Source organism: Spermophilus citellus, assembly GCF_964194105.1.
Source record: "Spermophilus citellus genome assembly, chromosome: 12".
Taxonomy (NCBI): domain Eukaryota; kingdom Metazoa; phylum Chordata; class Mammalia; order Rodentia; family Sciuridae; genus Spermophilus; species Spermophilus citellus.
The window spans coordinates 227,009-361,214 of NC_138198.1; the positions used below are offsets into that span (position 1 = coordinate 227,009).

General features: G+C 43.3%; 2 protein-coding genes across 2 annotated transcripts; one reads left to right on the plus strand and one right to left on the minus strand.

Moving 5' to 3' along the window:
• Positions 1–10,051: 10,051 nt before the first annotated feature.
• On the minus strand, positions 10,052–69,708 carry LOC308631766 (large ribosomal subunit protein uL18-like; the record flags this gene model as incomplete). Its single annotated transcript, XM_081263232.1, has 4 exons — positions 10,052–10,616; positions 68,602–68,662; positions 68,855–68,857; positions 69,678–69,708. 4 exons carry the CDS (start codon positions 69,706–69,708, stop codon positions 10,052–10,054), a joined length of 660 nt encoding a protein of 219 aa, XP_081119358.1.
• A 22,517-nt stretch (positions 69,709–92,225) lies between these two features.
• On the plus strand, positions 92,226–93,889 carry LOC308632014 (spermatogenesis-associated protein 31E1-like; the record flags this gene model as incomplete). The annotated part of the gene is made up of 2 exons (XM_081263675.1): positions 92,226–93,647; positions 93,781–93,889. The coding sequence occupies exons 1-2, from the start codon at positions 92,572–92,574 to the stop codon at positions 93,887–93,889; spliced, it is 1,185 nt and encodes a 394-aa protein (XP_081119801.1). The 5' UTR covers positions 92,226–92,571.
• Positions 93,890–134,206: the final 40,317 nt, after the last annotated feature.

A 134,206-nucleotide genomic window follows, 5' to 3' on the forward strand; every position in this document is an offset into this window, starting at 1 on the left:
TTACATATAAATGAACAGTTTTGTGTTTATATTGGAGTTTATAATTTCAGTTATAAATTAAGAATTAATGAATGCTGGGTTTCTGTTCGCAACTAAAATGCTCAGGGGTTACTCCAGGGGAACTGGGCTAACTGGGCTACTCGAGAGACAGAAATACACAAGAGACAGAAATACCTTTTTCTTTGAGGTGGCTGTGACGGCTCCTCTGACCTTAAGGGTCTGCAGAAAGAGAGACAGACAAGAGAGAGAGCACCAGGCCCCCCGAGCTGACCTCTTTTATTGAGGAGAAGCTATTCAAATGAGGCAAGGGGTCAGGTTTCAGGGGGCTGCGTCTAGCTTCATGATGTCTGCTGTCAGCAGGTTGACTGACATTAAGTAGGCCATACCCAAGGGCACAGTAAGATAAGGGGACACACAAAAGGTGTTTCCATGGAACATTCTATCCCAAACAGGGCAAGGGGTGATATTACAAAGGGACAGGCAGCATAGCTCCACCCCTGGGGCTACAGCAAGACACACCCATGCAGGACACCGTCCTTTGAACCCAAGAAGGGTGGGGCATCTAGGGATATCTGCTGCCTGAAGCCTCCATCACCCAGCTGGGGAGTGACTCGGTCACATGCAAGGTTGGTCTCCCACAAATGGATATTTTTAAAGGTACACAATACTTTTGGCTCCATTCAAGATTTATTTCACCAACAGGATTTGTATAGGGATGATTTAAAAAGACATCAAAAGGAATCAGAGGCTGAAATGAAGAGGAATAGGAAAGGTATCAATGAACAAGGAATACTGCTCTACTTCCTCAAGTATGTTGGCCCTGGGTAGATTCTCTTCAGCCACAGGTACAGTCCTCAGTAACCCTAGCATTCACAATGCTGTGACTAAATACTTCTCCACTGTGTCAACATTGTCACACTTCCTCCTCAGCCACCCATAGTTGTGTCCCTGAAACTCTAATACAGAGACCTGGAAGACTCTGGAAGACAGAAACTGTCTTTATAACACTGACATTTCCTATTGTGTGTTAAAGATTGCTTAGAGATCCGTGCTTATTCTTTTTCCTCTAGGGCGTGGCTTGGCTCTTTATTTGGTACTATAAAGATTCACCTTCTTGGTGCCCAACCTTTTCTCCCCAGGACATCTGCAAAACCAAAAAAAAAAAAAAAAAAAAAAAAAAAGAAAAAAAAGAAAAAATTGCTAACCTATGGCTCTGGTCTTGCTGCTCCTGAGTCTCCTCTGGTAATTTTTCAAGGTATTGGTTTTCCTGTACTTCCTGAGAATTTGTTTTCATAAAAATTCCTGTAAATAAAATGGAACTGTATCTTGAATGTCATCTGCCCATCTACCCTGATGCTATTTGCTCCCTGTATCACAGTCATCCTGAGGTGCTCTCTCTGCAGCATCCTCAGGAAGGCTCCAGTTGAAGGCTTTGGTTGGCATTACTCCTTCTGCACAAGGGTAGCATCCACGCTCTGCACACCTATTTGCATCTATTGATGATAAAAAGCCAATTAGTGCAAGGATTTTAAGGAATTTTAGGCTACACTTGCTGCCTCTCTTATCTCCAGTTTAGAGCTTCTGGAGATACATGGGCCTGCAACCGAATTTGTTTGAATTAAGTGTCTACTAAAAATTCTCCAGAGGTCGCATGTAAGAAATTCATATATTTTGAGTATGTATGATGTACTTCCTTTATTTTCTTTAAAAAGTGTTTAACAAATTTAAAATTCTGTTTTTCTCCTAAGCTCAACAACATACTTGATTGTGTCGCTCTTGTTGTTTTAAATATTTATATAGAAAGAGTGACAATCTGTTAAACAAACACTTGCAAATCACTAGGAACACAATGACCCTTCGTGCAAGAATCCTTTACCGATCTGGGCAATGTTTCGCTTCTGGAATAGACTACATGTTGGGGGATACAGAAGTTTGACTCCCTGAGTCACTGGGTGATTTTTTTTTTTCTTTCTGACTGTTATTGGTTAAATAATAGTCAGAAGAAAAAAAAAAAACTACTCAATTTGCCTCATTTTCTCTGGTTAAATGACCTAACTTTGTGCTATAGCACTGATTTACTCTCCAGGAGCCAACTTTCTCATTGTTCTGGGAAAATACAATCTTAAGTCAGTGATCTATGTGGTAGAAATTGCCTAACAATAAGTACTAAGTTTCCCAGCACTAATTATAATTTCAATACACTGCAGAGCTATGAATAAGGCGCATTTACTTCACATGCTTTACAGATGCTGCATTAATAAATCTTAGAGAGATGGGTGTCTTACCTCTGAAGATTCAGAAAGATCCTAGGATACCCCAGCTGCTGAGTGACAGACTTGACATATGACCTCCGAGAACTCAGATCAGCCTCCAGAAAACCAAAGAGGTTCATCAAGGCAGCAGCGTTGGACATAGTCACAAATCTAATGGCTTCAAAGGAAGAAAATACAAAACTCATAACAGAATTGTACAGGGTAGACTAAAAATAAATAAATAGCCATCCACAGAATTACCTGGAGTCCTGAAAGAACTGTACGACACCAACTCTGTTCTCTAATTAGCGATTATCCAAGGCACTAATTGTACTCAGTCTGAAAGAGAATCTCATGGAATAAGCACCTTCAAAAAACTAAGCCATGCTGTTAGCAATCTTTTCTGAGATAAAACACGAGTCAGGCAACACTGCCCCTCATAGTGTATGGACACTACATTCCAAGAGCCTCATCAGGAGGTCTTTATTGCTCAGTTGCCCAAATGAGGCTGGGAAGAGACTTCAGACCCTTCACAGCTTTCAGCAAAGAGAAGCAACAATTGCCCTGGCTCTTTGTCCCCAGGGAAAAGCATTTCTGTACTTTCCAGGCTGTGACCTTGGTGCTGAGGGTACAGGAGTCTCATGAATATGCAGCTGCTTGGTGCAAGCTCCTGGGAACTAAAGTCTGCAATGGCTGATGACTTACCAAGGTGAGCTGAAGGCCTTGACTTCCTGCGGTGGAAAGCCAGCTCCTGTTGGCAGTGGTCCCTCTAGTCAATTAGTGCCTGGAGTTGGTCCATGCTGACCATGTACTTGAAAATCACAGGCTGGGGGTTTTCTCCATGAGAGCTTTTGATTCTGGCCAGGTGGCAGCCATTGTGCTGCACTAAGTACATGCGTGTTCTTATGGGCAGAAAGGGCCTGGAAGGGAGGAAACAGAACATGACTAGGCTGAAATGAGTCTGAACATCAGAGGCATCTCTTATCTGAATTAAGGTTTTCAATCATCAGATATCTTTGAGATTAAGATCAACATATCTAGAATTCTTAAGATATCAATATTAAAATTTGAAATTTATTGAAATTTACATTACCATATTTTTGCAGTAATTATCTTTGGTGAAATCTGTTTGACAATTTAGTCAACATTGCCAAAGGGTCCATTTCTGAATTTTTGTGATATAATACCACAAGTTACGAATATTTATCTTTTTGATAAGCATAGTCCTTTCTAAATTGAATATCTTTTTCCTGAGATAATCAAATGTATGTATAACAGACACATTTGAGAAACAAAAAGCCTATATGATCATGAAACATAATATAAAATAATTCTTTTCAGGTCCTGAATTAAACTCAGGGTCTTGTGCATACTAGGAAAGTGTTCCACCACTGAGCTACAGCCCCAGCCCTAAAATAAATATTTTTTTTTTTTTAAAGAGAGAGTGATAGAGGGAGAGAGAGAGAGAGAGAGAGAGAGAGAGAGAGAGAGAGAGAGAGAGAGAATTTTTAATATTTATTTTTTAGTTCTCGGCGGACACAACATCTTTGTTGGTATGTGGTGCTGAGGATCGAACCCGGGCCGCACGCATGCCAGGCGAGCGTGCTACCGCTTGAGCCACATCCCCAGCCCCTAAAATAAATATTTTTGACTAAAACTGACCCATAAGCTATCAGCAACTCATTCAGTGGTCAACACTAAAACACATGAGACGTTTGACATCTAATATATCTATTCTGGGTAATAACCATGGGGACACAAATGTCGGCTGACAAATTCTGACAGATTTCTGTTATAATACCTGTTTTTTAATGAAGGAAACTAGAAAAATTTAAAATGCATTCCAAAATGTTTACAGAAGAAAAAACTTATGATTTCTCTCACTTTCCCCCCAATTCATCTTACATCATAAAAGTAAAAATGTTTACATGATGTAAAGGGCCTACATTTCAGTGGTATAAAGGAGACCTGAAGTTGCCTTAACTCTTGTCTAGAACATCAAGTCATATGACCACCCCTCTATGTGAACTTGGTAAAATGATGAGTTTCTCTCTATATAGAAACATTCCAAATTACTGAAGACACAAAATAGCTGTGTAGAATTTGTGCTGCTAAATGAACAAATGCAATGGTATGGCTTCTCCATGAACAAAATTAAAATATCAAAACAATATTGCCAGAAATCCCCTAAGAAGTCCCCACAGAACTCTGACCCTGCTGAGGGGACCTAATGGCTGGCTCATCTTCCATACCATGTAGCAAGGGACAAATCTGACAGCCACATGGCTGTTTTGTGTACACAGGCCTGAAATGCAGCAGATACAACCAGAAATCAAGAACTCCAAGGGCCAGGGAAAAGAACTCTGGCTCAAAGACTGTGAAGAGCAAGGTTATAAAATATCTCAAAACTAGCAATAATCAGAACAAACTGAACTAGCAGAACTAATGTCCATTTTATATTCAATGGCATTAGGAAAAAAAAGACTTAAAGAGGTCATCTCAATCTCTCTGTTGGCTAAAGGAGGCTATGAGCATTCCTACAACCCCCTTGAAATCCATAGTTTGTTTTTTTCCTCTTTTAATCACATTTTCACTGGGCAATTTGTATTTCAACATTTTCATGAAAAATTACATAAGCGAGCTTGGCATTTATTTTCTGTGATTACCTACTCCACCCACAGAAGGATTTACCAGTGTAAAAGAAAATAGGTAGAAGACTGTGAGACTTAGGAACTCATAGATTATGATGCCATACTCTCATTTATTTTCATGGTTTTTGACATAAAGAAAAATGATGTGCATGAACAGATCATGTAGGCTAGTGATCAGTGTGATAGATTCGGGGTCTTGCATGGTTAAAATATAAGAAAAGAAATCTCTTCCTTCAATTACAGAAAAGGAGAAGATTGAAAATAATCTCTCAAACTATTATTCTGAAAAAAAATCACAATTTAAATGATTGCCCTTTATAGTGAGATTATTTAAAAGATCCCAAGTAAGACACACCATTTCCACAACACATTACTTTCACAAATTTCAAAAAAAATACTACCTATAAGAGAATTTTGAGATCACATAATTTGTCCTTAGCTTTCAAGGATGAACAAACAGATCAAAGAATTTAAGAGACTACCACCTTGGAACAACAAATAGCTGCTCTGTAGTTTGAACGGCAAATTAAAACTGAGGAAATTAATTTTAACTGTGGACAAATTTTTAAAGAATTTTTGAACTATCCTTAAATCCGACTACCTGAAAACATGCTCCTCCAACTTGCTGGAGCCCCTTTCATCTATCTGCACTCACGCACAGTGACCACGGGCAGCTCCTAATCCACCCTCTAAAGTTCAGGCAAATGAACTTGCAGTAATTCAACTTGATGGTTTGGTTTGATTAAGCCACATACAAACAACAACACTGACCTTGTATCATATAATGTCCATTGGTTTCTATTTATTTTGCTAAATTATGTCTGCTTTCCAATTTTTGAAAATTTCCACACCAAGTAATACACCTTTGAGCTATGTAAGGAATGTTTACAGGAAAACAAGTGGCTTGATGACAAAGAAACATGTTTATTTTACGAATTCAGATAAACATATATCCAAAGCACACCTGCTATGCCCATGTCCACCTCCCCCCCCCCAAAAAAAAGAAAGATTTCATTAAAAAATAATATGATGCCTTTACAATTGATGGATCTGTCAATCATGGAAATTTATTCTGTCACTTTGGAAATTGATTCAAGAAAAGGTGCATAAAAAAGAAGTCCAATACATTTCTACACAGTACAGTACCTCTCTAGAGATGAAACCACCTGCCTACGTTTCCTCTGATGGGGAAGGTGGGTACAAGTTCAGAGAACACTAGGAGAGCAATGTGTCCAGATGATGTAAATTGTCATATTCTATCTTCAGATGAAGAACTGGTCAAGAAACCTATGCTCAGTATCATGAATAGGGACTCACTGACAAAAATCACTAGCAGCCGTCCTGCATCTACAAGGAAAAGTTGGTCACTGTATTGTGCCTCTGAGAAGTACAGCCCCATGAGAGCTTTCTCCGAAGTTCTTCCACCATGTTCCTATTCAGAGAGAAACACAGGTAAGAGTTGGGTGATATCCTTTATTCAGCCCAACTCTCTTACAGATGAGGCAATGGAGGCCTAGAAAAATGTACTTGCCCAACTTAACAAAATAATTCAACTCCACCACACATTTCTGGGTAACCTAGTGCTAGTCACTGAGCTTTCTGAATTGGTTAAGTTGTTCAAAGATGGCAGAGGTCTTGGGTACCTTCTGCAACTAAGCCCTAACCTATATTTCATATGACAAAACTCCAGGAGGAATAGAACTAGATCATGGTCATTCAAGGGCACATAAAGACATTGGTCAATCCACTACTGTCTCTATCCTAAATCTCAGAGTTACTGGGACCTACCGTGTTGTCCATTTGTCTGTTGTCATCAATAGCTCTCTTCTGCAAGGTCAATTTAAAGAATGATTTGGTATCTGTGCCTTACTGAGGTGAAGGTGTGTCAGCTCTAAGTGACAGCTTTCAGGTTCTAAATGGCCGCCTTCAGATCTCAGCTCTGACCCCAGATCCATGGGAAAGCCCAGCAGTGGCACCCATCATGACCCCACAAGTACGGGTCCTTCTAAATCAGTATTTACATTAGGACCCTTCAAGGACTCTCCTTCTTGCAATAGTTCTAGGATCTTGGGATTTTCCATGATTTACCTCAATATTTTCAGCACAGGAAGATGCTATGAGATGCATCTAGATATCCCTATCACTCATCAGCATCAACAGCTCTCTTCTGCAAGGCCAATATAAAAGCTTTCTGTTCTGCACAGGCTCATTCCCATGGACATTCACAGGGTGGTCATTTCACTTAGTAAATCACATTGAACAAAATTATGGGGGTCTGCTCATTCATACATGAGGGCTTCTACTATCTCACCTGGAAGGACTTCTGCTCTCTTAAGGCAATCTCATATGTGCTTGATCTCTTTCCAGGCCTGACATAACCCAAATGCTCAGTTCACATAAGATGTTATTATTATTAGTGTCTACCTTTGAATTTCAACCTACCACATGCCATTACAGCAAAATCATTTGTTGATGGAGAACACTATGCATACACTTATAAAATGAGATATGAACAGAACACCATGTCATTTTCAATAGAAAGTATGGCATATAATCTATAATCTTGAAAAAGTGAAAAAATGAATTTCTCTGGGCCCCAATTTCTATGTTTAGTAAATGAAGAGACTGGGTCAAGAAGCATCTAAAGACCCAAAGTTATCACTCTAGACATGCGAGACAATTAAGGCAACTGTCAGGCAGGCTGCAGACCTAGCCAGGTTCTGAGTATTTGTATTTTTATTGTTCACCAAGTCTCATTTCATGGTAAGGATGTGGAATTTTGTTTGTTGGAAAAAAGAACAGCAAAATAAACTTCTCTGCAGCATCTGCATTTCCCCCTCTGGCACAGTGTAAGGCACATGCTGTTGCATTTCCCATTGGCAGCGGCCTGTTTAGGAACTACTGTTAGAAGCCACAAAAAGCCAGCCAGAGTAAGCTGCCCCAAGTGGGAGAAGGAAGGCTCTTTCCAGGCAAATGCCAGTATAAAAAAGATGTGGGGTCATGATAGGACAATCATCAAAGAATAGCTACTCTTTCTTTACTTCTTTTTTTTTTAATTCCTCACTAAGCCTGCTGTGTTAGTCATCTTTCCGTCACCACAGTAAAACACTGAAGATAATTAACATATAAAGAGAAAAGATCCACTTGAGCTCACAGTTTAGGGGTTTCCAACTTAACAAACAGGAGAACCTCACGCTTTGGGTCCTAGTGGGTGTGCCAGATGGCAATGCTGGGGAATGCCTGGCAGAGCAAGCTGCTGTAATCAAGCCAAGAATCAAAAGAGGAAGAAGAAGAGACCAGGGTCCTGCAATCTTCCAAGAGTATGTCTGCAGTGACAAGAAGGTCTTCACTAGGGACCACTTTCATAATGTTCTTTTGGCTCCTGACACTGCCAGCCTGGGGACCAAGCCTTTCATATATGGGCCTTTGGGAGGACATTCACGACCCAAACCATAGCACCTGCTAACAATGCATTACATTACTGATCATGGAATGTGTTCTTGGGATCTTCTCTACTTTTCTACGGATCTTGGGATTTTTCAGTGGACATGGGCTCTGCTCACAGGGTTAACACAAGACAAAATAATGAAAATCTTTTTTTTTTTTTAAAGAGAGAGTGAGAGAGGAGGGAGAGAGAGAGAGAGAGAGAGAGAGAGAGAGAGAGAGAGAGAGAATTTTAAATATTTATTTTCTAGTTCTCGGCGGACACAACATCTTTGTTGGTATGTGGTGCTGAGGATCGAACCCGGGCCGCACGCATGCCAGGCGAGCGCGCTACCCCTTGAGCCACATCCCCAGCCCCCTAATGAAAATCTTTAGCATGCCCTAGACTTCAGTGATAGTTAAGCACCTAACTAATAAAAGAGAAATGTATAATTGGGATTCCACTATCTTTTTAAAGTTTTACTTGTTCCCACCTGATCTTCAATAATGAAGGCAAAACAAAGAAGACACTGAGTAACTTGGAAGCCTGGTATCACCACTGACATTGACAACATCTAGGAAGATCTCCTTGTTTGTTCCCCACATATTTTATTGATCACTCATCTTTTGGTAAAATTAAGCCAGTGCATTTCTCTCTGCAATCACACTGCAATGTTTCAGTCAGTATTGATAATAAAATGCTTGCCCCAAATCCTAAAACAGCTGAACCCACATCTACAGCAATACCCCAAGAGCTCTCACATTTTGCTAGTACATTCTCAAACAGGAAGATGTATCTAATCTAATGCTGATCACATCACACTATTAACCACTGCCAAAATGCTCAGACTTTGTTTTACCTATGAAGAGGTAGTAGGTATATAAATTATATCAGGCTTTTTTTAAAGCTTCTTGCAAACCCTCATAAGTTAACCCATGCATAATTCCCTCCTTATAGAAACTGCAACACTATCAGGGCAGTATATAGCAGTAATAATAGGGATACCAAATTATAGCTAACTCATAATTACCTTAGTATCATCTACAGTTGATATTTTTCTTAACATTATCTCAGAATGTGCAGGTTCAAATTCTGCAGAGGTTAAAGTACCTGTTTCTATACCACCAAGGTAATACAGAAACAGTTTCCCAAAGGAGGGACATTCCTTTTTGGTTGGTGAAACAATGTTGAGGAGGAGAGGTACACACAGACACAGTTACAGAGAAATGGATAGGAGCTGTATATTCAAAGAGGCTGTGGTTCACACCAATTAAGTTAGGGTAATTGTCATTCACTAGACTTGATAATTTAGTCCTTCTGAGAAGCAGACATCAAATAGGAAGAGTCAAGGATTTGTGTACAACATGTATTATTGCTATCTACCACACAATTATTTTCTAGGTAATACATTGTTGCACATAAATATATGCTTACATACAGTATGTATGATTTAGGAACATTTATTATCTTCCAGAAAAATTCAAGTGCTTATATAGATGTAAACAAGACACCCTTAGAAGTACAGAGTAGAATGGCTGTGTCTGGGCTTGGGCAAGGAAGAAATGGAGAGATGTTGGTCAAAGGGTACAAAGTTTCAAATATGGAGAATTAAAAAGCTCCTATAATGTAATATATGGTGACTATAACAACAACACTGTAGTGTTTACCTACTATTTACTAGGAGAGTAGATCTCAACTGTCTCATCAAAGAAAGAATCAAAGAATTATAAATGGCATAAGGTGATGGCTATGCTAATTAGCTTCTGATGTACTTCTGCATTGAACTGCTTGCTTTCAGAATCATAATCAGGGAATCGTTTGGTACTATGGGGGACAGACAAGCCTCCATCCACAGCTCCCTTCAGGGCCCCAAAAATTTTATTTCCAGTTGTAGTTCTATCAAGGCCTGCATCCAAATAGCAGGTGAAGGCACCAGGTTGACTATCAATACTTTCCACACTGTATTCATCTCCAGTCACTTCCACTTGGCCTTCATAAATCTTGTCCATACCAAATCTATTGAGAAGCCTATAGGCCAGCAGCAGGCCAGTACAATATGCTGCAGCATAATTTGTTAGGCCAACTTTCACACCATAGTTTGGTGGTTCATGTGCATATGCTGCGCAGACTATCATATCCCCTTCTATACGGGCATAAGCAATCTGGCAAATGATATCTCTGTTAGTTACACAAACTATCATCCTGTATTTGGGTGTGTTGTACTTATTTTTGTCCTGGATCACTATGCATTTCCGTGCATAGTAATCAGTTGTGCCCTCTTCTTGACAACTTTAAGAAACCCCATCCTGGGGCTGGGGATGTGGCTCAAGCGGTAGCACGCTCGCCTGGCATGCGTGCGGCCCAGGTTCGATCCTCAGCACCACATACAAACAAAGATGTTGTGTCCGCCGAAAACTAAAAAATAAATATTAAAATTCTCTCTCTCTCTAAAAAAAAAAAAAGAAAGAAAGAAAGAAAAGAAACCCCATCCTGCGGAACAGAGCCCGGGTCCGTGGATCCACACAGACCTGCAGGCCCAACAGCACTACAGGGGAGAAAAGCTCTTCATGCCATTTTTAAGTTCATTTTTAAAAGACACTTTCTTAAATGCTTTGCAAGTGATTATCAAAAAATTAAACAAAAATATTTTATGTCTCTTTAATTTTAATTTATCCTAATTCACAATTTTTAAATTTGTACAACAAATGCTTTTCTATATAAAAGACAAGTGATTAAAATCTCCACATGTTGAACCTAATTGATATTTAGCATAATTTTAAATGAATAGTCAACATCTCCTGTCATAGCTACCAGAAAAGAAATGCAAAAGCATCAGATGTGGTGTCCATACAGACAGACTTGGGCAGTGGTTATGCAAGTGACACCAAGACAAGAAATCCTAGTAGAACTGAGGATACAAACTTAGGCCATTCCACAGTGACTGCTCTCCCTCTCTCTATGTATATGTGAGTGTGTATATATACACATACACACACACACACACATACATAGTATGCACTGTGTATTTACATATGTGTTTCTATATGTATGGGTGTATATTATATATGTGTGTGTATTCCCCTCATTTCAAATAGTTGAGAATGACCCAGGGATGTGCATAAAAATTATTTTTCTCTCATCTCACAGAAAAAAAGGACTCAAAAATGTCTGTTTAGTTCAAGGATATTACAAAAGAAACATTTTTTGTTAAATATGATCAAGGGTCCAGTGTGTAAAATCAGAGGCCTCCAAATCAACAGTCTAACTAGTACCATCTCCAACTGATAAAAGTACAGACAACATGGATTGTTTTCCCATCATGCTTGGATTTTGGCCACTTACATTCACATTTCTATAAACAAACATGCTAATAAGCACTTAGGAAAATAGCCCAGAGTGACGCATACACACATTTGGGTTGGGGCTCAAATTGCCTATAAGAACAAAGGAAGAGGAAGAATGATTAGGAAAAATTTAATCTAAATGGGAATGTATATATGCATTAATTTTATACTTGGAACTTCAATCCCTGTTGTGTACCTCACCAAAAAATAATGGCCCCATGATCACTTGGTTTTGATTTGGCAATATTCAACTTTCCTTTGATATACCCATAGAAGAATCACAATAAAATAAAATCAGTTAATAAAACAAATCATGGGCCACAAGGGGAAAACACTTTATATTTCAAGTTTTTCTTCTCAGGGTTACTTGGATTTATGTTTAGATAACAGCTACTGATACCAAACACATTTAGTGGGTATCTGCTTTGTCTAAGAAACTTTTCTAGTGTGATGGGAGAGGCTGTAAGTAAAAGAAACCATCTCAGTCCTAACTCTGCTCCTGTGGCCACATCCTTAACCTAAGGTTTCCGAGATCAGATGTCCAGCTCCTTTTAAATGAGAAGTTCCTTAGCAAATTCTTACCTAGCAGAGTAAAAATAAATGAACATACAAATGGAACTGATCACTGGATATGCAGGGGGGGGAGTCACCTTCTTTTGCTTCTCTGTGGAACTCCAACATCTAGAAACCCAGGGGTCTCATTCCAAACTGACACACTACCTCCCTGGGATTCAGTTCCTACAAAGTTAGATTTGTGACAATCCATTCTCTACATTATGTCTCACCATTTATGTGGGAATAAAATTAATTCACATGGAATAGTTGTTTTTTTTTCCCCCAGTCCTGGGTGTTAAAACCAGGGCCTTGCACATGCTAAGAAAGTATTCCACCACTAAGCTATATCCCCAGTCCTTTATAATTTTTATTTTGAGACAGGGTCTCACTAAATCACTCAGGGTCTTGTTGAGTTGCCAAGGCTAGCCTTGAACTTGCAGTCCTCTTGTCTCATTCTCCCACAGGTATGCCTAATGTGCCAGGCTCATAAAAGGGTTTTTAATGGTACAATGGTGGTACTGCCCCAGCAGGAAGGGACTGAAGGAGGCAGTTGTGAAATGTCATGCTCCTCCTCTAAAAACCAAGGGAGAGGGGAAGTGCTGTGGAGATGGGACTCCAAACATCAGGAGTGACATATGAATTAAAACAAATAAAAAGTCCTAAATGAATAGAAACAAAAGTCAATAATCAGAAAACCATGAGAATGTCAGGGGCTCAATCATATGCTTCTAAAAGCTAATAATTAGTAGTCAGTAAAGTTTGGTTAGCTTGAAATCTGACAGAGTCTAATTCTTGAGAAAGAAGATAGGTGATGGTTGACAGCCCTGGCTCCAGGCTCAGAGCTGTGAGTCAATGTCAATTTCCTCAGCCTCCTTCCTCCCTCAAGTGCAAATGTAGGTAATAATAACTCTTACCTCCTATGCTTGTTTTGAGGATTCAAGGAGTTAAAACATGCAGAGAATGATGCATTCCACTGTCATGTATTTTAAAAATAAAAGCAATTAAAAAAAAAACAGTTGCAAGAACAGTAAAAAAAATGCAGAGGACTAAAATTGGGCAGGCATATGGTAAATCTGCAGATGTGTTAATTCTTTCCATCTCCTTCACCGTCAAACAAGAGCAAGACTGGCCAGGACCTGAAAGTTACCTGTTTTCTCATTATCTAGAAGTACAGCCACATTTGCACCTCATCTCGTACTTCTGAGGCATTCCTCATTCGATTATATGTTGACATTCTGGCCACACATTATCTTTGGAAGACAAGAACTGAGAACTATGTGGGTACTCAGATTGAGGAAGAGAACAAGATATCACGTTGTGTGTTCTGGATGCAGTTTATTTAGTTTTAACTTCCTGCTATATTTTATTTTACTACACTTATTTTACCTTTGCTGGTTATTTTCTTTTGCCTTCTTTTTCTCTCTATGCTGTTGTATTTGATGTTATGAATTTTTAAAGTTACTTTAACATCATTGGGAAATAAAATTGATCAAAAATAAAACAGCCGAAAATGAGTCTGTAAAACGACTATTGCTTCTTGTCTTCTGGTACAGGGGTTCACAGACACAAACACATATGTACAAAATAATGAACAGGAAATCAGAACAGAAAGGAGAGGCAGTGGGTTGTGTAACTTACAGGAATGGCAGGTGGCTCCTGCGTAGCCCATGTGAATGCAGTCAAAGGAGAAGGTGTCCCAGGACTGGGAACATTCACCCCATGTTCACAATAGCTGGACAAACACCTAAAGAAGGACAGACACATTGCTGTTTCTACATTCAGTCATAATAAAATGTGCATCTCACACTAGTATGGTATAGGAGAAGAAGGAGGACAACAATCAACAGAAACATTTCAACAGGACCAAAGACTGTGGAGTCTGTTCTCACCATTTATGTGGGAATAAGATCAATTCACATCAAATAGTTGTTTTTTCCCTTGAGTTATCTCAACTAACCTTCAACTAACCTTCAACCACAAGTTGAGTTGTCTCAACTAACCTTCAACCACAAGTCAGTAAATGTAGTACATGCTACTGATTCTCATTATTTTTGTGACAGGTAAATTTTCTATTTATCAGAAAAATGATTTTCTTCTCACGAAAACATAATATTGATTTCATACCTGACCAGGATATCAACTGCTTGCAATGACCATAGGCAGATACACATTTCCCCCTCCATCCTTCCACACCCTTGTGATGTGACACTGCAGATCTTTCCATACATAGGCACAGCCTGCATTTCCACCTTGAATCTGAGTTGGGCATGTGACCAACTTTGACCAAAGGACATTTTAACAACAACACAGTATTTAGTAATCAGGCACAAAAAGGACAGTTCTCTTTTGTAAACCTCAAATATGTTTCTTGTATGTATGAAGAATGAAGTGGGGTTTTTTGCCTAAAAGCACAACAATATAAATCAAGAATCAATAAATGGTATGGAGTCAAACTAATAAGCTTCTTCTTGGCAAAGTAAACAATTATGTGAAGAAAGAGCCTACAGAGTGGGAGAAAATCTTTACATATACATCAGAGCACTAATCTCCAGGATATATAAAGAACTCAAAAACCTTAACACCAAAAAAATACATAACCCAATCAATAATGGGATAAGGAACTGAACAGACACTTTTCAGAAGATAAAGACAGTTGATCAACAAATATATGAAAAAAATGTTCAATACCTCAGTTACTAGAGAAATGCAAATCAAAACTACTCTAAGATTTCATCTCACTCCAGTCAGAATGGCAGTTGTCAAGAGTACAAGCAACAATAAGTGTTGGTGAGGATGTGGGGAAAAGGCACACTCATACATTGCTGGTGAGACTGCAAATGGGTGCAACCGCTCTGGAGAGCAGTATAAAGATTCCTTGGAAAATCTGGAATGAAACCACTGTTTAACCCAGCTATCCCACTCCTCGATTACAGCTTTGTAAGGATAGAAACAGATGTCATTTATCTTTTATTTTTTATTTTCGGGTGGGAGGGCTGGAGATTGAACTCAGGGGTACTCAACCACTGAGTCACATCCCAGCCCTATTTTGTATTATTTTTAGTTAAACACATGGTCTCACCGAGTTGCTTAGCACCTCGCTTTTGCTGAGGCTGGCTTTGAACTCACATTCTCCTGCCTCAAACTCCTAAATTGCTAGGATTATAGGCAAGCACCACCATGCCCAGCCAGAAGTCATTTTATAGCCCAGTGGAGATGTAATCTCCAAATTAAATGTGGTCTTACTTCCTGTTGAAGTTCAGTTTACATCTAATTAAGTATCATATTTTAGTATTTCTTATGCAAATGAGCACATAAATCCAAGTCCTGCAAATGATCTTCAAACCGGCTTTCTCCTTTCTGCTTTATCTCTCACTAGTGACGTGGTTTTGGGGACTCATAAGTGTCTTATGTGGGTCACGTTTCTAAGGTGACCCAAAAAGTCATAGATCCTGTTCTACAGAGTAAAAACAGCTGAAAACAAAAACAAGAGGATTTAGGTCAGATGCTTAAAACATATTTGATGAAGTTAACTCTGAAATAGAATTCAGGAAGAAATTCTGTGATCTTAGAGCCAGAACAACGTGAAATGAAAAGAAAAAAATATCTCTTGTAGTCTTTCCATGTAACCCTTCTAACTTAAACATTGTGACAAAAAATTTGTAATCTATATTATTTTTCATCTATTTAAAATTTAAGCATCAAATACCAGGAGAAATTTACCTTTACTTTGTTTTCAAGGGGAAAATGGTACATATTTCACTTTAAAAGTTTAAAAAGCCATTCAACCTGGATGGAAGTATAGCTCAGTACAGAGCACTTGCTTGGCATAGGCAAGGTCCTAGGTTCCTAGTCTCTAGCACCACCACCTCCTCCCCCCAAAAAAAGAAATTAAAACAGTGTTCTATAATAGGGTTGACTAACAAAAAAATCAATAAGGATATATACATATATATGTATATACATATATATTCACATGTATAAGTGTGTATGTTTATATACATATGTGTGTGTATATATACACACATATATACATGTGTATATATATACGTGTGTGTGTGTGTGTGTGTGTATATATAGTAACCTTTATCCACATGAAAACAACTGTAAACACTTCTAGCTACAATTGCATATAGATTGTAATGCTAAACAAACCAAAATTCAGGCAAAACACTGGCCAAATCAGTGCCCACAGTTCAGCTCACAAGGAAACTCAGCATGCTGGTGGTCAAAAATTTTTGGTTTATAAAAGAAAGAAAAACTTTCACTCCCAGCTTTTCAACCAATAAGCAGTAAAGGAAGGTATTAGGAAAGTGTGGTGGTGAAAAACGTTTTGGCTAAGAAATTCCACTCCTGTAAATTATCATCAAAATAAAAGCCTCAATATCTGAAACCACATGTGCCAATGCCAATGTTTGTAGTGGGGAAAAAACTAGAGATAGGATACCCACCTTCAGTAGGAAAAAGAAGAAAATACTGGTGCACTTTCATAATGAAATGTTAATAGCCATTAAAGTAGAACTGTACCTGGTTAAAAAAAGAATCCCACAATGTGTCACTGAGTCAGAAAAGCATATTTGTAAAAACTGCCAAATTCAGATAGGTGAGTATTTATAAAATGTACATGAATATGAGCCAGTGACAGATCTAAGTGAGATTTGATTACAATAAGGTAGGCAAACTAGTCCAGGGACATGACAGTGTTGGGAGGAAATGCAGTTCTGCAGGGAAAAAGCAGAAGGAAAGCAAAGAAAGCCAAGCAGAAAGAAAAACTGGGAGGAGACCTCAGAGAAATTCTATGGCAAGTTCTGGCCTTTCCTTCCCTCAGGGACACACAGATTCAAAGAAACACAGATCAAGTCTTTTTATGAAAAATGAAGACCCTATTTCATAAGACGCACGAAACTAGCCACATTGAAGCTGGTAGCAAAACCCATGAAACCCTCACCCCTTTCCCAGCACAGTGTCAGAGAACTATGAAACTGCAGTACCAGCTTCTTCCCGGGGAGGGAAGGAAAGGTCTGAAATGTACATCCAAGTCCAACGTTCTGAGGGCTGCCCAACGGTCTGGTCTGATTTACTTCTTACCTGAATCTGAGTCTTAACAGGAAGGGACCCTGTGTGGGACAACAAAAAGAGCAGTGTGGAGGATATCTATCAAGCAAGTACGCCCTGTAGCCCCTCCCCAAGGCTCAACACAGAGTTCACTGCTGAAACCCCCAAATCCCAGGTTCCTCATGGGGAGGGGAAGAGATGGACTGTGTATCCAACATTCCAAATTTTCCAGTGACTGGCTTCTACCCACAGGACTGGTTCCTTCTCTCCTATCTTGAAGCAATTAAGAAGCTGGCATGCTGTGGACATCTAGGAGATATGAGAACAAAGATGGCCGTTTAGACTAGGAAGCAAGCACCTGCTCAGCCCCTCAAACTAGAGCAGAAAAGCAAGAAGGTGGAAATCACCAAATTTCAGTTCCTGAGGAAGAAAAGGATTGGACTATATGTATAAGTTTCCAACTTTTTCAGGGGCTGCCAGAGAGACTGGCTTCTGTCACGTTTGTCTTGGTGCACTGATGGGACCTGGAACATTTTAGATACCTGTGAGCCTTTGGGGAAAAGGGTGGCAGTTTGAACTATCATGTCATTACTTATATAGCCTATCTTTGTGGTTCAATAAAGTGAATAAAGTAATCACCAAATCTCCACTTTTCTCTGGAAGAGGAGAGCTGGATCAAGTGTGCAGTGTTCCAACATTTTCAGAGGCTGTCTGAGGGACTGGCTTTTATCTCACCTCTCTTAGAGCATATTCTAGATGCATGAGGGCCACTGAGAGTATTGCCAAAGGTTAGACTATTTTGTAGTCATCTGCCAGAGCCCCTCTCCTGGTCAGCACAAATTAATCAATGAGAATCCCAGAACCTGGCTCATCTCTGTGATGAAGAAAGAAGAAAGAAACATAAGCCAAACAGTCATAACTGGCTTCAATCTCCATTTTCAGAGCATGAATGAGACCTGGTATAATCTAGATGTCTGTGTGCCTCTGAGATCTCAAAGGAATCCTGGTGTGCTGCCACATCAAAAACCCTGTGGTATCACAGACAGAAACTAAAAGCAGCAGAAGTCTGTGAATTCATGAAAGAAAGAAAAAAGGAAAAAAGAAGGAAGGAAGGAAGGAGGGAAGGAAGAAAGGAAGGAGAGAGAGAGAGAGAGAGAGACAGAGAGAAAGCAAAGATAAAAAGAAACAGGCAAATCCCCTAACTGGGAATTTACACAACTAAATCCAGCCAAGACACATACAAAGAGAGTTTGAAAGGTACGTGGCAGCGCTTCCCATATAGAATTGAAAAATTCCCATAGAATTTTTATTCTATACAAATCCTGTTCATAAAGACTGGAAAAGGTGGTTGTTTTTTTTTTTTTTTTTTTTTTCCTAATGTGCAGGTACAAATACTAAGAGACAAGGAAAATGAACAAATAGAAAAACATGCCTCTCCAAAAGGAATAAGATGAGACTTTTAGACCCCAATTTTACTAACATGTAATATATGAATTACCTGGCAAAGTACTCAAAATAAACTTGGGAGAAAAAAGCATGAACAAAATGAAAAATTTAGCAGATACATAAAAAGAGCCAAAAGAAGTCTTGACCATAAAGAAAAAAGTAACTAAAATGAAAAATTCAGTAGAGAAATCAGTCTATATCAAAATATCATACTAGAAGAGCAGAAGAATCACTGAATTTAAAGATACATCATTTGAAATTAGCCACTCAATGGCATAAAAAGAAAACAAAAAGTGAAAAAAATGAAGAAACTTGGTAACTTATAGGACACTATTGAGTAGACCAGTATAAATAATTATGAATGTCCAAGAAAGAAAAGACAGAGCCAAAAGCTTACTCAAAGAAATAATGGGGAGAAACTACTGAAATTTGAAAAAAAAGGAAGAAATATCTATATTCAGGCAATCCAAAAAAGAAGAACCCAAAGAATTCCACAGTGAGAGACACTATAATTAAATTGTGAAATATCAGACATAAAGAGAACTGTGAGAGCAGCCAGGGAAAAGTGACAGATCACATTACAGGGGGACTTCCCTGAGACAGTCGATGAATTTTTCAGCAGAAACTTTGCAGACAAAAAGGCAGTGGAATATTTTCCAAATGCAGAAAGGTAAAACTGCCAACCAAGAATATAATACCTGACAAAATTGTCCTTTAAAATTGAAGAGGACATAAAGAGACCAGTCTTACAAGAAACATTAAAGAGAATTCTTCAAGTTGAAATAAACCAAAGCTAACTAACACTATCTATGCATACATAAGTATAAAACTTGCTGTTAGAGGTAAGTGTATAGAAAAATACAGAATAATGTAACACTGTGACAGTACTGTGGAAATTGCTTTTCAATGCTAGTATAAAAGTTAAAGACAAAATTTTTAAAACAATTATATAAAATATGTGTATGGTTACCCAATACAAAATGATGTAAATTGTAATGTTAATAATATAAAGTTCCATGGAGAGGGTTAATAATGCAGTTTTTTTGTTTTGTTTGTTTTGGGGGGGGATTGAACCCAGGGGCACTCAACCACTGAGCCACATCTCCAGCCCTTTTCTGTATATTATTTAGAGAGAAGGTCTCACTGAGTTGCTTAGCACCTTGCTTTTTGCTGAAGTTGGCTCTGAACTCATGATCCTCCTGCCTCAGCCTCCCGAGTTGCTACAATTACAGGCATGCGCCACCGTGCCCAGCAATAATGTAGTTTTTATATGCAATTGAGGTTATTATTATCTTGAATCAGACTGTAATAACTATACAATGTTTTAGGTAAGTTTGATTGTAATCACAACGAAGATATGTAAAATAAAGAAATAAATCAAAGCATATCACTATAAAAATCAACAAAATATAAAAGAAAACAGTATAAAAAACAGGAACAAAAGATTTATAAGATTGGCAGCAAACCTTTAACAAAATGCTAGTAATGTATTTCTGTGGTACAATAAAAAATAAACATTTGGTATTTGTACCTGATTCCTGACACATAGCTCCCATAACTCTAAATCTCCAGAGGTCTAAGTGCCTTCTGTATGCTCAAGAGAAGACTGATGACTGAATGCTACCTCTATGTACTTTTTAAATGGGAGCTGTTGCCAGAAAGACCAAAGAATCATTAGAGACATGGAAATTTCCACTGCATTACAAGTCCCAGAAGGCAAGAAAGGATGAAGATTGAACTTAATCACCAAGGGCTAATGGCTTACTCTATCTACCTGTGTCACAAAATATTCATAAAAATCACTAAACAAAAGGGTTTGGAGAACATGCAAGCATCCATGTGATAGGAGTGTGGTATCTCCCAAACCATGATGTTTAGGACTCTTCCCTAATTTGTCCTATGTACCTCATTTGGCTACTTATTAGTAGCTTTTAAAATAAGCTGGTTATAGCAAGTAAAGGGTTTTCAAGAGTTCTGTAAGCTATTGTAGCAAATTAGTGAACCTGACCTGGGAGTATTGTGATAACTCTGTAGGCAACTCTTGACAAAAGTGTGGGTAACCCAGAGACCTGATACTTGCAAATGTCATCTTAAGAGTGTGGAGTATGACACTAATTCAGGGTACTGAGTACCAGAATTGCTCTGAATTGTAGGACACACAACTGGTGTCCAAGCATTGGAGAAATGGTGTTAGAAAAGGCAACATAAATTTGGCATCAGAAGGAAAAATACCACACATTTGGAGTCAGAAATGTTGTAGCAAAAATATTCACCTTCCTCATTAATGATTACTTTACTATGAATAAATTAAATTCCTCAACCAAAAGACACAGGAGTGGTTGAACAGATGAAAAATCATCCACCTATGTGTTGTCTACAAGAGATTCAGGTTTACATATAAGGACAAATACAGACTGAGTTAAGTAATTCAACAAAATAGTCCATGCAAATTATAACCAAAATACAGCAAGGATGGCTAAACATGTCAGAAAAAAATTAATTTTGAGTCAGAAACTATTACAAGAGACAAAATGTTAATAACATCAAAGGATAATAAAAGGATCAATTCACCAGAAAAATACTATACTTATAAAACAAATGTACTAACATCAGAGAACCTAAATATAGAAAGCAAACATTGCAGAATACTTCAATGCCCAACTTCCAATAAAGAATAGAACATCCACATAGAAAATCAACAAAGAGACATCAGTTGAACAACAAGGTAGACCAAATAGATATAAACAGAACATTCTACTCAAGAGCAGAAGAAAACATTCTTCTCAAGCACACATGAAACTTTCTCCAAGGTAGATCACATGCCAGGTCACAAAACAAGTCATAACCAATTTAAGACGACTGAACTCACAAAAGTTCTTTTCTGATCACCACGGAACCTGGAATTCAATAGGTGAAGGAAGACTGAAAAATTCACAAATATGTAAAAATTAAACAATATGCTTTTTTTCCTATTTGTTTGTTTGTTTATTTATGTATTTATTTTGGTGCTATTGTTAGAATTCAAGGCACCATCTATGTAAGGCAAACACTTCACTACCAAGCTACATCTCCAGAACTTTTTTTTTTAATTTTAATTTTGAGACAGGGCCTTGCTAAGTTTCCCAAGCTGGCCTTGATCTTCTGATCCTCCTGCCTCAGCCTCCGAGGAACTAGAATTAAAAGACATGCTGCCATTCCTGGCTGTAAACAACACTCTCTGGAACAATCTGGTGCTGGTGCGTCAAAGAAGACATTTAGGGGAATTAGAAAATATCCTGGGACAAATGAAAATGAGAACACTCTGTGCCAAAACTTATGGAATAGAGCATAACAATATGTGCCCACTCTGAAGATAAAGGAAGATCTGAAACAAAAACCTAACTTTATACCTCAAAGATCTAGACAAAGGAACAAAGCCCACCCACCTCGTCAAAGAAAGAAAATCATAAGATTAGAAGAGAATTTAATGAAATAGAGAAGAAAAAAATTAATAAAATTGAGTTGGATTTTTGGAAAAATTGAGGAAATTCACAAAGTTTTAGCCACACACGAGCAAAAGGAGATTGAAATAAATAAAATCAGATATGAAAGAAAAGATATTACAACTGATGACCCACAAATAAAAAGGATCCTAAGAGACTGATAAGACCAACTGAATGCCAACCAATTGGAGAGCATAGAAGAAATGTATAAATTCTCACAAATTAATTAAATTAATTAAATTCTCACCTATTAATATCAAGTGATGAAGAAAAAGACACTCTTAATAGACTTGTAACTAGAATAGTAAAAATGCTGAATTGGTGACCAAAAATCTCCTACTAAAGAATATTTAAAGAATTTGGGGCTGGGATTGTGGCTCAGCAGTAGAGCGCTCTCCTAGCATGTGCAAGGACTTGGGTTCAATCCTCAGCCCCACATAAAAATAAATAAATAAAATAAAGCTATTGTGTCCATGTACAACTAAAAAATGAATATTAAAACAAGAATATTTAAAGAATTTAAAAATATTTAAAGAATTGAAGCCAATGCTTCTCAAACTCTTCTAAAAAATAGAAGAGAACATTTCCAAACTCATTCTGAGACTATCAAAATTAAAGAAGATTTAAAAAGCAAAACCATAAAACAATATTTGTGATGAACATAGAAGCAAAAATCAATATCAAAATACCAGAGAACTGAATTCAACAACACAAATAAAGGGATAATACATCATGACTAAGTGGGATTTATTCTTGGGATACAGGAGTGGGTCAATATATGAAAATCAATTAATGTGATTAACTAAATAAACAGAACAAAGGACTAAAAATCACTTGATTATCCTAATAGATGCAGAGAAGGAATCTGAGAAAATTCAGCACCATTTCATGATAAAAACTCCAACAACTAAGAATAAAAGGATATTACCTCCACATTATAAAAGCCATCTATGGAAAGCTAATATGTTCAACGGTGAAAAAATAAAAAGTTTTTCCTTGAAGATCAAGAACAAATAAAGGGAGTTTTCCCCAGCCCCTAGGGGGCAGTGCTGCAGATACCAGTCCTGGTCTGTTGGCAGCAACACCAGGTTACTATGGGTTTCTTGCACTTCTGCTTCCCAACCCCCAGGAGGGTGCAGGCATCTGGGGAGATATGGCTAGCTCCTGTTGTGAGGAAGGCACAGGCGAGGAGGAGAGGGTTTTTGTACTTCGCCTATGGCAGCAACTTAATGATGGAGATGAGCTACCTCTAAAACTCCTTGGCCACGTTCTTGGCTTGCCTGCAGGATTTTAAGGTTGACTTTGGCAATTTCCAAGGCAAAACCAGTCAGAGGTGGCATGGAGGCAAGGAGGTGTTTTAATAGAAGTGAAAGTTTCAACTCAAGAAAGGAAAGAACCTATCAAAACTATCTGATGACAAATTATGACCACACTTCCCCATCCCAACTATATAAAAAGGTTATTTGCATGGGTCCAAAAGAAAACAGTTTGAAATTGAGAAGATGGTGGCGATGGGAGTGCATCACCCCAGTACACCGCGTCACTGTGCGGGAGAAAGACGAGGTGAAACGGCTGAAGGCTACCTTGTTGGGAATTTCCAGTGAAATCGAGGTGCTCCAGAATCTAAAGGACGGATTTCCAGTGTGCAGGATTCGACTGCGGGGGCTGGGTCACGGGCGATTTCTCCGCATGGAGGGTAGCAGAGCCTGGTCGGCGGACCGCCCCGCGGATGGAGTCTGCGGCGCGCGCTGAGTAGCGGCGAGGTACCGAGGAGCGGGAGTACAGCGATGCAGATTCTGGGGGCTCCTGCCAGTGGTGCACTGGCCGTGCTTAGTGCTGAGTTCCGGCTTTGAGACAGAGGAGAGAAGCGGTCCAGTTCGATTCTCGACACCGGTCGGACCACGGAGGAGGACAGCAGCCGCCATCTTGGAGAGCTGATGTAATGATCCCTGTTTTCTACTGATCTCGACTCATTCAACTACGGAACAGGTGATTCCAGGCTGGTATTTGCCTGCGTCTCGCAGACAGATTGCTCAGGCTCGGGACTGGAGAACCTGAGGAGAATACTCTTCGGGGCTCGCTCCTGCAAGGCATGCGCAGGACTTTGAGCGGCCAGATTCTGGCTCCCTGGGCTGCTTTGGCCCAGGGCTGGGGAACCTGCAGAGACTGCGAGCCGACGCCAGCTCCAAGTGGAACGTGCGCCGAGGGGCGGCGGGGCTCTGACTCCCGGAACAGTTTTAGCCCGGGGCTGGGGAGCCCGCGGGGACTGTGTCTTTGACCCTGCTCCTAGCGGAACCTGCACCGAGCCGGGAGAGTTTGGAGTGACTGGGCTAGGGCTCCCGGGGCTGCTTTGGCCTGGGGCTCGAGAACCCGCGGGGGTCGCTCTGTGGAGCCTGCTCCTAGCAGAGCGTGGTTGGGATCGGAGAGGCCGGGTTCTGGCTCCCGAAACTGCTTTAGCCCAGGGCTGGGGATCCTGCGGGGACTGCGTGCTGAGGCCAGCTCCAAGTGGAACGTGCGCTGAGGGGCGACTGGGCTCTGACTCCCGGAACAGTTTTGGCCCGGGGCTGGGGAGCCCGTGGGGAATGCGTCTTTGACCCTGCTCCTAGCGGAGCATGCACCGAGCTGGGAGAGTTTGGAATGGCCAGGCTCGGGCTCCCGGGGCTGCTTTGGCCTGGGGCTGGGGAATCCGCAGCGGTTGCTCTGTGGAGCCTGCTCCTAGCAGAGCGTGGCTGGGATCGGAGAGGCCGGGTTCTGGCTCCCGAAGCTGCTTTGGCCCAGGGCTGGGGAACCTACAGGGACTGCTTCTTGGTCCGGGTCCTGCTGGGTGCTGTGGGGGCCTGGGGGGCAGAGTGGAACTGCCACCTGCGCCCAGAGCAGGCCAAGTGACCCGCCGGCATGGTATCACGACACCCCAACTGCAGCTGGGGCCGAGGAGAGTAGCCGCCCACGCCTGGAACAGGACCAGCAACCCGACTGTGCGGTAGCCAAGTCACCCCATTTGGAGGGGGGGCTGTGAAGAGCTGCCGTCTGATCCTGCAAGGTAGGCAGACCTGAGACCCACTGGCAGGACAGGCCTGACAGCCTGCTAGTGTGGTGGACGAGTAGCATCGAGGCAGTCACGTCACACTGGTTGGAGTGGGAGTTGAGCAGAGCTGCCGCCCGTGTCCAGAAAAGGCCCAGCGACCCGTTGGAGAGGCAGTTAGGTATCCCCACTGGGAGTGGGGGTTGAGCAGAACTGCCGCCCGAGCCCGCAAGGTAGGCAGATCTGCGACCCACCGGCGGAACAGGCTTAGAGTCCGACCAGCGTGGTAGACACGTCACACCAATTGGAGTAGGGGCGGAGCAGAGCTGACGCCCACATCCGGATCAGGTCCAACGACCCGAGGGCGTGGTAGTTACGTCACCACAATTGGAGTGGGGGCAGAGTAGAGCTGCCACCCGCGCCCGCAGGGTGGGCAGACCTGTGACTAACCAGCGTGGTAGACAGATCACCCTAATTAGAGGAGGAGCACAGCCACTACCCGTCCTGCAAGAGAGATCTCCCAACTATACAAGAGCAATATAAATAAATAGGGGGAAATTTTCAAAAACACAACAGTTTCACCAAGCAGAAAGAAACGCGAGCAGTATGAAACAACAAGGAAAGAAAGGACCACAAGCAATGCAGGTCAACTCAACTCTAGAAGAGGTAATAGCTGCAACAGATGGAATGTCTGATAAAGAGTTCAGGATATACATGCTTCAGATGATCTGGAGTCTCAAGGAAGACATGAGACAGCAAAACCAGACAATGAAAGATCACTTTGACAAGGAACTACATAAACAAATCCAGGAAGTAAAAGACCAATTTCACAGGGAGATAGAGGTAATAAAAAACAAACAAATAGAAATCCTAGAAATGCAGGAAGCAATAAACCAACTTAAAAACTCAATTGAGAATACTACCAGCAGAATAGATCACTTAGAAGATAGAACATCAGACAATGAAGACAAAGTATTTCAACTTGAAAAGAACATAGACAGCTCAGCAAGACTGCTAAGAAACCATGAACAGAACATCCAAGAAATATGGGATAACATTAAAAGACCAAACTTAAGAGTCATTGGGATACAGGAAGGCACAGAGCTCCAAACCAAAGGAATAAACAATCTATTCAAAGAAATAATATGAGAAAACTTCCCAGACTTGAAGAATGAGACAGAATCCCAAATCCTAGAAGCCTACAGGATGCTGAAAGTGCAAAATCATAAGAGATCCACACCTAGACACATTATAATGAAGATGCCCAACATACAGAATAAGGAGAGAATTTTAAAAGCTACAAGAGAAAGGAAGCAGATTACATTTAGGGGTAAACCAATCAGGATAACAGCTGATCTCTCAACACAGACTCTGAAAGCTAGAAGATCCTGGAATAACATATTTCAAACACTGAAAGAAAATGGGTTCCAACCATGAATCGTGTATCTGGCGAAATTAAGCTTCAAGATGGAAGATGAAATTAAAACCTTCCACGATAAACAAAAGTTAAAAGAATTCGCAGCTAGAAAACCATCTCTTCAAAAAATCCTTGGCAAAACATTACAGGAAGAGGAAATCGAAAACAACATTGAAAACCATCAGTGGGAGGCAGGACAGTAAAGGGGGGAAAGTAATCAAAGAGGAAAACAAATCAGGTTTAGTAACATTAATAAACAAATATGGCTGGAGGAACAAACCATATCTCAATAATAACCCTAAATGTTAATGGCTTAAACTCACCAATTAAGAGACACAGGCTAGTTGAATGGATCACAAAACATGACCCAACAATATGCTGCCTACAGGAGACGCATTTGATAGGAAAAGATATACATAGACTGAAGGTGAAAGGCTGGGAAAAATCATATCACTCATATGGACTGCGGAAACAAGCAGGAGTGTCCATACTCATATCAAATAAAATAGATTTCAAGCCAAAGTTAATCAAAAGGGATAAAGAGGGACACTACATACTGCTCAAGGGAACCATAAACCAACAAGACATAACAATCATAAATATATATGCCCCAAACAATGGTGCAGCTACGTTCATCAAGCAAACTCTTCTCAAGTTCAAGAGTCTAATAGACCACCATACAATAATCATGGGAGACTTCAACACACCTCTCTCACCACTGGACAGATCTTCCAAACAAAAGTTAAATAAGGAAACTATAGAACTCAATAACACAATTAACAACCTAGACTTAATTGACATATATAGAATATACCACCCAACATCAAGTAGTTACACTTTTTTCTCAGCAGCACATGGATCCTTCTCAAAAATAGATCATATATTATGTCACAGGGTAACTCTTAGACAATATAAAGGAGTAGAGATAATACCATGCATCTTATCTGATCATAATGGAATGAAACTGAAAATCAACGATAAAAAAAGGAAGGAAAAATCATGCATCACTTGGAGAATGAACAATAGGTTACTGAATGATCAATGGGTTATAGAAGACATTAAGGAGGAAATTAAAAACTTCTTAGAGTTAAATGAAAACACAGACACAACATATCGGAATCTATGGGACACATTGAAAGCAGTTCTAAGAGGAAAATTCATTGCTTGGAGCTCATTCCTTAAAAAAAGAAAAAAACCAACAAATAAATGATCTCATATTTCATCTCAAAATCCTAGAAAAAGAAGAGCAAAACAATAGCAAAAGAAGTAGAAGGCAAGAAATAATTAAAATCAGAGCGGAAATTAATGAAATCGAAACAAAAGAAACAATTGAAAAAATTGACCAAACCAAAAGTTGGTTCTTTGAAAAAATAAATAAAATCGACAGACCCTTAGCCATGCTAATGAAGAGAAGAAGAGAGAGAACCCAAATTACTAATATATGGGATGAAAAAGGCAATATCACAACAGACACTTCAGAAATACAGAAGATAATCAGAAATTATTTTGAATCCTTATACTCCAATAAAATAGAAAATAGTGAAGGCATCGATAAATTTCTTAAGTCATATGATCTGCCCAGATTGAGACAGGAGGATATAGACAACATAAACAGACCAATAACAATAGAGGAAATAGAAGAAACCATCAAAAGACTACCAACTAAGAAAAGCCCAGGACCGGATGGGTACACAGCAGAGTTTTACAAAACCTTTAAAGAGGAACTAACACCAATACTTTTCAAGCTATTCCAGGAAATAGAAAAAGAGGGAGAACTTCCAAATATATTCTACGAGGCCAACATCACCCTGATGCCTAAACCAGACAGAGACACTTCAAAGAAAGAAAACTACAGACCAATATCTCTAATGAACCTAGATGCAAAAATCCTCAATAAAATTCTGGCAAATCGGATTCAAAATCATATCAAAAAAATTATACACCATGATCAAGTAGGATTCATCCCTGGGATGCAAGGCTGGTTCAATATATGGAAATCAATAAATGTTATTCACCACATCAATAGACTTAAAAATAAGAACCATATGATCATCTCGATAGATGCAGAAAAAGCATTCGACAAAGTACATCCCTTTATGTTCAAAACTCTAGAAAAATTAGGGATAACAGGATCATACCTCAACATTGTAAAAGCAATCTATGATAAGCCTCAGGCCAGCATCATTCTGAATGGAGAAAAATTGAAGGCATTCCCTCTAAGATCTGGTACAAGACAGGGATGCCCTCTCTCACCACTTCTGTTCAACATAGTCCTTGAAACACTGGCCAGAGCAATTAGACAGATGAAAGAAATTAAAGGCATAAAAATAGGAAAAGAAGAACTTAAATTATCACTATTTGCAGATGATATGATTCTATACCTAACAGACCCAAAAGGGTCTACAAAGAAACTATTAGAGCTAATAAATGAATTCAGCAAAGTGGCAGAATATAAAATCAACACGCATAAATCAAATGCATTCTTGTATATCAGCGACAAATCCTCTGAAACGGAAATGAGGACAACTACTCCATTCACAATATCCCCCCAAAAAATAAAATACTTGGGAATTAACCTAACAAAAGAGGTGAAAGACCTATACAATGAAAACTACAGAACCCTAAAGAGAGATATTGAAGAAGACCTCAGAAGATGGAAAAATATTCCCTGTTCATGGATAGGCAGAACTAACATCATCAAAATGGCGATATTACCAAAAGTTCTCTATAAGTTCAATGCTATCCCAATCAAAATCCCAACAGCATTTCTTGTAGAAATAGATAAAACAATCATGAAATTCATATGGAATAATAAAAGACCCAGAATAGCAAAAACAATGCTAAGCAGGAAGTGTGAATCAGGCGGTATAGTGATACCAGACTTCAAACTATACTACAGAGCAATAGTAACAAAAACAGCATGGTACTGGTACCAAAACAGGCGGGTGGGCCAATGGTACAGAATAGAGGACACGGAGACTAATCCACAAAGTTACAACTATCTTATATTTGATAAAGGGGCTAAAAGCATGCAATGGAGGAAGGATAGCATCTTCAACAAATGGTGCTGGGAAAACTGGAAATCCATTTGCATCAAAATGAAACTGAATCCCTTTCTCTCGCCATGCACAAAAGTTAACTCAAAATGGATTAAGGAGCTCAATATTAAATCAGAGACACGGCATCTGATAGAAGAAAAAGTTGGCTACGACCTACATACTGTGGGGTCGGGCTCCAAATTCCTCAATAGGACACCCATAGCGCAAGAGTTAACAACTAGAATCAACAAATGGGACTTAATCAAACTAAAAAGTTTTTTCTCAGCAAAAGAAACAATAAGAGAGATAAACAGGGAGCCTACATCCTGGGAACAAATCTTTACCCCACACACTTCAGATAGAGCCCTAATATCCAGAGTATACAAAGAACTCAAAAAATTAGATAATAAGATAACAAACAACCCAATCAACAAATGGGCCAAAGACCTGAACAGACACTTCTCAGAGGAGGACATACAATCAATCAACAAGTACATGAAAAAATGCTCACCATCTCTAGCAGTCAGAGAAATGCAAATCAAAACCACCCTAAGATACCATCTCACTCCAGTAAGATTGGCAGCCATTATGAAGTCAAACAACAACAAGTGCTGGCAAGGATGTGGGGGAAAGGGTACTCTTGTACATTGCTGGTGGGACTGCAAATTGGTGCGGCCAATTTGGAAAGCAGTTTGGAGATTTCTGGGAAAGCTGGGAATGGAACCACCATTTGACCCAGCTAGTCCCCTTCTCGGACTATTCCCTGAAGACCTTAAAAGAGCATACTACAGGGATACTGCCACATGGATGTTCATAGCAGCACAATTCACAATAGCTAGACTGTGGAACCAACCTAGATGCCCTTCAATAGATGAATGGATAAAAAAATGTAGTATTTATACACAATGGAGTATTATGCAGCACTAAAAAATGATAAAATCATGGAATTTGCAGGGAAATGGATGGCACTAGAGCAGATTATGCTAAGTGAAGCTAGCCAATCCCTAAAAAACAAATGCCAAATGTCTTCTTTGATATAATAGAGCAACTAAGAACAGAGCAGGTAGGAAGAGCAGGAGGAAAAGATTAACATTAAACAGAGACATGAGGTGGGAGGGAAAGGGAGAGAAAAGGGAAATTGCATGGAAATGGAAGGAGACCCTCATTGTTATACAAAATTACATATAAGAGGTTGTAAGGGGAATGGGAAAAAAAAAACAAGGAGAGAAATGAATTACAGTAGATGGGGTAGAGAGAGAAGATGGGAGGGGAGGGGAGGGGGAATAGTAGAGGATAGGAAAGGTAGCAGAATACAACAGTCACTAATAGGGAATTATGTAAAAATGTGGATGTGTAACCGATGTGATTCTGCAATCTGTATTTGGGGTAAAAATGGGAGTTCATAACCCACTTGAATCTAATGTATGAAATATGATATGTCAAGAGCTTTGTAATGTCTTGAACAACCAATAGAAAAAATTAAACACTAAGAAATTTCATCAAAATAAAATAAAACCAAATTTGCAATAGATTCTATGTCATTCAAAGAGTCATCTGTGGGTTTAAAAAAATTGCTTCAAGCTGGGCACAGTGGTACACACTGTAGTCCCAGCTACTCAGGAGTCTGAGGGAAGATGATTGCAAGTTGGAAACCAGCCTCAGCAACTTAGGAAGACCCTGTCTGAAAATGAAATCAAGGGGCTTGGGGTGTAGCTCAGTAGTAGAGCACTTGCTTACACCAGGCCCCAGATTCATTCTCTAGTCCTGTGAAACAAAACAAATTACTTCACTTGCAGCAAAATATTTTGATGTGAAAATTTTAAAAACAAAGGAGATGTATTTTTGTGATTTTCTCTAATATCTTACTTTTTAAAAAATTATTTATTTATTTGAATTAGGTATATATGACAGCAAAATGCATTTTGATTCATTGTACACAATTGCAGCACAACTTTATATTTCTATCATTGTACACGCTGTAGCGTCACACCATATGTGCAGTCATACATGTACCTAGGGTAATGATGTCCATCTCATTTCAACATCTTTCCTGCCCCCATGTACACTCCCTACTCTCCCTCCCCTTTCCCCAAGTTCTTTCATTTTTCCCGTGCCTCCCCCATCCTTGTTATGGATCAGCATCCACTTCTCAGAGAACACATACTGCCTTTGGTTTTTTGGGATTGGCTAACTTTACTTTGCATGACATTCTCCAACTCCATCCTTTACCTGCAAATGCCATAATTTTATTCTCTTTTAATGCTGAGTAATATTTCATTGAGTATATATACCACAGTTTTTTTAATCCATTCATCTATTGAAGGGCACCTAGGTTGCTTCCACAGTTTAGCTACTGTGAATTGAGCTGCTATAAACATCGATGTGGCTGTGTTCCTGTAGGAAGCTGATTTTCAGTCCTTTGGGTATAGACTGAGGAGTGGGATAGCTGGGTCAAATGGTGGTTCCATTCCAAGTTTTTAAAGAAATCTCCATACTGCTTTCCATATTGGCTGCACAAATTTGCAGTCCCACCATCAACACATGAGTGTGCCTTTTACCCCACATCCTCACCAACATTTATTGTTGTCTGTGTTCTTGATAACTGCCATTCTTACTGGGGTGAGATGAAATCTTAGAGTAGTTTGATTTGCATTTCTCTAATTGCTAGAGATGTTGAATATTTTTTCATATATTTGTTGATTGAATGTATATCTTCTGAGAAATGTGTGTTCAGCTCCTTAGCCCATTTATTGATTGAGTTGTTTGTTTTTTAGTGTTAACATTTTTGAGTTTATATCCTGGAGATTGGTGCTCAGTCTCACATGTGTGTAGCAAAAATTTGCTCCCAAAATGTAGGCTCTCTGTTCACCTCACTGATTGTTTCTTTTGCTGAGAAGAAGCTTTTTAGTTTGAGTTTATCCTATTTATTAATTCTTGATTTTATTTCTTGTGCCTTAGGAGTCTTGTTAAGGAAGTTAGGGCCTAATCCAGCATGATGAAGATTTGGGCCTACTTTTTCCTCTATTCAGCACAGGGTCTCTGGACTAATTCCTAGATCCATTATCCAGGGTTGATGGGCTTCCTCCGGACTAGCACACGGGGCGGGGCCGGACTTCCTCCTCCGGTCTGGCTTGCGCCCACCAGGAGTCTTCCTCCTCCCTTTAGATGGCTTTTCATCTCCAAACTGTAACAGTCATCAAAGTGGTCTTTCATCTGTAAATAGATTGTTGCTCACTCCTATTTATCTCCCTACAAACTTTTTGTATCTGTCCTTTTTGTCATACCTCTATCCTGGTAACTTTCTTATAATGTTCTACTTGCCTAACATTTCTGCATATGTCATGGAAGAAATCTCTGATTTTAGTGTTACATGGAACCGTTCTATGAGTCAGTCACTTTCTCGCTGCTTGACTTCCTCCAACATCTGATGCCTTGTTCCCCTGATGTACACCCATGTACTTGTAACCCACTTGTCCACCATGCTTCAGGTAGTTGTTGCTCCCCTGGTTGCCTTCATGCACCAAGAATTTGAATTATTTGAGTATATATTTAACAGACAAGCTTGAATGGGAGGATTTTGTGAACTCAGGCAATGCAAATTGTATTAGAGCATCTTTTGAAAACTTTTCCCAGATGTGAGAACAAACAAAACAAAAGCAGAAACAGAAAAAAAGAAGAGTTAAAATATTGCATACAATTCTGAGGCAACTGTGGCTTCTACTCTCCATTGTGGTTCCCTTTAATGACCATGAACCAGGCTGAGCACCAGTGGATATCAGGTTAGGAGGAGCTTTAGAGACCATGGACGGGAGTGCTGGACATATGCACTGAGGCATTTAGAAGGGCCCTGGTAGATGGTGTGGGGTATTGCAGTGTGTGGACCAGCGGAAGAAGCTGATCGAACCATACATGAGGCACAAGTTTGTCTGCTTTAGCAACGCTTAGGATGTACTGAGGAGCCTAGAAGTACTGGATGAATTGGCAAATTACTGCAGGAGTCTGATTGAAAGGCTGAGCTGGGATACACAATAGAAGTGCAAAGGAAGAAATGAATTTGACAAAGAAGGATTACAAGAAAATGGATAAAGAAGGAAGAACTAAATGGATGCAATGACTGAAAATCATCTTAAGAAGACCCCAAAATTTAGAGACTGAGAAAATAGTAGAAAGAAGCCTTCCCCAGTAACTGATTACAGAGCTCTGGGGCAAAACACATCTGCATTGTTCTGCAGGTTTTTTGGGTTTTTTGTTGTTGTTTATTTTATTCATTTACTTATACGTGGTACTGAGAATTGAACCCAGTGCCTCATACATATCAGGCAAGTGCTCTACCACTGAGCCACAATCCCAGCCCCTGTTCTGTGGTTTTGACACCACCAAAAGAGAAACTCCAACCTGACCTAGATCAAAGAGCTTACCTGGGGCTTGAAATCTTTTATATAGGTGGAGATGACCCACGGTTGGATTTCCTTCCCCTCTGTTGAGGTCTAAGCCTTGCCCAAACATTTACATTTGAACAGTGACAAGGGCCTTGGTACCAAATTCCTCTTGGAGGAAGGGGCTGGGCAGGCCTGAATCAGGTGTTGCAGACCATGTTCCTGGCCCTTGAATTCCTAACCCAGGAAATCAGCACCTGAATGACCTGGATGACCTCCTCTCCCACTCCCTCTCAGAGTATCTCCATGCTTTAGAACCAAGTGGGCTCAGGCTGAGGCTCTCTCACATTGTCCTCAAGTAGTGTATTTGAATTACTCTGCTTACCCCATGCCCTAGTCAGCTCAGGATGCTACACCATGGCTGGATTATTTCTCATCTCCCCAGAGGCTGGAAGTTCAAGTTTAGAAGGCCAGCCTGACTGGGATCTGGTGAAGACCTTCATCCTGAATTGTAGATTGCAACCTTTTCCTTATATCTTAACATATTGAAGAGAGAGGAGAAGAAATTTCCCTTGTTCATAAGGGCTAAGATTATTCTTGAGAGCTCCACTTTCATGACTGAGCTCCTTGCCAAAGGCCCCAACATCCTAACAGCATCACATTAGGGTTTAAGTCTTCTATATTTAAAGTTGAGGTCAAGATATTTACTCCATAGCACCCCAGCTACTAGAAATGGAAGTAGACAATGTTTAACACTCAAATTCTGAAGATTTGTGTTTCAATTTGTACTTGGTTCAGCTTCTCCTGACCAGCATCTTGGAAGCAAAGGACTCAAGGCAAGATTTGGACAATGACTGGAGTGACTGACATGCACTACACACACCCAGCACCAAGAAGCAACACACAAGCAGGTGGATGCTAGCAACAGGCTTTGAAGGGAAGTTGTTTCAGGATTACAGAAAGCATCTCTACAGGTATGTCCTGGATCCTGTGTGACCAGGAGTTTTCCATAAATGACCATCAGTTTGGTAAGTTTTGATATTTTTTGTACATAAAAATTACACAGGATAGTGGGTTTCATGGATCTTCTAAGTTTGTGAATTGTTTCCTTTGCTGTGAAGAAGCTTTTTAGTTTGATTCCATCTAACTTATTACTTTTATTTACTGAATTGTGGAAGTCCTATGTTGATGTAAGTGTTCTTTGTTTGGGATTGAGGTCTCTGATAGCTTCATGACTGGCATACTTGGTGGCTAAGAAGTTTCTGAGCAAAGACACAGGATGTCTGGCTGCTGTAGCAACGCCCTGCTTGAGGAGGTTCTTTGCTAGAGTCTTATCAGCCTAAACCTTGAATTCAGATACACAGCTCCTGGGAATGAAGAAACTTTCTTGTTAGGTAACCACAGTGTTTCACCAAGCTTTGCTGCTTAAACCTGCCCACATAACAGTAACTTAAACCATGGACTTTCTTGATAGCTACACATAGCTCCTAACATTGCACATTGCAACTATAGTATATAACTGAGGAATAAGCTGCATAATGTTGCTAGCTCTGTAACCTGGCTAATGATACAATGTTCATTATGTACTACGGATGCCAGTGACCTAATGTAACCTATTGATATAAATAAAGCTGGTAGCTTTGCCATTCTGCCATCTTTCCTGCCTCTGCATCTTGTCTCTATGTCTCTTTTTATTTTCCTTACATGTTTTTATATGCACATTGCATAATCTGATTAAATCCTTAGTACCTCCTTGCCTTCCCTTTCTCCCTTCCCCTCATTCCATTCCTTTACCTTACTGTTCTCCCTTCTATTTTCATGAGATCCTTTTTTTTCTTGCTAAATTCCACATTTGCGAGAAAACATGGTTCTTGACTTTCTGAGTCTACCTTATTTTGTCTGAGTCTACCTTATTTTGTCTGAGTCTACCTTATTTTGTCTAACACATGCTTTCCAGTTCCATCCATTTTCCTGCAAATGTCATAATTTTGTGATATGGCTGAATAAAACTCCATTGTGTCTATATATCACATTTTCTTTATCTGTCAATCTGTTGACTGATACCTAGGCTGGTTCCATGACTTTGTAATTCCTACAATAATTCACAATTCACAATAGTGGATAGTGCTGCTATAAACATGGACAGGCATATGTCACTGTCATATTCCGACCTTAGTTCTTTGGCAAAATACTGAGGAGAAATGGTATAGCTGAATCTTATGGTAGTTCCATTTCTGGTCTTGTGATGAATCTCCAAAATGATTTCCACAATGGCTATCATAATTTACAGTCCTATAAATAGCATATGAGGGTTCTTTCCTCCTCCTACATTCTGGGAACATTTATTGTTATTTGTATTTTTGATGGCTAAGTGGAGTGAAATGAAATCTCAGTGTAGTTTTGATTTACATTGCCCTGATGACTATAGTTGTTAAACTTTTTAAAAATATAATTTATACTCCTTTTGAGAAATGTCTCTTTTTTGCCCATTTGTTGAACGGGTTTTTTGATATTGAGGTTTTGGAGTTCTTTATGTATTCTAGATATTAATCCTTTGCCAGAAGAATAGCTGGCAAAGATTTTCTCCCATTTTGTAGATTTTGTCCTTGTGCTATGAATTGTTTCCTTTGCTGTGAAGAAGCTTTTTAGTTTGATGGCATCTGACTTATTACTTTTATTTACTGAATTGTGGAAGTCCTATTAAGGGAGTCAGTGCCTGCACCTATATGCTGCAACTTTTCCTTTTTTTCTCTTCTATCAGTTGCAAAGATGCTGGTCTTATTCCTATGTCTTTGGTACAATTGAGTTGACTTTTTCACAGAGAGGGAGATAGCTATCTATTTTTAATCTTTTATGGATATCGAATTGTGTTAAAGAGGCTGTCTTGTCTCCATTGTTAACTTTTTGGCACCTTTGTCAACCAGATAGCTGTAACTGTGTGGATTTGTTTCTGTGTTTTCTATTCTGTCTCATTGGCCTACGTGTCTATATTTATGCCAGTACCAAGCTGATTTCATTACTGTGACTCTGTAGGATAATTTAAAGTCAGGGTTGTATTACCTCCAGCTTTAATCTTTTTGCTCAGATTTGCTTTCACTATCCAGGATCTTTTGTTCTTCTGTACAAATCTTAGGATTTCTTTTTCTGGTTTTGAAAAGAATATCATTGGTATTTTGATGGCAATTGCTTTGGATCTGCAGATTGATTTTAGTAGTATGGCCATTTTAACAATATTAAATCTCCCTAACATGAACATGGGAGTTCTTTCCATCTTTTGCGTCTTCTTCAATTTGATTTATTTTTTCTGTGTTTAGTAAATTTTCATTGTAGAAGTGTTTCACCTTTTTGGTTAAATTTGTTGCTAATATTTTATGTTCTTGGAAGCTATTATTAATGAAATTTTTTTCTGATTTCTTTCTCAGCATATCCATCACTAGTATATAGAAAAGTGATTGATTTATATATGTGGATTTTTGTGTCCTACTACTTTGCTGAATTTGTTTATCAGCTTTAGAAGTTTACTGGTGGAGCTTTTTGGATCTTCTAAGTTTAGGATAATATCTTCTGCAGACAGAGGCAGTTTGACTTTTTTTTTTTTTCTATTTGAATCTCCTTTATTTCTCTTTCTTGCCTAATTGCTGTGGCTAAAGTTTCAATGACAATATGAATAGGGGTGATAAGAGTGGACATCCTTGTCTTATTCCTGATTTTAGAGGAAATTTTTTCTGGTTGTCTCTGTTCAGTTCATTGTGGCATTGGGTTTCTCATATATGGGCCTTTATGATGTTAAGGCGGGTTCCTTCCATCCCTGGTCCCTTCAGTATTTTTATCATGAGTGCATATTGAATTATTTCATAAAGGATTTTCTTCACATGAGATTCATCCTTGAGTCTGTTTATGTGGTAGTTTATGTTTGTTGATTTGCATACATTGAACCACCCTTGCACACCTGATGTGAAACCATCTTGATCACAATGTACAAGCTTCTTAATGTGTTAATTAATTTTATTTGCTCATATTTTATTAAGGATTTTTGCATCCATGTTCATCAAGGTTTGTAGTTTTCTTGCCTTGAAGTGTTATTATTTTGTTTTTGTATCAGGGTTTACTGGCTTCATAAAATGAGTTTGGGAGTGTTCCTTTCCTTTCTGTTTCATCTAATCATTTGAGGAATGTTAGCATTTGTTCTTTTTTAAAGTTCAAGCCAAATTCAGCTGAAAATTGATCTGGTCCAGGCTTTTCATTGTTGAAAGTCTTTTTATTACTGTGTCAATCTTATTGCTGGTTATTTTTTTCTGCTTAGATTTTCTCTATCCTCTTGGTTCAATTTTGATTTGTTGTATGTGTCTAAAAACGTATCTATTTTTCTAGACTTTTCAATTCATTTTTAATTTATTGGAATATATGTTTTCAAATTAACCTTTAATGATACTCTGAATTTCTTAAATATCTTCCTTTATATCTCCATTTTTGACTTTTATTCATTTGAATCTTCTTTCTTTTTGTTTTGTTATTTTGGCTAAGAAATTGCCAATCTTATTTATCTTTTCAGAGAATGGATTTTTCATTTTATACTTCCTTCATGTGTGTTGTTTTTAGTCTGTATTTCATCTGAAATTTGAGAATGATTTGTTCTTATTTGTATATGATCTCAGAATACATGAACAGCTAATTTATTTTGAATCTTCCTGATCTTTTAATGTAGGCACTCATAGTTATAATCTTTCCACACAAAACTGTCTTCACTGTCTCCTTGAGATTTTGGTATGTTGTATTTCTATTATTTGATTTTTAGAATTTTTTTAGTTAGTTTTTTCTCAGAATCCTTTGATGATCCACTTATCATTAAAGTGTGTATTGTTCATTCTCCAAGTCTTTGTATAGTTTCCATGGTTTTCTTCTTGCTTTTGATATTTAATTTCATTCCATTATCATTTCAATATGATACATGGAATTATTTCAACTTTTTCATATTCGCTAACAATTGCTTTGTTACCTAACACAATCTGGTTTGGAGAAACCTGAAAAGAAAGTGTGTTAGCTGTTGTTGGATGAAATATTCTGTAATATCTCTTAAATCCATTTGATTTAGAGTTTGCTGTAACTATGTAGTGTCCTTGTTGATTTTGTGTCTAGATGACCTATTAGTGAGTTATATTGGAATCACCTGGTATTATTATATTGGGGCCTATATGCATCTTTATATTGCATGGTGTTTTATGTCATTAGGTGCACCAATGTTTGGGGTATACATATTTACTATCTTTATATTTTGTTGTTGGAGTTCCCTTTACTGGTATGTGGTGACCTTTTTCTCCTCTTAACTAATTTTTCTTGAAATCTGCTTTGTTGGGTATGAATAGGTATTCCTGCTTGTTTTCAGGCTTCATTTACATGTAATGTCATTTTTCATTCTTTTTCTTTTAGCCTGTGAGTAGCTTTGACCATAGATGTGTTTCTTGCAGGTGACAATAATTGGGTCTTGTATTTTTAGTCCAGTCTTATGTATGTCTATTATTTGGAAAAATGAGACCATTTATATTCAGTGTTATTATAGGGAAGAATGTGTTACTTCTTGTCATGTTGATTTGCATTTAATGTTTGCTTCCATCCTAATTGTTACATATTCATCCACACTTTAATTTAATTTATTCTTATCCAAGATCTCTGAGTTGTTTTTAATCTTCTTCTATGTCTAGAATTCTTCTAAGTATCTTCTGTAATGCTGGCATAGTAGTAATGAATTTTTTTATTATGCTCACCTTAGTAGGTTTTTATTTCTTTTTCATTTCTGCTACTATGATTCTGATGGTTTATTGGATACAATGATCTTGGTTGGCTGTTATTTTCTTTCAGGACTTTAATACAATGTTACAAGCCCTGCAGGACATTGGGGTTACTATTGAGAAATTGATCTTAAGCTGATTGTTTTTTTCTCTAAATGTAACCTGGCTTTTAAAATTATTGTAGTTTTAAAATTCTTTCTTTGAACTAAAATTTTTGGCATTGCAATTATAATAGGGTGTGAGAAAGTTCTTTTCTGGTTTGGTTTGTGAGTTCCTACATGCTTCAAGTATCAGGAGGTTCATCTCTTTCCCAAGGCTTCAGGCATTTTTCGGCTGTTCTATCTCTACCATGATCCTGTATCTCTGAACCTTCTTCAATGTCTGTGAGCATTAAATTTGGTCTCTTAATGTTGTTTCAGAGTTCTTCTAAATTATGATTGGAGTTTCTTATTTCTTTTTCTTTAATAGTGTCTGAATGCTCAAGGATGCCCACCTGATCTTCAAGCTCTGAAATTCCATCTTCTACTTAATCTAATGTATTAGAAACACATTCAATTCAGTTTTTTTTAGAGACAGAGAGAGAGAGAGAGAGAGAGAGAGAGAGAGAGAGAGAGAGAGAGAGAGAGAGAATTTTTTAATATTTATTTTTTAGTTTTCGGCTGACACAACATCTTTGTTTGCAGGTGGTGCTGAGGATCGAACCCGGGCCGCACGCATGCCAGGCGAGCACCGCTTGAGTCACATACCCAGCCCTCAATTAAATTTTTGATTTGATTGATTTTATTAGCTAAGAAAGAAGATTGGGCAATTATCTGCTCCAGCTGCAAATAAATTCAAATAAATAGATGGCTGCAAGGAAAATTCAGGTATCACTTCATCTGTCTTAGATATCAAAATCAGAATCTCCAAATGTATTAATACACTAAAATAGGTTTTACTAATATGACAATTAATTTCTCGTGACCTAGTGAAATCTATAAGCCCTTTTCAATTTGCTTTAAAGATGCAAGAGTCTGATTTGCTTCCTATTATTATTCTCTTAAATGTCTTACCACTTTCATTATTGCTGTTTGTTTTTCTACCCCCATGATGACTTTTAGTTTTTTTTTCATATTTTGGATACTGTGCACAGTCCAACAGGTGAAGAGAATTAAAGTGAGTATAGTTTTGTTTATTGTGACCAAAGTTACATGACTAATGATCTGTAAGGCATTGTTTACAATGGAAACTTTCCACATACAAGGGATTTCTAACAAAGTCCATCTCACCGAATGGCTCTCTCAAAAGTCTCAGCTTTATTCATTTTGCACATATTAACATGGTGGCATTATAGTGTGATGGTCTTATATTAATATTCTACTTTCTCTCCTCTGCTATGCTTATTAATGACAGACTTGCAATTTTTTAGATTTCTTTTTTTAATTGTTTAATTTGTTCTAATTAGTTATACATTACAGTAGAATTCATTTTGACATATTGTACACAAATGGAATGCAACTTCTCATTCCTCTGGCTGCACATGATGTAGAGTCATACCAGATTTGAATTTTTTATGTACACTATGTCAGTAAATGACATGATGAGTATAGTTTTAATGTTTTCCTACTATCAAACCACTTTATATGAAACCTTCCAGAATTTAAATATAAAATCTTAATTAGCAAGCATTTTACTAGAACTCTATGGTTATAAATGAAAAAAATAGTTATAATAATAAAAATAATACAAACACAGTAATCCAGATAGCCCATGGCATGTTCTTGAAAAGAGGATCTTTTGAAACTACCGAGTTCCACTTTATGCAGGTTTCTAATTCCTTGCCCCTGCCACCACCTCTTGTCTATTAATGAGTCAGTGAGGATGTGCTAAGCCCCCATGTAATTCTTCATTTGTGATGGCTGAATTTTAGACAGCAAGTTAGGTGATTTTTCCACCTTCCTTGAGTCTTTTCCTGGCATCCAGCTAGATGCACCTGGACTTCTCTGGCCACTCCACTGTGCCAGTGATCAGGATCACACAGTGTGAATGACACCTGCTGGAGATGCCTGGTGGTGCAGACAACATGCAGTGGATCAGAGAGTGCACTCTCTTCCTCCAAACTATGATCTGTATTTAAAAGATTGATTTAGCATCAAAATCTAGTCCTCTGTCTGGGCTTGTTCTTAACACATAGTCCTTCATTGTGCAAGTGACAGCTGAATACAAAGCTTTCACTAATAACCTGACTATTGATTAAACACCTCTGTCCTGGAGAAACATAAGAATATAATGGCAGAAAAGGTGTTTCAGATATAACAAGCTTAAGTGGCAAATGAGTGTTACTTTGCCTGGTGGCTATGGCTCTTTTTCAATAAGAGCAGTGTACTAGTTTCCTTGGGTAGCCATAGCAAAGTACCACAGAAATTGTTTTCTCAAATTTCCCCTTTTCATAGGAACACAGTTATATTGGATCTTAACTTGAACATCTCTAAAATCTGTTTCTTTATGAGGTCATTTATTTGGTACTGTGTTAAGACGTCACAATCTTCTGGGAAAATACAGTGCAACCCGTAACAAGTCACATATTGCTCTTATCTTTAAATCTTTTTTTAAGAGAGAGAGAGAGAGAGAGAGAGAGAGAGAGAGAGAGAGAATTTTTAAAAAAATATTTTTAATTTTTTTTAGTTTTCGGCGGACACATCTTTGTTTGTATGTGGTGCTGAGGATCGAACCCGGGCCACACGCATGCCAGGCGAGCACTCTATCGCTTGAGCCACATCCCCAGCCCCTTATCTTTAAATCTTGTCACATATTATAAAGCCCCTTCTTGCTGGTTGCTCTAATGACTAACTATCTGTTCTAATTGATCTTGCTAACTTTGTCAGCAAGAATATTTTTCTTGCCTGAATTTCTTCTTTTTTTTTTTTTTTAATTTTGTCAGTGACTTTGCTGAGAAATAATTCCCCATTTCTGTTCTTAGTCTTCTTGGTCTCTGTAATGTATACTTTTCTCCTCTTTTTAATTTTGCATTTTCATAAACTTTCAGTGTTTCTATGTTAGGTACTACTTGTCAGTCCTGGGAGTTTCTGTTGTTGCTTTTTATCTTTCCCATCTCACAGATCCTCTTAACCATTATCTGAGCTTGGAAACACTCTAACACAGAAATCACTTTAAATAGAAAAAAAAAAACAGTAAAGTTTTGTATTAAAAAGAGAATTAACTCATCACTCAGCACTTTCTTTATTATCATGTCTTTTGTGTTTTTAGTTAAATGGGAAGCATTTGAATGCTGTCAGACCATCAATGCAGATATATACATACGAGATTCACAACTCTGCACTATTTGGCTCTTTGCTGCATGTGCCCCTCAGCAGCATCCCATGTTCATGGCGCCCTGCATCAGCCTGGCTCCCTGGACCTCTGGCAGTGGTTTTCCTTCACTCAATGAGAGACACTTCTGGAGAGAGGAGGGCTGAAGGAGAAAGAAGCCAGGGTGCTCATTCCCTGACCTCTGTGGTCCTGCTTGGAGACAGCCCTGGCAGGGGCTGGGTTCTGAGCCCACAGCTGAGGTGCCAGCAGTTCTTCCATGACAGCCTCAAGCCTAGGTTCAGGAGCGTGCCTCTCTCTATCACCCTTATCTGGATGTGCAGCCTCCTGTTAGGGATTGCTTGTCCATCAATGGACTCCTCATCCTTGCCCACCCCTCTGTGAGCTGTCCCTGCCTCAGAAGCTCTTCTTCAACCCCTCTGTGTGTGCTGTGTATTCCAAGGTGGGGGGATTCTGGATTAAAATTTGAATACAGTCCCTTTCTTTTTCTATGAACCTTAGAAGGATAACAAACAGGCTCTGAGAAAGCCCTTGCCTTTTAGTCAGTTATGACACTGGCCCATGAAAGACCATTTCCATTCAGAAAATAGTTCTTTATGGGTCATTCCACACTTTTCTAGAATGTTCAAGTTACATGGAGATAAAGATGTTTCTTTAGTTCAGTTAGAGCACCAGCATTTATTGAGCACCCCAGAAGGTGAGGCACTGAGCCCTGCTGTGAGAATGTAAAGGCAAATATCATGTGGGCTTGGCCTCAAGGATGCCTGACCTTTACTGGGGCTAGCTGTTTATTTAGACATAATCATCACCTACGTCAGAGTGCTCTGCAGTGACTGATTCCACCTGTACTCTTAGGCTGGTGTTCCATGGCTCCAACCAGTGTGGCTATGTGGATTATTGCAATGTTGAAATATGTTTTTAAATATCATCAGTGGATCCTGCTGTTATTTAAATTTTTGACATTTTGGACTTACTTTGGATTTTGCAAATTTGTACATCCATTATCTTGACTACTACTTTTTGGCATCCCTTGAGTTTTCACCCCATCTTCGTCTTCTTCACTCTGTACCTGGCCCATCTGTACCCATTCTGGCATTCAGCTTTCAAATTGTTAGAGCTGTTATGTCATCAAAAGCAGTGAAATAATGAGAATGGTGCCAGGTGCTGCTGGACCCAGGGAAAGACTCACATGAGGCCCCATCTTTCAGGGACGTGGGACTTAGGATCGCCATGGGGGAAAGCAGAGTCCACCTTCTCTTCCTCTCTGCAGAAGGGGTGTGTAGTACTCAGCTTGGGCTGCCATAACAAAGTGAATAATGGAGTCTCTTGAACAATAGAAATATATTGACTCACAGTTCTGGAGGCTGTAAGGCTGAGATCCAGATGTCATCTTCTGAGAATTTTCTCCCTGGATTTTGTATGCCACCATCTTTCTATGTCCTCACATGGTCCTTTGTCTTATGTGTCTTTGTCTAATCTCCTCTTTTTCATGTAGGGGTGTGTGTGTGTGTGTGTGTGTGTGTGTGTGTGTGTGTATTAGAGAGAGAGAGAGAGAGAGAGAGAGAGAGAGAGAGAGAGAGAAACTTGTTATTATCATATTTGTTGTATAAATTAATGGGCTTCATTGAGTCATTTCCATACATGCATATGTCATACATTGACCTTCCTTTCCACCCTTGTTACACTCCCCCTGCTACCTGATTCTGGGCCTGGGATGGTCCTTCTTTCCAGATATCTTTTTTTTGGTTTTTAGTTTCCACATATGAGAGAAAATATGCAATACTTGCCTCACTGTGTCTGAATTATTTAACAAGATTCAATTCTGTTTTCCTGCAAACAGCAGGATTTCATTTTTCTTTGACTGAATAATACTCCATCGTGTGTGTGTGTGTGTGTGTGTGTGTGTGTGTGTGTGTGATATTTGCTTTCTGTTGATGGGGACCTCAGTTGAGTCCATAATATCTTACCAATTGTGAATAATCTTGCAATAAACATGGTCATTCAAGTGTCTTTTTTATTTGCTGATTTCATTTCCTTTAAATAAATACCCAGCAGTGGTATAGCTGGGTCATATGGTAGTTCTATTTTAATTTTCTGAGGAACAACCATACTGTTTTCTGTTGATGTTGTACTAATTCACCTTCTTATCAACAGCATATATGGCTCTGTTTACTCCACATCCTCACTAGTGTTTGTTACTTTTTTTATAATAACTATTCCAACTGGAATAACCATCCTACCCAACCAGGTAAGACATAATCTCCTTGAGCTTTGATATGCATCTGTGATGGCTAAAGATGTTGAGCATTTTCACTTATATCTATTGGCAATATGCATTTCTTCTTTTGAGAAGTGTCTATCCAGGTCATTGGTCCGTTTTTATTATATGACTTGATTCTGGGGGTTGTCATGTTTTTGCTGTATTCATCTTCTGTCAGACAAGTAGCTGGAAAAGACTGTCTCCCAGTATCTTTGTTTTCTCTTCACTCTGATGATTGTATTCTTAGCTGTGCAGAAGATTTTAATTTGATGTAATCCTGTTTGTTCATTCTCATTCTGATTTCCTGAGCTGTTGGAGTCCTCACTTGAAAATCATTGCTTTTGCCATGATCTTGAAGAGTTTCCCCTATGTTCTCTCTAGTAGTTTCAAAGGATCCTGACATACATTAAGGTCTTTAATCCTGAGTTGATTTTTGTACAAGGTGAGAGGTAGGGATCTAATTTCAGTCTTCTACATGGGAACATCCAGTTTTCCCAGCACCATTTGTTGAAGAAGCCTGTTCTTTTTCCAGTATTTTGGCATCTTTGTTGATAATCGGTTCCAGTGTGTATTTATTTCTGGGTTCCCCCTCCTCTTCCATTGGTCTACTGCCTCTTTTTATGCCACTACTATAGTATGGCTCTCAGGTACAATTTGAAATAAGGTATTGTGGTGCTTCTAACATTGCTCTTTTTGTTCAAAAATGCTTTAGCTATTCTGGATCTTTTTTGTTTACACATAAATTTTAGAATTTTTTCCGATTCTATGAAGAATCTCATTGGTATTTTGTTGAGGACTACAGTGAATTGTAGATTGCTTTGCGTAGTATGGGCTTTTAACAATAGTAATTCTCTTGATTCATGAACATAGTAGGTGTTTCCAACTTCTAGTGTGTTCTTCAGTTTCTCTCTTCAGCATTTTGTAATTTGCATTGTAGAAGCCTTTTACACTCCGAGTTAGGTTTATTCCTAGGTGTTTCTTCTTCTTCTTTTCCTTTTCTTCCTCTTCCCTTTCCCCTCATCTTCTCCTCCTCCTCTTCATTGCTATAGCAGGATCACTTTCCTGATTACTTTCTCAGAGAATTCATTATTGATGTAGATAACAGTGACTGATTTTTGCATGCTAATATTGAATCCTACTTCATTGAGTTTGTTTACCAGTTCTAAGTCTTTTGATGGATTTTTTTTCAATTTTCTAGGTGCATGATAATATCATCAGCAAGCTAGGATAATTTGACTTCCTACTTTAATGTTTGTAAACCATTTACTTTCTCTTGCCTAATTTCTCTGGCTAAAATTTCTGGTACTATGTTGAATAAGGATAGTGAGAGTGGGCATCTTTGTCTTGTTCCTGATCTTATACGTGCTTTCAGCTTTTCTCAGTTTAATATAATGTATAGCCTTTATGATGTTGAGACATGATCCCACCATGTGTGATTTATTCAGGGTTTTCATCATAATGAGAATGCTGAATTTTATCAAAGGATTTCTTTCATCTGTTGAGATAATCATATGATTTTTGTCCTTGATTTTATTCATATGCTTTATTACATTTATTGATTTGTGTTTGTTGGATCATTCTTGCCTCCTTGGAATGAAACAAACCCAATCATGGTGTCATATTTTTTATTGCATTATCTTTTAAGTGCTCTTAAACTGAATCTGAAAGTTAAGATACTCGAAGACTTTTGTATCTATATTTATCAGAGATATTGGTCTATGGTGTCTTTTTCTGTTGTGTCCTTTATAGATCTGTTAGCAAGGCAATATTGACTTCATAGAGTGAATTTGGAGCTTTCTTTCCATGTTTTACGAACCAAGTTGAGCAGCATTGCTGTTAGTTCTTAAAAAATTGGTGACATTCATCAATGACTCCATCTGGTCCTAGGATCATTTTTTTTCTTCTTTTAATCTGAAAACTTTTTATTACTGCTTCAATCTCATTTATTGTCATCAATATATTCAGGTTTTTTGTATCCTCTTTGTTGAATTTTGGTAAGTTCTGTGTGTCCAGAAATGTTCCCATTTCTTCTAGATTTTCTGATTTATTAGGCACAGAGTTTTTCAAACTTTCCATAATGATCATTTTAATTTCACTCTTTTCTATTTTTAAGACTCCTTTTTTAAGTCTAACTTTATTTCCTTTGTCCTTCTCTTTCTTTTTGTCAGTTTAGCTAAGGGTTTGTCAATATTATTGTTTCAAAGAACCAACTGTTTGTTGTATTGATGCTTTTTTTTCATTTCATTTTATTTTTTAAATTATTGGTTGTTCAAAACATTACAAAGCTCTTGACATATCATATTTCATACATTTGATTCAAGTGGGTTATGAACTCCCATTTTTACCCCGTATACAGATTGCAGAATCACATCAGTTACACATCCACTTTTTTACACACTGCCATACAAGTGACTGTTGTATTCTGCTGCCTTTCCTATCCTCTACTATCCCCCATCCCCTCCCCTCCCATCTTCTCTCTCTACCCCATCTGCTGTAATTCATTTCTCTCCCTTGTTTTTTCCCCTTTCCCCTCACATCCTCTTGTATGTAATTTTGTATAACAATGAGGGTCTCCTTCCATTTCCATGCAATTTCCCTTCTCTCTCCCTTTCCCTCCCACCTCTCATCCCTGTTTAATGTTAATCTTTAGCATGTATTGATGCTTTATATTATTCTTTTAGTCTCTAATTCATTTATTTTTTCTCTGATCTTTACTATTTATTTTCTTCCATGGATTTGGTTTGTTTTTGTTTTTATAAGACAGTATGATGAATCATGACATTATTTAGTTCTGTTTTTATTTTTTGATATAGGCATTCATTGCTACAAACTTGCCTATTAGCACTGCTTTCCTTGTTCTGGTATGTTATGGTTACATTTAATTTGATTCAAGAAGTTTTAAAATTTACCCTCTGATTTCTTCTATAATCTACTGTTCATTTAATAGTGTATTGCTCAATTTCTCTGTGTATTTGGGATTTCTGTAGTTATTTCTATTTTCTTTTTATTGTGATCAGATAAAATACAAGAAATTATTTCATTTAGAAAACATTTGGTAGGAGTTCTTCCATAACCTAATATATGGTCTATTCTGGAAAATATATTTTGTGCTGAAGAAAATAATGTGTATTTTACAACTGTTGGATGTAATATTTTGTAGATGTTTGTTAAGTCTATTTAATTTATAGTATAATGTAAATCTGATGTTTCTTTGTTGATTTTTTAGTCTAGATGATGTATTTATTGTGGCCTATCTTTTCATTCATCTCTAATCATGTTTGTTTTTTAAAATTGGGTGCTCTAATACTTATTGCTAATGCATTTATAATGATTATATCTTTGTGATGAATTGTTCCCTTGATCAATACATAGTGACCTCCTTTTCTCTTCTGATTTTGTTTTAAAGTCTGTTTTGTCAACTATAAATGTAGCTACTCCTTTTTGCTTTTGGACTCCCTTTACTTGGAACATCATTTTCCACCCTTTCACTATCACTGTGTGTGTGGCTTCATACGTGAGGTCAGTTCCTTGTAGGCAGCATATTGTTAGGCCCTATTTTTTAATCCATTTAGCCAATTTACATATATGGAAAATTAATAATATTTACTTTCATGGTGATTATCAAAAGGTATGTACTTGTTCCAGTCATTTTGTTCTTTTTTTCTTCTGTGGTTTTGAATATTTTATGTTTTTTTTCTTCCTATCTTATTCATCTTGGAAGTTTGATGGTTTACTATTTTGATAATGTATGATTCTATAGTATTTCTAATGTCTACTCCTTTAGTGGGATTCACTTTCTCACATTTGCTGATTATTTTATCTCCCTTCCTCCTCTGGGTCCAGTATTCCCTTTTGTACTATCTTAGCTTTTCATCACTGTGACACAATACCTGAGAAAACTCTTTAAAGAAAGGAAGATTTATTTTGCCTCATGGTTACAGAGGTTTCATTCTGTGGTTGGCCAGCTCCATTCCTTTGTGCCTAAGGCGAGGCAGAACATCATGGCAGATGGGTTTGACAGAGGAAAGTTGCTCACCTCCTGGCAGCTGGGAAGCAGAGAGAGGGGCAGGAAGGGTCTGGTGACAAGACATATTCCACAAGGGCTTGCCCCCAAGGACCCACTCCTTTCAACTAAACCCCACTTCCTACAGTTTTCACCACTTCCCACTAATCCATTCATATTATGAAGCCATTGATGGATTAATCCACTTAGGAGGTCAGAGTCCTCTTTATTCAATTATTTCCTAAAAGCCCCACCTCTGAATACTACTGTACTGGGGCCTTTGGGGACATTCTGGATCCAAACCATCATAAGTATCTTCAGTGATGCTGGTCTAGTGGTCATGCCTTCCCTTAATTTATTTTTATCCAAGGTCTTTATCTCCCCTGTTTTCTTGAAGACTAACACTTCTGGATACAGTAGTCTTGTTTGGCATGCCACTCCTTTACCAGACTTTCTTCTTTTTAAAGATCACCAGTCGGAATGGATCATAGTCAACCATAAGGACCTCATTTTACCTTCATTACCTCTTTAAAGGCCCTATTGCCAAATAAAGTCCCATTCTGAAGTATTGGTGGTTGAGACCACATATGAGTTTGGGGGCACGTAACTCAACCATAATAGGCAGGTGTGGAGAGACTGGTTGTCTCTGGCGAGCATCAGGGTCTTAGGGCCACCACAGTGTTTGTAGCAGGGGTGCTCATGGGGTCTGTGGATGAGGGTGGGGTGGCATGGCTGGAGAAGCTCTGCCTTTGTTTCCCCAGCAAGTGATGATAAGTGACCTCATGCACGAGTCAGTAAACAGCCCAGGGACACCCAGGGTCTCTAGGACTAGTCAAGTGGTAGATTGCTTGATAAAATGAATGGTGCTGTGTAAAATGTCAGATTTAATATCCATAGACTATAAATCCAAAATCTAAAGTAATTGTACAGAATATTATGAATTATGAATCCACATGACATAACCTAGAAAACAAAAATAGTGTGATGTCACTAAATACTGATTTTATTCATCCATGAGGCCAATCTGATGTTTATAATGAAATTGTATAATTGATACTGTAAATATGTGATCAGCTGGGAGACATGGCTAGAAGCTTAAACACACATTGGTTCCCATCTCGATACATCAGGCCACCCCCACCAGCACCTGTCATCCCCAAAGGATGTGATGACACCTCAGTGTGTCTTGTCCATACTGTTGAATAAAATGGAGTCATTCAGCATTTTTCTACCAGTTGGCCTAACGGAAGCCAATGTCAATGTGGGTTCAAGTCTATGGGGAAAGAGAGCAACAAGAATGATGTGACAGGTTTGTCTTAAGTAAAATGTGTCCACTTAAAAGTGCTGTCCTCAATTCTGAGATTATGCCCTTCTTAAATTTTGCATTAAAATTTACTTACTTTTAAGAAATCAATGTTATAAATTCAATTAAGTTTCTAATTTTCTGTTTTATTTTAAATATTTTACTTTTATACTTGGCCAACACAAAACAAAGAAAATATGTCACACCTGGATTTGGGAATATCAGTGTTTTGTTTATTTAGAGGCTCCATAAATGTATGAAGTTGAAGATCATCCATATAAAGCAGCATCTCCTGGGCCCCAGAGCAGTTCCAGGAGCCGTGCAGTACAGGCAGCTTGTGTGAGGACCTGTGTGTGCCTATCAAGCAGAAGGGGCATCCTTATTTTCCTCATTGTTAGTGAGCAGGTGGTAGGGTACCTCCCTGATCCGTGACAGTCCAGGTCCGTGTGGATCTGGGATCTGCAAGTGAAGAGGAGTATCCTCCATGCAGAAGGTCTGAGGGGGGGTCCTCTGCAGTTATTCCCTCTCAGCAGAGGTTGGTGACCCCAGCTGTGGGTGTCCCTCTATAGGACTTGCTGATGTCATTGTCTAGTTATCATTGAACAACCCAGCATGGCCTTGTGGCTTAAGAAGGCTCCTGCCAAGAGCCTGCATACTATGATGGGAGTAAGTAGGGCCCTGATAGATTTCATGCTCTTGCAGCAGGACTTCATCTGCCAATTGACTAGTGAAACCAGTGGTGACTAATCACAGCTGCAAGAAATGAGGCATGGTGGAGAGGACCCTGGAAATGCATTTATTATCCGGACAGTAGCACCGAACTTGCTCTGAGGGTCGTAGCAGAGCCATTAGCAACCGAGGCTTTTATTTGTATTAAATGCTGAGCAGTACCTTTTGTATAATACGCTGTGATTTATATAATATATACTGTTAACCTTCTTTATCTGCAGTCCTCATCTATGGATTCAACTAACCTCCAATCAAAAATATTGAGAAAGAATGATTTGTCTGTATTGAACATAAACAGACTTTTTTTCCTTGCTATTTTCCCTTTACAGTACTGTATCACAGTTATTTACCTGGGCCCAGAGCCCATGGGAAATATGAAGTGGCAGAGCACAAGCCCTCCCAGGTCTCCCGTACACTGGGAACACTCCTTCTGTGCACTGTGGCTGTGGCACTTGGGCTGGGGAGCATCCTGACTTGGCTTCTCTTGAAGCAGTGACTGAGACTAAATTCTGACCTGCTTAGAGGTGCCGTCTCTCTCAAGTGGGGTGCTCAGGGTGCACTGGAATATACCTGGAGAGGGGGCCCGACTGGCACCTCTGTAACTGATTTGCTGATAGTGAGCCTGGGGCCGAGATGATAATGACGGCCCACAGGTATCACTAACCAGACACAGTGCCCACCGTTTTGCATGAATTAAGTAAATTGCCATGTTCTTAGGATTCAGATGTGGAAATAAGAAGCTTTCCCTGAATCACACAGTGGGTGTGGGTGGGGAGTGATGCTCGAACCTGCTAGCATGGCCTCTTTCCTGACCCACTATGGGTTTATGGACTCTCTGGGAGTGTGGCCAGGACTCCTGACCCTACAGATATGCTCAGGGGGCCCTTGGCAGGGACTAGTGTTTACTACTGATTCTAAATGTAGAAAACAGGCCCCTTTCCTCACCCAGGGAGCAGCTCCTGGGGCAGGTGGTTGTTAGTCGTTCTCCACCTTCCGTGGGATGATCCACAGTCCCCTGTGGAAAGGACAAACCTTGTGTTTGTGGGGAGCACATACTCTCTAAAGCTGAGAGATGCCTGCTATTCTCTTTAGGAAAGCATGGGAAAGCTGCAGTTGTCCTGATGAACAACATTAACGAACAGAGAGAAGTAGACGTTTCAGGAGCACCCTTTCTTCAGCTTGTTGTTAACAGGTTAGCATGAAAAGCCCCTTGTGCAAAGGAGAACTGTGGAAGGACTCACCCCTGCCTTTGGGAAATGTGGAGTGTGTCATCCACACCCGGGCAGGTGCCAGCCCTGTGCCGGTATCCTTGGCTGCATCTGATGGAAGAGAATGGAAGGGAGAAACTGCCATTTCACTGGGCTGTGGGTTGAACTATCCTTTCTTGTAGAGGAAAAAGAAACATTTTTTTCAATAAACCTGAAATCTATGGCACCACTAAAGGAGGAGGGAGGGTGCAAGGCAGATAATCTTTTTAACTAGAAAATATGCCTTACCTCTGCAAAATTCTGAGAATTGTTGTTAGAGAATCTGAGCATTATTGAAAGTAAATTCTAAGAAAACCATATTTATTATACATATAAGGTTAGTAATCTGTTACCAATATTATTTCAGGGAATATTTTGGAAAAGTATTTTGTTAACTGGAACCAATCCCATTGGCATTAGTAAATAAACATTAATAAAATGGGATAAAATATATCTAGATTATTTGGGTTTTCCCACTATCACTTTATTTATTAATTCTAGTAGGTTAGCAAGATAAAGAAATCAGAATGTGCACCTTGCTCACCATCGTGGTCACTAGCACAACTCAGTAATTTGTGGAAATTTAATATTTCTTTGGTTAATGACCATAACAACTGTGGGCTAGAGCTGAGGCTAGTAAAAACCTGTAGAGGGAGGGATTTTTCAGGTCCACACTTGGAATCTGCGGTTTCTTTCTGTTAGGAGGAACAGAAGTTCTCCAGGATTTCCCCAAGCAGAGAAGACCATCTGGGGGCCGTGTAGACAGTGTCTCGGTGTCTCAGGGGTCTGGGGGCAGGACAAGGCTTGGGTTGACCCCCTTGTGCTTCCAGTTGGCTGAGTGTTTTCAGATCCACTGAGAAGGAAGAAAGGAGGTGGGGTGTCTGTGGGAAGTCAGTGTGTGTCAACTCTGTGGGAACTTTGTGAGGTGTCTGTGTGATGTCTTCGTGTGTCTCTCAGAATCTGGGTAAAGTCTGAATGAGTCTGTGTGAGGACCCTCCCTGTGATCTCTGTTCTGTGAGGTATCTCTGCACTGTGTCTTGGTGGTCTCTGTGGTGAGGAATCTGTGGGACATCTCTGTGGGAGGTTTCTCCAGGGTCTGGAACTCTGAGGGAGGTCTCTGTGAGGACCAGGTGGCAGTGAGAGGTCGGGGCAGGTCTGTTCGGTCTCCCTGGTGCAAGTCTCCAACAGAGGTCTCTCTGGGAAGTCTGTCTCAGGGGCTCTGTGAGCCATCTGCATGAGGCTCTGAAGTTGGTGTCAATTCTGAGGGACAGGACTTGGCTCAGGAGTGGCCTGTAGGACCTCTGCCTGCACCACCCACAAACGTAGTACTGTGAAGCATCAGAGCAGGGTCATGCCCACGTCATCTGCCTTGGTGGCACCTCTGCATAGGACTCTCCATCAGGGAACAAATAGGGCAGAGAGCCCCGGAGTGGTGCCAGGGTGAGGGGCACATCCCCTGTGTTCCTTTGTCCCTTTCCCAGGCTGCTGTGCTTCTCATCCACCTGTGTGCCAAGCCCACACTACTCTGCTTCCTTTCTTGGCTCCATTCTTTCTAAGTCTCCACATCCCACTCTCTGCTCACTGTGCCCCATTATACATGGCTTATTTATTTATTTATTTGCTTATTTATTTATTACTGGGGGTTGAACCCAGGGGCACCTAACCACTGAGTCCCAGCCCCAGCCCTTTTAAATATTTTTTATTTAGAGACAGGGTCTCTCTAAGTTGCTTAGGGCCTTGCTAAGTTTCTGAGGATGGCTTTGAGCTTGCGGCCTGTGTCAGCTGGGATTACAGGCATGCACCACTGTGGGAGTCTGGAGATTGTTATTGTATGCCTAGTTGGGCCCCAAGGGGGATACAGTGGACCATGGACAGGGGTGTTACACTTAAATGGCCCTTAGCAGTCAAGTCACAGTTCCCACACCCACACATGTGGTGCTCCATGTTCGATCCTGGCCAGTGCTCTTGAGTGTCAAGAAAGCAGGGGCAGAGATGGGTGACATGGCCATAGCATAAGGACTGAACTGACAGGGGCTTTGGGGGCCCATTTCCATGCCAGCCTCTATCAGGCAAAGCAGGGTTCCTAAGGCAGACTTGTAATCTCAGCTCCTCAGAAGGCTGAGGCAGGATGATTCCAAGTTTGAGGCCAGTCTCAGCAGCTTAACGAGACCCTGCCTCAAAATAAAAAAAAAAAAAAAAAAAAAAAAAAAAAAAAAACTAAAAGGGCTGAGGGTATAGCTCTGTGGCAGAGAGCCATTAGTTCAGTCCCTAGGTCCATACCCCCTACCCCACCCCACACAAAGATATGAGAGATTAGACTCCCCCACCTCTGAACTCAGGGCCAGCACACTAAGCCCCTCCCTAACTTTCCTGTGCCCATTTTGTAGTATGTGAAGCCACCTGTCCCCACAGATGCCCAACGTTCAAGAGAGGGGGAAAGAAGGGAGGGAAGTTGAGCCAGATATTGGCGTATGGTTTTTGTAGGGTTGCCTCATACTGGCGAGTCTGCAGTTTCTGTTATTTGTCCGTGTAATGACCGAGTGACGACTGCATGGTACAGTGAGGGGGTCTGCGGTGAGGGGGGTCCTCAATGTTGCTTTCACCTCCCTGCTTGTCCTCTCCCTTCTAGAACCCACTGGGAGGAAGAACAGATGCCGACCCCCCCTGTGCCCCACCGTAGCACAGAGAGAAGACAGCGCCTCAGATGAGAAGAGCACGTATCAGGAAGCCGTAGACATCTCTGTGGGAAGAGCCCTTAGCACACAGCAGACTGGTCATGACAATACCTTTTCCTCCACATGGAATGAACTGTTTCTTGGGGAAAAGATTTCCCAACAGCAAACAAGTGAGAAACATTATTCACCAGACAACAGACTTCTCTGAAGACAGCGGCGCCTGTGACTGTGGACATGGTGGCCCGAGACACCTGCTGCCTAGGCCTATGCTGCCAGGGGCTGGTGAGTGGTTGCTCTCCTTGTCTCTGATTCATCTCTTCTTGGTCCGAAGGCTGTGGCCTGTGGGGCCATCTTGGTGAGCACAGGCCAAATTACACATCACTCCCCTTTGCTCTGGGTGGATTGCCCTTATGGGAGTATCCATCAACTAGGTTCTGGAGTTTTTCTTGTGCAAATTATCCTTTGAGGTAGAAAGTGCATGCTGAATGCCCAGTTTCTCCTCTAGGATCCATGCAACAATGGTTATGAGTATCTGGCATCAGCTGCCCCCTGTCTATGAACTTTGTGCTCGTTGCTGACATGAGCATTGGGAAATGGCTGATGGGGATTTTTTTTTTCAAGAAATGTGCCCTCCCTTTTCCTTTATTGAGGAGAATGTATTGCAGAAAGTTCCTTATCCTGTTCCTGAAGTGCATCTCTGAAGGAGCCTGTCCTTTCTCTGGAGGGAGGCTCAGAGAACTTGTCCCCACAGTGTCTCCTGTTTTCTTGACCTGGGCAGGAGGCACACCCACCAGCATGGAAGGGCTTCCCTCCTGAACACCTTCCTTCCTGTATTCCTGACCTGGGCCCACGCAGCCCTTTCTCTTGTCAATGGGACCAACCATGTTCCTCTTGTTTTTCCATGGGTCCTGCAAGTTTGGTATCTTGGGCTCTTGCAGGTCCCGGCTGCTCTTTTTGCTGATTAGGAGATGACACGTCCCCTGGGATGTTGACACACTGCTGCTGGATATGTTCAGGAAGGTGGACAGAGTTTCTGGGAAGCCAGATGTCTAGAGAACAGTCCTGAAGGAACACACCAGTGGCACCGTCTTGAAGATCTTGAGGCTGGTTCTCTCGCTCAGCATCTGTTCCCAGGCAGGAGTCTTCTGGGTCCTGGGAGTTAGAACTTCTAGAGAGGGAGGGGATTACTGGTCTCAGAACTCCTCAGATTCACACGAACAGCTTGAGAGTTGGACATCTTGCTGGTTCCCATGATGACTACCTCTTCAGAGGACTCCTCCTGAGCCTTCTCTCTCCCCCCGATGTCTTTGGCCTTTGAAGTTGGGGACTCTCCATTGATCTAGGGTTGACATGCTGCGGCTTGGTCTCGTGAGCCCACACCCCTCTCTCCAGTGGCTCCTGTCTGCCCTGTTCTGGGCTTGGACTTGGCTCCAGGCTGCCCCTCACAGACCCCAGGACGGTATTGCTCTGCCAAGTTGTGCCCACATGAACCTAAGGGGGGCACTGAGAGGGCAGGCTGCCCGCATGTCCAGTTGGAGGGCCTCTGAGGGCCCACAGTCGTCACCAGATGGAGTCCTGTCAGACCCTCAAGTGAGGGTCCAGGGAGAGGATTCTTCAGGGTGAGACCTTTCTGCGTGGGTTCTCCCAGGACCTTGGCACCGTGGACAAAGGAGTCAGCCCTGGGATCACAGAAGGCTGACGAGGGAGGGCCAACAAAGGAAGGGCTGAGGCTGGAGCCTTTCTCCACTGGAAGCGATTTCTGTGCTTGAGGACCTTGAAGGGCAGCCCCCCCGTGCCTCACACAGAGACTTCAGTGTGTGCTGCCAGCACCTGAGGAGTGCGGCGTCCAGGAGGGGGGCTCTGGGAGGTGTTCCTGCAGGTCTCCCCACCTGTCAAGGATGGTCCGTCCCCGCGTTCCTTGTGAGTGTGTGAGTTTTCAGGCAGGAAGAGACATGGAACATGGCAAGCCTGGAATGACAACCGCCCACAGGGATCCTGCTCTCACCGATCTGCTCAATCTTCCTTCTTTTAGATACCTGCAAGGTATCTATGTGCTTCTTTTCTGGATCTCTTGATGAATCATTTCCTGAGTCACTCTTTGAGAATCTGAACAAGTCCCTTCCTGACTTTGTCTCAGAGATGACTTCTAGAACCTTCATTGGGAAGCTATTTTAGGGTCATTCTCAGATTATGCCCCCAGAACATTGCCCAGGTACTTCCTTACCTGTACTATTTCTGGGTTCCCTACCCTTCTGACTGCTATCATCTAGAATCATAGAACTCCAGAAAGATCCATAATTGTCTTTTGCCATATTGGCAATTTTACCCTGGGCTCCGTCTGGTCTGGAGATAGCTGGATCTTCTGGAATACTCCACACCAGTGCTGGGTGAACCTCTTCTCAAAGGTGTTACTCCAGTTTCTTCTGGTGCTAATTACTAATAAAATAACTTGGGAGTCTGGCAGTGGACTGTGTTTCTGGGAGGCCATGTGCTGGCTGTGAGTTGTCTAAAGATTTCCTGAGATGTTTTGCTCACATAGGGTGAAGCTCTCATACTTTTTAGTTGCTTCTTCAAAGGGTGATGTTCTGAGTGTTAAACAGCAATTAGAACAGGACATTGCATCCCCTTCTTGGGTTGTAGGGTTGTAGGGCACGAAATGCAACAGGCACTATTCAGAGGTGAATGGCTGATGGGATTTTGGGTACAATGTGAGATGGCCTTTGTTCTGAATCTGTGCCAGTGGTGGGGCCTGAGGCCAGGATAAGGTTGGAGTCCGTTTGAGGTTTGACTACATGGTGGAACAAGAGCTGAGAGAAAAGTGTCATACAGGCTCCTTAGTTTTAATTTGAGATGGAATTAAAGAGTCTATTGAATAACATGGAGGAATGCCTAGTGGGGGTCTCTGTAGCAGGCACCAGAGCCGTGCTGTTTAGAAGGCTCACACAGAAGCTGACAGCATTTCTGCTGTAAGTGTTTGCCCAAAACCTTGGGTAAAAAAGCTGCTGAGGAAAAGAAAGCTGCTGTGGTTTGACTTTTGTGTTCCAGAAGGGTTGGGGGGGGGGGTAGTGTCCTGCTCATTGCCCAGTGACTGTACTGTGCTCCCCACAGAATCAAGGGGGCCATCTGATACCTTTTTGTTCTCAACGTACCAATTTTCAGTTCTGTTCTTTTGCTCACCAGTATTTCCTGCAGTTTCTGGACAACAGAGTTAATGAGAGAGGTACCTTTGGTCTCTACCTGAAAGCATGTGTGGTTTGCACAGAATGTGTCCTCTGGTGGGTGGGAAGTATGATCTCTCTGGGATTCACTGTGTGAAGACTTGGAGAACATGAGACTCTGGCAGCCATCTGCTACCAGGAGAGGGATGTGATAGGACAGTGGACAGAACATGGCCTGAGATTGCTGGGACAGGAGATGGCAATAGAACAGAAGAAGGTGATGAGACAGGAGATGGTGAAGGGACGGAAGAAGGCTATGGGTTAGGATCCTGATGGCAATGGGACAGGAGAAGGCAATGGGAAAAGAGATGGCAATAGGAAAACGTTATAGTTTGGATGTGAGATATCCCCCAAAAGCCCATGTGTGAGACAGTGCTAGAAGGATCAGAAGAGATAATTGGGTTGTGAGATTATTAACCCAGTCAGTAAATTAATCCACTGATAGGGATAACTGAGTGGTAATGAAGAGGTAGGGGGCAGCGGGAGGGAGTGATTCATTGTTGAAGTGGCGATAGGGTATATATTTTGTATCTGGAAAGTGGACTCTCTCTCCACTTTCTGATCACCATGTGAGCTGCTTTCCTCTGCCACACTCTTCTGCCATAATGTTCTGCATCATCTTGAGCCCCAAGGAATGGAGCCAGACTTCTCTAGACTGAGACCTCAGAAACTGTGAGCCCTCAAATAAACTTTTTCTCCTTTACAGTTCTGATCAGTTCCTTTAGGCAAAGCAGCAAAAAAGCTGACTAAAACAGAAAACCTCATGTTTTATAAAATATTTTAAAAGCTTCTAGTTAAGTCTTCAATTGTTTCAGCTTTTTTTTCATTCAAGTTAGTTCTTGATTGATTATCTTAATCTAATCATACTTGGCCTAATTGCATGGAAATGACTTGCCTTTATGGTGGAAATGAGAGTGAGGAAATAAACAGGAATAGTTATAGTATTTGTTTCTGATATTAAATGAAACAGTGTGCACACCATTGGAAGTTCATGATTCTTATACATATTAAACTGTGCTCATAGCTTGTTTGGGTTGCTAAAATCCAAATGAATCACCTGCAAAATGAACTTCCCATCATGTGATAACTGTGCTCAGTTCCAGTAGAGCAGGTTTGCTGATGTTTTAAAACATCTCCCTGGTCATGAATCACAGCTAATCTCCATTGCCCATGACCTTCCTTTGAACTCATGTCTTTGCTGGGAAGGCCAGCACCTGCTGTAGCTGACTCTGAAGTGCTTTCCTTAAAATACTCCTTTACATGGAAGGAGATAAGAAACAAGCTCAATGGAACACAAGTTACTGGTGGTAGTTACTTAATTTCAGCTTATTCTGCTCACCTATTTGAGGCACCCTGATGCACACTCCAGGGAAAATCTTGTGGCACAGGCCTCTGTTCTTGGGGCCTGAGGCTCTCAGTGGTGGCTCTAGGTCACATGCTCAGGTCCTTCCTGATCCTGGCCCAGGACACAAGGACAGAGTCTGGGGAGGATGCTGAGTAAACAAGAGGAAAACACATGAGCATTCTCTAGAGGGGAAAGTGGTGATGGTAGAGTCACTGAGGGTGCATCTCTGAAGACACTGGATTCTAGAAATGTAAAAATGGAATGGGAATAAAGTGAAATGACAATAATGATATGATTGGTTTAACTTGCAGAAAATGTAGAGGTGTATCAAAACCCTAGAGAAACCAAGAACTCTCTAAGGTGAACTAGAAAGAAATCCAAGGAAACCATGCACCATGTTCCCACAGAAGGGTCTGCCATACCCTCATGTTGTCCTTGTCCAGATGAGCAGGAGCCCTGCAGAGCCACCCTCCCACGTCTTGGGTCTGGGTCCTCAGTTCATAGTCCTCCTGGGGATGACTTCTACTCTAGGCCCCTGGGGAGAGGACAGCATGGTTAGTACACACTGAGCCCCCAGTGGTGGGCTCAGAGCCAGAGGACTCAGGGCACAGAAGAATCCAGGTCATCACGATTCCTTTGTCCCCTAACTGGAGCAGGTCTGAGTAGGAGGAGCTGGGCAGTGGCCTAGGACATGGCCTGTCTGGATGTGGCTCTTGAGACACACCAAAGCCTTGTACCAGGGGCTGATTTCACCAATTCACTCTGACCTGTGACTCCCACTGCTTACAGGTCCTCTGCACCTGGTCTCAGCCACCCTGAGTAGCCTGCACATGGACGACCAGGACCTCAGTGGGTTATCTGGGATCTTGGGCTCAGTGGACACAGAAAGCAAAAGTGGTCGCCACAACCTCCAAGGGTCCAAAGTATGGAGACAGAGAATGGCGGAGCAGTGGTGCGTCTCAGTCATTACAGCTGGGTTCTGCCGGGACACTAGGGTCAGGCCCTGGTAATCTCTATGACAAATCAGATGCACACTTCCTTCAGCTCCCCAGGCCTCTCCACCCACCCTCTGCAGCTCCTCACTGGAGTAATATGGGATGTCGCAAGTTCAGCAGCCTCTGCACAGCAGCCCCTTCAAATCTACTGCTGGAGACATTGTATCATCCTCCTGCCACCAGAGACCAGCACGAGCCCACTCTGAGAGGGAAGTGACCTCTTAGAGTGTCTCTGACTGCTTTCTAAGGACAAATCCAGCTCATCTCTGGCCCTACGTTCCCACTTCCTATGGACTCCATTCATGCTCTCATCATTTGTTTGTGGACATTCCAAGTGCCTGATTCTGGCACACAGCTTCCCATGACCTGGTACTTAGGGAAAGGGATGTGACTGGAATAAATACATAAATACTGTGGATAGCAGTGGGCCAGGCAGGAGTGTGGACTAGGAAGAACAGACCTGGCTCTCCTGGGGAACATGGGAGATCTTTGGGATGGGCTCTCCGGGAGAAGCCCATTGAGAAGGGAAGGAGCCCTGTAGCATTGCGGGGTGGGCATTCCATGCACAGGGAAATCAAGCAGGGTTTCTGGGAAGGAACAGCATCCAGAATGGATCAAGAAAAACCCCAGCCTCGGTGGCGTGCCATGGGGGAGGGTCATGATGAGAGCGGGGCCACAGAGCCCCAGGGGCCACACTCTGCAGGACTTTGAGGCACTGGGTGAGAACCTGAGGTTGTTCTAACCAGGTGCATGGCACAGGAGGATTTTGAGGCAGGTGTGGATCACATCCCTAGAGTCCATCTGCTACAGGTGTTTATCGTGTTTTCAAACTAGTCAACAATCCAGAATTCAGTTCTTGTCTCTAATGAGATTAAAAACAATAAAAAGTGACTTTTAAACATTTGTGAATAACTAATACTGGACAAATAAGATGATTTCCCTCACTGGACGTTGGCTGCATTTTATTCGTGTTTATAATTTGTGAGTCTCTAAACTGGGTCAGAGCTGAGGCTGGTGTAAACCTGCAGAGGGAGGGATTTTTCAGGTCCACACTTGGAATCTGCCGTTCTTCTGTTCAGAGGCAACGGCATCACAAAGGGACGGAAGTTCCTGAGGATTTTCCCAGGCAGAGAACCCCATCTGGGAGGCCACATTGACAGTGTCTCAGTGTCTCAGGGGTCTGGCCAGTGTCCTTGTGCTTCCAGTTGGCTAAGGAGCTTCACATGAAGGAAGAATGATGTGGGGTTTTCTGTAGAAAATTTCTGTGAAAGGCCTCTGTTCAGTCCCTGTGGGGATTCTGAGATGGGACGTCTCTTTGTGGGTCTCTCAGAATCTGTGAAGTCTGTATGAGGTCTCTGTGAAGACACTCCATGAGGTCAATGTGTTTGTGTGAGGTGTCTCTGTACTGTCTCTGGGTGGTCTCTGTGAGAGATCACTGCATGAGGACCATGTGGCAGTGAAAGGTTGCCATGGGAGACCCTGTCTCTGAGGACTCTTGGTACAAATATCTGACAGAGGTCCCTCTGGGGAGGTCTGTGTCAGGGGTTCTGTGAGAGCTCTGTGTGAGGGCCCTGAACAGGGTGCTCTATCTGAGGGAGGTCCTTTGTTTCTGTGCTGCTGTGTTGGAGGTTCTGTGGTGGTCTCTGTGCCATCTTTAAGTTGGGTCTGTGAAGGCTATGTGCCAGGGGGTCTTACTTGTGTCTGACTGAGGATTCTGTGACATGTCTGTGGGGGTCTCTGGGATGTCCCCTGGTTGTTGGAATTACTGCCCCTCATGGATGACAAAGCTGGCAGAAGCAGAGAGCAACAGGACTTCTCCCTCATGCCTCTGCTGTCCATCAGTGTCGCTGTCTGTGGCATGATCCCCTCAGGATCCCTGAGGTCCATGTCCAGCTCCTCTGCCCAGAGAACCTGCCTCTCTGGACTCTGAGAGGGCCCAGCAGGGCCAGATTCAAGGTCCTGATTCTGTTCTAGCTCATTCTGTGTCTGGGTCTGTTCTTGATGGTAGGCCTTTTAGACAGTCACTGCCCTGACATGACAAGTTCTGACTGAACCACCTCTTCTTCTTTAGTCTGTGGACAACAAGTTCTGCAAGCCTAGAGAATCCTGCATCGGGACCCCAAGCTACCCCTTTGGCCTTTTAGGTCCCCACCTTTCCACTGCAGAAGAAGTGCTAGGGCCATGTGTTTGTCTAAAGGTCCCTAAACTGGGAGTCACAGCTAGAGTTCCCTGCTCCTGGCTACTCCAGCCGGACAGGAAATGAATTTTCTCTACCAAAAGGTTGCTTCCTGTCTTGCCTGTGTCATTGTTCAAGAGGCTTCTCCAGGTTCGTGGTCTGTGTGGGGCCAGGATGAGTCCATAATGTCTCCTCCCTGAGGTTGGCACCATCCCCCATGGCTGTGCCATCCACGGCTTCTGTGGGAGGCCCTCCTCTCACGTGACTTGAGTTACCTCCCTGGTTGGATGAGAGACGCTTAGGCACTCTTTTGTCCAGAGCTTTCCCCACCCTTCTGAGGTCCGAGGGTTTGTCCGTGTGGAGGCATGTCTGGCCACTACCCCAAAGACCCAATCGTCACCCCTGACCTTGGGACACTGCCCCCCTTAATCTTCATTGGATGGGATTTTCCCCAGAATTTTTTGTTCCCCAATAAAAGTCCACTCCCAGGCATGTTCCCCCCCCCCCCCTCTCTCTCTTTCTTGCTGGCCTCTTCAGTAAACCTTGCTACCATAATAGGTGGCTGGAGGCTGGAGCTAGGAGGAGCCGACCTGGAGCTGGTTTAAAGGTAATTAGAAGTCTTGTCTCTTTAATTCAAAACTCCCTAGAGGTTTCTCACGTTTCGAACCTTCGTTCTTGAAGCCAGTGCTGGTCGCGAGCTAGACACATCATCTGTGGTATCCCCATGTTACTCTGCCTCTTTATTTGGCTCTGTTTTAATTCACATCCCATTTTCTGCCCTCTGTGCCCCGCTGTCAGATGGCTGCATGCATATTTGTGTCGGCTGTAAGGCAGATTGAGAGGTGGCGAGCTGCAAGTGAAACAGCCCTTAGCAGCCAACTTACAGTTCCCACCCAGAAACACACCGATCTACAATTTTTATTCTGGACACTGCTCTAGAAAGTGAGGAAGACAGGGCAAAAGCAGGTGACATGGCTACAGCATGAACCTTAAGCTAAAAGGAGCTGGCAAGGCCCATCTCCATGTCAGGCTCCATAAGGCAGGGATTCTCAGAGCAGGTGTCCTCTGATCCCCGCCAAGGTATCCACCAGGCAGGACTCTCCAGCCACCTCGGAACTCAGGGCCTGGAGACTACCCCCTCCCCAACTTTACTGAACATGGGAACCTACTAGGTTCCATGGTAAACCTGCACCCCAATCCATACAGCCTCACAAATTTCAGAATAGAGAAAAGGCTCTGTTAGACTTCAGGGTGGGGTCGTTGTGGGGTTGCCCCATCTTGACCAGTCCCAAAGGCATTGTCTTCTTTCTGTAATGACCAGGTCATGGATTCCTAAGGTATGACGAGGGGATCTGACATAAGGGTGGGTACTTAATGCTACTGTCACCTTCCTGCATGTCCAGTCTCTTCTAGAATCCAGTCTAATAAGGAGCACGCGTGACCTCCCCTTCCCTGTGACCAAGCACAACACAGACGAAAGGCTCTCTGGTTTAAGAAAACAGTGTTATTAAGCCATGGTCACCTCATTAGAAAGAAGCCATTATCAAACAAAGGTTGGACTCACAGGAGGACAGTTTCTCTCAGTATGGACTGAATTGTGGGAAAAACTTCTTCCCAGCAGGACAGGAGTGGGAAGCAAGCTGATGTTGACGAGACAACAAACGTCTCTGAAGAGCACAGTGCCTTGGACAGTGGACACTGTGGCCCGAGATACCTGCCAAACTGGACCTCTGCTGGCAGGGGCTGGGCAGAGGTGCAGACTTCTGAAGCAGCAAGACCTGCTGGTTGTCCGGGTTTCTGATCCACCTGTTCAGAGGATAGCTGACCCTGAGGCTGGCCTGGTGACCATGAGCCACAGCTCCGATCCCTCTTCTTTGCTCCAGGGAGGAGGAACAGCTAGAATAATGGGATTGTCTACCCACAGAGGCCTGCAGTTCCTCTTTAAGTGTGTTTTTCTTTGAGGCCGAATGTTCATCATGAAACCTCATTTTCTGATCTATGATCCATCCAAAAGTAGTCATGAGTGCCTGGGCTTCTGACACTGCATTGGCTATAAGCACTTGGCTTGTGACTGACACTTGGCTTTGGGTAGTAGTTGATGGGATCATGATTTTGGGTAGAGAGTTTGCCTGCTCTTTGGCTTTACTGGGGAAGATATTTTGCAGAAAGTTCTTTATTCTGTCTCCAAAGTTTCTCTTTGAAGGAGCCTGGGAGGACTTGTCCCCCACAGTGTCCCCTACATCCATAACTGGGACAGAGGGGCCCATTTCCCCAGCACAGGCGGGCCTCCCTTCTGAAAGCCTTTCTTTCTGTGCTTCTGACCTGGGCCTCACACTGTCCTCCCTCTTGGTAGTTGCTTTAAACGTATTTCTCCTGCTCTTCCCTGGATCCTGGTGCTCAGGGATCTTGGGTCCCCGCAGGTCCTCGCTGCTGTCTTCACTGGTTAAGAGTCCATATAGCCCCTGAGAAGTTGATGAACTCCTACTGGTCATGCTTAGAGTGTTGGACCCTCTCTCTTGGGAAGCTAGGATGTCTGCGGCCAGGAGCACCTCAGGGGCACAGTCCTGATGAAACATGTCAGTGGCACAGTCTTGCAGGATGACACCTGTAGCCAGTTCCTGAGGCTGGTTCTTTGGCTCAGTCTGTGCTTTCAGGCATGAGTAGTATTCTTGGCCCTGGGAAATAGAACGTATAGAAGAGGAGGGTCCTTCACTGGTCCCCTGAGATTCTAAACTCCCTAGGGAATTAATATGAACATTTGGGAAGTTTGATATCTTCCTGGTTTCCTTGGTGATTCCCCAGTCAGAAGACTCCTCCTCCTCATCCTCCAGCTCTCTGACTTCTTCAGTCTTTATAACTTCGGACCCTACCTGAAGTGATGACACGCTGTGGCATGAGCCTTGTGAGCTCATACTTCCGCTCCCCAGGGATTCCTGTCTGCCCATTTCTAGGCTTGGACTTGGTTCCAGACTGTCTCTTGCAGATCCCAGGACAGTATCACTGTGCCAGGTTCTGCCCACGAGAATGTAAGTGTGGGGCTGAGAGGGCGGGCTGCCCTCATGTGCCGTTGAAGGAGCATCTGGGAGCCCACAGTTGTCACCAGATGGAATTCTGCTCAGGGACTCAAAAGAGGGGCCAGAGAGAGGACCCCTCTGGGTGGGACCTGGAGTTCGTGCCACCTCCTTCAGTCCTGGGCCTTTCCGAGTGGGTGTTCCCAGGACCTTGGCGTCATGGGCAGTGGGGTCGGCCCTGGAGTCATAGGAGGCTGGAGAGGGAAGGGCAGGCTGTGCAGGGGGTGAGCCCTCGGAGTTCCTCCTCGTCAAGGTGTTAATATGCTTGAGGACCCTGAGGGGCAGGCCCCACCTGTGCCTCACTCTTAGACTTGTAACATGAGCCTCCAGTTCCTGCCGAATGCTAGCATCAAGGAGGGAGCGCTCCTGGGGGGTGCTCCTGAAGGCTTCCCCACCTTTTAAGGTTGGTCCACCCCAAGTTTCCTTCTGGGTATTTGAACTTCCAGGCAGGACAGAGACATGGTATGTGCCAAGCCTGGAATTACAAACACCCACCTGTATTATCTCTGGCCTCTCAGAACCAGTCCTCTGCACAGCAGGGCTCCTCTTGTCGGGAATCACTGATTTCCATGAAGACCTACAATTGTCCTTTGCCTGATCTGTTCTTGGGATGTTATCCCAGGACTCCGTCAGATTCAGAAATGGGTCCATATTGGGTGGTAGTCCATACTGATGTAGCATGAAACTCTTCCGAAGGTGTTGATCCAGTTTCTCTTGAAGATCAAGGCTCGGGAAATCCCCTGGGGGCTTGTTGATGGGCTTGTGGTCACAGGAGGCCCTGTTCTCTGAAGTGAGATGGCTAAAGATGTTCTGAGGCTTTTGGAACAAATGAGGTAAAGCTTCTCCAATTTCTAGTTGTTTCCTCAAGTGTTCATATTTAAGGTGTTGAAGAGAAGGGGGAAGTAACTGGGTCCCCTCTTGGCTTGTGCGACATGGAAACCCACAGGCAGTTTTCAGAGGAAGACGGAATGGCAGGCTTGGGAGAGATGGTGGGAGATGGTCCTGATGGTGGATCTGAGCCAGTGGTGGGGACTGGGACCAGGATAAAGATGGAATCATAGGCTGGAGTTGGACAAGAGGGTGGAGCAACTGGGAGGCAAAGAGTGGCCCAGGTGCAGCCTGCACCTGCCCTGGAATGTAATTAGGTACTTCATTGAATCCAATAGAGGAACAGTCTGCTGAGGGCCCAGACATGCTGACAGTAGCCACCAGGGATTCGCTGTGCAGAATGGGGAGGCCCCAAAAGAACTCGCTCCATTTCTGCTGTAAATGGTCGCTCAGAATCTCAGTGTAAAAGAGCTGCTGAGGAACAGAAAGTTTCTCTGGCTTGCTTTTTGTGTTCCAGAAGGGTTGTGGAATGGTGGTGTCCTGTTCCCTGCCCAGTGACTTTATGGTCATTCCTAGATTATTCAGGGAGTTGTCTAATTCACCCTTTGTCTTCAGATTACAAATTTTCATTTCTGCTATTTTGCTGATCAGTATCTCCAGCAGTTTGTGGACACCAGGGTTAATGAAAGAGGTCCCTTCAGCCTCTACCTGGGAGAGTGGGTGGTTTGCCCAGAGTGAGTCCTCTGGTGGGTGGGGAGCATGATCTTTCTTGGATTCACTGTGTGGGGAGCGGGAGAGGCCACAGACTCTGGCAGCCATCTGCCACCACGAGAGGGATGAGATGGGACAGGTATAGAGAATATGGCCTGAGACTGCTGGGACAGGAGGTGGCTGTGGGACAGGTGATGGCAATGGCACATGAGATGGCAGTTGTACAAGAGAAAGCGATTGGCCAGGAGTTGGCAATGGACCAGGAGATGGCATTGGCAGAGATGGAGGGTGGTCCGTGGGATCAGGAGGACGAGATGGGGGAGAGGAAAGTCCACGTGGCTGAGGTGAACGTCGTTCTAGAGGAATCACAGACTCTGGAGACTGAGAGGCACTCAGGGATGAGTGAGACTCAACAGTATCTGAGGAAGTCATTAGGTCTGCTGAGGAAGTAGAGGCCAGGGGCAGAGGACGCTTGCTCAAAGGAGTCAGGGAGGCCAAAGGGAGGAAGGCAGTGGCCAAAGCATCCTCCCCAGGCAGAGTGCGTGGCTGGTGGACTCCAGCTGACCCTGGTTTGCACATCTCATCTGGGTTGTCTCCTTTTAAGGGCTGGTGAAAGCTGCTGTCATCATGGCTCTTCCCTGGGTGGCTACAAGAGATAGGAGGCCCAGGCTGCAGCCAGGAGCAGATGAGGCCAGAAGGTATAGGAGCTGGGGCAGTGGTGGGCACCTGTAGCCCAGGGCTCCTCGCTACTCCACACCCTGAGTTTCCAAAGCCTTGCTCTCCCATACCCCAGAGCTGTAGTCAGATCCTGCCCCATGAGAGCTTTGTGCTGTTGGATCTTATCACAGGCAGCAGGAGGAAGGGCACAGGGACTAGGGGAAGGACTCACCTTTGTAGAAGTGAAAGCAGGTCTTCAGTCTCTTCCACTTTCTTCCAGCGATCACTGTCACCTGAAAATGGAGGCTGCGTTATTGTGGAGAAGGGAGGGTGAGCGGAATGTCCATGTGGGGCAGACTGGGAGAGTAGACTCTGGAGGGCCAGCGCCAGTGTTCAGGGCCACATGACGGGTGACAGGGATAGCAAGGCACATGCAGGGGCAGCACTTTGTCATTTCTTTACACTTCCACCAACCCCCATTATACTTCCTGTGGGGAGAAAGAGGAATCAGTCTTAAGGGCATGAGGGCTTGTCCACACTCTGACCAGGACGTCCCAGTACCATATCCAGATGAAGTGTGTGTGTTGGGGGTGGACAAATGGCAGTCATTGTAGATAATATATCTGTCCCATTGGGAAGATGTCCCAAAAGGAAAGGAAATCAAATGATCTTTCCTTCTCCTCCTCCCATGTCCCCTCTACAACTTGTTGCTAAGGTAGCCTGCCCTGGAATTGCTCCTCCCTGCAGGGAGTTGTAGGAGGTGTTAATTGATGCCTCCTGGGCTGCTGCCTTCCTGCCTGGATCACTCCACCATTGGGCCCACCTCTGGGTCATGTATGCAGGATGGGAGAGGAGAGGCAAGATAAGGAGAGAAGGAGGACATGAGAGCAGAGAAATTCTAAAATATAAAAGGGTCTGGGCACCCCCACTTATTTATATGTGCAGGTCTGGGACCCCTCTTCTGCAGAGGAATCTAAATAAAACTTGCTTTCTATGCTTGCCTTGGTGTTTCTCGGGTGTTCAGTCTTCACCCCTAGGAAAACAACTCAGCCTTTATGGATTCTCCTCACTGGCAGGATCTCAGAGAGCATGGCTCCAATCGTGCCTACACCACCCTACTGAACATCACCACCCTGGCCCACCACAGCTTCATTCTGGGCACAGAACCTGAGAAGTATCATTGGTATGATTTCTTTCTCAGGATCTTTCCTCTCAGGTTTCTGCAAGTTATATCATCTTGGACATGGCTCTGGTTCTTGGGGATAGTAGATAGAAAGTCATCTCTGGAATGGAAGGGCAGGGCCTTACCTTTCAGAATGCCACTCTTCTTCCTCTTCATGCTCTGTTCTTTTTTTACCTTCAGATGCTGACCAACAGGAAAAAAAAAGAGGCTGGGGTCCAGTTCTCCCTCTGCTGTCCTAGACCAGCTACAGACATTCCATGTTTCTGAACAACATCACTTTCTACAGCTAGTGGAGACCCTTTTATTCAGAGAACATTTTTAAAGTAGCAGAACTTCATTTGTTTCCTTTGGAAAACAAAAGGGGATTTTCTATATGAACTATACTATGGATGTCCTCAGTCACTGATCCTGGCTCAGGAACAGACTCTTTTCCACAGGCTCTTCTCAGCTGCCAGGCAGGATTGTGCTCCCTGAGGCCAGAGGGGACTCCAGCCTGTGACTGAGGCCTTAAGAGCTCAGCACAGCCCTCACACCTCAGCCCAGCATAGAGGAAAGGCCTGCTCCAGAGACACACACCAGAAGATGACTGAACGAGCAGTGCTCCAGGCCTGTCCTCCTCCAGAGGTTCCCAACTCTCTCAGGATTCAGACCTCGCCACTGAGTCACAGTGTGTGCTTCACTCTGGGACCTGCAGCTCCCCACATGGATGGTCTGAGAGCTTCAGATTGGAGAAGCCCTAGTGCACCCTCTCCCTGCCCTGCCCCATCTATCTCAAAGTGATGCTCTGTTCTGTCCTGATGGGTTTTGTTTTGTTTTTTTAACTGTCTCTATTTCTTTCGAAAAATGGAAAGAAGAGGAGACAAAAGAGAATCCGTTTTTTGTTGGATGTGGCCTGAGGGTTTCTTACCTTCCTGAGTTTTCCCTTTCTCCTTGGTGGTGGGAAGGATGGATTACCCTGGAGGCAGGGCAATAAGAGGAGAAAGAGCCCCAGTCCACACACAAAGGCCAGGATCATATCCATTGTCCAGGTGGTGAAGCTGGGGTTCAGCCATGTGGCAATAACGCTATTCAGAGGAAAGAGAAAATTCTCCATCTTCTGAATCATACTGTTCTGTTTGGACAAATGAGTCCTGAGAGTTCACTTCAGCAATGAGGAGTCATACCCTGACCTTTGTCATACAGGGCTGTGCCCTCTCATCATAAAGGGATCCTGACAGCAGGGGAGGGACAAGAAGAGGCAGCAACACACCCCTGCCCACCCTCCAGCCCAGCATGTTCCCTACTCTTCTATGTTGTCTAGATCCTTCCTTCTAGTTCCACCTGCTCACCCTGCCACAGGAGACCTTAGTCCATGTCCTGTTGTTTCTGCCTAGCATGTAGACATGACCTGCTTCTTTGTATATCTGTTTAGCTCCATTGATATGACACTTTTGGAAAATTGGATCATTTCTATAATTGTTATTTCACAGAGAACGTTACTCTCAGGTTCCCCCTCTCTGCAGTTCCAGCTTCCCACATAATAGTTCCTTGCCTTGCATCAACTCAGACACAGAACTGAGATGTCTTCTATACGTATTTTTGTGAATTTTGAATGAAATTTCTTCATCATTTTTTTTTCTAGTTAATTTTATTATCTTCAGTTAGAGGGTCTTGAACAACAACAAATAACTAAATTAAAATATACCATTATTAAGAATTCAGAAGAACAGTATAGAAAGTTTTTTTTAAAAATTCAAAGAATTTTTTGGGTATTTCTAGTATGTTTGATTCCAAAATCAATGAATGTTCAATGGCAGAATATATCTTTGAGAATTTCTACACAAACACAGACATGGACACACAGAGGCACACACACACACACACAAATATGTACAAACAGATGTAACCCCAAGTATTCATGTGTGGTATGCATACCAAATATGCATCCTGTGATGTGCATAGCAATGGATTTTTTTTTTTTACAAAGAGGAAACATTGAATCCAGAGGTCTGTGACTTATAACAAATTTGCTCAGTTTCCAGCCCTTATTTTACAAGGAGTGTTTCTTCCCCCTTCTCCCTCCTTTCTCTCTGGTCTCTCCTTCCACATGTGTCAGTAGCAGTCTGGTGGGGACGTCCAGGTCATGCAGCACCACCTGCAGGAAGGCTCTCTGCTCCATGCTGCTGTGTCCCCTCTGCTCCTTTACTGTACACAGGTTGGCTGTACTGATGTGGGTCTGTTTCTGGGTCATATTTGCTAATACATCATTGCATGTTTCCTTATCTTCTTTTATGACTTAATCTGTAGATTTCTTCTAATTTTTGTCTGATTTTGTTATTACGTTAGAGCTGGTCTGATACAGTGAGTTAGAAGGTAGCTCCTTTGCTTTAATCTTCTGGAAGAGATCTTAGAGAATTGATATAATTTCTCTCTTAAATGTTTGTTAGGATTCACCAGGAACCTATCTTGAACTGGTGGCTTGGCCTTATTGGTTCTGTATCTTTGATAAGTTACAGTTCTACTCAGATTGATCGTTTCTTTTTGTGTTAAATCTAGCATATTTGTCCTGCAAGAAATCAGTACACTTCCTGTAGTTTCTTGAGTTTAAGAACATGGAGTTGTTTGTGGTATTCCTTTACTGTCTTTCTAATGTCCATGGGATCTGTATGGATGCCACCCTTGTAACTTCCGATCTTCCTCATTTTTATCTTCTATTTTCTTTGACATATTGTCTAGAGGCTCATTGATTATAGTGATTTTAATTGACAAATAATCACACACACATATATATATAGGGCCTAATGGGCCTAATGTAATGTTAGGATACACTATGTCAGTCAACTACTAGATCCTACCCATTGCTTCCCAGACTTATTTCTTTATGTGAGAAAATTTAAACTCTACATTTTAGCAACTTTGAAATATTAACTATAGTCCCTATGTTAATCGACTTTTTGTCCCTGTGAATGAAATACCTGGTAAGAATAACTTAGAGCAAGAAAAGTTTTCTTTGGTTCTGCCATCCCCATCCCTGGGCCTCGGGTGAGGTAGAACATCGTGGTGGAGGGCATGAGTTCTGCCATCCCCATCCCTGGGCCCAGGGTGAGGTAGAACATCATGGTGGAGGGCATGGGTTCTGCCATCCCCATCCCTGGGCCCAGGGTGAGGTAGAACATCATGGAGGAGGGCATGGGTTCTGCCATCCCCATCCCTGGGTGCAGGTGAGGTAGAACATCATGGCGGAGGGCATGGGTTCTGCCATCTCCATCCCTGGGCCCAGGGTGAGGTAGAACATCATGGAGGAGGGCATGGGTTCTGCCATCCCCATCCCTGGGCCCAGGGTGAGGTAGAACATCATGGTGGAGGGCATGGGTTCTGCCATCTCCATCCCTGGGTGCAGGTGAGGTAGAACATCATGGAGGAGGGCATGAGTTCTGCCATCCCCATCCCTGGGCCCAGGGTGAGGTAGAACATCATGGTGGAGGGCATGGGTTCTGCCATCCCCATCCCTGGGCCCAGGGTGAGGTAGAACATCATGGTGGAGGGCATGGGTTCTGCCATCCCCATCCCTGGGCCCAGGGTGAGGTAGAACATCATGGTGGAGGGCATGAGTTCTGCCATCCCCATCCCTGGGCCCAGGGTGAGGTAGAACATCATGGTGGAGGGCATGGGTTCTGCCATCCCCATCCCTGGGTGCAGGGTGCAGTAGAACATCATGGTGGAGGGCATGGGTTCTGCCATCTCCATCCCTGGGTGCAGGGTGCAGTAGAACATCATGGTGGAGGGCATGGGTTCTGCCATCCCTATCCCTGGGTGCAGGTGAGGTAGAACATCATGGTGGAGGGCATGGGTTCTGCCATCCCCATCCCTGGGTGCAGGTGAGGTAGAACATCATGGCGGAGGGCATGGGTTCTGCCATCTCCATCCCTGGGCCCAGGGTGAGGTAGAACATCATGGAGGAGGGCATGGGTTCTGCCATCCCCATCCCTGGGCCCAGGGTGAGGTAGAACATCATGGTGGAGGGCATGGGTTCTGCCATCTCCATCCCTGGGTGCAGGTGAGGTAGAACATCATGGTGGAGGGCATGGGTTCTGCCATCCCCATCCCTGGGTGCAGGTGAGGTAGAACATCATGGTGGAGGGCATGGGTTCTGCCATCCCCATCCCTGGGTGCAGGTGAGGTAGAACATCATGGTGGAGGGCATGGGTTCTGCCATCCCCATCCCTGGGTGCAGGTGAGGTAGAACATCATGGCGGAGGGCATGGGTTCTGCCATCTCCATCCCTGGGCCCAGGATGAGGTAGAACATCATGGAGGAGGGCATGGGTTCTGCCATCCCCATCCCTGGGTGCAGGTGAGGTAAAACATCATGGTGGAGGGCATGGGTTCTGCCATCCCCATCCCTGGGTGCAGGTGAGGTAGAACATCATGGTGGAGGGCATGGGTTCTGCCATCCCCATCCCTGGGTGCAGGTGAGGTAGAACATCATGGCGGAGGGCATGGGTTCTGCCATCCCCATCCCTGGGTGCAGGGTGCAGTAGAACATCATGGTGGAGGGCATGGGTTCTGCCATCCCCATCCCTGGGTGCAGGTGAGGTAGAACATCATGGAGGAAGGCATGAGTTCTGCCATCCCCATCCCTGGGTGCAGGGTGCAGTAGAACATCATGGTGGAGGGCATGAGTTCTGCCATCTCCATCCCTGGGTGCAGGGTGCAGTAGAACATCATGGTGGAGGGCATGGGTTCTGCCATCCCCATCCCTGGGTGCAGGTGAGGTAGAACATCATGGAGGAGGGCATGAGTTCTGCCATCCCCATCCCTGGGTGCAGGGTGCAGTAGAACATCATGGAGGAGGGCATGAGTTCTGCCATCTCCATCCCTGGGTGCAGGGTGAGGTAGAACATCATGGTGGAGGGCATGGGTTCTGCCATCCCCATCCCTGGGTGCAGGTGAGGTAGAATATCATGGTGGAGGGCATGGGTTCTGCCATCCCCATCCCTGGGTGCAGGGTGCAGTAGAACATCATGGTGGAGGGCATGGGTTCTGCCATCTCCATCCCTGGGTGCAGGGTGAGGTAGAACATCATGGAGGAGGGCATGAGTTCTGCCATCTCCATCCCTGGGTGCAGGGTGCAGTAGAACATCATGATGGAGGGCATGAGTTCTGCCATCTCCATCCCTGGGTGCAGGGTGAGGTAGAACATCATGGAGGAGGGCATGGGTTCTGCCATCTCCATCCCTGGGTGCAGGTGAGGTAGAACATCATGGTGGAGGGCATGGGTTCTGCCATCCCCATCCCTGGGTACAGGTGAGGTAGAACATCATGGTGGAGGGCATGGGTTCTGCCATCCCCATCCCTGGGTGCAGGGTGAGGTAGAACATCATGGTGGAGGGCATGGGTTCTGCCATCCCCATCCCTGGGTGCAGGTGAGGTAGAACATCATGGCGGAGGGCATGGGTTCTGCCATCTCCATCCCTGGGCCCAGGGTGAGGTAGAACATCATGGAGGAGGGCATGGGTTCTGCCATCCCCATCCCTGGGCCCAGGGTGAGGTAGAACATCATGGTGGAGGGCATGGGTTCTGCCATCTCCATCCCTGGGTGCAGGTGAGGTAGAACATCATGGAGGAGGGCATGAGTTCTGCCATCCCCATCCCTGGGTGCAGGTGAGGTAGAACATCATGGAGGAGGGCATGAGTTCTGCCATCTCCATCCCTGGGCCCAGGGTGAGGTAGAACATCATGGTGGAGGGCATGGGTTCTGCCATCTCCATCCCTGGGTGCAGGTGAGGTAGAACATCATGGAGGAGGGCATGAGTTCTGCCATCCCCATCCCTGGGTGCAGGGTGCAGTAGAACATCATGGTGGAGGGCATGAGTTCTGCCATCTCCATCCCTGGGTGCAGGTGAGGTAGAACATCATGGTGGAGGGCATGGGTTCTGCCATCCCCATCCCTGGGTGCAGGGTGCAGTAGAACATCATGGTGGAGGGCATGAGTTCTGCCATCTCCATCCCTGGGTGCAGGTGAGGTAGAACATCATGGTGGAGGGCATGAGTTCTGCCATCTCCATCCCTGGGTGCAGGTGAGGTAGAACATCATGGTGGAGGGCATGGGTTCTGCCATCCCCATCCCTGGGTGCAGGGTGCGGTAGAACATCATGGTGGAGGGCATGGCAGAGGAAACTGCTCAGCCCATGGCAGACAAGAAGCAGAGAGAACCAGGTGTGGTGGTGTGTGCCTGTAATCCCAGAGGCTCCAGAGGCTGAGTCAGGAGGGCAGGAGGATTGCAAGTTCAAAGCCAGCCTCAGCAACTTAGCAGCGACCTAAGCAACTTAGTGAGACCCTGTGTCAAAATAAAACCTAAAAGTGCTGAGGATGTAGCTCAGGGGTTAGGTGCCCCAGATTTAATTTCTGGTCTAAATGAATAAATACATAAATAGGCACAGAAAGATAGGGGGGCATGGAGAGAGAAGCCTGGGACCTGACACACTGTTCCTTAATATTACATTGTGCACTCAAAAGGCACTTTCTGTGACCTAGTTTCTCCAGCCACACCCATCTGTCTACAGTTAGCTCTCAGTGGTTCATTCAAATTATTAATTCTTCTAAAGGAGTAGTCTACCTATAAGTTTGCAGAACTCATAATCCAATCTATTCACCTCTGAAATTTGTGCATTACCTAACACCTGTGCTTTTGGGGGGACATTCTTAGATCTAAACCATGATAATCACCATTCTTTACTAGAGGACTTTAGAAAATGACTTCCCCACCCTCTGACTTTCTGCTGTTTGAGTATAATGTGTGAATGCTTTTCGTTTGTTCAGTTTTGCTTTGTGTTTCCCCTGCTTGGTGAGGGAAGGTGTTACTAGCCCTAGGATGAGATCTCCGTCTTTTAGTGAGTGTGGGCTCTTGAAAGGAGCTGCATCGGTTTCCCCACTGTGATGGGACAAGAGGTCTGGAGGCAGCTGTGGTTGGGTGCTTTTCTCTCTCATATGCAAGAGCAGTGGGAGCTGGTGTTGAGCATGTCTCTTCTTCCAGGTGGAGGGCTAGAGCAGGCTTGAGTATGGTAGGTCCCTTATCTTGGAATCACCTTATCTTAGAATCACCCTGTTCTGGAGCAAGCATGTGCTAGGCCAGTGCTCTGCCACTGAGCTACAGCATAGTACTCCACGTCTTCCATGCTTTATGAAGACAGTGCTGCTCAGGGAGGTCATTTGCTGTGCCTCAATTACTGAGCCGAGACCAGAACCCAAGTCTTACAGCTCCTGGTCCATGTGTGTCCTTTTTCTTGTTCTGCTTCACTAAAACATGTTGGCTTAGGACATGTCTTCCCATCTTTTCTGTGGTGAATATTGATATGATTAAAGGTTTATTGGGGAAGGCTCACTCCACAGCCCAGACTGAAGTGTCTGTGTTATCTGTTGAGTAAAGTAGACGGAAGACCTTCCTCAAACCCTGGAATAGAGAAACACCTGTCTCAGGTTGTGGAACTTTTCTGAAATAAATATGTGATTTCTAGTGATTCTTCTTCTTCTTAGTTTCATGCTTCTCAGAGATCTAAATTTCATAATCTTCACATAAGTTTCTAGACAGCAGTTCAATGTCCATTCAAAATATTTTTGTAGATTTAGTCTGTTGAATAAGATCTTATAGTTTTTATTATCTTTCTACTACACAGAAAATACTTCTATTGCACATATTCTACATTCCCCTCCTTTTTTTGCTCCAATTAATAAAGTTTTATTGAGTTTGCCTTAGTACATAGGGCCGTCATCAGCAGAGTAAGTTGGACCCATTAAATAATTACAGTCATGTATTTTTCACTCATCTGATTGGTCAATCTAAAACAAAGTGATGATGATGGTATGGGGTAACAGGTGCCTCATATATACCGTGAGGTGTGAACAATTTCAGTCTACTCCAGAATATTTCAGAAGTAACTATTGAATTTTAAAATAAGCATATATATAGGTTTTGATAGTATTAAAAATGTATGGAAACAATGACCATTAATAGTATTTACCTCTGGTACCAGGATGGGAAGGGGTTGTAGGAATTGGTTATTAAACATTCAGATGGTAAGCTGTATTGATATATTTTAATCCTTTTTTAAAAAAATGAGTCAAAATAATTGAAAGTGATATAATGAAATAATAATTGGTTATCTTTCAAAGGGTGTTGGAACAATTTAATTTGCAGTCTACTTTGTTTCCCTATATCTCAAAAAGAACCAAGAGATCATAAATAATGAAATTCCAGGGACTCCCTAGTAGGACTATCTATTCTCCCCAAACACCCCAATCTATGTTTTTCCCCAGTGATAAAAAAAAACTACTCAATATTCCTATGCTTCTTCAACTTTGTTATATACTTTGTCTCTTTTTACTGGTTCACCTTTTTTGTCATCTACAGCATAATAACTAATTTTGTATAGATAAAAAGTATCTAATGACTATGAATTTTGAAAGACTTTTTAAAAATGTATTTTAAATAATGCGTCAACAGCTTTACAAAATGACCATATATATCTTAACATCTTTTATCAGCTAACCTGCTTTGTGACACACTTGATGTTTTCTATAGACTTTTTCAAATGTGTGTGGCCACAAAGATCCTTGTTGTGAACTAGCAATTCACATTCCACACATCTGTAAACTCTGCCGAGGAGAAGCTCCCAGCTCACTCAGGGCTTGCGCAGGATGGTGATGAGTTGCATGGTTTCACATGAACAGAGAGTTTGGGGGGTGAAGGTCAGAACTCAGCCTCCAGAGTGCAAAATGGAGTCTTTCTCTGTGCCTCCTGTTCAAAAGGTTATTGGCCAAATCATTAGGATATTTTTCCTCCAGGTCATCACTGAAGGTATAATGATGGTCTGTGTATAGAAGGAGAGGAACAGTGGTCAGTCCTCGTGATGGGTGTCTGACAAACTGAAGTGTCCAAATGAGCAGGTCAGAAAAAAGCAGAAACAACTCTTCCAAAATGTTCTGCACTGTGCACACCCAGTATTTCAACTTATGTTCATTTTTGGTCATTTAGCATAGTTTAGTTCATTTAGCATAAATTCCAAAGCACTGGAAAATAAAGGGAATTAATTGTTTTCCTAATCCTACTTAATTTTTAGAAAATTTATTCATATGAACAAATATGTTCTTTAGAACTCTGGGAGGTTCTTCCGTTCCCATTCATTGAAGAGAGGTACTGGTTAGCCACTGTGTGCCACACCTAAGCTGAGTGCTGTGTTGTCCCCAAGAGTAGGACATAAAATTAGAAACTGAAAACGTTCTGTAAACTCTTTAAAGTTAGGTTATTGCTTTCATGGGAAAAAAATGTGCAGTTAACTCAGCAGTTTGAGCTATGGTGTCTCCTTAAACTGGTTGGAGAAAGTGAATCCAAGTTAGTGAATTTGCCCCTTAGCTTTATTGATAAAAAGAACAGCAACTCACAGTACCAGATGTCTACAATCAGTGATGTTTTCACATCCATCTGTGACACCAGGTGATCCTGATGCACCTGAGGTCTCCTTAAGATCAAGTCCTTTGTACCCCCTTTGTGTTAACTGTCCTTGAGCAAGATGGCATTGGTGGGCTTGGCACAATGGCACACACCTGCGATCCTAGCCCCTTGGGAGACTGAGGCAGGAGGACAATGGGTTGGAAGCCAGCCTCAGCAACGGGCAAGGTGCTGAGCAACTCAGTGAGACCCTGTCTCTAAATAAAATACACAATAGAGCTGGGGATGTGGCTCAGTGGTTGAGTGCCCCTGAGTTTAATTCCCAGTATCAAAAACAAATGAATAAATTAAAAAATGGCTCTGGTGGTATCATCTCTGTAACACATCATGGCAGCAGCAACTGGGGCTAATTTTGGCCAACAGACAGGGTCTGCGAGTGATTACTAAATCTGAAACTGAATGGCATACCAGACCAGGAGATCAACTGTAGTGTCCCAAGGTATTTTAAAAATTTTTTTAGTCTACTCAGGGAATAAACTGTGACCACAGGTCCAGAATCCAACAGAACCAACAGGGATCAAGTTAGGAAGGCTGGTGGCATTTTACATTCTTGCAAGAAATTGCTAACCCATCCCCAGGTAAACAAGTCCCTTGAGCCCCAGCTGAAATGTCCCCTATCCTGGATTTAATGAATACAGTGTGTAAAACAGCAGCTTTGCCTGGGGAACCACTCTGGCAGCATAGTATTGGGATGCACAGCTTAGACATGCACAGCTTGGGAGAGGGGCCAGGGCTCCAGGTGCTCATAAGGGGACGACATACCAGCCTTATGAGTGCTTAAATTTATGTACACATCTCCAAAGATTCCAGTTCAGATGGCCAAGATGAGTTTGCCTAGTATGGTCCATATCAATTACTTTAATAAGCCCTTTAACAAGAGGATTACATGAAAAATGAAAGTGCCATGTTACATCATGTGCTTAGTGTCACAGTTGAATGAGGGGCCAAAACTCTAAACCTTCATTTTTGTGTGCTGGCAAAAGAAAATTTGGAGTCAGACATGCAAAGCCAAACAAGAGAATTTGATTATAAATGAAAGTAAAGGTTAAATAGGGCACTAGTAGGTCACCTCTGAGCAGAGAATGACACAGCAAACTTAATGATACTCCCAAATTTATGTCTGCCATGAGAACAGGGGTCCACTTTCTGCACTCTTCACCAATCAGATATTAACTTCTCCTACACTTTAGGTGGGGAAATTTTTGACCACAGTTGGTGCTATTTTAGATTCCAAATATCTATTTTTGGCCAAGTCAGAGGAGATAATAACTTGTGGATAATCACAAGTTAAAAATCTGGGTGCCAGACCTTCTCATGCAACTCACTGATCATATGACCTTGGGAAAGTCCTCTAATATCAAGGCACTTGGACCTCACTGAAGAGATGTGCCGTGGCCTACAGGAACTGAGGGCATCTTGATACGATTTAATTGCTTTAGAATGTACCAGTGAGTAGATGTGCTGTCACTTTTTCATTGCAATGACTCAGATTGCTTGGGTTAGTCAAATTTTCATCACTGTGATCCAAATACCTGACAAGAACAACTTCAGGAGGAAGAGTTTTGGAGAGATCATAGTTAAAGGGGTTCAATTCTTGGTCAACTGACTCTATTGCTCTGGACCCAAGGTGAGGGGAATAACAGATAAAAACTTCTCAGCTCATGGCAGCCAGGAAGGAGAGAGAGAGAGAAAGGGTGGGGGATAGAAAACAAAGAACAAGCAGCCAAGGACAAAATATAACTCTAAGGATGCCCTCAGTGACCAGTGACCTACTTCCTTTGGCCACATTTGACCTGCCTATAGCTACCCCAGCAATTCATTCAAATTATTATTCCATCAAATGGATCAATTCATTGATTCGGTTTCTGCTCTCATAATATAATGATTTCACTTTGGACTTCCTGAATTAACACAAGAGGTTTTCAGGTGACACCTCATATCCAAATCCCAATATTACTATTAGATGGGGATGGAGTTGTACCTCAGTGGTACAGCGCTAGCCTAGCATGTATGAGGCACTGGGTTTGATTCTCAGTGCAGCATATAAATAAAGTTCATCAACAACTAAAAAACAATTACTATTAGAAATAATCATGTTATACATTGTCCTTCTCATTACAGAAGCCCACTTAGAAATAGACCCTGATGCTAAGCAGGTTTGGGCAAGTTATGTGCTTCTAATTTGTGGATCTCTCTCCCTCCAGCCCCCTTTCTTTTATATATATATATATGAGAAATATTTATTGCAGCAGAATTGACCCAATCCTTCTTGTGTTCACTTAACAGACATACACTGGACAGTCGCTAGATGTGAAAAATTGCTATGGTGTGTACACAGATTAGTTAAATTTACAAACAACATTAATTTTTAAAAATGCTGTATAACTCCCAACCCATTATCTAGGAGAAAACTCAGGCACATATAGAGAAAACTCAAGCAGGCCAATGATCATGAGTGACTTAAAGGATTTTTCAGGAGTTCATGGAACATGAATAAGGAGAGATTGCTTTTCAGTATCCTTAGAAGTGATTTTCTAAAGTCACTATATAAATGTCGTGAGAGTACTATCAAATATGGACTAAGGTAAGCTCACATAGTTACATCCTGTAGTTATATACAGTAAGCAATTATGTAGTGCATGATATTTCTTATATAGGAGTTTCTATTTTTATATCACCATTTACCTCACTAAGTGAAACATGGAAGCAGCTCTTAGTACAATAGCAGACAGATTCATGGCATAACTACCAACAACGAGGGTGTGTGGATTTTCCTCCTTTAATGGGCTTCTCTTGATGCCTCAGAGAAGGCCGAAGAGCTCTGCATCCCTCCCTCATTCTCAATGCTGAGATGCCTAGCAATTCCAGAGCAGGGTAAAAGAACTGGAAGATTTTTTTAAAAGAATAACTCACTAACCCAGAAATGTTAATTTAAGATAAAGTAATGGTCTTCCAAATTTACAACTACACCCAATATTCAGGAATAAAAGTTAATAAAAATAATCTAATATATTTTATCTTATCTGGGGCATTTAAATAGAGTAAAATCTAACATGAGATAATATAAGCTATCATGAAAGATTTAAATATCAAAATTGACTTCATTTTCAGTCCTATTCAAATTATCAGTGCTGAAGGCAAACCTACACAGAAACCACCATTGTGGTTCAGTTAACTCTTGCTTCACAAGAATCCATCTCAAAACATAGTGACTTCAAACACTACTATTTTAATGCTTGAGATTCTCTGGTTTGATTGTGGTTTATTCAGCTAGTATTGCCATTCGGGGAGCTACATTTAGCTGATGAATCGACTTAACCAAGAATGTTTAAAATGGCTTCCCCCACATATCAGGGTTCTCAAAAGGGTACTGGAAGGTGGATGCCTGTGCTTCCTGTGCTGACTCATCCTCCACTAGGCTAGCCTGAGCTTCAGTGGATGAGGGGTGTATTCTGAGAGAGCAAGCCCCATGTGTGAACTCTTTTGTAGCCTCTCTTACATGACACTCTATGATGGACCATTGACCATATCAAATCGTGGGGCCAAATTGGAAATCATTGTCAGGAAACCATGGACAGGTGTACTTACTGGAGAGTGTAATTCGTGGGGATGTCGTCATTGTAGAGCCCACCACAATCCCCTGATATGTGCCAGATAGCCCCAGGAGGGTGAGGCTCGGGTCATGCTTCCTTGTGGTTTTTAGTAGAGAACTGCAGAGAATTCTAAATCTAGAGAAATCAAAAGACAGTTAAAGGCATTTTTTCTTAATTGCTATGTGTATTAAAAATATAGACTAACAGTCCTGTGATTACATGTCATTGTGGTTGGGTGCTGACTGCATAAGACGTCATTGTGAGGGCCTCTTCACGAAGATACTCTGGACAGAAGTAAAAATGTAAACCGAAACGACTGACGAGACCGTGCCATTTCAGACACGGTCCCCTTATAATCAGTGCAAGGGAGTTGGACACTGTGTGCCATCGTGCCCACATTCGGAGGCCACGCATCCACACTGCCATCACAAGACGTCTTTTCACACTTTCCAAATCGGGGTGACTCTCAGCTCTGAAGGTTCGTGACCACAGCCAACCTTGTCGTTAACAAGGAGAATTTTTATGTCCATTCGATCCGAGAGTCTCTCACACCCTTCTGGGCCATTCATCGGCAGACAGGAGGAGACACCGTGACCAGGTCCTTCCGACCAGGCATGGACACGCGATGTCCGATCTGCACCAACCGAGTGACTCTCCGCCGGGCCACGGAGGCGAGGAAGTCCCGTCGGGAGGAGGCCGCGCCTCCCGCGTCCTCCGCATCCTCCGCATCCTCCGCATCCTCCTGCATCCTCCCGCATCCTCCGCATCCTCCCACATCCTCCGCATCCTCCCGCATCCTCCCGCATCCTCCCGCATCCTCCCGCGTCCTCCCGCATCCTCCCGCGTCCTCCGCATCCTCCCGCGTCCTCCGCATCCTCTGCATCCTCCCGCATCCTCCCGCATCCTCCGCATCCTCCGCATCCTCCCACATCCTCCGCATCCTCCCGCATCCTCCCGCATCCTCCCGCATCCTCCGCATCCTCCCGCATCCTCCGCATCCTCCCGCGTCCTCCACATCCTCCGCATCCTCCTGCATCCTCCCACATCCTCCGCATCCTCCGCATCCTCACGCGTCCTCCACATCCTCCGCATCCTCCTGCATCCTCCCACATCCTCCGCATCCTCCCGCATCCTCCCGCATCCTCCGCATCCTCCCGCATCCTCCCACATCCTCCACATCCTCCCGCATCCTCCGCGTCCTCCCACATCCTCCCGCATCCTCCGCATCCTCCCGCATCCTCCCGCATCCTCCGCATCCTCCCGCATCCTCCCACATCCTCCACATCCTCCCGCATCCTCCGCATCCTCCCGCATCCTCCGCATCCTCCCGCATCCTCCGCATCCTCCCGCATCCTCCGCATCCTCCCGCATCCTCCCACATCCTCCACATCCTCCCGCATCCTCCCGCATCCTCCGCATCCTCCCGCATCCTCCGCATCCTCCTGCATCCTCCCGCATCCTCCTGCATCCTCCCGCATCCTCCTGCGGGTCCCGGGTCCAGCTGCGGCCTCACCAGCTTCCAGCCGCAGCGGCCAGCTCTCCGGGCCTCGCTCCGGTGAAAGGCACTTTTAAGGGGGTTGAAACCCCAGCAGCAGGTCAGACCCCGACTTAGCGTTCCACCTCTGCTTCCTTGGGAAACTCCAGGAGCTTCTTCTTTACTGTGGTCTTTGTGAGCCATTCTCTTTACTTTTGACTCAGGGGCGAGGAGGTCTCCGTCTGCAGAACTACTTCTCCTCTTCCTTCCTGTTCTGACTCCAGGTCGGCGGACACTTCGCTTTCCTGCATTTTTCCTCTTTGTGGCAGGTTGTATTTGGAGTTCAGGAGTTTCTGCTTCACAGCCCTTGGACATGAATCCTTGATCTTTCATTTTACACATGGCTATACTGCCTGTGTCTGGACATTGTCGTCGTCCTCCTCCTCCTCCTCCTCCTCCTCCTCCTCCTCCTCCTCCTTCTTCTTCTTCTTCTTCTTCTACTTTTTTTTTTTTTTGGAGTTGATGGATCTTGACTTTATTCATTTATTTCTATGTGGTGCTGAGAATTGAACCCAGTGCCTCACACCTGCCAGGCAACTGCTCTACCACTGAGCCACCACCGCAGCCCTGGTCTTTCTTCTTCATTCAAACTTTCTTCTTTTGGTTTTCTTCTAAACAAGTAATCATTAATTTTAGTTCAGTTACACCTATTTCAATATTAAACAAATATCAGCTACTGTGGTTGAAATAGGCTTGTTTTTCACTGTTTTGGCAAGTTTTCTTGATGCTGCTTTGGGTAGATTGTTGAGAAACTGAAATGATTGCAAAAAAAAAATTCTCCTACTTGGGACTCTTGTTACACCTTTCGATTTATTTTCCCCTTGGTATCTGGATAATTTTTGCTGCTTGTTCTTTTGTTTTGAATTCCACAAGGTCCAATAACTTTGCATCTCCAGTAGATTTATAATGTGGGATACTTACATAAACCATATTGCCACATTTCCCAAGTACTCTATCAATCCAGCTGTGACTAGCTGTTTGGGAAGTAAGTCTGGTAATAAATTAGAAGTAGCTCTTGTATGTAAGGTTTTAATAGCTATAGCGTAAGATTTTCATAATTTCTATACCTTACCTAGAATGTCAATAATTTTAACATTTAATATAAAAAAGAAAAGAAAAAGAAAAAACAATATAATAAATAGATCTCCAGACAGGCTAACAAACCAAAAAAAAAAAAAAAGTACAACTCAGGAATAACAAAAATTAAGGAAGCATCATTAATACTGAATCTTATGGATACCAACCAGATAACAAAGGAACACTCTGAACAACTCTTTGCCCACAAATTCAATAAACGACATGAAGCAGACTAGTTTCTTTAAAGACAAGTCTGCCAAAATTCACACAAAAGAATAGACAATCTAAGCAGAATTATGACTATTGAAGAAATTGAATCAATACATAAAAACCTTACAAAGCTGGGCACAGTGGTACATACCTGTAATCCCAGCAGCTTGGGAGGCTGAAGCAGGAGGATCATTGGTTCAAAACCAATCTCAGCAAAAGTGAGGCACTGAGAAATTCAGTGAGACCCTATCTCTAAATTAAATAGGGCTGGGGATGTGGGTCAGTGGTTGAGTACCCCTGAGTTCAATTCCCAGTACCAAAATAAATAACCTTCTAAAACAGAAATCTTCAGGCCCAGATAGTTTCCTGGTTAATCCTAACAAAAATTTTTAAGGTATAAATTCTGTATAATCTCTTTCAGAAGGTAGAAGCAGAGGAACAATATTTTAACTCATTCTATTGGGTCTGTATTATTCAAATAACAAAATGAGACAGAAATATTATACAAATGTTACAGACCAATATCTTTCAAAAAGAGATGCAAAAGGATTAAGATATAAACAAATATTCTTCAACAATAAATATAAAGAATTATATAGTAAAACCAACTGAGATTTATCTCTGTGTCAACCCTCATAAATTAATTAATTAGTTAATGTAATCTCATATTAAAAAACTAAAGATTTTAGTTTATACAGTTTTGAAAGGGAGAAATAAAACTATCTTTGCAGGTGCCCGCATTGTCTACATAGAAAATCAAACACAATCAACAAGAAAACACGTTGGATGGGGCTGGGGATGTGGCTCAAGCGGTAGCGCGCTCGCTCGCCTGGCATGCGTGGGGCCCGGGTTCGATCCTCAGCACCACATACCAACGAAGATGTTGTGTCCGCCGAGAACTAAAAAATAAATATTAAAAAAATTCTCTCTCTCTCTCTCTCTCTCTCTCTCTCTCTCTCCTCTCTCACTCTCTCTTTAAAAAAAAAAAAAAAAGAAAACACGTTGGATGAATAAGTAATTATACCAAAGTTGCAAGAGAGAAGATTAATGTAGAAAAATCTGTCTCTTCATCATATACCAGCAATGAACTAGTAGAATATAAAATTTTTTAAATTATTATTTTTATTAGCCCCCAAATTAATTATTCAGAAAGAAAACTAAAAAATATATATATGACCAATATGAGGAAAACTTTGAAGCTGTGATGGAATAAAGAAGATCCAAATGAACAGGGAGGTATTTGATAACATGGATACAAAAACTGAACATTATTAAGATGTCACTTCTTGCCAATTTGCTCTCTATATTCAATGTGATCCAAACAAACTTCCAACAAGTTCATTTGTGGAGACTAAAAAAAACAATTTTAAAGTTTATAAGGAGAGACAAAAATCTTGGAATAGTTAAAACAATACTGGGGATAAACAAATCTGGAGGACTGACAGTACCTGACTTAAGACGTACTGTGGAGCATCACCACGGCCCCATCACCACGGCGACCACCACATGTGGAAGGAGAGACCAGAGAGAAAGAAGGGAGAAGGGGGAAGAAAAACTTGTAAAATAAGGGCTGGAAACTGAGCAATTTTTAATTATACATATATATATAAAACCTCTAGATTCAATGCTTCACCTTTGTAAAGTGAAAACAAGTAGATTCATTCCTAAGCACAGCACAATCAAACTGTGAAAAGGCAAAGATCTCTCTTTAAATCTCTCTTAGAAGCATCAGAGAAAAACTCACGCACAAGGGGGCCACAGTGAGGTTATCAGTTGATTCCCAATCAGAAATAATGGAAGGAGGGAGTGGGATGGCATAATCAAAGGAAGCCGAGGAGGATCATCTTAAGATTCCATAACCAGAAAATCTGTCCTTTCATAATGAAGAAAAAAAGAGACACTCCCAGCAAAATAAATCCTGTAGATGGAGATAGTAAAATAAATTTGAAAAATTTTATTTAAAATTGATATAACTAAATAAGCATAAAAGCAATTTTAGTTCTACGCTGAGTTGATACAAGGCAAGAACATATTATATGGAAAAGTTGGAATTTCAAAGAGATCCTGAAAGTAATAGTCCCTGAGAAATAAAAATTCCAGAGAAAAAAAGAATTTCCAAAAGCTATGAAATTAATGGAGCTCAAGCAGAGATCTACAAGGAAGTGGGTCACGTCTGGGTTCTGGGGAGAAAGAATATGGAATGGACAAAAGGCTCCTCTGATAGGGTGAGTAGGTGGAGTTGAAAGGAAAGATCTAGAAGGCACAGGAGGGTGGAGGACAGGCTTGGCCAGGGGGTGGGCAGGGGTGTGGTGCTGCCTCTTCTTCTTGCTACTCCCCTATTGTCAGGATCCCTTTGTGATGAGAGGGCACAGCCCTGTGTGACACAGGTCAGGGTCCGACTCCCCATGGCTGAAGTGAACTCTCAGGACTCATTTGTCCAAACAGGACAATGTGATTCAGATGATGGAGAATCTTCTTTTTCCTCTGAATAGCGTTAGTGCCGCATGGCTGAACACCAGCTTCACCACCTGGACCATAGATATGATCCTGGCCTGTGTGTGTGGACTGGGGCTCTTTTTTTTCTTAATGCCTTTCCTCCAGGGTAATCCATCCTTCTCACCACCAAGGAAAAAGGAAAAACTCAGGAAGGTAAGAAACCCTCACACCAGACTCAAGAAAAACTAGGTTCTGTTTTGTCTATTCTTTTTTTCAATTTTTCCAAAACAAGTAGAAGCACTTCAAAAAAGATAAATCTCAGGACAGAACAGAGCATCATTCTGGGACAGGCGGGGAAAGCAGGAAAAGAGTGTCCACTAGATGTAAGCAAAAATAACCAACATGGTTTCAGCACCGTAATGAAAATACAAATAACCAGGATGGAAGCAGACCTCCAATGAATCAGCAAGCTGTCCTGTATGCTAAAGCACAGTCAATCCATCAGACACTGGAAGGGCTCATTTTCTAGGTATAAAAATGACCCACAGTTAGAGAAGGAGTCTGAGTTCTATAGTTTCCAAGGAGAGTGAATTAATCATTGGAAACTGCAAATGGCCCTTCAGAGAGTCAGGGAACTAGTTGTGCCGCAGTCCGGCTGTAGCAAAGTAACTAAAATCTTTAGCTTTTTAATATGAGATTAAATTAATTAATTAATTTATGAGGGTTGACACAGAGATAAATCCCAGTTGGTTTTACTATGTAATTCTTTATATTTATTGTTGAAGAATATTTGTTTATATCTTAAACAAGATGATGAACAACTTGTGTAGATTGATAGAGCAGGAGTGGGAGCCGTTATTGCAGGACAGGAGGGGTATTTATACATTCCACACAGCTTATCTAATTAGCATAAACTAGATACAGCAGTCAACCAATCAGGAATCTCCACACTTAATGGCTCGCTGGCCTTACTTCACAAACCACTCCCTCTGGCAAAATGCCAGGCGCCATCTTTTTTTTTTTATTGGTTGTTCACAACATTACAAAGCTCTTGACATATCATATTTCATACATTAGATTGAAGTGGGTTATGAACCCCCAATTTTACCCCAAATGCAGATTGCAGAATCACGTCGGTTACACATCCACAATTTTACATAATGCCCTATTAGTAATTGTTGTATTCTGCTACCTTTCCTATCCCCTACTATCCCCCCACCCCTCCCCTCCCATCTTCTTTCTCTACCCCATCTACTATAATTCATTTCTCTCCTTGTTTATTTTCCCATTCCCCTCACAACCTCTTATATGTAATTTTGTATAGCAATGAGGGTCTCCCTTCATTTCCATGCAATTTCCCTGTTCTCTCCCTTTCCCTCCCATCTCATGTCTCTGTTTAATGTTAATCTTTTCTTCCTGCTCTTCCTCCCTACTCTGTTCATAGTTGCTCTCATTATATCAAAGAAGACATTTGGTATTTGTTTTTTAGGGATTGGCTAGCTTCACTAAGCATAATCTGCTCTAGTGCCATCCATTTCCCTGCAAATTCTATGATTTTGTCATTTTTTTATTGCTGCATAGTACTCCGTTGTGTATAGATGCCACATTTTTTTTATCCATTCATCTATTGAAGGGCATCTGGGTTGGTTCCACAGTCTAGCTATTGTGAATTGTGCTGCTATGAACATCGATGTGGCAGTATCCCTGTAGCATGCTCTTTTAAGGTCTTCAGGGAATAGTCCGAAAAGGGCAATAGCAGGGTCAAATGGTGGTTCCATTCCCAGCTTTCCCAGGAATCTCCAAACTGCTTTCCAAATTGGCCGCACCAATTTGCAGTCCCACCAGCAATGTACAAGTGTACCCTTTTCCCCACATCCTTGCCAGCACTTGTTGTTGTTTGACTTCATAGTGGCTGCCAATCTTACTGGAGTGAGATGGTATCTTAGGGTGGTTTTGATTTGCATTTCTCTGACTGCTAGGGATGGTGAGCATTTTTTCATGTACTTGTTGATTGATTGTATGTCCTCCTCTGAGAAGTGTCTGTTTAGGTCCTTGGCCTATTTGTTGATTGGGTTATTTGTTATCTTATTGTCTAATTTTTTGAGTTCTTTGTATACTCTGGATATTAGGGCTCTATCTGAAGTGTGAGGAGTAAAAATTTGTTCCCAGGATGTAGGCTCCCTATTTACCTCTCTTATTGTTTCTCTTGCTGAGAAAAAACTTTTAAGTTTAATTAAGTCCCATTTGTTGATTCTAGTTGTTAACTCTTGTGCTATGGGTGTCCTATTAAGGAATTTGGAGCCCGACCCCACAATATGTAGATCAGAGCCAACTTTTTCTTCTATCAGACGCAGAGTCTCTGATTTGATATCAAGCTCCTTGATCCATTTTGAGTTAACTTTTGTGCATGGCGAGAGAAAGGGATTCAGTTTCATTTTGTTGTATATGGATTTCCAGTTTTCCCAACACCATTTGTTGAAGATGCTATCCTTCCTCCATTGCATGCTTTTAGCCCCTTTATCAAATATAAGATAGTTGTAACTTTGTGGATTAGTCTCTGTGTCCTCTATTCTATACCATTGGTCCATCCGCCAGGCGCCATCTTGACTTGTTTACAGACCCTAACAAGTGTGAAGGTAAAAATTTTAACTCAGGAAGGCAGGTATAAAAAGTTTGAAACCCTTTGTCACTGTTAGAGATAGGAGTTCATATCCTTTCCATTGCTGTTCTTTTTCCTGTGGGATCCATTGATTCCCACAGTAGCTATTTACTGTGCCTCCTCTCAGCACTCATTTGCAATGGTGGAAGGTTCAAGTCCAGAGCCCAGGCTCTCCTCTGTGTTGGGCTGAGGTGAGGGCTGTGCTGAGCCCTGAGGCCTCCATCACCCACTGGAGCAGCCTCTCCTCAGGTAGCAGAACCCTGTGTCACAGCTGAGAAGAGCTTCTGTAGATGAGTCTGTTCCTGAGCCAAGGATCAGTGACTACACCAGGACATGCATGGGGTAGTTCATGTAGAAAAATCCCCTTCTGTGTTTTCCAAAGAAGAAAAATCAAGTATTTTGCCACTTTAAAAATGTTCTCTGAACAAAGAGAAGTAGTTAACTGTAGAACGTGATGCTGTTCAGAAAAACGGAATGTCTGCAGCTGACCTAGGAGAGTGGAGGGAGAACTGGGCCACAGCCTCTTTTTCTTTCTTGTTGGTTAGCACCCAAAGGTGAAGAAGAAAAGGAAGAAGAGCAACATTCTGAAAGGTAAGGCCCTGCCCTTCCACTCCAGAGTGACTTGCTGTCACCTGTCCTGAAGAGACCAGAACCAGGTCCCAGAGGGAGTCAGGTGCAAAGATCTGAGAGGGGGTCCTGGGAAGGAAATCACCTCACCAGAGACACTTCTTAGGCCTGCATTGTGGTGGGCCAGGGGTGGTGATGTCCAGTAGTGAGGTGTGGGCAAGACTGGAGCCATGCTGTCTGTGATCCTGCCAGTGAGGAGAATCCATCAGGGCCCGGTTCTGCTTCCCCAGGGGTGAAGACTGAACAGTCAAGAAATGCAGAGGCAAACAGGGAGCAAGTTTTCTTGAAGGACAGAATAGAGTCAGACTCCTCCATAGAAAAGGGGTCCCAGAGCTGGGTATTCAAAGAAGTAGGGGTGTCCTGTCCCTTTGTACATTTTAGAATTCCTCTGTTCTCATGTCCTCCTTCTCCCCTTATCTTGCCTCTCCTCTCCCATCCTGCACACATGACCCAGAGGTGGGCCCAATGGTGGAGTGATCCAGGCAGGAAGGCAGCAGCCCAGGAGGCATCAATTAACACCTCCTACAGCTCCCTGCACGGAGGAGCAATTCCAGGGCAGGCTACCTTAGCAACAAGTTGGAGAGGGGACATGGGAGGAGGAGGGGGAAGAGCATGCGGTTTCCTTTACTTTCCACCAGACCCATCTTCCTATCGGACCAATCGTTTATCATCTACCCTGACTTCCTTTTGTTCCCCGGCTTCATCTGGGTAAGGAGGTGGGACTTCCTGGTCAAAGTGTGGACTAGCTCTCACCTCCCTAAGAGACATTCCTCTTGGAAATTGTCCAGTCTTTCTCTCAGTACTGTGGTTGTTAGTACAGTGGAGCCTAGTGGAGGTAGAAGTAAATCACAGAATGCTGCTCCTCCGTGTGCCTTGCTATTCATGTCACTTGTCATGTGGCCTTGAACACTGGTGGTGGCCACCAGAGTCTACTCTCTTTGTCTGCCCCTGTGGACATTCCACACATCCTGCCTTTTCCACAATAACCAGGTCTTCATTTTCAGATTATAGTGATTTCTGGAAAAAAGGGGAAGAGACTAAAGATCTGCTTTTACTTCTACAAAGGTAAGTAACTTTCCACCTCTTCCTGAGTCCTTCCTCCTGCTGCCTGTGACAATCCAGCAACACAAAGCTCTCATGGGGGAGCAAGGAGCCTCAGGCGGGGCAAGATGTGACTAAAGCTCTGGGGTTATGGGACAGCAAGGGCTTGGTAACATCAGCGAGTGGAACAGTGAGGAGCCGTGGACCACAGTGTTTACCCCTGCTCCACCTGCCCTACCTCCTGGGCCCATCTGCTCCCAGCTGCAGCCTGTTCCTCTATCTCTTCCAGCCACTTAGGGAAGTGCCATGATGACAGCAGCTTTCACCAGCTCTTAAAAGGAGACAACCCAGATGAGATGTGCAAACCAGGGTCAGCTGGAGTCCACCAGCCACGCACACTGCCTGGGGAGGATGCTTTGGCCACTGCCTTCCTCCCTTTGGCCTCCCTGACTCCTTTGAGCAAGCGTCCTCTGCCCCTGGCCTCTACTCCCTCAGCAGACCTAATGACTTCCTCAGATACTGTTGAGACTCACTCATCCCTGAGTGCCTCTCAGTCTCCAGAGTCTGTGATTCCTCTAGAACGACGTTCACCTCAGCCACGTGGACTTTCCTCTCCCCCATCCCATCCTCCTGATCCCATGGCCCATCATATATCTCTGCCAGGCCCCAGCCTGACTCCCCCTCAGTGTGACTCAATGACACTCTCACGGGGAACCAGCCCACAGAGCTCCTCTCCACCCAACAACTCTTGGCTGCCTTCTCCTGTGCCAATGTCATCTGCTGTTCTGCTGCCGTCTCCGGTCCTGTTGCCCTCTCCTGACCCAGCATCATCTCCTGTCCCATTGCCATCTCCTATCCGATTGCCATCTTCTGTCTCATCAACTTCTCTTGGCACTTTGCATTCTCCAGTCAAATTGCCATCTCCTGTCCCAGCAGCCTCAGGCCATGTTCTCTCCAACTGTCCCATCTCATCCCTCTCCTGGTGGCAGATGGCTGCCAGAGTCTGTGGCCTCTCCCGCTCCCCACACAGTGAATCCAAGAAAGATCATGCTCCCCACCCACCAGAGGACTCACTCTGGGCAAACCGCCCACTCTCCCAGGTAGAGGCTGAAGGGACCTCTTTCATTAACCCTGGTGTCCACAAACTGCTGGAGATGGAGATCAGGAAGAGAGCAGAAATGAAGACAAAAGATGAACCAGTCCACTCTCTGGATTCTCTGGGAAGCACAGTACAGTCACTGGGCAGGGAGCAGGACACCACCATCCCACGACCCTTCTGGAACACAAAAGGCAAGCCAGAGAAGAAGCTTTCTATTCCTCAGCAGCCCTTTTCCACCAAGGTCCTGGGGGACCATTTACAGCAGAAATGGAGCCAGCTCTTTTGGGGCCTCCCCATTCTGCACAGCGAGTCCCTGGTGGCTACTGTCAGCATGTCTGGGCCCTCAGCAGACTTTTCCTCCATTGCATTCAATGAAGGGCCTAAATACTTTCCAGGGCAGGTGCAGGCTGCACCTGGGCCACTCTTTGCCTCCCAGTTGTTGCTCCACCCTCTTGTCCAACTCCAGCCTGGGGCTCCAACCTGGTCCTGGTCCCAGTCCCCACCGCTGGCTCAGATCCACCATCAGGACCATCTCCCACCATCTCTCCCAAGCCTGCCATGCCGTCTTCCTCTGAAAACTGCCTGTGGGTTTCCATGTCGCACAAGCCACAAGGGGACCCAGCTGCTTTCCCCTTCTGCTCTACAACACCTGGAATACCACATTATAAGAAAACACATAGAAAGTAGACAGGCTTTACCTTATTTGGTCCAGAAGTCTCAGAAGGTCTTTAGCCATCTCACTTCTGAGAACAGGGCCTCCTGTGACCACAACAAGCCCTCAGGGGACTTCCTCAGCCTTGAGCTTCAGGAGAAACTGGATCAACACCTGCAGAAGAGGTTCATGTTATATCAGTATGGACTACCACCCAATATGGACCCATTTCTGAATCTGACGGAGTCCTGGGATAACATCCCAAGAACAGATCAGGCAAAGGACAGTTGTGGGTCTTCATGGAAATCAGTGATTCCCGACAACAGGAGTCCTGCTGTGCAGAGGACTGGTTCTGAGAGGCCAGAGATAATACAGGTGGGTGTTTGTAATTCCAGGCTTGGCACATACCATGTCTCTGTCCTGCCTGGAAGTTCAAATACCCAGAAGGAAACGTGGGGTGGACCGACCTTACAAGGTGGGGAAGCCTTCAGGATCACCCCCCAGGAGCGCTCCCTCCTTGATGCTAGCATTCGGCAGGAACTGGAGGCTCATGTTACAAGTCTAAGAGTGAGGCACAGGTGGGGCCTGCCCCTCAGGGTCCTCAAGCATATTAACACCTTGATGAGGAGGAACTCTGAGGGCTCACCCCCTCCACAGCCTGCCCTTCCCTCTCCAGCCTCCTATGGCTCCAGGGCCGACCCCACTGCCCATGACGCCAAGGTCCTGGGAACACCCACTCCGAAAGGCCCAGGACTGAAGGAGGTGGCACGAACTCCAGGTCCCACCCAGAGGGGTCCTCTCTCTGGCCCCTCTTTTGAGTCCCTGAGCAGAATTCCATCTGGTGACAACTGTGGGCTCCCAGATGCTCCTTCAACGGCACATGAGGGCAGCCCGCCCTCTCAGCCCCACACTTACATTCTCGTGGGCAGAACCTGGCACAGTGATACTGTCCTGGGATCTGCAAGAGACAGTCTGGAACCAAGTCCAAGCCTAGAAATGGGCAGACAGGAATCCCTGGGGAGCGGAAGTATGAGCTCACAAGGCTCATGCCACAGCGTGCCATCACTTCAGGTAGGGTCCAAAGTTATAAAGACTGAAGAAGTCAGAGAGCTGGAGGATGAGGAGGAGGAGTCTTCTGACTGGGGAATCACCAAGGAAACCAGGAAGATATCAAACTTCCCAAATGTTCATATTAATTCCCTAGGGAGTTTAGAATCTCAGGGGACCAGTGAAGGACCCTCCTCTTCTATAAGTTCTATTTCCCACGGCCAAGAATACTACTCATGCCTGAAAGCACAGACTGAGCCAAAGAACCAGCCTCAGGAACTGGCTACAGGTGTCATCCTGCAAGACTGTGCCACTGACATGTTTCATCAGGACTGTGCCCCTGAGGTGCTCCTGGCCGCAGACATCCTAGCTTCCCAGGAGAGAGGGTCCAGCTCCCTAAGCATCTCCAGTAGGAGTTCATCAACTTCTCGGGGGCTGTATGGACTCTTAACCAGTGAAGACAGCAGCGAGGACCAGCAGGAACCCAAGACCCCTGAGCTCCAGGATCCAGGGAAGAGCAGGAGAAATACGTTTAGGCCAACTGCCAAGAGGGAGGACAGAGTAAGGCCCAGGTCAGAAGCACAGGAAGAAAGGTTTTCAGGAAGGAGGCCCTCCTGTGCTGGGGAAATGGGCCCCTCTGTCCCGGTTAAGGAGGTAGGGGACACTGTGGGGGACAAGTCCTCCCAGGCTCCTTCAAAGAGAAACTTAGGAGACAGAATAAAGAACTTTCTGAAGAATATTTTCCCCAGTAAATCCAAAGGGCAGGCAAACTCCTCACCCAAAATCATGACCCCATCATCTACTACTCAAAGCCCAGGGTCAGTCACAAGCCAACTGCTAATAGACAATGTCAGGGTGTCAGAAGCCCAGGCACTCTTGTCTACTTTTGGATGGATCATAGAGCAGAAAATGAGGTTTCAACATGAATGTTCTGCTTCAAAGGAAAACATAGTTAAAGAGAAACCCCAGGCCCCTATGGGTAGACAATCCCATGATGCTCGGGGTTCCTTCTCTCTGGAACAAAGGAGAGGGATCGGAACTATGACTCCTGGTCACCAGGCCAGCCCCAGGGGCCACAGCCATCCTCTGAACAGGTGGGTCAGAAACCTGGACAACAATCCGGCCTTGCTGCTCAGGGAGTCTGCACCTCTGCCCAGCCCCTGCCAGCAGAGGTCCAGTTTGGCAGGTATCTCGGGCCACAGTGTCCACTGTCCAAGGCACTGTGCTCTTCAGAGACGTTTGTTGTCTCGTCAACATCAGCTTGCTTCCCACTCCTGTCCTGCTGGGAAGAAGTTTTTCCCATTATAAAAACCATACTCAGAAAAACTGTCCCCCTGTGAGCCCTTTGTTTGAGAATGGCCTCTTCCTCATAAGGTGACAATTGCTTAAAAATGATTTTTTCTCTTTTTTTTAATCAGAGAGGCTTCTGTCTTTATAGTGCTGGGTCATAAGGAAGAAGGTCATTTCTGTTCTTCATTAGAATGGATTCTAAAAGAGGCTGGACAGTGGCAGGTGACAGGGAGGTGACAGTGGCACTGAGTACCCACCGTTATGTCAGACCCCTTTGTTATACCTTAAGAATTCATGACTTGATCATGACAGAAATAACAGAACGCCTTTGGAACCCCGCCCTCACGTCCGAATCAGCCTTTCCCTCCATTCTGAACTTTGTGAGGCCACAGGGATTGGGGTGCAGGGTTACCAGGGGACTCAATAGCCTCCCCTGCCACAAATGGGCCCAGGAAATTGGGGAAAGGTGTAAGTTTCCTGGCCTGAGTTCAGAGATGCTCAGAGAGTCCTGGCTGTTGGATGTCTTGGTGGGGAACAGAGGACACCTGCCCTGGGAACCCCTCCCTTGTGGAGGCTAACATGGAGATGGGCCTTGACAGCTCCTTCTAGCTCCGGCTGCCTGCCATGGCCATGTCACGTGCTTCTGCTCCTGCCTTCCTACTCTCTAGGGTAGTGACCAGAAAAACAAACTGCAGATCTGTGTGTGAGTGTCTTGTGGGAACAGCAAGTTGGCTGCTGAGGGCTGTGTCACATGCAGCTCACCACCTCTCAGCTCTCCAACCCCCAGCTGGCACAAATGGGTATGTACTAACCATGTGACAGTGGGGCACAGTGGGCAGAGTGGGATATGGAATGGATTATAATGGAGCCAAAGAAAGGGGCAGAGTAACATGGGGATGTCACAGATGGTGTGGTGGATGGGAAGCCCCTGCCCTCCCAGTATCAGCCACCAACCTGGTGGGGTAGAAACATCATGGACTCACCCTGGCCCCACCCCTGTGGACTCTGCTCTGGCTCCCAGACCACAGGTCTGGAGAAGCCTCTTTAGCAATGACATAGGCTAGAGAGGAAGCAAACCCTTTGGTAGAGAAGATTCATTTCCTGACATCATACTGAATAGTCCTCATGTCTTGACTATAGAAGGGATGAGTTAACAATTGGAGTAGCCAGGAACACAGAACTGTAGCCGATGACTTTAGACATACACATGGACACATGGCCCTAGCACTTCTTCTGCAGTGGAAAGGTGGGGACCTAAAAAATCCAAAGGGGAGCCTGGGGTCACAAAACAAGGTTCTCTAGGCCCCAGAACTTGCTTGTCCACAGACTAGAGGTGGTTCAGTTAGAACTTGTCATATCAGGGCAGTGACTTGTCCAAAATGTGGGAGCAAGCTGGGCAGGGGGCAAGCAGGAGTCTTCCCTGCCCCCACTGTGCTTCCAGCACAGGCTGCTGCTTCCCAGGATCTGTCCACGTGGGAAAGCAGGCAGGATCCACAGGAGGAAGAGGAGAAGCTGTGCCTGCAGAGTGTTGGATGCTATAGCCCTAGTCCTTAATTAGAAGACTTTTTACTACTGCGTCCATCTTAATATTTGCCATTGATACATTTAGGTATTTTATATCCTTTTGATTCAACTTTGGTAAGTCATATGTGTCTGGAAATTTCTCCATTTCTTCTAGATTTCCTAGTTTATTAGGCATAGAGTTTTTCAAAAATTTCCCTAATGATCCTTTGAATTTCACTGTATCTGGCTTAAGACCCCTTTTTAAGTCTGATTTTGTTTATTTGGGCCTTATCTGTTTGTGTCAGTTTAGCTAAGGGTTTGTCAATATTATTGTATCAAAGAACCAACTCTTTGTTTCATTGATGTTTTATATTTGATTGATTGTATATCCTCTTCTGAGAAGTGTCTGTTCAGATCCTTGGCTCATTTGTTGATTGGGTTATTTGGTTTTTTGGTGCTTAGCTTTTTGAGTTCTTTATATACCCTAGAGATTAGTGCTCTATTTGATGTGTGAGGGGTAAAAATTTGCTTCCAGGATATAGGCTCTCTGTTCACCTCACAGATTGTTTCTTTTGTTGCTATAACCATTTAGTTGATTCCATCCCATTGATTGATTCTTAGTTTTAATTCTTGTGCTACAGAATTTTTATTAAGGAAGTTGGGGCCTAATCCCACATGATGAAGATTAGGGCCTACTTTTTCTTCTATTAGACACTGAGTCTATGGTTTAATTGCTAGGTCCTTGATCTACTTTGAGTTGAGTTTTGTGCATGGTGAGAGATAGGGGGTTAATTTCATTTTGTTGCATATGGATTTCCAGTTTTCCCAGCACCATTTGTTGAAGAGGCTATCTTTTCTCCAATGATGTTTTTGGCACCTTTGTCTAATATAATTATGATTTTGTGGGTTAGTCTCTGTGTCCTCTATTCTGTACCACTGGTCTACCAGTCTTTTTTTTTTTAATGTTTTTTTAAAGAGAGAGAGAGAGAGAATTTTAATATTTATTTATTTAGTTTTTTTAGTTATCGGCGGACACAACATCTTTGTTTTTTTGTATGTGGTACTGAGGATCGAACCCGGGCCGCATGCATGCCAGGCAAGCACGCTACCGCTTGAGCCACATCCCCAGCCCCTACCAGTCTTTTTTGGTACCAATCTGGTACCCATTTCAGCAGCCAGCAGAAGCCAACCATGAACTTTTCTTGACTTTGGTAAGCCAGTGTTAAAATACAGTCATTATTTTTACATTAAATCATATAAATGTATAATATTAATATTAAAAAACAATGGCAAGAAGTAATCAAAATGCACTATTTAGTTTATTTTAAGATATCTTGCTATTTCCCAACCACTTTAGGCTATTTATTGTGTTTTATTGTTTTTAAAGTACTTCCCTCGTTCAGTACAGAAAACATATTTATTAATCAATTAAATTTCTTTCCACATTTTATATTTTGTTTTGTGTTTATTTTGTTTTAACTCATGTGTTCTACTTACATACATATTTATTTTGTTTTCTATTGATTTATGAAAAAGCAATAAAACATTTCTTAGAAAAACATTTATAACAAAGAAAGGCTCTATTGAGAGGACTTCGTGGAGAATTCTGGGCAGGTTCCTGTGTGTCCAAGGACCAAAATAAGTGAGGCAATGTCCAAGTTGCTGAGCACCATGGCCCGTGGAAGAGCTGGTTATTATGGAGATAGCAATGGGTTAGTATTATAATTCAACAAAGAGTTGAATAGACTCCCAGAGTCTATTTTTGAAATCTCTTCTCCTTCTCCTAGAGTTCCCATTGTTAGGGGACAGACAGATATGAATGGTGGGAACCCAAGGTTAGGAAAATAATTCCATAAAATGGGCCCATTGGACTGACAACCACATGCTTTATTTTTCAAGAAGAAATTTACCTGCAGTCCTGCCAGCCTAAGTGGACAGGATATGTCACATTTCTCAGAAAATCACCTGTTATCTGCAGAAGAAATGCAGGCCTGAAAAAAAAAGTCAATAAGAAAAGCCCATGCTACCCTGAAAGGGGAGACATTCTGTGACCCTTTCATACACCAGATCCCAAAACTCAGGGAAATACGGATGGTATACTCCTAGCCATAAATCTGTAAAAAATTTATGGTTAAGAATCAAATGGGAGCTGGGTGCAGAGGCTCATGCCTGTAATCCCAGCAACTTGGGAGGCTGAGACAGGAGAATTGTGAGTTCAAAGCCAGCCTCAGCATTGGCAAGGTGGCCAGGTGCTTAGCAGCTCAGTAAGACCCTGTCTCTAAATAAAATACAAAATACGGCTGGGGATGTGGCTTAGTGGTTGAGTGTCCCTGAGTTCAATCTCCAGTACCAAAAAAAAAAAAAAAAAGAATTAAATGAGAACCAGTCAGCAAAGTGAAATACTGTTGTCATGGCAGTGGGGACTTGAAAGTCTGATGTCATCTTCATATCAATCAAAAGTCAAGAAGTGGACCTGAACAGGACTCTCTGGATACTTCTCTGATGTCCCCAATAAAACTGGAGTAAAGAGAGAAACACTGCAGTGTCCCCTTTTCCCTTTCCCATCCCTTCTAATAAACTCATTCCTGTTACTCTGAAATCTTTTGCAAGAATCAGGGTTTGAATTGGGGATGGGTCTTCACGCTGCTTCAGTTTCCTGAAAGGCCCCAGCTCTGTGACACCATTTGAAGTCTGAGTTTGCTGAAGTTATGTTTCGGATAGACATATAAAAAAATGACCCGGATATATATATACCTTAACTTTTTGTACCAAGAAACAAATTGCTAAAAAGTTAGCATCTCAAGATACCTGAAATAAAACTCCCAAACTGATGGATTTTAAAAAGTAAAATAACTGCTTGAGAAAATTGATGCCATTAGATATAAATTTAAATATCTAGGAAATTGGATTTTTTGGAAATATCTATTCAATAGATATTTCCTAAAATTAAAATAGTTAATATTTTCCATACAAAAGCAGATTGCTGAAATTTCTGCATTCTAGATAAGAACATGCTATAGTATTCAACCTTATTTTTCTTCTCCAAAATCTCCTTAAGAAATTGTGTGTTCCATAGTTACCCCAACGAAAGTCCAAAAGCAAAAACAAACACTCCAAAAGTAGCCACGTGAGCCTTGCATTCCACATTTTGCTTGTGCAGGGAGTCCCTTGTCCTGCAGTTCTTGCTGCTCTAGGGACCCTGGATCAAGCTGGCTCAGAGCATTCCAGAGGCTGCTGTCTTCCACCTTCTCATCCTGTCAGTCATGGGGACTGTAGGTGCAGCTTGGTGAAGAGAACCCTGGTCTTGGCAGAGGTGGTTGAAATTGACTAGAGGAATCATATTAAGGGTTTTTTTTTTTCTTTCTGCTCCCCACAAAAGCTTGCAATACATACTCGTTTCCAGACAGAGACTGCTCTCCTCATAACTCAGATGCTGAAATCCTGGGCTGTAAATCTTCAAGTGCCCACCTGCTTGTGAGACCCCATTGAGAGAGTGGAAATTCGTCAACTGCTTTGACTGCAACACTATCAAAAGTGGCATTTAGAGTACAGATCATTATTATACAACATAAAGTCAATGGAAACAGAGGGAACTGACTGGATTGGTCCTTTTTTTGTATTGTTTTTCTTTCTTGTGGTTGTCAGCCTTTCCCATGTTGAGTCATTGAGTTTGTTTTCTCGGAACATGGACTGCACTCATCTGTTGGTGGAGCCAAGAATTTTTTTTTTTTCCTAATACTTCCAATGCAATTCATGGATGAGCACTTTAGAAACTATTTTTTAGCATTAAGCTACTTATTTCTCAATTCCATACAGTTACTAGTATAAAGTACTTTACATTCTTCAAAAAGATAAATAAATAAAAATGATTATATTGGGAAAAATGTTTAGATTTGGCCTTAAGATACTAAATGGCTTTTTTCAACATGAGATTTTATTTGAACTCTGCAATTTTCCAAGTAATATATAATACAAAATTTACTGTTTTTTTAGTTAAAAAAATTTTTTTAGTTATACATTTTTTAAATTATACATATCTTTATTTATTTTTATGTGGTGCTGAGGATAGACCTCAGTGCCTCACATATGTGAGGCAAGTGCTCTGTCACTGAGCCACAATCCCAGCCCTCAAATTGCTGCTAAATTCAAATACTTTAAACAATATTAAAATGATAAATTATAATATCTAAAAGTATGTCAAGTCCTAACATAAATCAGAACTATATATCAAAATGTTTGAGGAAGATCTTATAAAAGTAAAATTTTCCTGATATTTTTTTATAAAACATATTTTTTTTCTATTCACAAGGAGGATCCTGATAGAGTTGGCCTGTATCAGATAATAGATTTATTCAAATCACAATAAAGGGGCTTGCAAATGAGATTTCTGTAAAGGTGCATGAATTGCAGGGATATTTTTGTCCCTAAATGCAAAATCCAAAATTCTATTTATTTGTTCTAAAAGATTTAGCATATAAGGGCGAAGAGATGTTCTATTTTAAAGTCATCACTTTTTTTTCCTAATTTTTTAATTTTTTGACCAAGTGGCCCTTACAAATGCACTATGGATGTTGAGGGCTGTGCTCAGGCCAAAGCTGACATCATCCGTATAAAATATCTGCATGTGTTAATTCACAGAGCTCTGTCTTGGTAGCCGTGTCCCTTTATTTAGTCAAAGCTTGTCTGGATGCACAGTGGTAGCACGTGGGTAGAGAAGTGCCAACAGCTGGGACAGAGGCTGCCTGAGATTGCCACATGGAAGCTCTTTTGTGATTTTTCTCACATTCCTTTTCCAGCTTCAGAGTCTCTAAGTCCCTGTAGACAGCTCAAGTTACCAAATGAGACAAACAGAGTAAATCAGTCCAGTTTTCAGAATTGCCAGCAACCTTCAGAGAGGCAGAGTTAGGTGTGATTTTTGTCCACCATCTGTGCCAAATTACAGAACTACCCCCAGAATCAGTTCTCTACTGGACCCAGTAGCCTCTCTCAGATGAGTGAGCTTCTTTCAGGAGGGCTCAGATTTCTTAGCGCTGTTCCTGCTTCTTTGCAGGATGGTATTTGAATGGAATTGTGTGATGGGGGAGACATTCTGGTATGTGTCAGCTCTTCAGGTTGGTCCTTGACTCTCACTATGTGCTAAGGCAGTTTAATCTTAACCCTGAAGATTGGCTGGCATCTGCTCCTGAGTCCTGTTGGACTTTTTCATCAAAGTCTTGTTGGTAAGTCCATGTTCCCAGGGAACAGGTCGTTATCCCTTGTTGAATGTGCCCCATGTCACTTCTTGCTGATGGTGTAGCTCTGAAGTCTGTGAATCTTGTTTCTGGCCTGAGCAGTCAGACTGGCGTCGGTTCCAGGTTTCATTTGCTCATGTCAAATCAATTCAATCTTTTAAACTCCCATATTTGTCTCACCTTGATGACCTATTGGGAACTCTGGGTCACAATGCAGAAGCAAAAGAGGATTTGTCGATTTTGTCCTGACAATTCGGGCTCAGAAATGACCTATCAATTCCACCTCCAACTTATCTTTCAGAACTAATTACATAACCCCACAAACCAGAGGGCATGGAAGTATAACCCTGTCAGGAACTACAGAATCTGCTTTACCATGGTTCAGAAATTCTCCCTCTAGAATTCCTACTTCCCAGAGCCCAGGAGACTCCTGCCTGAGAGCAAGGGCTGTGCCAGAGAACCAGCCTCAAGATCTGGCCACTGGTGTCATCCTTCAAGACTGTGCCCCTACCTATTCCTTCAGGACTGAGGTGCTCCTTCCTGGTGGCAGACATCCTGGCTTTCCGGGACTCTCTGTTCATCTCCCTAAGCATATCCAGTTGCAGCTTGTCCATGGCCCAGGGGCCTGTAGGGTCTCAACCAGCAAAGAGAACAGCCAGAACCTGCAGGATCCACAAGCTCCTGGACCCAAGAAAGAGCAAGAAGAAAAAACTTGGTCCAACTGATAAGAGAGAGGGTTGTGTATGGCCCAGCTCGGGCATAAGGAAGGAAGGTTTGAAGGAGGGAAGCCCTCCCGTGCTGGGGGGTGTGCCCCCTGCCCAGGTCAGGGAGGTAGGAGACACAGTGTGGGACAAGCGCTCCCCGGCTCCTTCCAGAGAAAGGACTGGCTCCTTCAGAGAGGCCCTTCAGGAACAGGATAAGGAACTTTCTGCAATGCATTCTCCCCCATAAGGTCAGAGGGATGGCATATTTCTTGCAAAAAGTCAAGACCCCATTAGCCATTTTCCAAACTAGCCTCAGTAACAAGCACAGAGAACCTGAAGAAAACACTGATAGTCCATGACATGATGCAGCAACAGAGGTATGCCAAGTATCTCCATTGCCCATTCCTGATCATAAAAAAGGAAGGTTCTGGGTGGCCATGCGTTTGATACCTTGGAGCATTTTCCTCAAACTAATAACAACTATTCTGTTGGCTAGTGCCCCTAATTGTTATGGTCAAAGTAGACTAAAGAAAGGATGAACTCAGGGATTCGAATTCCCAGCTCAATCTCACACAAATGACCACAAAGATTCTACATCTGCCCTGGAAGAAACCTTCATTCCCTGCGACCACAGAGCTGAGACTGCCCAAAAGCAAACCCAGAACCACATCCTGTGAGTGGCTGAATTGTGATGCACATTAAACCCCCAACGTGGTAGAGTGTCTGCTGTGAGGGCATTGACTGGGGCCAGGGGTGGGGGTGGGGTGGTCCATAAATTCAATGGCACTGTTGGCAAGATCTTGATGACATTTGAGAGGTGGAACCCCTGAATTCCCCGTCCTCTTTGCCTTTAGAAGCAGCTGCTGCACCCCCATCTGAGTTAACCCAGCTTTGCCTGAAGAGACTCCAGTCCCCTCCCGAGGCAGCCTCCAGGTAAGACACTCCTCCTGCTCCTCAGGACCCACCCTCATTGCCCTTTTTGCTTCTGGGCCTACAACCATACTCTGGTCCCCATAGACCTTAAAACTGGTTCAAAGTGGATCCTTGAGGAGGTACACTCCATAAGGCTACCTGATTTTTAAAAAATTCTATACAGACATAAAAGTGAGGACCTATGTGTGGCAGTGGACTTGTGAGACAATGGTGGAAGAAACATAAAGTTGGATGAGACCAAATGTGCTGATTGAGGCCTACTAAATGGAGATTCTGCTTTTAGCACTTCAGCTCAGTATTGAACAGCATCTCATTATTTGGTTTGCTGACTGAAATGTGGACCAAAAGGTGACCCAAATTCAATTATTGCCAGAACTGTTTAGGAATGACAGAGAGAAAATAATTCAAAGGATAAGAAACATGTGAATTAGAACGGCCTTGTCCTTAGTATCTGCGCACCTACCTTAAAATAAAAGTCCAGAGAATACATCTTTGAGAGTAATTTTGAGAAATAAATTTGTATAGAGTCTCAGGATCCTTAAAAATGTCACAAGTCAGTTTACTGTAGGGCAGAAATTAAATGGAAACTGCTGACACTAAATTTGAAAACCTAAAGCATGTAGTTGGAAAGAATTGATCCTGGGACTGGCAGAGGCCAAATGGCAGCACTCAGTTACCAGAGGAAAGGTGATCATGATTACCATGGAGACAGGAGGGTCAAAGGACCAATCAGAGTAATCTGAGGAGCTTGATTACTGAGTTCCTAGGAATTAAACAGATGGGAAGTCTACTAGATTCTTACTGAATCTGCACAGCATAAGAGTTTCAGATCAAGTGAACAGAAGTCAAACTAGAATCACAAAAAGAGTTAAAGACCCTCCCTCAATCAACTCCCAGACTGGAGCCAGTCTGCAGAACCAGAAGGCCTTGAATGTAGGGAAGGCTGGGTGCCCTTGTGGAAAGACCCTCTGCACTGCCAACATGTAAATGATTAATCTTTCTCCCAGACTCATTCCAACAGACCTACCACTTCTTACCAGGATGACTGTGCACTGAAGATACTGGAAATAATCAGGTGTTAGGGAGATTATGGGATATGCCTCTGAACTGACACTGATTCCAGTAAACCCAAAACACTGCTGTGGCCCACAAGGTAGGGTAGGGGCTGGCTGATGGAGGTCAGGTGATCAATGGAATTTTAGCTCCAGTGCATCTCACAGTTGGCTCAGAAGTCCCTGCTCCCACCTGCTGTTAGTTCGCCTATCTTTAATGCATCATTGAAATAAACATACTCAGCAGCTGCAGACTCCCTATGCTGGTTCCCTGACCCATGGAGTGGGGGTTATTATGGGGGAAAGGTGAAGTGGAAGACACTAGAACTGTCTCTACCCAGAAAAATAGTAAATCAAATACAATACCGCATTCCTGGAGGGACTGGAAAAAATAGTGCCGCCATCAAGGGCTCAAAGGACATAGGTGTATGATTTCCACTAGATCCCATTCAATATTCCTGTGTGGCTTGTGCAAAAACAGATGGACCTTAGAGAATGACAGTGGATTACCATAAGCTTACGGAGGTGGTGACTTCACTTACAGCTGTTCTACCAGATGTGGTTTCATTTCATGAGCAAATCAACACATCCCCTGTACCTGGCATCAGCAGGCAAGGCCAACAGTATACTTTCATTGTCTTACTTCAGGAGCCTTATGTCCTAAACCAACTCACAGGTATCCTGATCTATTTTCCTTTCCAAAAGACATGACAGTGTTCTAGGGCTTCTCAGTGGTCCCTGTTTTCAGTGTTTCAGGTGATGCTAGCTATGGAGCCTGAGGTACTCAAAAGGGACTCATAACTAGTTAGTTGTATCATTTAAATTTATGTATTTGATACTGGGGATTGAACCCAGGGGCATTTAACTACAGAGCCACATCCCCAGCCATTTTTCTATATTTTATTTAGAGACAGGGTCTCACTAAGTTGCTTAGGGCCTTGCTAATTGCTGAGGCTGGCTTTGAACTTGTAATCCTCCTGCCTCAGCCTTCCAAACTGCTGGGATTACAGGTATGTGCCACTGTACCTGGCTTTTCTCCCAAATAGCAACTTTCTGTCATGAGAAAAGGACAGGGTTTGTTACCCTCAAGAATCCTTGGCCTCAGTTCCTACATATGTGTATTCCCTCTTATTTGGACTAAAAAATGTTCATCCACCGCCATGAGGTCTGGTCTGGTCTGGTCCATGTTCTGTCTAGTCACCATCACCCAAGTCCAGGGACCTGGGACGTACCCTGGTTGGAGACCAGGTGCTGCAGCCAGGGGCAGAACGGGAGGAAGGGAAACGGCCTCAGTCCAACATCTTCAATTTACTGACGAACATCAAGAAGCAGCAAGTGCCCAGAGCCCCAGCTGGAATGATCACAGAGCTTCTGCTGGAAACCAAGTTGTTTCAGTCAGTACCGCAGGGAGGTATCAGCAAAAAATCCTCAAAACTGAATGTCACATTTGACTCCTAAAGTGCTGCAAATAAAACCTGACTCCAGCGCACAACACAGTGATGATAGGATTCATGATTTTTCTCGGTTCCCCTTTTATGCTTTCCATGACACAGGACTCACGGTTGGCTTTTATTTTTGTCATGTCCAGTTTTATTTCCTGTGCATTGTTTGCACTTCATTGTGATTTTGCATTTAAAACAGAAAATACCATGTTAACTTATGGGAAAGATGCAAGAAATAATAATAAAAAATGAAACCTACCCACATCCCAACATTTCTAGTTTAGGAAATGCTATCCCTGTCTTTAGAGGGGCTTCAGGACCCTCCACAATCACATCTGCTCAATATTCTCACTGCTTTAATTATGTTATTATCAAAGAAAATGCATTAATAAGTGACATAATAAGTGTAGTTCTGAACCTCAGCTAAAGGTCACCATGTCACACAATGCTACTGAAAACTGCTTCTCTTAAAAGTGTGTTGAGGAGCTGGGGCTATGGCTCCGTGGGAGAGCGCTTGCCTAGCACATGTGAGGCGCTGGGTTCAATTTTTAGCACCACATAAACACAAACAAATAAAGGCATGTTATCCATCTTTAACTTCAAAATTTTTTTTTAAAAATGTGTTGACATGATTTGCTCTTATTGTGTTTACTTGTACTTCATTTATTTTAACTTGAGTATGATAATCGGCACTTTCAATTTTAACTTTCTACTTGAGTCAAATTTGCATGAAGTAGGTGTGATCTTCACCCACCACCTCTCACCCTATGCTTTTTTTTTTTTTTTTTTTTTTTGGTTCTAGGGATTGAACCCAGGGGTACTTAACCACTGAGGCACATCCCCAGCCTTTTTTTTATTTTGAGACAGGGCCTTTCTAAGTTACTGAGGCTGACTTTGAACTTATGATCCTCCTGCCTCAGCTTCCAGAGCCACTTGGATTACACACCTGCACCACCACACCTGGCTCCATTTATTTGTTATAACCAAATTAGGGGTTTGTCTGGGTCATGTGTCCAGGAGCGGGCCACTCTAGCAAGGGGCTTGTCATCTGTGAGGCGATGATGCTGGTCTATATCTCCACAGTTAGAACTATAGTAGCATCATATCTGCACCATTCTGAATATTGGTCCCCTTTTAAATTTTGGTAGTTTTGGAAAATAGAAAATCCTTTAGTATTTTGGATTATTATTTCCAAATTAAGACATAAAAAAGCACATAAATTTAAGTAAACAGTAACCACCAATAATATGAAACAGGCAGAGGTAGAAAGGAGCTGAGAGGCCCACTCTAGAGGTTCCTGTGAGTCGAGATATGACAGCAAGGAGTGGTCTCTGGCTCTAATTTCCTTACAAATGATTTCTTTTTAAATACTGGGACTATGTACAGGTGCTCCTCAACAGGTTTACACTAAAATGTACAAGTTTAAAATGCATTCAATTTACCATCATACATCACAGATTAGCCTTGCCCACCTTCACTGTGCTCAGAACACTTACAGTAGTCTAGAGTTGGGCAAAACAGTCCAACATAGAGCTCATGTATTTTATAATAAGTGCTGAGCATCTCATGGAACAGGATGGTTGTAAGGGTGCACTTTCACACAACTGAATATGAAAAAAGTAGTGAAGTCAAACCATCATAAGTTTATCTGGTGAGTAAGAGGGCAACAAACAAGACTCGGCAAGGGGCAGGAGACTTAGACAACGAGAATCAGAGAGGAAAACCTTGATTTGGATACAAAAGGGGAATAGGTAGAAAGTCTACTCAGGGCCTAATTACCTATAATGGGAGCCTGAACTAATCTGCATTGTGAGAGGAAGTTTATATCCCATTTAAAGTACTGGTGGCATAGTGTATGTCACAGAGCATGGCAACAACATCTGGAGGAGATGCTGTAGAGCATCCCAAACACTGACCAATAATAAAGAGTCCATGAGAGACTCCAAAAGTGGACAGTGAATGACATGCCAGAGTAGGAGGCTAAGTTCAGCTCCCTAAATATTTTCTTTAATCCATTAGGGCATGATCACAGGTCCAGAGCCCAACAAGGCCAACAGGAATCCACTTAGGAGGATTGGAGACTCCTCACACTATGGCAAGAAATAGCCAGCCCATCTGTGGGGGACAAGCCACTTGAGGCCCCATGGAATTGTCCCCATGGTGCAAAACCCCAGAGCTCTTTGTCTTTGCATCAACTCTGGTAGTATACCACCTGGATGCACAGCTTGGACAGGCATGGTGTTTGGGGCAGGGGCCAGAGCTCCCAGCTGCTCATAGGAGAAGGCATCCAAGACTTATGGGCAGTTAAATCTATTAACGTTTCTTTTTTTTTCTTTTTTCTTTGTTCTTTTTAGATCTATATGGCAGTAGAGTGTATTTTGGCATATTGTACATACATTTCTCCAAAGATTCCAGTCCAACTGGCCAAGGTGGGTTTGCCTAATAGGGCCAAAACCTAATGCTTGAATAAGACTTGCTCTCTCTCCACCAAACTTGCTTGCTGACTTAGAGGTATATGGAAGATGCAAGTTTCCTCATGTGTCATGTCCTTGGGATCAATGCTGAGAAACATGGCCTGTGAACTGGGTGTCCTGACTGACAATCCAGCGTCAGTACCCATATATGATGTTAGTTTCTCAAGACCTTTGAAAGTGGTGGTTTGAATAGCTCTCTTGCTAGGGAAGGCTACACAGGGTTAAGGCTTATGTATGTCCTTTATTGTTTGGCAAAAGGCCAATATGATCAATCTGCCAGTCCCAAACCAGCTGGACTGTTCACTGTATTTTTTCCTGAATGTGGCTCAAAGGACAGGACAGGAGGCAGGGGCACACCTGTCACTGGGATGTCTCCAGGAGCAAGTCATTATATTTTAGGGATAATCCTGTCCCTTTAGCCCTGTTCCATCCCATTTTGGCACTTTCTCAATTACCTTCTCTGTACTCTCCTCATCAGTCCACTGCCTGGGTCCTGGCCAGAGCCTGCATCAAGGTCAAAGCACCCAGCTCCACATTTACAGGGACAAAGGTGAGTGCATCACAAGTGATCATCAATATTTCCAGTTTCATGTCACATTTGTTGCCACAGGTTGGCTTCCAAGAAAAGTTTACCCAGTAGAGACCATAGTCCACTGGCAACGGTGCCATCTACAACGTGAGGCCATGGTGAACTGTCCAGTTAGTGCAAATATCCAGTGACCAGCTCACAGGTACCACAAGCCATCGTGAATAATTCTATCTTCTGGCTGCTCAGATTTTCTTCTGTCTCATGCCAGAAAGTATGAATAACAGGTTGTAATGCAAAATCAGTACAAATTCTTGACTTCCCCCATGCTGGACCCATCTGTATATGAACAATTTCCAGGCACGGGGATACCCCTCACACACTGGGGAGACCAGTGGCACCGGGGCAGCCACCTGGGTGGTGGGAAATAGGTAAAGGCACCTATTCAACAAGCTGTTGGTGAGAACTCTGCATTGCTGTAGCACACATGCCCTTATTTAGGGGTCTGTGCTATACAAGAGTGATGCTGGTGACATAGGCCATCCACCCACCTTTATAGGTAGGCCAGTTCACATCATGTCCAGTAAATCTTTAGACAGTGGCTCCACCTGTGGTAGGTCATCTTACACTCCTAACAACTGCTGTTGTAAAGGCTGCATCTATAGTTTCAGCTCCCTTCCCACCATGACAAAATCCTAGAAGTACATTTTCCATTGTTGTTCTTGCCAGAAAGCTAAGTGCATCCCATCTGCTTTACAGGTGACATCTAACCACATTGGCAGCTCTGGTAGAGAGGGGCCCAGAGATTGTACCTATGTATCAAATTTGCTTGTTCAAATACTCTGTGCTGGGGAACACCCCAGTTCCATTTGTCGCCCTTCTTCATCAGCCCATGTAGTAGGCATGGATATTGAGTGGGATGAGGAGCAAGAGCCTACTAATAGCCCAGGGCCCTAAAGACCCTTCTACCTTCTTCACTGCATGGGTAATGGAAAAGGTTTTCACTTTATTTCTCACCATGCCTGGAATCAAATGGGTCTTACCTGACCAGACCACCCCAGGAACTTCATAGGGCCTTGGATTTTGTTGAGGTTGACAGCCCATCTTCAAGCATGTATATGAGTTGTTCTACTGCATCCTATAACAGAGGATGATCCTTTCCAGTTAGCGGAATATCATTGATATAATGGAACCCAATAACATCAGCAAGAATGAGAACAGATCAAGATTCCAAGCTTCATAACATGACAGATGATAAGACTGTACAGATTTCCCAGAGGCTGTACCTGGAAGGTCCACTGCCTTTCCCAACAATTGAGTGTGAACTGGTCTTGCAAGTTCAGTTTCAAAGTGTTGTTGAAAAGGCATTAGCTAAGTCCAGAACATCATGCTCAGAGCCAAGAGGGAATATTTAATAATTATAGGTTTTCATTTTGCAAGATGAAAAAGTTCTGGAGATCCATTACAGAATACTTTGAATATACTTAACATGGTAGAACTATATATTTTGAAGTGGTTAAGAGATTTAAAAAGCCAAAAATCAAAAAACAGATTTAATAACTTAAATATGTTCAGTATGTGTAGTTTATGGGATGTCAATTGTACTTAATAAACCAGTTAAAAATAAAATTAAGTAAATAAAATGGCAATCTACAGAGTGAGAGAAGATATTTGCAACCCAAATTTGATGAAGAATTCTTATTGAGTTCTTATAACTCAACAACTAGGAAGCAATACAATTTGAAAATGGACAAAAAATAGGCATTTTCCCAAAGAAGATGTACAAATAGTCAATAATCACATGAAAATATCATTGTCATGAGGGAAAAGCAAATCACCAATTGGTGGTTATCACTTTACATGCATTACAATGGCTGTTTTTTTAAAAAAAAATTTGTAGTTGTAGATGGTCACAATGCCTTTATTTGTTTATTTTCATGTGTGCTGAGGATCAAACCCAGTGCCTCACACATGCTAGGCAAGTGCTCTGCCACTGAGCTATAGCCCCAGCCCTACAATGGCTGTTTTAAGCTAAATGGAAAATAAATGTTGAGAGGGAAGATGGAGAAAACAAAATCATAAAATTTTCTGGTGGGTTCCAGCTACGTCAACCCAGATGTGGTTTCTGCAGTTTTTGCCTTTAAATATCCTCAAATGCTTAGGCTCAGGGCTATTCTTTACAGAGACACTTATGGGTTCTGTGGGGAGCAGTCACCAGCTGGCCGGCTAAATACTCTCCAATTTGGACAAAAAAAAAAAAAAAAAAATGAAAGAAAAAAATTTTCTGGTGGGAATTTAAATTAACCAACTACTACACTAAACTGTATGATAGTTCCTCCAAATATTAATATAAAATTATTACATGATTAAGCAAATCCACTTATAGGTATATTTCCAAGAGAATTAGGAGATTACACTAAAACCAACACTTGCACACCAACGCTCATGGCACCTTAATTCACATTAGCCAAGTGGTGTAAAGAACTCCAAGTTCCCTACATAAACAAATGAATATGCAACATGTTGGATGTTCATGCCAAGTTGTATCATTCAGTCTTAAAAAGGAATAAAGCTCTGAAAAATGCAATAATGTGGATGAATTGGGAAAATAGAAGTGCTAAACCAGAAAAAAAAGTATGATTTCACATATCAGTTCTTAGAACAGGCAATTCCATAGAGACAGACAGTGGAGTGGAGGTTACCAGCAGCTGGAGAAGAGGAAGAATGGGGCATTCTTGTTTAACAACATGGGAATTCTGTTTAGCAAACTGAAAAGGCCAGGAAATGGAAAATATACATGGTGCACAACATTGGGAAAGTATTTAACGCCATTTAATTGTACACTTCAAATGGTTAAGGATAAGTTTTATTTTATGTACATTTTCCAATAAAACCCCAATCATGATATGCTTTAAAACAGCTCAAAAGAAAAATATTTGATATTAATTTGATAGTATTTAAGATGACTGAATTTGGGCAGCTCACAAGGCAGCTGCTACATGTGAGAAATGGCTCTGGGGTGTGCAGAACTGAGCTCATTACTACAATAGATGGATTTAGCCAGGTGCAGTGGAGGTGGTGCACACTTGCAATCCCAGTGACGGGGAGGCTGAGGCTGGGGATCACAAGCTCGAGGGCAGCCTCACCAATGTAGCAAGACCCTCAGCCATTTAGCAGGACAGGGTCCCAAAAAACAACAAGGACTAAAAAGGACAGAGGATGTAGCTCAATGGTCAACAATAAATGGTTCAATCCCCAAACACATACACCTGTTTATACTTATATGTAAATCTATAACATACTTTAAAAAAATCCTTCAAAATAATTCACCATCTATGAGAAAGCTCAGACATATACAAAGACAATTCAACCAGGCGAATAATCCCCAATGACAAAGGAAGTGCATGAAGTTTTAGAACAAGAACAAGGAGAGATTGCTTTTCAGGACTCTCAGAAGGCTTTTTAAAGACTTTGTTCTTTTTAGTTATACATGACAGAAGAATGTTTTTTGACAGACATATATAGAACATAACTTCCCATTTTTGTGGTTGTACATGATGTGCAGTCACACTGGTTGTATATTTATATATGAACATAGGAAAGTAATGTGCAATTTATTCAATTGTCTTTACCATTTTCACCCCTGCTAACTTTCCTTCATTCCCCTTTGTCTAATCCAAAGAATTTCTATTCTTCCCTCCCCTCTCCTTATTATGTGTTAGCATCCACATGTCAGAGTAAACATTTAGACTTTGGATTTTTTTTTTGAGATTGGCTTATTTCATTTAGCAGGATAGTCTCCAGACTATCCTTTACTGGCAAATGTCATAATTTCATTCTTTATGGCTCAATAATATTCCTTTGTGTATATATATCACATTTTCAGAAGGCCTCTTAAAATACTATTTTCAATGAATCTGCACAACGATTAAGATATTCAATAGCTGGTAGACAGGTTTGGAGAAGGAGAAGGAATAACTGGAGCCAAGCTGGGGTAAAATGAGTGGCACACTTACCAAAGCAGGAGCCATAGACGATTTATATATATATATATATATATATATATATATATATATATATATATATATATATATAAAATATCTTTATTTTGTTTTTATATGGTGCTGAGAATCAAACCCAGTGCCTCACGCATGCTAGGCAAGCACGCCACCACTTGAGCCACATCCCCAGCCCCACACAGACAACATATATTGGTAAAAGAGCTATATACCAGGAGCTCACTAGGGAGAACTCCCAGTGGGAAGTCAGAATTTTTATAACTTTAGCAGTGAAAGCACTAGACTTGAGGAGCAGGAAGAGAAATAAACAGAGAGAGAGAGAGAGAGAGAGAGAGAGAGAGAGAGACAGACAGACAAAGCTGTAATGGAAAATAGAGACAAAACAATCCAAAGCACCCAGAATACAACTGTCTCCAGCTCAAGACCTGGCACAACCACCTCTGGTGCACGGGGAAGAAACATCACAGGACACGGACTCTGAGGGGAACACTGTGGGCCACTGGGAAGTGTCTGGTTTGACTTTGAAAACTGAACGTTATCAGTACCAAAACATTACCCAGTAATGCAAATTCACATACGTGCGTCCTGTACCTATACATAGCAAATGATTACTCACCTCCTAGGATATCAGGTACAGTAAGTTCTTATTCCTCCTATCACCCTTTCCTCACTACTGAGATAGACAGCTCTTGCTCTAACAGCAGCCAGACCTGGGGCATACCTACCAACATGGTGGGGATGGGGCTCCTCCTCCCTCTGTAGTGGGCTCCTCGTGGTGCCCCAGGGAGGCAGCAGAGCTCTGCATCTATCCCTCACTCTCAGGCGGAGGTCCCGAGTCATTCCAGAGCAGGGAAAAGAGCTGGAAGATGTTGTACTCACTGAAGCAGAAATGTTATTTTATGATAAAAACAATCTTCCTAATTCACATTCAATCTAACATTTAGAAATAAGACAATGCAAATAAAGCAACAATTTTATTTTATCATAAGGATTTACACAGAGTAAAATATAACACAATAATATGTGAATGCACTATCATAATGACATGAACATTAAACATGACTTTACCTTCTATTCAAGTTGTCAATGTTGAAGGCACCAGTCAACTATTGCTGCATGAACACACACACATACTTCAAACAGCATCATTTTAGGGCTTGTGGCTCTCTGCTTTGGTTGAGCTAGTTTTCCCTGACCCATTCATGAATCTATACTCAATTGATGAGTTGGCTGAACCTACAGTCTCTGAAATAGCTTCACCCACATACCTGGAGTGTGGGCTCTATTGTAGCATACATGGTAGAGACCCGAGACCATCTATTCTCCATGGGGTCAGAATGAGCTTCCACAGACAACAGCAGTTTTAAGAGACACGCCCCATGTTTAAGATCTTTTCTATCCTCTCCTACAGTAACTCAAAGCTCATTCACCAAAGCAAGTCATATGGCCAAGCCTCAAGTCACTGCAACAAGAAACCACAAAAGGTTTGAGTATTTACTGAGAGATGTGGTTCACTGAGGACCATCAGCATAGCAGCCTACTACCACCCCCCCATATGGGCCAGATACACCTAAGAGGATCAGGGTCACATTGGAAAATGGAATAAACAATGAACAAATTAGGTGAGGGGGAACCTCTTTCTTGTTCATCATGTAACAACCTTAGAAATCACCACTCTGGCTGGGCTTGGTGTTGCATCCCTGTATTCCCAGCGGCTCGGGAGGTTGAGACAGGAGGATTGTGAGTTCAAAGCCAGCCTCAGCAATGGCGAGGGACTAAGCAACTCTGTGAGACCCTGTCTCTAAATAACGTACAAAAATAAGGCTGGGGATGTGGCTCAGTGTTTGAGTGCCCCAGTACAAAAAAAAAAAACAAACAAACAAACAACAACAATAAAAATACATTCTGTCCTCATATAAAAAGGTAAACAAACTGAAAAATCAACAAGTCTTAGATTCATCACAGAAACTGGAGCCCAGGTCCAACCCCTATCCCCCAAAATTGGTGAAACAGAAAGGCACATACAGAGGCTCATAAGTTCTTAGAGTGGAAACCCACGAGCAGAAGCTTCTTTGGGAAGCAGTACTGGACTAGGAAACCCTGAACAAGTATTGAACTCAGTGTGAAAAAGCTGACCCAGTCACTCAGGGTGAGATTCACCTCCAGTTGAGTTTTACCTCCAGGATCTCAACCAGGATCTCACAGGGCACCAAAGCATTCTGTTCTTCTTGAGAAGTTCCAACCTTAGGAGAAACTATTGTACAAAAGAGTAGCCTACTGAGATTTCGTCAGACCCCAAATGACCCAAGATAAGGGACCTACCATACTCAAGCCTGCTCTAGCCCTCCACCTGGAAGAAGAGACACGCTCAACACCAGCTCCCACTGCTCTTGCATATGAGAGAGAAAAGCATCCAACCACAGCTGCCTCCAGACCTCTTGTCCCATCAGAGTGGGGAAACCGATGCAGCTCCTTTCAAGAGCCCACACTCACTAAAAGACGGAGATCTCATCCTAGGGCTAGTAACACCTTCCCTCACCAAGCAGGGGAAACACAAAGCAAAACTGAACAAACGAAAAGCATTCACACATTATACTCAAACAGCAGAAAGTCAAAGGGTGGGGAAGTCATTTTCTAAAGTCCTCTAGTAAAGAATGGTGATTATCATGGTTTAGATCTAGGAATGTCCCCCCAAAAGCACAGGTGTTAGGTAATGCACAAATTTCAGAGGTGAATAGATTGGATTATGAGTTCTGCAAACTTATAGGTAGACTACTCCTTTAGAAGAATTAATAATTTGAATGAACCACTGAGAGCTAACTGTAGACAGATGGGTATGGCTGGAGAAACTAGGTCACAGAAAGTGCCTTTTGAGTGCACAATGTAATATTAAGGAACAGTGTGTCAGGTCCCAGGCTTCTCTCTCCACGCCCCCCTATCTTTCTGTGCCTATTTATGTATTTATTCATTTAGACCAGAGATTAAATCTGGGGCACCTAACCCCTGAGCTACATCCTCAGCACTTTTAGGTTTTATTTTGACACAGGGTCTCACTAAGTTGCTTAGGTCGCTGCTAAGTTGCTGAGGCTGGCTTTGAACTTGCAATCCTCCTGCCCTCCTGACTCAGCCTCTGGAGCCTCTGGGATTACAGGCACACACCACCACACCTGGTTCTCTCTGCTTCTTGTCTGCCATGGGCTGAGCAGTTTCCTCTGCCATGCCCTCCACCATGATGTTCTACCTCACCCTGGGCCCAGGGATGGAGATGGCAGAACTCATTACCTCCGCCATGATGTTCTACCTCACCTGCTCCCAGGGATGGAGATGGCAGAACCAAAGTAAACTTTTCTTGCTCTAAGTTATTCTTGCCAGGTATTTCATTCACAGGGACAAAAAGTTGATTAACATAGGGACTATAGTTAATATTTCAAAGTTGCTAAAATGTAGAGTTTAAATTTTCTCACATAAAGAAATAAGTCTGGGAAGCAATGGGTAGGATCTAGTAGTTGACTGACATAGTGTATCCTAACATTACATTAGGCCCATTAGGCCCTATATATATGTGTGTGTGATTATTTGTCAATTAAAATCACTATAATCAATGAGCCTCTAGACAATATGTCAAAGAAAATAGAAGATAAAAATGAGGAAGATCGGAAGTTACAAGGGTGGCATCCATACAGATCCCATGGACATTAGAAAGACAGTAAAGGAATACCACAAACAACTCCATGTTCTTAAACTCAAGAAACTACAGGAAGTGTACTGATTCCTTGCAGGACAAATATGCTAGATTTAACACAAAAAGAAACGATCAATCTGAGTAGAACTGTAACTTATCAAAGATACAGAACCAATAAGGCCAAGCCACCAGTTCAAGATAGGTTCCTGGTGAATCCTAACAAACATTTAAGAGAGAAATTATATCAATTCTCTAAGATCTCTTCCAGAAGATTAAAGCAAAGGAGCTACCTTCTAACTCACTGTATCAGACCAGCTCTAACGTAATAACAAAATCAGACAAAAATTAGAAGAAATCTACAGATTAAGTCATAAAAGAAGATAAGGAAACATGCAATGATGTATTAGCAAATATGACCCAGAAACAGACCCACATCAGTACAGCCAACCTGTGTACAGTAAAGGAGCAGAGGGGACACAGCAGCATGGAGCAGAGAGCCTTCCTGCAGGTGGTGCTGCATGACCTGGACGTCCCCATCAGACTGCTACTGACACATGTGGAAGGAGAGACCAGAGAGAAAGGAGGGAGAAGGGGGAAGAAACACTCCTTGTAAAATAAGGGCTGGAAACTGAGCAAATTTGTTATAAGTCACAGACCTCTGGATTCAATGTTTCCTCTTTGTAAAAAAAAAAAAAATCCATTGCTGTGCACATCACAGGATGCATATTTGGTATGCATACCACACATGAATACTTGGGGTTGCATCTGTGTGTGCATGTGTATGTGTACATGTGTGTGTAGAAATTCTCCAAAATATCTTCTGCCATTGAACATTCATTGACTTTGGAAGCAAATATATTAGAAACATTCACAAATTTTACTGAAGTTTTTTTTTCATTTTCTATAATTGTTCTTCTGAATTTTTAATAATGATATATTTAAATTAGTTATTTGTTGTAGTACAAGACCCTATAGCTGAAGATGATAAAATTAACTAGAAAAAATTATGAAATTTATTCAAAATTCACAAAACTAAAAAAGTATAGAAGAGATCTCAGTTCTGTGTCTGAGTTGATGCAAGGCAAGGAACTATTGTGTGGGAAGCTGGGACTGCAGAGAAGGGGAACCTGAGAGTAATCTTCTCTGTGAAATAACAATTCCGGGAAATGATCCAATTTTCTAAAAGTGTCATATCAATGGAGCTAAACAGATCTACAAAGAAGCAGGTCATGTCTGCATGCTAGGCAGAAACAACAGGAAACTGATTAAAGTCTCCTGTGGCAGGGTGAGCAGGTGGAGTTGGAAGGAAGGATCCAGAAGGCTGAGTGTGGAGGACATGCTGGGCTGGAGGGTGGGCAGGGGTGTGGTGCTGCCTCTTCTTCCTGCCCCTCCCCTGCTGTCAGGATCCCTTTGTGACACAGGCCAGGGCCCTCTCTGACTGCTGAAACCAACTGTCAGGACTCATTTGTCCAAACAGAACAGTGCGATTTAGAGGATGGAGGAGCCTCTTTCCTGACACATGGCTGAACCCCAGCTTCACCACCTGGACAAAGGATATGATCCTGGCCTTTGTGTGTGGACTGGGGCTCTTTCTCCTCTTATTGCCTGCCTCCAGGGTAATCCATCCTTCCCACCACCAAGGAGAAAGGGAAAACTTTCCTTTGTGAAATGGTCCACTCTTTCTCCCCACAGGGTGGTTATGAGTACATGGGGGGGGGGCTAATGGTGGTGGAAGTAAATGACAAAGTGCTGCCCCTGCATGTGCCTTGCTATCCCTGTCACCCGTCATGTGGCCCTGAACACTGGCGCTGGCCCTCCAGAGTCTACTCTCCCAGTCTGCCCCACATGGACATTCCGCTCACCCTCCCTTCTCCACAATAACGCAGCCTCCATTTTCAGGTGACAGTGATCGCTGGAAGAAAGTGGAAGAGACTGAAGACCTGCTTTCACTTCTACAAAGGTGAGTCCTTCCCCTAGTCTCTGTGCCCTTCCTCCTGCTGCCTGTGATAAGATCCAACAGCACAAAGCTCTCATGGGGCAGGATCTGACTACAGCTCTGGGGTATGGGAGAGCAAGGCTTTGGAAACTCAGGGTGTGGGGTAGCGAGGGCCCCTGACCACAGGTGTCCGCCCCTGCCCCAGCTCCTATACCTTCTGGCCTCATCTGCTCCCGGCTGCAGCCTGAGCCTCTATCTCTTCCAGCCACTTAGGGAAGAGCCATGATGACAGCAGCTTTCACCAGCCCTTAAAAGGAGACAACCCAGATGAGATGTGCAAACCAGGGTCAGCTGGAGTCCACCAGCCACGTACACTGCCTGGGGAGGATGCTTTGGCCACTGCCTTCCTCCCTTTGGCCTCCCTGACTCCTTTGAGCAAGCGTCCTCTGCCCCTGGCCTCTACTCCCTCAGCAGACCTAATGACTTCCTCAGATACTGTTGAGACTCACTCATCCCTGAGTGCCTCTCAGTCTCCAGAGTCTGTGATTCCTCTAGAACGACGTTCACCTCAGCCACGGGGACTTTCCTCTCCCCCATCTCGTCCTCCTGATCCCATGGCCCACCCTCCATCTTTGCCAGGCCCCAGGCTGACTCCTCCTCAGTGTGACTCATGACACTCGCTGGGAACCAACCCATAGAGCTCCTCTCCACCCAACAACTCTTGGCTGCCTTCTCCTGTCCCACTGCCATCTACTCTTCCACTGTCATCTCCTGTCCCATTGCCATCTTCGGTCCCATTGCCTTCTCCTGTCTCAGCCATCTTAGGCTATACTTTCTCCACCTGTCCAAGCTCATCCCTCACCTGGTGTTAGATGGCTGCCAGAGTCTGGGCCTTTCTAACTCCTCCCACAGTGAATCCAAGAGAGATCATGCTTCCCACCCACCAGAGGACTCATTCTGTGCAGATCACCTTCTCTTGCAGTAGAGGCTGAAGGGACCTCTTTCATCAACTCTGATGTTCAGAAGCTGCAGGAGATACTAGTCAGCAAGCGAGCAGAACTGAAGATTTGTGACTTGAGATCAAAAAGAGGAATCAGATGGCCCCCTTCATTCTCTGGGGAGCACTGTACAGTCACTGGGCAATGAGCGGGACACTACCACCCACAGCCATTCTGGAACACAAAAGACAAACCACAGCAGCTTTCTGTTCCTCAGCAGCTTTTTACCCCAAGGTCTTTGAAAACCACTTACAGCAGAAATGCTGTCAGCTTTTTTGAGGGCCTTATAAACAGCACGGCTCTGGTGCCTGCTCTAGGGACCCCCACTAGGCGCTCCTCCATCTTATTCAATAGACTCTCTAATTGCATCCCAGTACAAGTTCACTCTTAGGTACCTACTTGACACTTTCCCCCCAGCCCTTGCTCTATCATGTTGTCAAACCTCAAACATTTGACTCCAACCTTATCCTGGCCTCAGGCCCCACCACTGGCACAGATTCAGAACAAAGGCCATCTCACATTGTCTCCCAAAATCCCATCAGCCATTCACCTCTGAATAGTGCCTGTTGCATTTCGTGCCCTACAACCCTACAACCCAAGAAGGGGTACAATGTCCTGTGCTAGAACATCACCTTTTGAAGAAGCAACTAAAAAGGCCGAGGGCTTTACCCTATATGAGCAAAACATCTCAGGAAATCTTTTTTTTTTCCCTTGGGAGTGGGGGAGTAACCAGGGCTTGAACTCGGGCACTTGACACCCACGCCACATCCCCAGCCCTATTTTGCATTTTATTTAGAGACAGGGTCTCACTGAGTTGCTTAGCACCTTGCCATTGCTGAGGCTGGCTTTCAGCTTTCAATTCTCCTGTCTCCACCTCTTGAGATTCTGGGATTCTAGGTGTGTGCCACTGCACCTGGCAGAAAATCCTTAGCTAACCTACATCCAGCACATGGCCTCCCTGAAACCAAGTCCACTGCCAGACTCCCGAGCTGTTTTACCAGCCATAAGCACCAGAAGAAACTGGAGTAATCCCTTTGAGAAGAGGTTCACCCAGCACTGGTGTGGAGTATTCCACAAGATCCAGCTATCTCCAGACCAGACGGAACCCACAGTGAAATTGCCAATATGGCAAAAGACAATTATGGATCTTTCTAGAGCTCCACAGTCCACATGATAGCAGCCAGAAGGGCAGGAAACCCAGAAAGAGTCCAGGTATGGAAGTACTCAGGCAATGATTTGGGACATAGTCTGAGCATCCTCCTAAAAAAGCTTCCCAATAAAGGTTCTAGAAATCATCTCAGACAAAGTCAGGAAGGGACTTGATGAGACCCTCAAGAAGTGACTCAGGAGATGATTCACCAAAAGACCCAGACAAGAAGCACATAGATACCTTGCAGGTATCTAAAAGAAGGAAGATTGAGCAGATCGGTGAGAGCAGTTGTCATCGGTGGGCGGTTGTCATTCCAGGCTTGCCATGTTCCATGTCTCTTCCTGCCTGAAAACTCACACACTCACAAGGAACGCCGGGACGGACCATCCTTGACAGGTGGGGAGACCTGCAGGAACACCTCCCGGAGCCCGCCCTCCTGGACGCCGCACTCCTCAGGTGCTGGCAGCACACACTGAAGTCTCTGTGTGAGGCACAGGGGGCTGCCCTTCAAGGTCCTCAAGCACAGAAATCTCTTCCAGTGGAGAAAGGCTCCAGCCTCAGCCCTTCCTTTGTTGGCCCTCCCTCGTCAGCCTTCTGTGATCCCAGGGCTGACTCCTTTGTCCACGGTGCCAAGGTCCTGGGAGAACCCACGCAGAAAGGTCTCACCCTGAAGAATCCTCTCCCTGGACCCTCACTTGAGGGTCTGACAGGACTCCATCTGGTGACGACTGTGGGCCCTCAGAGGCCCTCCAACTGGACATGCGGGCAGCCTGCCCTCTCAGTGCCCCCCTTAGGTTCATGTGGGCACAACTTGGCAGAGCAATACCGTCCTGGGGTCTGTGAGGGGCAGCCTGGAGCCAAGTCCAAGCCCAGAACAGGGCAGACAGGAGCCACTGGAGAGAGGGGTGTGGGCTCACGAGACCAAGCCGCAGCATGTCAACCCTAGATCAATGGAGAGTCCCCAACTTCAAAGGCCAAAGACATCGGGGGGAGAGAGAAGGCTCAGGAGGAGTCCTCTGAAGAGGTAGTCATCATGGGAACCAGCAAGATGTCCAACTCTCAAGCTGTTCGTGTGAATCTGAGGAGTTCTGAGACCAGTAATCCCCTCCTTCTCTAGAAGTTCTAACTCCCAGGACCCAGAAGACTCCTGCCTGGGAACAGATGCTGAGCGAGAGAACCAGCCTCAAGATCTTCAAGACGGTGCCACTGGTGTGTTCCTTCAGGACTGTTCTCTTGACATCTGGCTTCCCAGAAACTCTGTCCACCTTCCTGAACATATCCAGCAGCAGTGTGTCAACATCCCAGGGGACGTGTCATCTCCTAATCAGCAAAAAGAGCAGCCGGGACCTGCAAGAGCCCAAGATACCAAACTTGCAGGACCCATGGAAAAACAAGAGGAACATGGTTGGTCCCATTGACAAGAGAAAGGGCTGCGTGGGCCCAGGTCAGGAATACAGGAAGGAAGGTGTTCAGGAGGGAAGCCCTTCCATGCTGGTGGGTGTGCCTCCTGCCCAGGTCAAGAAAACAGGAGACACTGTGGGGACAAGTTCTCTGAGCCTCCCTCCAGAGAAAGGACAGGCTCCTTCAGAGATGCACTTCAGGAACAGGATAAGGAACTTTCTAAAGAGCATACTCTCCAATGAAGGTAAAGGGAGGGCACATTTTGTGAAAAAAAAATAAATCCCCATCAGCCATTTCCCAATGCTCATGTCAGCAACGAGCACAAAGTTTACAGACAGGGGGCAGCTGATGCCAGATACTCATAACCATTGTTGCATGGATCCTAGAGGAGAAAATGGGCATTCAGCATGCACTTTCTACCTCAAAGGATAATTTGCACAAGAAAAACTCCAGAACCTAGTTAATGGATACTCCCATAAGGGCAATCCACCCAGAGCAAAGGGGAGTGATGTGTAATTTGGCCTGTGCTCACCAAGATGGCCCCACAGGCCACAGCCTTCGGACCAAGAAGAGATGAATCAGAGACAAGGAGAGCAACCACTCACCAGCCCCTGGCAGCATAGGCCTAGGGCAGCAGGTGTCTCGGGCCACCATGTCCACAGTCACAGGCGCCGCTGTCTTCAGAGAAGTCTGTTGTCTGGTGAATAATGTTTCTCACTTGTTTGCTGTTGGGAAATCTTTTCCCAAAGAAACAGTTCATTCCATGTGGAGGAAAAGGTACTTGTCATGACCACGTCTGCTGTGTGCTAAGGGCTCTTCCCACAGAGATGTCTACTGCTTCCTGATACATGCTCTTCTCATCTGAGGCGCTGTCTTCTCTCTGTGTTACGGTGGGGCACAGGGGGGGTCGGCATCTGTTCTTCCTCCCAGTGGGTTCTAGAAGGGAGAGGACAAGCAGGGAGGTGAAAGCAACATTGAGGACCCCCCTCACCGCAGACCCCCTCACTGTACCATGCAGTCATCACTCGGTCATTACACGGACAAATAACAGAAAACTGCAGACTCGCCAGTATGAGGCAACCCTACAAAAACCATACGCCAATATCTGGCTCAACTTCCCTCCCTTCTTTCCCCCTCTCTTGAACTTTGGGCATCTGTGGGGACAGGTGGCTTCACATACTACAAAATGGGCACAGGAAAGTTAGGGAGGGGCTTAGTGTGCTGGCCCTGAGTTCAGAGGTGGGGGAGTCTAATCTCTCATATCTTTGTGTGGGGTGGGGTAGGGGGTATGGACCTAGGGACTGAACTAATAGCTCTCTGCCACAGAGCTATACCCTCAGCCCTTTTAGTTTTTTTTTTTTTTTGTTTTGTTTTTTTTTTTTTTTTTTTGTATTTTGAGGCAGGGTCTCGTTAAGCTGCTGAGACTGGCCTCAAACTTGGAATCATCCTGCCTCAGCCTTCTGAGGAGCTGAGATTACAAGTCTGCCTTAGGAACCCTGCTTTGCCTGATAGAGGCTGGCATGGAAATGGGCCCCAAAAGCCCCTGTCAGTTCAGTCCTTATGCTATGGCCATGTCACCCATCTCTGCCCCTGCTTTCTTTACACTCAAGAGCACTGGCCAGGATCGAACATGGAGCACCCCATGTGTGGGTGTGGGAACTGTGACTTGACTGCTAAGGGCCATTTAAGTGTAACACCCCTGTCCATGGTCCACTGTATCCCCCTTGGGGCCCAACTAGGCATACAATAACAATCTCCAGACTCCCACAGTGGTGCATGCCTGTAATCCCAGCTGACACAGGCTGCAAGTTCAAAGCCATCCTCAGAAACTTAGCAAGGCCCTAAGCAACTTAGAGAGACCCTGTCTCTAAATAAAAAATATTTAAAAGGGCTGGGGCTGGGACTCAGTGGTTAGGTGCCCCTGGGTTCAACCCCCAGTAATAAATAAATAAGCAAATAAATAAATAAATAAGCCATGTATAATGGGGCGCAGTGAGCAGAGAGTGGGATGTGGAGACTTAGAAAGAATGGAGCCAAGAAAGGAAGCAGAGTAGTGTGGGCTTGGCACACAGGTGGATGTGAAGCACAGCAGCCTGGGAAAGGGACAAAGGAACACAGGGGATGTGCCCCTCACCCTGGCACCACTCCGGGGCTCTCTGCCCTATTTGTTCCCTGATGGAGAGTCCTATGCAGAGGTGCCACCAAGGCAGATGACGTGGGCATGACCCTGCTCTGATGCTTCACAGAACTACGTTTGTGGGTGGTGCAGGCAGAGGTCCTGCAGGCCACTCCTGAGCCAAGTCCTGTCCCTTCATTGATCACAGCAGACCACAGAGTGGGTCCACCATCAAGAATAGACCCAAAGCAGATGGAATAGAAGAGAATTAGTTCCTGAATCTGGCCCCTTTGGGTCCTCTCAGAGCCCAGAGAGGCAGGTTCTCAGTGCAGAGGAGCTGGACGTGGACCCCAGGGATCCCGAGGGGATGATGCCACACAGCGACACTGATGGACAGCCAGACGCATGAGGGAGAAGGCTCTGTGCCCTCCACAGCTGCCAGCTTTGTCATCTATGAGGGACAGCATGCAAATGACCAGGAGACTCCACAGACACCTCACAGAATCCTCCCTCAGACACAAGTGAGACCCTCCCACACAGTCCCCCAGAGACCACCACAGAAACCCAGGGACCTCCCTCAGAAGTGACACGACAGCAGAGTCTCACCCAGGTGTCTCTCAGAACCCGACAGACTTCCCAGAGAGACCTCTGACAGAGACTTGCACCGGGGAGACCGAACAGACCTGCACGACCTTCACTGCGACATGGTCCTCAAGCAGGGGTCTCCAACAGAGACCTCCACAGAGATATCCCCAGAGACGTCCCACAGATTCCTCACAGAGAGCTTATCACAGGGACCACCCAGACACAGCACAGAGACGTCCCACAGGAACAGAGACCTCACACAGACCTGAGAGACCCACACAGAGACGTCCCACAGATTCCTCACAGAGAGCTTATCACAGAGACCACCCAGACACAGCACAGAGACGTCCCACAGGAACAGAGACCTCACACAGACCTGAGAGACCCACACAGAGACGTCCCACAGATTCCTCACAGAGAGCTTATCACAGGGACCACCCAGACACAGCACAGAGACGTCCCACAGGAACAGAGACCTCACACAGACCTGAGAGACCCACACAGAGACGTCCCACAGATTCCTCACAGAGAGCTTATCACAGGGACCACCCAGACACAGCACAGAGACGTCCCACAGGAACAGAGACCTCACACAGACCTGAGAGACCCACACAGAGACGTCCCACAGATTCCTCACAGAGAGCTTATCACAGGGACCACCCAGACACAGCACAGAGACGTCTCACAGGAACAGAGACCTCACAAACTGTCCTCAGAGACCTCACAGTTCTCGTGGAAACTTGACCCCAGACTTCCCACAGACACCCCGCATCCATTCTTCCTTCCCAGTGGATCTGAAACCATTTAGGCAACTGGAAACACAAGAGGGTCAACCCAAGCCTTGTTCTCCAGCCAGAACCCTGAGACACTGAGACACTGTCAACATGGCCCCCAAAATAGAGTTCTCTGCCTGGGAAAATCCTCAGGAACTTCTGTTCCTCTGTAATGCCGTTGCCTCTGAACAGAAGAACGGCAGATTCCAAGTGTGGACCTGAAAAATCCCTCCCTCTGCAGGTTTACACCAGCCTCAGCTCTGACCCACAGTTAGAGAATCGCAGATTTTAAGCATGAATAAGATGCTTAAAATTAATATGCTTAATAATGATCTCACCTCCAGTGAGAGGAATCACCTCGTTTGTCCAGTATTAGTTATTATCTTGTCAAATGTGTAAATGCCCCCCCCTTTATTTCTTTGGAGACAGGAACTGAATTCTGGATTGTTGACCAGTCTGGAAGCACGATAAACACCCATAGCAGATGGACCCTAGGGATGATATGAACCAGCAAACAAGCATCTGGACTCACATCTACCCCCCAGGGGCTGAGCACCCACACAATATCCTAGGCATCCACACAAACAGATAGAGAAGAATTTATGGAGTTACAAATGAAAGTGAGAAAGAGAAGAAAAAACAGAAGCTTCCACTAACAGAAAGTGTGCAGTCTCTCCTCAACCCCGCCCTTCCTCCCCCCACCATACAAATATAACCCAAGTTGAGAAACCGATTCACACTAGGCACTGTAGTAAAAATGGGATAGATCGTGAAATAAAAGAGAGATAATATTCTGCTATATGAATTATACAGTGCAGGGCAGAAAACACAAAATTACCCCAAACCCCTCAGCCATCCAGCTGCAACTACCATGAGGGACCATAACCACTGGCTTCAGCAGGGGAACTGTCAGACCCCCTCTGCACTGAGACTTTGCCCTCTGCCCTCATCCCCCAGAACAGTGCTCCACAGGTGCAGGCCCGGAGCACATGGAGGTCTTCTGGGGAGACTGAGGGAATGCTCAGTCTCCCACATCTGGAAACAGATTGGAATGTCAGGAATACGAGTGGGAGGCAGAGACCCCACGGACCCCCTTCAATACCCTCCTCATCTAAGCCCAGCATCCTTCCCTCCGTCCCTTCCTTCCCTGTTCACAGAGCCCCCAGAATGCCTACAGAGAAAGCCACGCCTGCCTCAAAATCCTCCTGTGCCATGCACCTGGTTAGAACAACCTCAGGCTCTCACCCAGTGCCTCAAAGTCCTGCAGGGTGTGGCCCCTGGGGGCTCTGTGGCCTCACTGTCACCATGACCCTCCCCCATGGCACGCCACCGAGGCTGGGGTTTTCCCTGAACCATTCTGGATGCTGGTCCTTCCCAGAAACCCTGCTTGATTTCTCTGTGCATGGAATGCCCACCCCGCAATGCTACAGGGCTCCTTCCCTTCTCAATGGGCTTCTCCCGGAGAGCCCATCCCAAAGATCTCCCATGTTCCCCAGGAGAGCCAGGTCTGTTCTTCCTAGTCCACACTCCTGCCTGGCCCACTGCCACCCACAGTATTTGCATATTTGTTCATCGTCATCCACCCTTCCCCCAGGTGCTGCAAGGTCCTGGGAAGCTGTGTGCTAGAACCAGTCACTTGGAATATATCCACAAGTAACTGATGAACTTAGGGCCAGAGATGACCTGGATTTGTCCTTGGAAAGCAGTTAAGAGGTCATTTCCCTGACCCTAGAAACCTCCTGTCAGCCTGGCCTGGTTCTGGTCTTGGGAGGCAGGAGGGTGATGTCCCCAGCAGTAGATTTGGAGGGGCCACTGTGCAGAGGAGGCTGAACTTGTGGGACCCTGCTTTACTCTTTACAGAGAGTGGGTAGAGAGGCCTGGGGAGCTGAAGGGATCGGGCACCTGGTTTGTCATGAAGGCCATCTGTGATGCTAGGGTCCTGGCAGAGCCCAGCTTTGCTGAGGGACCCACCACCCACCAGCACTTCTTAGTGTCATTTCCACAATGAAGGAAAGTCATTTCCATGGGATTATGAACCATGGTTATGAGACTTGAGACCAGGAGTCAAGAAATAACTTGAATGGAAAATACAAAGCTGAACTAATTAAACAATCAGGAACCTTAAAACGTTTTACAAAATACAAATAACAAATTCATTTAGGTTCCTTGTCTTATTGTGAATTTGTTATGGTCATTAATCAAAACGATATTGAATTTCCATAGCTTGCTGAGTTGTGGTAGTGACCACGAGAGGGAGAAGAGTGATATTCTGATGCTTTTATCTTGTGAACCTTACTAAAATTCATGAGCAAAATCATAAAGGGAAAATGCAAATAATCTAAATATACTTTATCCCACTTTATTAATGTTTACTTAATAATGCCAATGGAATTCAACTCTGGATTCCAATTTACAAAATACTTTTCCAAAATATTCCCTGAAATTATTAGTGATCCATTACCAACCTTTTATGTGTAATGAAAGATAATTTCCTTAGAATTTTCTTCCAGTAATGCATTGTATGCTCAAGTCTCTAACCAAAAATCCCCATGATCAGAATTTTGCAGATGTAAGGCATATTTCCTCGTTAAAAAGGTTCCCTGCCCTGAACCTTCCCTCCTCTTCTAGTGGTGCCACAGATTTCACGTTTGTTGAAAGGGAAGTTTCTCCCTTTCATCCTGTCAGATGCACCCAAGGATACCGGCACATTCCTGGCACCTTCGTGGGTGTGGATGACACACTCCACACTTCCTGAGCACAGGAGTGAGTCCCTGCAGTTTTCCTTTGCATGAGAGGCTTTTCCAGCTAAGGTGTTAACAACAGGCTGAAGAAAGGGTGCTCCTGAAATGTCTACTTCTCTCTGTTCCTTAATGTTGTTCATCAGGACAACTGGAGATTTCTTAAGCTTTAGAGTGCCTGTGCTCCCCACAAAGAGGAGGCTTGCGCTTTCCATGGGAAACTGTGGATCATCCCCAGGAAGGTGGAGAGTAACTAACAGCCACCTGCCCCAGGAGCTGCTCCCTGGGAGAGAAAGGGGATTAACTGTTTTGGGCATTTAAAGTCGGAGGGGATATACTAGTCCCTGCCAAGGGCCTCATGAGCATATCTGCAGGATCAGGAGTCTTGGCCACACCCCAGAACTCCATAAACCCAGAGTGAGTCGGGAGAAGCAGCCATGCGGGCAGGTTTGAGCACCCCCCATCACCCCCACCCACACCCACTGTGTGATTCAGGGAAAGCCTCTTATTTCCACACCTGAATGCTAAGGAGATGACAATTTACTTAAATCATGCAAAACGGTGGGCACCGTGTCTGGTCAGTGATACCTGTGGGCTGTCATTATCACCTCGGCCCCAGGCTCACTCTTGGAATCAGTTACAGACAGGCAGTCAGGCCCCCTCTCCAGGTATATCCCAGTGCACCCTGAGCACCCCACCTGAGAGAGGGCACCTCCAAGTAGGTCAGAATTTAGTCTCAGTCACTGCCTCAGGAGAACCCAAAATCAGCATGTTCTCTAGCCCACGTGCCACAGCCACAGTGCACAGAGGTGTCCCATGTGTGTGGAACTTGGGATGCTCTGGGAGGCCTCAGGCCCTGCCCCCTCATGTCTCCCCTGGGCTGTGGACCCAGAAAAGAGTTGTTATACCATTCTTCTTCCAATAATACATTATTGGAATAAAATTCTTTAAAAAAAAAGCTTCATGACCCATAAAAAGTTAGTAATGGGTTTCTAATATTTCTTATATTTTGCTGAATAGAGAATAGCAGCAAGGGGAGAAGTCTATATGTGTTCCATTTAGACAAATTTTTCTTTCTCAATATTTTTTAAATATATTTTTTTAGTTGGACACAATATCATCTTTATTTTATTTATTTTTATGTGGTGCTGAGAATCAAACCCAGGGCCTCGCACATGCTAGGCGAGTGTTCTACTGCTGAGCCACAACCCCAATCCTTTCAATATTTTTGGTTTGAGATTAGTTGAATCCATGGATGAGAACTGCAGATAAAGAAGGCTAACATATATAATCTACAGCACATGATACAAAACGGACTGCTCCTATTTAATTCAAATAAAAGCCTCTGTTCTTAATGGCTCTGCTATGACCCTCAGGGCAAGTTCCGTGATAATAAACGAATTTCCAGGGTCCTCTCCACCATGCCTCATTTCTTGCAGCTGTGATTAGTTTACCATTGGTTTCACTAGTTAATTGGCAGATGAAGTCCAACTGCAAGGAGCATGACTCTATCAGGGTCCTGCTTGTTCCCATCATAGTCTGTGGGTTCTTGGCAGGAACCTTCTTAAGGCACAAGGCCATGCTGGGTTGTTCAATGATAACTAGACAATGTCATCACCAAGTCATGTAGAAGGGCACCCACAGCTGGGGCCATCACCCTCTGCTTAGAGGGAATAATTGACAAAGCCCCTCCCTTTCAGACCTTCTGCATGGAGGATACTCCTCTTCACTGAGGACCCCAAGTTCTACAGGGACATGGAGTGCCCAGGGCCACGGAGGTACCCTATCACCTGCTCACTAACAATGAGGAAGATAAAGATGCTCCTTCTGCTTCGTATGCACACACAGGTTCCAACACTTTCTTCCCCACCCAAGGTGCCTGTACTGAACGGCAGGAGATGCTGCTTTACAGGAACAATCTTCAACTTCATACATTATGGAGCCTCTACATAAACAAAATACTTCATATTCCCAAATTAATGGGGGATGTACCTTCTGTTTTGCCTTGGCTGAGTAAAGAAGTAAAAATGTTTAAAATAAAACAGAAAGTTAAAAACTTCAAACTGATTTTATGACTTTGGTTTCTTAAAAGTAAGTAAATTTTAATGCAAAAATTGAGAAGGGCATGATCTCAGAATTGAGGACAGCACTTTTTTTTTTTTTTTTTTTAAAGATAGAGTGAGAGAGGAGAGAGAGAGAGAGAATTTTTTAATATTTATTTTTTAGTTATTGGCGGACACACAACATCTTTGTTTGTATGTGGTGCTGAGGATCGAACCCGGGCCGCACGCATGCCAGGCAAGCGCGCTACCACTTGAGCCACATCCCCAGCCCTGAGGACAGCACTTTTAATTGAACATTTTACTGAAGACAAACCTGTCACATCATTCTTGCTGTTCTCTTTCCACACACACCTGGACCCACATAGACATTGGCATCCATCTAGGCCAACCGGTGGGAAAATGCAAAATAACCCCATTTTATTCAACAGTATGGACAAGACACACTGAGGTTTCATCACATCCTTTGGGGATGACAGGTGCTGGAGTGGGTGGCCTGATGTATCGAGATGGGAACCAATGTGTGTTTAAGCTTCTAGCCATGTCTCGAAGCTGATCACATATTTACAGTATCAATTACTCACACGACTCACTGTGAACATCAGATTGGCCTCATGGATGAATAAAATCAGTATTTTACCTGCAAGGAGTGACACCACGCGAGTTCTGTTTTCTAGGTTATGTCACATGGATCCATAACACTTATTACAATCTATGAATGACCACTAATAATACACACAGCACCATTCATTTTATCAAGCAATCTACCACTTGACTAGTCCTAGAGACCCTGGGTGTCCCTGGGCTGTTTACTGACTCATGCATGAGGTCACTTATCATCACTTGCTGGGGAAACAAAGGCAGAGCTTCTCCAGCCATGCCACCCCACCCTCATCCACAGACCCCATGAGCACCCCTGCTACAAACACTTTGGTGGCCCTAAGACCCTGATGCTCGCCAGAGACAACCAGTCTCTCCACACCTGCCTATTATGGTTGAGTTACGTGCCCCCAAACTCATATGTGGTCTCAACCACCAATACTTCAGAATGGGACTTTATTTGGCAACAGGGCCTTTAAAGAGGTAATGAAGGTAAAATGAGGTCCTTATGGTTGACTATGATCCATTCCGACTGGTGATCTTTAAAAAGAAGAAAGTCTGTGTAAAGGAATGGAGTGCCAAACAAGACTGCTGCACCCAGCAGTGTTAGTCTTCAAGAAGAGGAGGAGAGATAAAGACCTTGAATCAGAATAAACTAAGGGAAGGCATGACCACCCAGCACCACTGAAGATACTTGTGATGGTTTGGATCCAGAATGTTTCCAGAAGGCTTATATTCTGATGGCTTGATCTCCAATGCAGTAGCATTCAGAGGTGGGGCTTTTGGAAAATGATTGAATCAAGAGGACTCTCACCTCCTAAGTGAATTAATCCACTGATGGCTTCATAATATGAATGGATTAGTGGGAGGTGGTGGAAACTGTAGGAAGTGGGGTCTAGGTGAAGGGAATGAGTCCGTGGGGACAGGTCCTTGGGGACTATGTCATGTCACCAGCCCCCTTCCTGTGCTTTTCTCTGCTTCTGCTGCCAGGAGGTGAGCAACTTTCCTCTGCCAAGCCCATCTGCCATGATGCAAACATTTGAGCCTCACCTTAGGCCCAAATAATGAAGCCAGCCAACTAAAGATTGAAACCTCTGTAACCATGAGGAAAAATAAATATTTCTCAGGTATTCTGTCATAGTGATGAAAAGCTAAGGTAAATACACACTGCAACCAATTATCAATAACGCAAAAGGGAATACTACACCCCGAAGAGGAAGAAAGATCAAATCATCAGCAAATGTGAAAAAGTAAATCCTGCTAGAGGAGTACACATGCAAATGAGAAATAGTAAAGAATCACACATTATCAATATAGTAAACCATCAAAGTTGTGAGTTTAAAAAAAAAAGAAAGAAAGAAAAATAAAAACATGGAATATTCAAAAACACCAGAAAAGCAAATGACAGGAACAAGAATGTACCTTTTGATAATCACCCTGAATATAAATGCTTCAATTTTTCCATATAAAAGATGCAGACTGGCTGAATTGATTAATAATTAAGACCTAACAATATGCTGTCTACAAGAAACTTACCTCATGTGCAAAGACATACACACAGTGATAGTGAAAGGGTGGAAAATGATGTTCCAAGTAAAGGGAATCCAAAAGCAAAAAGGAGTAGCTACATTTATAGTTGACAAAACAGACTTTAAAACAAAATCAGAAGAGAAAAGGAGGTCACTATGTATTGATCAAGAGAGTGATTCATCACAAAGATATAATATTATAAATGCATAAGCAATAAGTCTTGGAGCACCCAATTTAAAAAAAACAAACATAATTAGAGACAAATGGAAAGATAGGCCACAATAAACACATCATTCAAGCAATAAATAACACCAAAAAAAGAAACAATAGATTTACATTAGTACTATAGATCAAATGGACTTAACATCTACAAAATATTCCATCCAATAGTTGCAAAATACACATTATTTTCTTCAGCACAAAAAATGTTTTCCAAAACACACCATATAT